Source organism: Drosophila sulfurigaster, chromosome 3 (genome assembly GCF_023558435.1).
Source record: "Drosophila sulfurigaster albostrigata strain 15112-1811.04 chromosome 3, ASM2355843v2, whole genome shotgun sequence".
Classification (NCBI taxonomy): Eukaryota; Metazoa; Arthropoda; class Insecta; order Diptera; family Drosophilidae; genus Drosophila; species Drosophila sulfurigaster.
In genome coordinates, this window is record NC_084883.1 from 32607912 (window position 1) to 32713279 (window position 105368).

Below are 105368 nucleotides of genomic sequence, written 5' to 3' on the forward strand. Positions count from 1 at the left end.
GCTGGCTTGGACAGGACGTAGACTGTCGCCTCTGGAATGACATTAATCAATTTCAGGCTTGCTGTTCTATCTGTATTGTAGTATGTAGTGCGTATGTAGAGAGTTCTTTTGTGTGTGCTTTCATTGCATTGATTTGAGTAATTTGTCAATGTGTCACATGCGAGAAGACGCACGCCAAATCGTTTTGTCGCTTTGAAGGCGGGTTAATAAACCAGCGACAGCCTCCGGCTCGGGTCTTAAGCGAAACAAACATTTAAACATCAATTTAATTAATTTATGTTGTCATTTGACGACAACGAATTCCCAACGCGTATTCCCCAAATCGCAATAGCATGGCAACAACAGTGACGCGATGTGGCAACGCTGGCAAGCACGAACAACAACAACGACAGCAGCAGCAGCAGCATCCCAAATAAAGGCAAAGGAAAGCAACAGGTTATGTGGCGGCATTTGCGTGCAAAAACGAGAAGCTTTCGCATAAAAAGCTTCACGCTCAAGCCATGAATGAAAAGCACACACAACGCAACAACAAAGCAACTGCTCTCGAAGCGTCTGACTGTTATCGGCTCTGCTCGGCTGCTGCTTCAGCTGCTGCTGGCGTAGACGTTGCTGCTGCTGTTGCTGCTGCTGCTGCTGCTGTTTGGCATTTGCATTTGGCGTTGGTTCTGTGTGTGCTCCCACAGGCGCTCATTGCGCCGTTAGCCAGGCATGCGAACGTACACGGCGCGCGTAAAATAGTAAGAAAAGCTGAAGCTGTCTGCACTCGTGTTTTCATCTGTTATCCTTCAGCTCGTCGTGTGTCCTGTGTGTCGATTTCACGCGCGATTTTGTTTCGCATCAAGCATCTAGCATCCGCCAGCATCACAACATTTGAATTTTTCTACAATAAAAGTGCAAAAATCAACAGCAACTGTTAATGGTCGCCATTTATAATCAGCATTAATGCGAGTGTTAGTGTATTCGTGTTTAGGTCTTTTTCTCTTTCGCGTTGTGTGCGTGTGTATGAGAGTGTGTGCGTGTGTGTGTGTGTAGAAATATGCGCGGCATACAGTTAAATATTCAAATTTCATTTGAAATTACTGCACGCATTTAAATAATTGTGCGATGCCAGCACAAGTGTAAAAACGTGAAAAATACTGAGAAGCAGAAATAACAACAGCAAACCATAAAGAATAATACAACAAGCAGAAGCAGCAATAGCAACAACAACAAAGAATTAAAAGAAATTAAAAGAAAAAGAAAAATAAAGAACAGGCGTTACACCCACAACGCAGCTGGCAACGGAGCCACATCTAATAGGATTACGCGTCGCCTGACAGTTGCCGGATTAATACAACAACTCAAATAGGAAACAGCAAAGGTAAATCTTCCGTTTCCTCTCGTCGCTGTTCCTGCAGCTATTATACCAAGTGGCAAGTGGCAAGAGGCAAGTGGCAAGTGGCAAGTAGGCTGCAACAGGCACTGTCAACGCAGCTCAAAGCATTCAAGAGTGTGTCCTTAGAGTCGTCCATTCAGTGAGGCGTTAACCGCGTGATTTGAATGCCATCTCTGTTGTCGCCTTCGTCGTCGTCGTCGGTGTCGCCATCGCCATCGCCTCAGTGCCATAAGCAGTGTGGACAGTGGACGTAATTGTTAACTATAAGCAGCGGACGATGCGACGATACGAGTATTAATATCTAACTTGGTACCATATTAATTGGCATCCGCTATCTGTTGATGTTGCAGGTGCTGGACGGGGGAGTGCGTGGGGGGAGAGATGGGGGCAGTAAACTCCATAAATATCGCATTTTATTAAAGCAAAACCCCGAATCCATTTGCGTTATTGCGTTTACGTGCACGAATGTTAATTGAAGCCAGTTCACCTTTTCGCCCTGAAACCGAAGTGGGGATTAGGGGTCGAATCCAGCGAAGGGATGGTCGAAAATGTTGCAGGAAAATACAGAATGTCTATAAATACAGATTAGATAAGTCGTTTGTCGAGTGGTTTCCATGTCGATTCGAACAGCTCATGAAATTATTAGCGCATTTCCAACAGCACAGAAAAAAACAAAACAAATAAAAACAAAATAAAAAAAAGAAATGAATATTCATATTCATATTCATATTCATGATGATGGTCGAAATATGGTAGGGAAGCTTAAGAGAGGAATGGGAATGGGGTGCTCTGAAGGTATTGTAACGCGCATAAGTACACGCATTTTGATGTGTGCTCGAGAGCATGAAAGCAAATTACGCACAAAATAATTGACATTAGCATATTTTGTGCTTCAGTCCGCTCCCCGCCCCTCTGCTGCAGGGGTCCTTCTTTTCCAGTGCTCCTGCTAAAAGCTATTGGCAGCGTCAGGCGTTTTGTTTTGATTGAGAATTTCATGCGCCACACACATGGCGTATACGTGATGCGCGTTCTTCGTTGCGCGTCAGCAACTGCCTTTTAAGCGGCCCCCGCCATCTACGGCCGAGAGAATAATAAAAATAAGTATGTAATACATAATACGATCATCATAATACTTAATAATTCTGCGAATGAATCAATTGAGTTGTGTCCAGCTGAGCTGAAATCTATTTACTTTTCATGCATGTGTTTATTTACTTAAGCTGCAATTGAAAACAGGCAAGTGAATGGGCACAAAAGGCGAAAAGAAAAGAAATGAAATGAATGATGGAATCAAATGAAAGAAATGCGAATGGTTTTTGCTTATCTTACAGTTTATCAACAGCTATACAGGACTTTTATTCTGGTCCCTCTCTTGTTCGCTTGTTCGCTTTGTCTCCCCATCATAATCCTGCACAAGTGAAATGTGAAATGTGTGTGTAAACGATTCCTTTGGGCCATAAACACCACAAGCTTGCTCGCAGCGCCACTTAATCATTACAAATGAGCCGCACACATTCACACCCATACTCATATTCACACTCACACTCACACACACATACACACACGCACAACACAGGCTACATTTATAGCTCGTTAGCAATTCCAAGTTGAGTCAAACGATTTGGCCAGAGAACTGAAATGAGAGCAGAACTAAAGCTAATGCCGAGCGTATCCTTAAAACGTTTTTGAAGTCGCCCAACGCCTTTATTCCTTTTTCTCTCTCTTGGTATGTGTATTGGTGTTCGTTTCTATGTGTGTGTGTGCTTGTGTGTGAGAGCTCCTGCTGTCCCAGGCGTTAATTGCTGCGATTTGCTACGATTTTGAGGCCCGGCAGCGTTTTGTGGTCGCTTTGATTGGTGTTATGGGCATAAAGAATAAATATACGAAACTGAAGCGAAGGATGAAGGATGAAGGATAGAAATTTGTTTGTCTAAAACTGTGATATGAGTACTTAATGGCCTCCGGCCACTTGCCCTTAAAAACTTGGTCAAGTGTTGTTGTTGCTTGGTGAAGCTGAAGCCGTAGCTGGAGCTAGAGCTGCGGCTGTTGCAGTGTGGCACATTTTATCAAAGTCAAGTTTGTGCTGTTATCTGCACGAAAATGTTTGCAGCTGAAGTTGATAAATGGATTTACTTTGGTTTTACAGCTAAAAATCGATGTGGCTGCTGTCCTCCATTCGATGCCATTCCATTCCACCTCGCATCATAGTCTTCTGCTCCTCTCTCAATGTATTTGAATGTCAGAGTGCCTTGGGTACGCCTTCCCATCCTACCCCTACACCTACACACACACACAGTCCCCATGGAGCAAATCGTCTCTTCTCTGTTTTTTTACCCCACTTATTTTTTGCACTTTTTTTTCGATTTTGTTGATGCGGTCAAAGACTTTGCCACTGACTCATCAAACTGCACAAATACTAGAGATTCGATTGCTGCGGAGGAGCACTCATTTTTTTTTTATCTGCTACTTTCTGTTTTTCTTTTTGGTAAACCGAAATTGCACTTTAAATTGAATGGTACACTGAAGATGGCGAGCTAAGACAGGCAAGTGGCAAGCAGGCAAGCAGGCAAGGATAATCTATGACATAAAATCACGCGACAGTAAAAATGCCAGACAAAGGCAAAAAGGCACAAAGGATGCTCTGCTCGTAACTGGCTAACTGCAGTCATGTTGAAGCTCCTGCTGATGCTGCTGTTGCTGCTGTTGCTGCTGTTGCTGCTGTTCTCCAATTTCGTTTTCATTTCGATTTTCATTGGGATATGCGATGGGTTGCCATTCCATTCAGCTGCTGTGCTGTGCCATTCCATGTGGAAATTACATAAAGAAAATTTCGCATAGCGCTTAATTTTTTGCGCACATTTTGATTATCTGCAATTCACAATTTGCATTTTTGCCACAATTTGAATTTGTGTGTGCACAATTTTTGCGCTTTTTTGCTCTGACTCACATTTGCAGCTGGACATTTTCGTAGTTTCTTTCCCCCCTCTCTCGCCTCTCTCGTTGTTCGAGTACTGTCTTTAGTATATATATATCTGCTTTCCTTTCTTATAGATAGATATATTTTTTTCTTTTTGCTATGCTGGCAGCTTGTATTTATCATTTGCGCCTCATTAGTTTGTGTCTATGCTGCTCTGGCATATTTAAGGGCATTATTTATACACGGACAGAGCCCTCCAGTGCACAGTTTCTTAGAGGGTCACGAACTCTACTTTGGTTGCTTCATCTCTTTATCCCAACACTCTTTAATTTCACATACGTGAAGAACTTTTGGTTTAATTTCGAATGCATTATTAATCAGTTTGGGGAGCACTTAACTAACAAACAACTAATAGGAAGTGGCAACCAATTGGCAGCTCAACTTTGTTGGGTGTGAATTTTAAAATGGGGCGCAACTATTGCATTACTTAACTTTTTGTATCTTTGTTAATGATTAAAAAGTTTCTTATGGAAGCAATGGCATTGCCTCAAGTACCTAAAAAGAATTTGCAAAAGGAGATACCAAAGAATTTATAGGTTTGTTATTTAACTAGAAATTTATTTATTTAAATTCAATTCGTGAAATACAGCGATAAATAAAACAAACAAATCAAACAATATTAATATATACTCCAAAGAACTTTTTTTGGTTTTGTATTTCTTAAAGCATTGCTTATGTTAAAAGAAGTTGAGAAGTATTTTGAAGAGTATATGCAAAAGAATTTAAAGGTTTATTGCTTAACTGGAAATATATTTACTTAAATTAAATCTATAAGGCTCAGTCGTAATTGAAACTATATTGAAAATTTGATTGCGATCAGATAAAAATTGTGAAACTTTGCTTTGGATGACAATTTGGTATGTTTTAGTATTTTAAGGTATATTTTGAATGAAGTACTTTATCAATATACCAATTATAGACTTTGGTATTTTTGTAGTATTTTGTCTGAATATTAATTCGATATATTTTAAGAAATATATTGCACTGTTTTGGTTTTTTTAAAAACTTAAGAAAAAACAGAAGTTTTTCCGTTATCAATGTCAATAGCAAAATTAGCTGTAAAAGTAATTTGAAGTAGGTACAGAATAATTCATAGGATATATATTTTTATATATTGAATTTTTGAAGTGAAGAAATTGAATCTAAACGGTTAGTTCTCATTGTTGACTAGATAATTAATGGTTCATGCAATAAATTATTGAAAAACGTATTTGTTATATATAATTTAGTTATTCCTTAATAATAAGCTATAAAATGGAATGTTATATTTATAATTTTGTTAAAGAAATTGTTTAGCGAATACATTTTTGATGATGGTGCATTATAAAATATATGAAACAAATATTAAATTACATGCAGCATCGTCTATGGCATGTAAGAAATCTTTTTGTGCAGCAGTTTTATTTATATATATGCTACGCAAAGAAACTATTTTTCATAGATTTTATTACCTTATTACCTTATTATTATTGCTATTTTTTAAAGTTATTTTGATTGTCTTTAAAACACGATTGAAAGGGAAGCCATTTACTGAGGATACAAATAAAAGCAGCAACTAGTAATAACATTAATCCATTTAAGCCAATTGGCATTTTTAGCAATTTAACAACTACCACAGCCAGTAAGCAAATCTCAAGTTCGATTTTACGTTTGGTTTATGGCTAATAAAATGGTAATGCAACAAATCTCAGACTGCAATTTCAATCCCAACCAAAAAATGTGAAGAATAAGAATGAAAGACATAAAAGTACGCTGTCTTCTATGCCGAGTTTATTGAGGTTGCGAGACGAGGCGAGACAAGGCGAGTCGAAGCTATCAAAAGATGTACAAGGACACGCAGCGTTTTGCGCTGTGCAATTTCTGTTGCATACCTTGAGGCGCTCGCTTTGAGCCACCAACTCATGAGTCGGTTTAATTGCTTAATTACGTCTGCAACCACAAGCTGCTGCCGCGTTTGTTGCGTTGCCATGCGTTGCCACGCCCACCCTCAAGTGGGCTATAGCGAACAGTTTTATGGGGAACTAACAACAGGCAGCATGGCAGCGTGGCAGCGCGTTTATGATTGCTCTGCGAAGCCGCAATTGCCCTCAAGTGGCTTGAGGTTTAACTTTAAGTTGAGACATTAATGCGACCCTTTCTGCCATTTTCTTTCTAGTCGACGTTTTCCTCCTGCTTCTGTTTCTCTTTTGGTTTCTGCCTCTGCTTCCGCTCCTGCTTCAGCTTGCGTCATGTGCTTAGCGTAGCAGCTTTGGATGCGCCGCAATGTGGACTTATATGATGGCTGCCGCCCGCGGAGATCGGGTCAACACAATGATGTCCACCAGACGCCGCCCCGAAACCGAATCCCCCAAATACGGATACAAGTGCGTTTTGCCATCGACATCACATTTAATATTCCGCCTGCTCATAAAATTTATGCTCTGCTTTTAGCCTTTCCCGTCCCATGTATCGCACCACACGCTTCGTTGGCCCCGCCTCCTCGGCGCCCGCCCAACTGCCGTTTGGCGGCAGCAGCTCCAGTTCCAGCTGCAACACAGCTACGCATCAGTTGGCCATGCCACACGAGGAGCTGGAGATCAGCGGCGGCCTCTATGCGCCCTTTCAGCCGACGGCGGCGGCCATCGGCAGCGATGGCGTTTGTCTGCCGCGCAAGCATTTAATTGCCAACAAAACGGCACTGCCGTTGCCCTTGGGTCCAGATAGCGTCGACGTTGAGGAGCGTCGCCTGCATTATCCGCGTGGCAGCTGGCAGCGCAGGCATCGCATTGAGCTGGACGATGATGACGACGACGACGACTACGATGTCGATGATGATGAAGAGGACGACGCCAAAGGCAACGGCAACGTTGAGGCGACGACAGCAGCAGCGGCGGCAGCAGCGGCAGCGTCAGCAGCTGATGATGATGCTTTTGCCGATGCTCCGGCGATTGTCGAGCAGAAGCAGTCAACGCAGCCGCGTGCCTCAGATGTTAACTATATGGAGAATGGCAGGAAACTGATACAAGTAAGTGAGATATCGATATATCGATACTATGAGTATTTATCACCCATAAATCACACGGCGTATGCGTAATTTAATATGCCATAGGAATATGTTCGAAGTCGACAGAGATAAATAGCTAGAGATAGAGCGATATGAGAGAACATAAATGCGGATGGACAGACAGGCAGTCAGTCAGCCAGACACTTTGCTTATTTGTTGCATTAATTTCATTCCATTTGGTTTTGGCCTGGCCATAATTCGAGGCCGCCGCAGCTATTCAATTATGTGGGCCGTAATTAAGTAATTGCGCTAATTGATTGACGCCATCGACAACGCAGAGTGACAACAACAATAACAACAATAGCGACAACAATGAAACAATAGCACAATTTATGCTGCGGGCCCATCCATATATAGCACGTTGCGTATACGACGCTTTCGCCACAAGAACATTCCGCAACCACACTTTTGCACTTCTTCGCATTTCCTCAATTCCACGCTGACCCATTCCGTCCGTATGGATGCCATGCAAATGAACTGTGGACCTTCATAAACTTGACCTTGCCGTAAATCGCGTTTTAATTACTTCCTCTATTGTCACGTAGCCGACGCGTCGTCCGACCAACGACTCCATGTGCCGAACCGAGCTCCATGTTCCATGCCAGCTGACTGCCATTTTCGTGCCCGCAGAAATTTTTATTAGCACGTGTCAAATTCCTTCAAAAAAGGAAAGCTGAGGCAAGTTCACAATTAATAGAGTCGAAGTTTTGCTACTCTATCAGAGATAGACGAATATATCTGGCATTTTTATATTTCGGGAAAAGATTATATAAGCAACATTATTAAAGAGAATAATGTATCAATCAAAATATATTTTTCCTTCAATATCTAGTACCTTTATAGCAAGTATAAAAATAGCTCTGCCAGCGCACTTAAAATGAATGAAATGCTATTTTAAAGCAATATACACCTGATATATTGACCACCTTTAAATTAATCAATTCAATAGCATCAATAATAAATTGTTGTGTAAAAGATTGATTCGTTTTGCACCAAAGCCCACGTGTGAGGCTTCATATCTGTTGCAACCTTCTAATAATTATATTATTTCGGGCCTTTTCTTCTTTATGATAATAAAATAAAAAAAAGTACAGATATAAAAGTCTGTTTAGAACTTAATTTGACCCTCGAGCTATAAATAAGAAAGTGGGAGAAGGACACTCGCCTCTTTCCGCTCGCCACTCGCCCCTCGCCACTGGGCACAGGACACTGGGCAGCTGCTTCTTGTCGGTCACGTCAAATGGTGGCGGAGACTTAGAGGAGTGTTGTTGCGGTGACGGTGGCAGAATGCCCGAATGCCCAGTACGAGAATGCGAGTGTATATCTTGGCCGACGACCAATTTGATAGATAAGAGCATTGAGCCAGAGAGTCAGGCCAAAAGTAAAGTGAAAGGAAAAGGAAAAAGCAGCCGCAAAGAAACTGACACTGAGAAACAGAAACAGAAACCGAAACAGCAACAGAAACATTTTCAATGCCATTTCATAAATGGCTAAAGGCAGCAGGCAGGGAGACGAAAACGCAATGAAATAAATACAAATGGAAAACGTTCAGTTCCCTGGTTCCCTGTTTCCCCGTTACCCGCCCCACTATCAAGCAGCCACTCAACTTTCCCTCTGCTGTCCCCCTTCGATGGCGCAGTGTCGCCCGCATAACGACGTCCAAATATTGGCTTGGTTGTTGTAATGCTTTTGAGGTGTGTTTGTCTGTTTGGCCATCAACTGCGGCAGAAAACCGCAACAGAGCCAAACCGAAGGCAACAATAGAACATCCCCAAAACCCACACACACACACACATACATACATATTCACTCTCATATATGTAGTATATATAGTAAATATATTGTAGTTTATGTATACATCATCAAGTTTGAGTGCTTCAAAATTTTTGAAGAGTCAGACAAAGTTTGCGTTGGCTTCGATTGGTGTACAGAAAGAGAAAGGGAGAGAGGGAGAGTTGAACAATCGCCAAGTTGGTCAGTGTCAGCGCCTTGGGTCTGTCGGCCATTAAACCGATTAATGAGCCAGCCCTATATTTGCCTGCCATACCTTTTTTTTGCGGGGCAATGATGGGGAGTGAGTTGGAGTACGAGTATTTGTTGCCCGTTTATGGGCAACCGCCGCCTCTTCGATATTGCTATTCTGCGTCTGTTTTGCTTATTGTTTCTGTGCAATTTGAGCTGGCAGCAGGACACTCGAGCAAACAAAACGCAATGTCGCCCTCCCGTATTCCAGGCAACTCTTCGGGTTGTCTTCTTGTTGTGTTTTTGCGCTTAGTCAATTTTCTACAAATTTCACCATCGACAGTTGCGCAAAAAACGCGTTCGCCAACGGCAGCAAAAAAAAAAAATATAGAAAACTCTGAAAAACCGAAAAGAAAACAGCAACAGTGAATTGACTCATTCGAAAGGAGTTTGCAAAATAATCAGTTAGTTATAAAGGACCTCGTTCGTGTTCTACTAAATCAAAATTCGTCCGTTCAAACGCGTGCTGTAAATAATACCAACTAGGCCCAAAGATTAAGCCAACACCAACCAAGAACCAACAAAGGCAAACGCTGGATTTTGCGCTTGATGAGGGTCCAGATTGGACAGTTGCAGTCTCTCAGTTTTTAGTTTGGGTCTGTTGAGTTTTTTGGGTTGCTGGCATTAGACAAGGTATTAATACAGCCAACCCATGGTTGTCCTTTTATTTTTTTTTTTGCAAGAGAAAAGATGGATGGGACGGGAGGTTGTTCCTTGTTGTTGTGGTTGTTACTCAATGTTGTTACCGCTGTCGTCGTCGATAAGCACTGTTGTTTATGGTCATCCAATCTGCGCCACATTTGCATAATTTCCCACGTCGTTCAGTGGAGCAATAAGCCAAACAAAAATCTCAACCACACTCATCACAACAAAACAAAACACAACAACAGACACAACACAAAAAAAAACAACAAAAAAACAAGAAACAAAATAACAAATTGCAGATAAAAATGCTGAGATATCAATAACAAATAAATAACATTTAACTGGGTATTGAGCAAAGTGCAAGTGCCACAAATGCCAAAAGGGCAAAAGGGCTTATCATCCAAACAGCTGCGCGCACTTCTACTATTGTGAATCACAATATCAAAAATGTGGGGTTATTCAGAGTGGTTTTGTCGAGTGCTAATTAGACCACCAAAACCAACGTTATAATGAATGCGGTTTGTAGAGAGTTGGAGGCAAGTGAAACGAAAGTTTGCCAAACAGCATCATTGTTGCGGGGCTTTAAACCAAAGTTGTTTAGCTCGTGGTGTTGTTTCTCATTAAGCCTTCATAATACTGACTGACATCCAGATGGAGCGTGAGAAAGGAGCAGACTGGGAGAGAGCATAGAAACTCGAAATGTAATTGCACAACTTTCGCTTAAAGCTTTAATGTGCTTTCGAAGTCAAAAGTCACATTATCAATAATCAAATTTCTAGTTCAAACTTTAAGCTTTAAAGCCAACTGTGTCGGGAAAGGTATATTAGTTCAAATTATAATGACACAAGTTTCATTTAAAGCTTTAATGTGCTTTCAGAGTCAAAAGTCGCATTTAACTTTGATCGAGCATTTCATGGTATTTAAGCCAACTCTGCTTTAAAAATACTTTGCTTGGAAAGAGAAATTGGAATTTAATTGGACAATTTTTGCTTAAAGCTTTAATGTGTTTTCAGAGTCAAAAGTCACATCAACTTTCCTTTTCACAGTCGTAGCTTTTAAGCCAACTCTATTTGAAAAAGGAAATTGCTTGCCAAAGTACAAGTATCTGATAAGGAATATTATTGAACTCAATTGCCAATGGCAGGGATTTGTACTTCGGTTGGGATCACTTTAACACATTTGCAGCTATAAATAAAATAGTAAATCTTTCCGTTTAGTACTCGGCATTCAATCTCTTGGGTTCGTAGATGTCAAAAACGGAAATAACAGACACACCCACACATACACACACAGACACACTGACTGTCGAGTGGGAACAGTTTCCATTACGAGTACTAAACATTCAGGGCATTTTGGCTCCAAGTCAATTTCCATTCAAAAGTTTAAGATGACCCGCTTCATGTTGCCCGCTCTCTCTCGCATTACCAATCAGTGCCACGTGCCTGGTGTTGCCTCTTTGGCCTTCTCATATAGTATTTGTTGGGACTCACACAGCTTGACGAGCATTTCAATTGCAGACCCATTGGTCATTTCTAAGGCCTAAGGGGCAGCTTAAGAGTCGCTTAAAGTAATTTTATTTGAGCATAAAGCACACGCATGCAATAACCATCAAAAGCGGCGCTTGATTTGCTTAGCATAATGTTAGCCAGCTCCTCCACCCCCTGGCTGGCCACCTGCAGGTTTCCCTCTCAGCTCGCCACCTGTGTCAACACCTAACGGACGCCGGGCAATTATGGAAATTTATTGTGCAGCTCACGCCGCGACGCACTGAATGCCAATCAGGCAGGCGGCGAGTGTCAGTGGTGGACTAGGGGAGCGGGGAGAGGGGGCTAAGACTACGTGGGGCGTTTTCGATTTCAAGTACAAGAGCTACTGCTGCGAGAATCTGAATCAGTTGAGACGTTTTTTATATTTCTATTTTTTTGGTTGCAACCTTGCATGAAGATAATAAACCACTATGCAACTGGCCGATGAGCTCATCAATATCATCATTATCATTTAATCAACATGTTTATGCACCGCGCTGCTGGTTATCCATCAACAACGGCAGCTTTGTAAATCCCCCCAGTATTAACTGGTTGGCTTCCTTGTTGCCAGTACCATGCATTTAATTAATATGCACACACGTTTTTAGTTTTCTTCTTTTGGCATGTGTGTAAACACTGCTCAAAACATATCGTCCAAGCGATTAGTTATCGTTATCGCAGAGTTGTCGGTCGATCGCTGCACAATAGTAGCCGCAACAACAACAACAACAATAGGCGACAAATACAGTGGATCGCAGCTTATTTCGTGCAGCCGCAAACTGAAAGTTTGAACCTTCACTGCTACTAAACCATCAAAGATATTTCAAAAATTTAAATGAAGGTTGGTAAAGCAGAATTTGTAGATTTGAAATTAATAAGAAAAATTTTCTTAATTACAAAAGTAAAACATTGAGATAAAATAAAATTTTTTTTGCGCTTTTTTTATGCCGCAGCTTATTTCGTGCACTTCAAGAATTTTTATTTAAAAATTCGAAAAATTAGCCTAATATTTTGTGTTGCCTCCTCTCTGCTTTAGGACAGCCTTCAGCAGGGTTTTCCATTGAGGTTACCAATTTTTTGGTCGTTTCGACTGGAATTTTTTGCCATTCTTCAAGCAAAGCAGATTTTAAATCGTTTTTAATCGAAATCTGTCATTTCCGAATAGCCAAGTCCAAAATTTGCCATAGATTTTTTATCACATTTAAATCTGGTACTTGTGCTGGTGTTTGCACAAAGTGTGGACAGTTCCAGGCGAGCCAGGTCTTCACAATTCCAGCCTTATGCTTTGGGTCGTTGTCCTGGTAGAACCGAAAACAATCGCGTATGCTCACATTCTCGGCACTTTGGAGAAGGTTTTCCTTTAATATTGAAAGATATTGATTGGTGTCCATTATACTATCAATAAAAACAGGCTACCGACTCCAGAGGCCGACATACAGGCCCAAACCATAACGTGACCCCCGCCATGCTTAGCTGTTGGTTTTAGGTGTTTGGGGTCTAGCTCGGTATTTGGTCTCCGCCAAACATATTGACACCCATCCGAGCCGCATATGTTAGATTTTGATTCCTCTCAAAGATGACGTCTTCCCAAAAGGAAATCGGATGACGGATATGTTCCCGAGCGAGATGTAAGCGGTAGTCCCGATTTTTCTTGTTAATAAAATATTTTTTTCGAACTACTCGACCATTAAAGTTGTGTTCGTGCAGGACCCGGCTCACTGAATCCGGGCTACACTTCTTGCCCATTTCATCCTCTATCTCCACAGCCAATTTTGGAGGCGATAGCTTCAACTTTTCTTACTATGCGATGCTCCTCTTGTTCGCAAAAAATTTTATTTGGTGCATTTTGACCTTTATTTTCCATCCGATTTTCACGAATAAAGCGCTAAATTATATATTGTACAGTGCTAAAGGTTAGTGAAACCTTCTCCGCAATAGAACGCTGGCTGTTCCCATCTTTAAAATATTTGAGAACTAATTCTCGTTGTTTAATAGTTGTTCGAGGTGTCTTGTTTGTAATTCCCCAAAATTTTCGTATTTCAATGTCTCAAATGTCAAAATTCTCATTAAATCTTTTAGTTTAACTACCAAAAATACCAAATCTGGCGTGAAAACCTAATATTCTAGTCAAAAAAGTTAGAATTTCGTCTATATAAAATGTCTGCACGAAATAAGCTGCGGCATAAAAAAAGCGCAAAAAAATTTTTTTTTTATCTCAATGTTTTACTTTTGTAATTAAGAAAATTTTTCTTATTAATTTCAAATCTACAAATTCTGCTTTACCAACCTTCATTTAAATTTTTGAAATATCTTTGATGGTTTAGTAGCAGTGAAGGTTCAAACTTTCAGTTTGCGGCTGCACGAAATAAGCTGCGATCCACTGTAGCTTTCAGCTTAATTGAATGATGGCCGAAAGAACAATTAAAAGAGCGTTTAGAAAACGGCGCACAGTTCTGCTGAAAGTGTCATCAATCTTGTCAAATTGCCATCAATGGCCATAGTAGTCCACTACTTGACAACAACATGCCTATTGTTGTCCTTGCTGTTGTTGTTGTTGCTATTGCTGGCAATGAAGGACTAAAGTCACTTGAGACTTTGCGGGTTAATTAATTAAACGACGACGTCGACGACGACAGTGCCGATGTCGGCACATGCAAATTAAGAAAATTGCAAAATACAAAAGCAGCAACAATCGCAACAACAACAATGCCACTAAAACAACATTTTGAATTGACAACAGCAGCAACATTTAGTTATTGTGTATGCCTGCCGTGGCCAACTTGAACGTTCGTGACGCTCAACGCCAACGTCAACATCGACGTCGCTGCCGCTGCCGCTGTCGACGTCGCTGTTGCCTGCGACACCTTCAATGGCAATTGCAAAGCGCGCAACGCATTTTCAGTGTTAACGGGCAACTCGACGTCGATGCGCATGCGCAGTAGCCAAAAAAAAAGAAACTAACGGTTCGCGTTTAACGGTCATCAACGGCGAACATCATCATTAGCATTGTAACTGCAATTAAAGTGTCAGGCGAAAGCGAAAACGAAAACGAGAGAGGAAGAGGAAGAGAAAAAGGAAGCGAAGAGAACGCAAGCAAGCAACGACGCTTTTTCTTTTTTGCATGCGACATTTCAAAGTCAAAGCCATGGTGCAATCTTTGGATATCGCAGCCATAGCGGGACAACAAAATGAAGCGGTAAAGCACATGAATAAATATTAAATAATGTGACAAATATGTCAGTGCGTGCGTGTGTGCATGCGTGTGTGTGTGACCTTGACAACGGCTGGGCGCAGCAGGAGGCGTTGCACTGCATTATCATTAGCATTGTCCCCAAAGGGCTGCGGTATACTTCAATACATACCAACATACATGCACAAATATGTTATAAGCCAAGTTCATATCACACGCACACAAACACACACAGTGACAGATATACTAACTGCGTAGCTACATATATGGCTTAATGGATTAACCGCTGGCAGCGACTGATACGCGTTTATTAGACTGTCAAGCACACGCCCCTAATCTCAGGATGTGCACAACGAGCTCGCGGCTCAAGCATCACGTGTGTTTGAGTGTATGTGTGTGGCGATTGTGGGCGCCAGTGTTACCCATAAACTTAATACACACACACACTGATGAGTGACTGTTTGTGAGTGTTTTGCGTGTGTGCGTCTGTCAATGTGTGTATCTCTTTTGTGTTGTGCATCGGAACCCCTTGAATAAGTAACCACAGAAACTAACTTGTCTAGAACTAAACGTGCTGCTCTTTAACCCCACAGAGCACAGTGTCAAATTGCGTTTAGAAACTTGAGCTCAAAAGTAACTAATAAATAATGAAAGGTGTTGTGAATGCAGCGGAGCAAAATGCATTTTCCAGGAGTAAGAGTGTGATATAAATCCACGCATTTAATAATAAAATCCTTTAACAAAATTAAATTAAATATTTAATATTTAGAGTGTAAATCAAGATATATTTCAAAGTTCTTTAAGTGTTTAATACTTTAGTCGTAAAGGAGAAAAGTCATTAAAAAGTAACCAGACTTTTAAAGACATTCGTATAACAAATTTAAAGAGCCGGCTCTTTAAGCCCCTAAGCTGAATTTAAACAAGTGATAGGTAGACAAAATTTGCATTTAAACAAAATAAAATAAAATTACTCTACAATGAAATGTACCGGAAATCGGAGAAACTTTCTTATGCTTCCTATTCATAGAGTTCAAATAAGCAGCAGACTATCTGAAACAGATGTTTGAACTGTAGTTCCAATTGCTGCAGATGCTACCATGATTATAAATTTATTAGCAATGCTTTGCTGCAGAACAATACGATTGAAAGCAGTGTGCCGTGAGATTGGCTGCGTCATGTGCACCTATTACAAGAGTTTTCCTCAGCTCTGCGCAGATACACACAACACAACACTACACAAGAGTATAACAAGTTTAAGCGCAGAACTCGCTGAGTCGCCGAATGTTGGTCAAGTTTTAATGCGGTTACCCTCCGAACCAGGGGCCATTAAAACGATTCAATTAGTGCGCGCCGCTTGCGTGGTACATTTCCACATTGATGTTGGCCAAAAAACAACACAAAGAAGAAATAAACTTGATGCTCATTCCCCATGATTTCACGTTGTATTTTTTGCAGGAGCCAAAACAACGTAGCAAACCGTCAGCGTTGAGCAGAACGCTGCAGGCATTGCGGCAACGTCTGACGAAACGGAATCGCGCCAAGCCACCGGACTGGTTCCTCGAGAAGTTCTCGAACACAACGAACACGGACAAGATTGGCAAGACGCCGGGCGGTGCCATGGATGATGCGGCATTATCGAGTGAAATTCGTGGCAGCAGCGCGCTCTGCAATCGCCTCTCCGTCGACCCAACCCTGCAATCCCATTACAGGGTAAGTCTGAGGAGGTATTTTCCCCACAGTTTTGTACACTATCTAATATTTCATGACAGTGGCTCGCTGTGGTTTCGCTGGCGGTGCTCTACAACATCATCTTCGTGGTGGGTCGCTCCGTTTTCTGGGAGATCAACAAGAATGCGCCCGCCGTTTGGTATACGCTGGATTATCTATGCGATTTCATTTATCTGCTGGATACGCTTGTTCACATGCACGAAGGTAAGTGCCAAGTGCTTCGTCAGAGTTATAACTGTACTCTCGGCCAGAAAAGGCCGAAAGCACAAAAGTCGAAAAGAGAAAGAGCGAGACAATTGTTGAGGGAGCAGCCAGCAAGCATGCTGCTTATGCAAATGAGATTCGAGACTTTTGGTCTGACTAAGCTGCCACAGACAATGGCAAAGCTAGTTGCTCCATATAACAAACATATGTGTGTGTTAGTGTGGGTGTGTGTGTGTGTGGGAGTGCCGAGCTTGTGGGTGTGAGCAAGTGTGTGTGTTCCTCAGTTGCCAAATGCAGGGATAAGCCAGCCTTGACATTTCACATAACAGGAATATACGCTTGTTTTCAGAGCATTGCTCTTTTCTTAAGCAAGTGGTGGACAAACAATAACAATAAAATATCTATATATGTATAGGGTATTTGATTTAATATGTCTTGCTAAGGAACTTATGTATATATCATCTCAAATATAGAAGAAGTTCTTTAGTTAAATTAGAAAAGGAAAACAATAAAAAAAATTAAATTCTTTTGAATCGAAATAAAAGATGACAACATATATTTAACACAGGATGACTGCAAATGAAAAATTGATAATTTATGAGAGTAACTTTTATGTGAAACATGATGATATTAAAAAAAAGTGAACTTCAGCTCAAAATCTTTCAGAAATCTTTTAAATCTAATTTATTGCATGTTAGTAATTTTGAAGAAAAACATGACGAAACTAGTAACATTATTTTGTACATCCTAAATGTTTTATTATTTTTTTAAAGGATTTTTATTATATCTTATTTTAAATGCAAAAAACTTTGTATAAACATGCAAAACATAGACTGCATAATAACAGAGCATTTGAGTTAACAAAGTCTGAAGCTATAAAACTGTTTGTTACTTAGCTCAGTCATAATCTCCGCAAATTTCACAGGAAATTCACAAAAAGTCTAAGTTTCAAAAAGTGTTTCAAAGCTGAAACTAAAGTAATTAATACTTCACCCAATAAGGAATGTTACAATGTTGAAGTGGTCAAATAGTTAGTCAGAACTTTGCAGAAAGCAACTTAACAAACTAGTTAAAATAGTGGACACCATAAATAATATTTATTTGTCTATCAAATATGGCTAACATGTTTTGTAAGTAAGCTTTTTTATAGTTAAGCTGCATGCACAGTAAATGTTTCTATTTTACAACAATCGCTTTAGAAGCCAATCGAAGTTGTAAACGGTTTTGTGTTTAGTATGAACAGCAAAAACAATTTGCTACACAAATCCCTATTCGTTGGCTTAGGGATTGGTCTTTGGGGGGTCATGGGGTAGAGAAGAGTATCAAAGTTTTAGTTTTGCATTCTGATTCGGGCTTTATACGCTGAAGGGGCAACAACAAAAGCGCCGCGAACTGTGAAATGTCTCGCTGCATGTGGCATGTACGGGCAGAACAATAACTAAAGGAACAAGGACGCACACACTCCCACACACACACACACACACACACACACACACACACTCAGTTGCACACTCACAAACAACGACATAAACTTTGCCCTCTGGCAAAAGACAGTCAACTAATATAAGTTCCTTCCTCTCCCGCTGACAGGTTTTCTGGACCAGGGTCTTCTTGTGCGCGATGCGTTTCGTTTGAGGCGCCATTACTTCCACACCAAGGGCTGGTATCTGGACGTGCTGTCGATGCTGCCCACGGATCTGGCCTACATCTGGTGGCCACCCGAAACCTGTTCCAGCCTCTACCTTCCCTGTCCGGTGATAGTGCGTCTCAATCGCTTGCTCCGTCTGCCCCGGCTCTGGGAATGGTTTGATCGCACTGAGACGGCGACGGGATATCCGAATGCCTTTCGCATCTGCAAGGTGGTGCTCGCGATTCTGGTGCTGATCCATTGGAATGCCTGCATGTACTTTGCCATCAGCTATGAGATTGGCTTCAGCTCCGATTCGTGGGTCTACAATCTGAATGGAACGCGCAACAATACGCTGCAACGGCAGTACATCTATAGCTTCTATTGGTCCACTTTGACACTGACGACAATTGGCGAGACACCGACGCCCGAGAATGATGTAGAGTATCTGTTTGTGGTGGCTGATTTCCTCGCCGGCGTTCTCATCTTTGCCACCATTGTGGGTGAGTTTCCTCTCCGTTCCTTTTGGGGTCGCGTTGTTGTTTGCTTTTCGGGGCCGCATTGTTTACGCAAATATTTCGTCTGATCGTTTAATTGGTTGCAGAGTGACATCTGTGACATCAATGGGTATTAATTTACAGCCCCACGCACGTCAGGGACAACAACGGACACGTACCGTTCTCCGTCCTCTGTCTACCGAGTCTGGTCCATCCGCATGTACATGTCCTCCATGTCGACCCACATTATTCATTACGTTCTACTTTGTTTTGTTTTGTTATTTCTCTCGTTCTCTCTCTCTGTCTATTGCTTTCCTCTGTGTGTGTGTGTGTGTGGGGTTGATTTGTTGCTGTCGACGCCTTCACATTCGCTTCGCTTTTTGGCAAACGTGCCTTTTTATCATTTTTGTCGTCCTTCTTATCGTTGCCATTACCGGAACGAAGCAGCGGGGGGAGCGGGAAGCAGAGGGGAGTCTGACATCTGGGCAAACAAATTTACTTACCATGATGAATGCAAAGTTCGTCAGGGCGTCGCGTCTGTCGCTCTGTCTCTACAGCACCGGAAGTGCCGCCATTAGTCGCCCTTTGTGCCATGCGTTACGCATACGCCGCATTGGCCCCCGACAATTTACGACTCACGAGTGCCACGGAAATGGCTGTCCGAAATTAAAACGATCCCAAATTCATACCCTTTCCTTTCCTCCTCCACTTCTAGGTAACATCGGCTCGATGATATCGAACATGAATGTGGCCCGCGTCGAATTCCAGAATCGCATGGATGGCGTCAAGCAGTACATGGCCTTCCGACGTGTTGGCCATGAGCTGGAGGCGCGTGTGATACGCTGGTTTGCCTACACCTGGTCGCAGAGCGGCGCCCTCGACGAGGAGCGTGTGCTGGCCGCCTTGCCCGACAAGCTAAAGGCTGAGATTGCCATCCAGGTGCACATGGACACCCTGAAGCAGGTGCGCATCTTTCACGACACCGAACCGGGACTGCTGGAAGCCCTGGTGCTCAAGCTGAAGCTGCAAGTCTTCAGTCCGGGTGATTACATTTGCCGCAAGGGTGACGTCGGCAAGGAGATGTACATTGTGAAGCGTGGCAAGCTGTCGGTGGTGGGCGATGATGGCATCACGGTGTTGGCCACACTCGGTGCTGGCTCCGTCTTTGGGGAGGTGTCGGTGCTGGAGATTGCCGGCAATCGGACGGGCAATCGACGTACAGCGAATGTGCGTTCGCTGGGCTACTCGGATCTCTTTTGTCTGGCCAAACGGGATCTGTGGGAGACGCTCGCGGATTATCCGGAGGCACGCTCCACGCTCACGCAACGCGGCTGTCAGCTGCTGCGAAAAGATGGACTGCTCGATGAGCAGATATTTGCGGGTAATTTAACGACGCCAACTCAATTCAGGCCACTTCCGGCAGGCAGCTAACTAACGCACTTCCGCACTTCTAATTTCTCTTCTTCCATTTCCATTCCTCAGACTCGCAGCGTGTGCATGATAGCATCGAGGGCGGCATCGAGAAACTGGAGCTGTCCGTGGAGAACCTCAATATGCGACTGGCTCGCTTGCTGGCCGAGTACACAGCGAGTCAGGCGAAAATCAAGCAGCGTCTGGCCAAGCTGGAGCTCAAGTGAGTGTTCTAATCGTGTTTGCCACTTTCAACACAGCACTAACAACCGCTTCTTTATCTTCTCAACGCAGTGGCGGTGGCTCTGTAGGCGGTGCGGGGGGCCGAGGTGGAGAGGATGAGCCACAGATGCGTGCACGCAGCGGTCGTCTTTATTCCCTGCAGACCAAACGGCGCCCACGTGCGCGCCTTGAAGCGGCTGCCAAGAGCGGCGACGCGGCCAAACAGAATACGCTCTAAGCGAGGGGACACCTCCAGGAGGCGGGTGAAACCTATGCCACATGGCGGCATTCCAAGTGTCGCGTACTGTCAAACGCTCTGCAAGTTTTTTTTTGCTGCAAAACTAGTGATAAATGCATTCAACTTGAGGGAGTTACGACTATGGAAAATGATGCTGCAGATTAAAAAGTTTCCCCGTTTGAGCGGATGATGTTAGGGTGGGGAATCAACCGGGGAGAGGGGAGCGGGAAGCTACGGCAGCTTGGCTGGGCGCCAGTTAGACGCGCGTGTAAATCAATTTTTAATTTTTACAATTAGTTTAAGGGAACACTGTGGAACAAGAGAGACGGCGAAGGCGAGGGAGGAATGTTTGTCAGCGAGAGTTTTTGGTTCGAACTTTTTATGTTTGTGTTGTTTTTTGTAGCGCAACTTTATAAATTTGTAAAATGATTCAAACTGAATGTGCCTCAAAGTGTGTAAAAGTAGATTAGTTAAGAGCAACAGCAACAAAATTAAATTAGCTCTCTCGTTCGATGAACGGTGAACGAAAGGTAAGCGAGCGATTAGTCTATAGAAAAGGGGAGCGAAGTTTTGGAGGAGTAAAGTGAAACAGACGACGATTTCTTGTATCGTTGTAAATATGTATAAGTCGAGCTGAAACATTGTGAATGCGAAACTCGGCAATAGTCCAATTTTATAAGCTAAAAAAGGCATTTTATTTTTCTAAAAAAAAAACAAGAAAGAAAGCAGTCAAAGTACACAGAAGTAAGGTCCAAATATAAATATTACTTATTGCACCTAGGACAACAAAAACAACTACGACTAAAACAACCACCAAACGACATTTGCTGAAATAGAAGAAGATGGAAAATCAAAACGAAAACTACTAAAATCAAATAATAAAAAAAACGCATTTCCTATTTGTCATACATGAATGCATTCTCTTTGATTTTGTGCTGCGACAGTGCAGCAGGAAATAACAGAAAAGTGCATGGCCACCTTTTCTACCTTAAGTTCTACTTATGTGTAAGGATAAATAGTATAGATATACGTAGATATATTTACAGTGCGAAGAGGAAATAGAGGAGAATAGGGGAGAAGGGGGAGCAACAGTAATGAAAAACCATGTTAACATTTTTTCGAGTCAGCGAATTGTAAGTGTAATTTCAGTGTTAAGAGCAAAACGCTTCCAAAGCCAAATTTGAAGAAACAAATTGTAATTGTAAACCACACAAAAACAACGACACACACACATACACACTTACATCACACACACACACACTTACATCACACACAGACACAGCAACACACATGTTGAAAACTGTATTTTTATATTAGCCTGATAAATGTACGAGAATTGTAAATGTAAGCAGAATCTATTAATAAATTGTGAGAACCTTAAAATGGTAGCTGGTTCTATTTGCATGGCCAGCGCTGTATTATTGTAAACTGATAATGCTGTTTCGCTTGTCGTGCGCCACGGTCTAATGACAACTCGAAGTGTGGCAGACAAAGGGCGGCAATTACGTGAAGTACGTAAAGTAATGCAGACACTTTGCCCTCGACTCGCCTCTCGTGCGCACCACGCTGCGTATGAGTAACGAAGGAATCGTGCCAAAGTCAAAGTGAAAGTGAATGTGAAAGCCACGCAAACCCAAATGCCAACCTCATCCTGTAAATGCAGTAAAAAATCAATTTTGACGAAATGCGACAAGCAAAAAAAGTAGAAAAAACAACGCACACAGGAAAAAGAAATGAAGATGAAGAAATACTCGTATAAAAAGAAAACGCTCTCTCAGCCTTTTCGAGTGGATACGCGTAGTGTTTCCGTTACCAATTCCATGTCCGCCACACCAATACCCGAGAGTCTAGCACCTACACACACACACACACACACACACTCACAGACACAACACACTCTCATCGCGTCTCGTCTTCGAATTGCGGAGGGCTGGCTTTATTTGTTGCCAGGACACGTGAATGGAGCTGCTTGGGGACATGACAGACAATAAAATTTAGACGCTCCCATAGCATTATGAATACACACACACACAAGGACATTTGAGGATACGCATATGAGGATTTCTGCGTGTAAGTCGCCTTTTTAGCATATACAAAAAACATTGACAGGGTGACTTGCATGCCTTCGAATGAATCGTTTCCGCATCCGCATCTGAAAGGAAACATTTTTATAAATCAACAAATTAGAATTAAAATACACGCATGAAATGCGCCTAAAGTCATTGCGTGACTTAAGTACTTTTTACCCAAGCACGCTGATGATTTGTGGATATAGGAAATAGCTGCTAATATATTACCTTTTCCATCTAGATATAATTACAATTTGTTGCTGAATACGAAGCAACAGATTAATTTCAGCTATTGCTGAGCTTCTAACTAGTCAATTTCTCTAGTGTGCTTTTGTATATCTAATCTACATTGTTTTACATATTTACCGGAAAATGTTAAGCTTTAGTCTAACAGTTTGTTTTCAAAATCAATTTATTATTTAAATTAAAGAGTAGTTTCTTTGGTAGAACATATATTATACATATGAATGTACGTTCCTTATAATAATAATATCTGAACTAAGTTTGATAAAAAAATGTTTATATAGAACATTTATTGCCAATGAATATTTATATGTGCATCTAATATTTCATATCTTATCTGAATTAATTACTTCATTTTATTAGTTATTTTTATTATCATTGACTTTATTAAATTATTCCAAATTGTTTAATAATCTGTAAATTCGTCTAAAGACTAGTCAAATAAAACGCTACCCTAGAATGTCGTCGCATTTGATAATGTGAAATTTATCAAAATACTTTCAATTAGTTTTCAATTTAGAATTACTTCTATAACATATAGTTCGCTGAGCATTTGCTGTCTACACATTTTATTATACAAGTAAACAAATTTCTTACTTTCTTTTATACACAAGCAACTGTAATCATACAAATCATTCTTAAATTGTGCGTTTATTTTAAGAAATATTTTATCAGACATTCTAACCAATAATCAATCGCTGACCATGTCCACAAAAGTTGGCGATGTGCAATATCTGCGCTGTCTCAAGTGCCTGAAGACCATCAAATGTTCGCGCTATGACACCGGTTGCTTGGTGCGTCATGTGCAAACACATCATCCAGAGATCATAGAGAATGCCAACGATAAGGTGCAGAATCTGCACAAGCTTGCTGCTGAGCATGGCATCAGCGAGGAGCGTTTGTCGCAGATTAGCAAGATGACGGGCATATCGGAGGCAGAAATGGCAGACGAGGCAGAACGCTGTAGGTATTAAACTTGATAACTTAATAAGCTATTAAGCTAAATTATTTGTTAGATCTGGCCAAGCATAAGCCGCCAAGTGGCAGTCAACCGTCCCAAAAGAGCGGCAGTCAAACATGGCAGGAGCCGAAAATCACCGACTCAAAGGACATCAATAGGCGACAATATTATCGCAGCTCCATTGAGCGTTGGCTGCCCACCGATGGCTGCATCTATTGTCCCAGCTGCGGCTGCAATCGTCGTCCGGTGTTGAGGAGCAGCTCTGAGTTTTATTCGAGCACTGGCTGCCCGGCCTCGTGTGTGGCCAACTGTTGGCCTTTTTGCTTTCTGCCTTGTCTGACCTCGCCGGACAATCGCGAGTATTTGCATTGCTCCAACTGCAATAGCTTTCTGGGCATCTACGATCGCGAGCACAATTGCATTCGTCCCAATCGCGAATTTGTACCGCATTAACTATATTTTTCTCACAGTGAAATCTATTCGAAGAAGTAACATAAGCATATAAATATATTTTAACTGCAAGCTAGCTAAACTTTTCTCAGAGTGCATTGACTTGTATGTATAACATTAAAATTTGTACTACGACCCGTAGAAACTTTTCGCATAAATCTTTGCAAACTTCTTGCAATTGGCACGAAGTTTGCAAAGATTTATGCGAAGATTTGAAATAGAACATATTTTTAACAGTGCATTTCATATGAAGTAGTAACAAGTATTTAGACTGCAACCCGAAAAAAAACTTTAGGCACATACAATAATACCCGGTAAAAGTTATTCAAGAAATATTTTTGAATGACAAAAACTACTGCTGCAATCTGATATATTTTGTACTCTATGATGTCTTTTTAAAGAATATAGATATATGCACTTTGGTATATTTTTGTATTTTCTCGGTATAAAAATTTGGTGTAGTTTTGCTTCTATTAAAATTGGTTAACGGGTATCTTACAGTCGAGGATACTCGACTTTCTTACTTGTTTAAATACAGAATATTTCTCACAGTGCATTCCACTCGAATAAATACCAAGCATAGTATAAATATATTTGAACTGCGACCCGAATAAAGCTTTCACACAAAGCTTAGCCAACTTAACTTTAGCGAAGACAACAACCCTGACTAGCTCTCATTGCTGCTTGGCCGGCACTGTTACCACCACAGTTTGACTCTGTTGTTGTTGTTGCTGCTCCCTCTGCTCACGTTCTCGCTCCCGCTTCTCACGCTGCTCGGCGCGCTGTGCCAACACACGTTCCCTTGACTTTTGCGCACGCACAGCACAATCCTTGGGCTTCGTCTTCAACCGCATGTCATCCACAGCCGCCTGTTTTCGTGCTGACTTCGATAGACAACGTTCATAGCAACCAATGGGCACATAGCGTCCAATGTAGCAGCCACAATGGCCGCAATAGTGATTAATGTCAGCACGTCCTCGCCAGCTTTTGCTGCAATACATCCGAGTATTAGCTGGTCAAGTGCTCAACAAATTGTCACTCATCTTACCACAATTTTGTGAGGCCAAGCAGTCGCTGCAGACAGGTGACCGCCTCCAGTTGGACCACGCTCCACTCGAAGTGTTCGCAGGCCGGACAGTTGACCATAGTAGACTCTGTTTGCAGATAGCCCACCTGCGGCTTGCTGGTGATGCTAATCGCAATCACTTGCGGCTCATCGATGGCCATGTTGTGCACACTCCGCCAGACGACGCGTAACTGAATCCAGCAACGCCCCAGCACGTAAAATATTCCGAGAGTGAGAGCGTGCTACGTTCTCTCTCTCACTCTCTCGATCAATTAAAAACACAAACACACAGTTGGTAGTCATCAGTAGCAGCTCTTTATTGTTTGACACTTTGGTTTGTTTTTGGCAGCTCAATACTCAGAGTTGGGGGCGTCTATAGACACCCAGATACTCGCCACAGGCGCCGCAATGATGACGCTTGGTGCAGCAGCGCAGCCAGTTGCGTTGGATGCGCGTCTTGGCCAGGGTCTTGCAGTAGGGGCAGGTGATCTCACGTGCATTGGGGCCGACTGCAAAGTACAGCGGAGCGGGCGACGTTTCCTCAGCCATGTTGAAGCGTTGTCTGCTGTCGCACGCGTGCGAATTGATACTGACAGCAAGCTCGCGACTGGAGAGCGAGAACGATGCCCGAAATTCAGAAAGAGAGCAGCGTTTGTAGTATAAATATTGTTTATTTTCAGCATGCGAAAAGTATTCAAAAAATGTGACGGAGAACAAGAGAACAACAGAGAGCCGGCGATTGAGAGTTCGGGTCTTCTACTTAATTTTGAGTGGGGCGCGTCGCTTCATGGCGCGTCCAAAGTAGCAGCCGCAGTTGCCGCAGTAATGACTGCGATCCGTTTGCTTGCAGGGCACATAATAGTTGAAGCAGCAACAGCAGCAGAAGGAGCTGAAAAGAAGGATATTAATTAGTGATTATAAAAATGATGGTGATCATTTTAATGACTGCAACTCACACAAAGAGACAGCCAACAATGCGATTGATCTCACTCGCCCACCACTTGAGATCATTTTGCACCACGCTGCGCTCCTTGACGCCGCACGCAGGACACTTCAGCACCACCGACTCACGAGGCAGATTGAGAAAGGTGCCAGCCAGCGGTGTGGCAAAGTTCTCGTAAATGTCGCGCTCCTTTTTCGCCTCCAGCGACGCTTGATGCTGCTGCTGTTGTTGCTCCTCAGTCGTCGTCGTGGTCGTCATCGTTGCTGCTGCGGCCAAACTGAAAGCGAAATGTGGCCAAAGCAATAGAGCAACCTGTTTTGCACACAACAAGAGAGCAAAGTCAAAAGAGAGCGAACGAGCGAATGATTGAGAGAGCGTACAGTCGTGTTGATTTGTAGCGCGTCTTTAATTGAGTTAGATGCGTAATAGAATTAAAAAACAAAAGAATGTCTGGCATTTATAGCACATTAATTGACCTAATCGGACTTGCTCTGGATGCCAACTTTGCCGCCACAACGATTGCAATAGACGCCCTTGGTGGTCCACTCGCGATTGCAGCCGCACCAGGTGCAGATGCAACAGATCCAGAATACGGGAAAGATGCTGGAATAAATGAATAAAGGCAAAGATTATATTGAAAGTCAGCGAACGATATTCCTTAACCCACCAGGAGAGCAAGCTGAGACAGCAGCTGGCATCCTTGCAGCCTGCGGCACGCATCACAGCCGCCTCACTTCTCTCGCGGCACAGCGGACAGAGCAGCTTGTAGGTGGACGGACCCGGCGTATAGTAGCGCAAACGTGGCGGAGACTTGGGAGCCGCCTCCACTTGGGTTAGCAGTGTCACCTTCTCATGGGGCTCATGCTCGTCGATGAAGGGCACAAGTGTGGCATGATGATCCTCAACCACAATATTGGCAATAATATTGCGAGCACGCTCCTCAGCTGTTTGGGCGGGCAGCAGTTTGATCTGCAACGTCTGCGTTTCCATTGTAACTGGCGGGCAGCCAGCAAAACAGGCAGAGTGAACAATGTGTGAGAGAGTTGCGTGAGTTTGCTGAGCGAGAGCGGAGTGCGGCAACAGGGCGTATGTGTATTGTGTGAGCACTCTATGATGTCATCGGGGCATCGAGACTACAGCTGGAGCTGCCCAAGCAGAACCAGAAACAGCACCAGAGCAACAAACAAATTACCTTGTTTTGTTTATTTTTTCAACAAATGTGAAACATTTCAGAACAGCATTGATTTCATAATGGGCCCCAAGCACTTGTGCTGTCAGAAAAGGCTTTTAGTTTGAGGCATTTGCGCTTTATTAATAAACATTTAGATACATTATTTATGTTTGCATTTTGATTAAAGTCGTTTCTTCAGGCGAAGGGGCAAACCGCCATCGGGCATTAGCACAGGAGCTGGATCAAAGCGAAACTCGACTTCCTTGCGAGGCGCTTCAACCACATCGAAGTTGGCCAGTATCTTGGCCACAGCCACCTTGGAGTTGACCTTGCCCATGCGTTGAGCTGGAAGTAAAAAGAATATTTATGTAAGATTATTAGAAGTAGAAGTCTTAGAAATGAAATTTAAATAGAAAATATTTTCGTAACACTGTAATTACAACCAATTCTTGAAAATAATTTCAAATGAAATTAATGTTGGCAACAGCTCAATTACGTCAGCTATTTTTCTCAAATTTAGAAGGAAAATGTATGCATTAAATAAATACATTAAAATACAATTAATTTCATTTTGTGAGATGCTGTAAATAGTTTAAGTTATGCTGCAAGTAATTCGAAATGTTCATAAAAATATTTAAAAATAATATTGCAATAATAAGAAGAAAACGATTGTAGTTTTAAAATACTGCAATTTCCGCAAGTAAAACGAATTATTTCATTATAATATTACTGTGAAAATAAAGAGGCTATCTTTTAAAGGTTTCTCAACACAATTTTAACTGACAACTTCTATGAAATCTTCCAATAAATCACTTCTAATTCAATTGTAGATAACTTAAAATATCGCAACAGCTGTGCGAATTATTCAATATGTTATATGGCAACTAAATTCTATTCTATTCTTACCAATGCAGTGTCGGGGTCCCTCGCCAAATGGCATATAAGCCGACTGATCGTAGTTCATGATGTCGGCATCGAAGCGATGTGGATCATAGTCCATGGGATTGGGGAAGTAGTTGGCATTACGATGAATACCAAGCAGCGAGATGAGGATGGGAGTGCCCTTCTTGATGGTATAATCCCCATCCGGTACTTTGAAATCCTGTGTGCACTCGCGGTTCAGGAAGGGCAATGCAGGATACTTTCTCACAGTTTCTAAGGAGAGGGAGAATATAAGTTAGAAAAGTTATTTGCAGTTTATCCACTAAACTTACCATTAATGCACAGATCCAAGAACTTGAGATCCTGCACTGCCTCGTAGGTGAACTTGTTGCCACGTTTGAGCTGATGACGCTCCATGACCGCATCCAATTCATCGCGAGCCTCCTTCAGCAGCTTCGGGGACATGGACAACTCGTAGAGTGTGAATGCCGCAGTAGCTGCGGTGGTCTCTGAGCCGGCAATGTAAAAGACGAAAGCCTGAGCGGTAAGCTTCTCAATGGACATGGCCTTAAGGTCACTCTGTGCCGTCTCAATGTTCCACACTTCATCATCATCATCGCCAATCTTGCCCGTGTTGCGCAGACGAATAAGCAGCTGCAGCAGATCCCTACGGACAACATTATTCTTCTCGCGGAACTCAATGGTGCGACGCATAATGTCACGCAGCTTGGTCAGCACCTCGTTCTCGAAGCCCAAGCGATTCATGAGCCTGGCCAGTCTGTAGGGGAAAACATAAGCAATAAGCAATAAGCTGCAGAGAATTATGCGTTCTACTTACGGTGGAAAGATAAAGACACACATGTTGTGGATCTTCATTAACACGGAACCATTTTTGAGCAACGTATCGCTACAAGCACGAAATTCATTATTGGGACTGGAGAAGCTATCCACGTCCAGGCCAAAGATAACCGAACCAATGATATCAATGGCATATGTGGTGAGCTTTTCCTTCATTTCGATTTCATCATTGGGCGACCGCTCAATGACACCCAGCAGATGCTGCACCAGTTTCTCGCCCACATCGTCGATGGTATCGAACATGCCCTTGATCTTGCCCGACGAGAACGAAGGCGTCAATTTGCTGCGCAGATTGCGCCATGAAGCTCCTTGCAGATTAAACAAATTGGACGACAGCGGATCGTTTTTCTCATCCACATAGACGCCACGATCGTGGAAGCTACCAAAATCGCTGGTCATCACTTGCCTCGCCAGCTGAGCATCTCGCACCAGCAACGTGGGTTTGTTCATCATATAGATGCCTACGATCTTTGCACTGTGTCGCAGATAGACATCGTACACAGCCAGACCGAAACCTCGCTGACTTTTTACCACCGAATCGAGTACGCCGAAGGGAAACTTGGCCTTTTCCTCGACCACGCCCTCACGTTGCCAGTGTGTATAACGCCTTCGCACGTATTGCACGATCAGCACCAGCAAAATGGTCAAAAATAGAATCCAAAACATTTTGTGAGATTATCAGAACTTGAATTTGTAACGCGAACAGCGTTCAACTTGTTGTGTCTCTTTTGAAATGCATTCGTAAACTGAACAAACAGACGTCTGTCCAGCGGCTTAAATGCTGTAAAAGTCTCGGCGAAGTATCTATTGCGACGCCTTGTCCACTTCATAACCGTTTCAGATAACAACTGCGTTTGACCGACGAACACTCTGTGTGTGTGAAAAACCGGGGTCGGAGAGACCCGATTCGATTTGTTTACTGCTATCAGTAAAAATCGAGCGAGCAATCACCTTTTAAAGCCCAATTACGTCACAACTGTTCGCCACGGTAAACGACAGTGCACGAAATTCATATGTTTACGGCTCTTCAAGTGGATAGCTTTTGCCGGCAGCTGAAAGCTTTTTATTGTACACCCGGTAGTTTCATGACTGCTCGTAAGAGCTTTCATGTGATCTTCAGCTAGGTAAGTTCAAAGTTTCCACACGAAGAAAAAACGTGCTACTATCAAGATTCAAATCTTAAATCAATATTGTATGATGTCAAAATTGAACCAACAAGGTTTTTTCTTTAATAAATATCGAAATTCTACAACAAATCTAGATTGCCCAATCTTGAAATTCAATGAAAATCCTCCAAATTGAATCAAGAAGACAAAATCTTAAATCAAGATCTAAAAATCTTCAATTTAGATTAAGATTTGAAATCTTTTTTTCAATCCAGAATAAAACATTCTTGAATCAAGATTTTAATCTGTTTAATCTGTAATGTTTTTAATCTTAAAATTCAGATTTAGCATTAAAATTGATAATTGTATTAAGATTTTTTCATACATAAAAATCTTATTTCTAGATTGTTCTTTTTAAGATCCAAAAAATATTAAATAAAGATTTGCAATCTTCTTTTCAATCTAGATATTTTTCTCTCTGTATACAAATGCAGCACTGCAATTTAAAAGCTGTAAATTTTTAATAGACCTTAAGTATTTCATGCTATCTTTAAAGTGATTTTGAATGTAGATGCTGCGAAATTGAAAGCATTCGTTTAGTGCTAGAACTAGGGCAAAATCTGATCTTCGTCAAACCTCTGAATTTCATTCTGGACTAATGCAAACATCTTTGACAAATGCTTTCATGTATGGTGAGTGGTAAAGGTATTACTCGTATACTAATGCCCCGTAACTGCTTCTAAATATTAATGATTGATCTGAAAACCGAAAAAATTGATTTTACTTCATTATGCCATTCAGAGAATATTAAAAGTCTTTTCCCTAGACTGTTTAAAGTAATTACAGCGATGGAATATTCGATATTTCATCAAGAAAATAAGTTAGAAATAAGAATTAGAGGAATTTTTAATTTCGCAATTTTTGAACATCAAATTATGATGAAATTGCATTCAGCAAGCATAAGCTTTGACTATATTATCGGACCAAGACTATGTTATCTTAAATCGATTATCAAATTATAGTACTTCTAGCACAAAACAAAAATTGTAAGCAGATGATTTCCTTTTTTTTTGAAAATGTCGTTGCTACATTTTAAAAGCTTTGCATCGAGAGATCACTTTTCGGGTCAGGCAATTAATTACTTTTAACTGAATAAAAAAAATGTTTCATATTGAAATGCTGCGATATGTTTTAAGAGCAGCTCTCGCAAATAGCAAACGAGCTCTCAAACTAATTAAACTGTGCAACGAGTGTTGCACACTGACACAAAGCTTTTCATTCAAATAAGTGATATAAGCGATTTAGTCATCTGTTTGTGTTTTTGTTTTTTATTTAAAGTGTTGTCGCTTAATTATGTTTAAATTTAGAACACTGCGTGTTGACTTGTGGAATTGGAACTAGCTCTGTTCAATGGCCGAACGCTGCCTGCCAAGCTTCTTCTCGTCGAGCGCCTCCTTCTCCACCTTGCGGAATTTCTGCCAACGTCCATTGTCCTCCACCTCCGAGCGCTGCATGCGGAAGAGAGCGCGTTTATACCAGCTCAACGAAATGTGGCGTCCAATGAAGCAGCCGCAGTTGCTGCAATAGTGATTGATGTCGTGTCTTCCCCGCCAGTGAATGGGATTGCTAAAGGGAATGATATTAGACAATTGGCGGGAATAAAATTTGGAATAGTTTAACCCACCAGCAGAGCAGCCAATTTATGGTGCAGGTGATCTTCTGTAGACAAGTGACAGCCTCGAGCTCCACTTTGCTGGTTTGTAGCTGTTGGCAAGCGGGGCAGACAAACTCGAGAGGCAGCGTGGGCAAATGACCCACCTTTGGCACCTCAGAGATGACGCCATCGTAGTCACAGGCGCTGCCGTCCAGGCTCTGAGTGCTGGCCATTTGATGACAACGACAGGCGCAGCGCAACTAAACAAAGAGATGTGCCAAATTCCCAAGTCAAGTATGCGAAACGAGCAGCGAGAGAATGGAGAACGAAGAACGAAGAATGAAGATCGAAGAGAGAGCGAGTGATCAAGAGAGAGGGAGAGAGGATTTCAAATACTTTTGGGGCGTCGATAGATATTTGAGTGCTTATAAAAACGAATTATGAAAACTGGCAACAGCTGCGCATTGCGAATTTATTTATAGCGTCATTTGCGAATCGAATTGCCAAAATAAAGAATTGTGGAACATGGAACTACAAACTACTAGATGGGACGCCAGTGGAAGCCCAGATGTCCGCCACAGCTGCTGCAGAAGATGCGCTTGCTCTTCAGACGGCTCTGCAGACAGGAGTAGACGCAGCTCAGCGCAAAGATGGGGAAGCAGCTGTCCGAAGAGAAGAGAGATTACTGTACTATGGAGTATTAAGTAGTAGATGCTGTTCCACTTACCAGGACAGCACGGACATGAGGCAGGTGAGCTGTCCAAAGACGCCACTCATTTGTACAGTCTCAGTGCTCGCCTGTTGCAGGCACAGTGGACACTTGACCCGATAGCTGCTGGGACCCACGCTGTAGAAGCGCAGCTGCGGCTTCAGTGGCTTCTCTGGCTCCTCGGGCTCAAGCTCGAGCACGGCTGTGGCAGCCGAGCTGTTGTCTAGCTCCACTTCGTTCAACATGTTCGATTGCGACTGAGCAGCGTCAGCGTCAGCCGGCGCAGCATTTGGCAAAACCACTTTCAATAGAGAGCGGGAGAGTGCGACAAAGTGAGCGATCAAGAGAGTGGCAGAGAGAGGGAGACAGAGAGAGAGAGCGAGTGCGCATCTTTAACAAAAATAACAAAACCACAACAAACTTTTTTTTGGCATGCACACGCATCGCAAGGTCAATAGATACTTAAAAAACTAACAGAAACAGAAACAAAAACCAAAAACAAGAAATACAATTAAATATACAGTATACTACTTAAAATAAATCATAAAAAAAAGTGACTGCAAGTGGCTGAATGGCTCATTGACGCTTCCAGGCGCCCAGCAAATAGCCACACTTGCCACAAATGACCTTGCAGTCATCTTTGGAGCGTCGCAGGCAGCAAGGATATATGGGGAGCAGGGCAAAGCAGCTGTAAAGGAAATTCATGTTAGAAAATTGTTGCATAGATAATTTACAACAATGTGTTTACTACTTACCACAGCTGCAGCAGCCGCTCGAGCCGCACGCCTTGTTCGTGCAATCGCTCGTGGCACTCAGGGCAATACATTTGGCGCAGGCAACTGATGTTCGTGGCGGATGGCGGTGGTGGCGAGACCTTCTCGGCCAGCTGACCCGTTGAATTCGATTTCTTGCAGAAATAGTAATCCGTCTCGTTATCCGCATCCCCATATCCGTACGGATAACCGCGATGCAGAGGCAGATTGGCTCCTGTGCGAGCCTGAAGCAGCTCGTCAAGCGCCTGCGCTGATTGCTGCTTGGCCTGGCCAAGGCCAAGGCCACCGTTTAAATTGATCTCCACCAGATCGGAGTGACTGTCATCGCTGTCCGATGATGGCAGCGATGATGGCGGTGGCGGTGGCTGGATGCTGAACCTTAGTTGCCGGCTCATGTTGATCAACTGTGCGTGCTACGGGTTGGGGCAACTCTTTTTCTTATTTAATTTTATTTAGTCTTAATTTAGGTTATTGTACAATTGAAAGCAAAACATTATCCAAATGTTTGTCAAGTGCCTGGCTCACTTTGTGTGTATTTTGAAAACCAGTTGTCGTTAGATTATTTGTTGTTGTATTGTTACTTTTGCGGTCTGTTATCCGTACACATATTTGCTTAACATTGTTTTCATGGCTCCACCGCTGTACAGTCGTTGATCTCAACTCTCCAAACAGCTGTAAAACTATTCACATCACTGCTGTAGGCAACGTCACGTTAACCGTCACTTCACTGTTAGCGCCGCAAGCTGTTCGCTGTTAAACGACACTCCACTGTTAGCGCCGCAAGCTGTTCGCTGTTAAACGCCCACTACCAATGCTGTTAACTCCTCACTGCAAAAGCTGTTAACTCCTCCGTAAGCTCTCATCAATTGCGGCACTAATATAGCTAGACAACTGGACTACTGTTTAAGCAACAATTATCAGCGAGCTTTCAGCGAAGTGTCAGCAGTTAAACCTTATATGCATTGTACAAGTAATTACGTGATAATTATACTCTGCTCGAAATGCATAATAAAGAGTTTGATACATTTTTGCTAATTGCGTATTTTTTGCAGAAAATTTGTATACATACACATTTTTTTGACAAAGATATGTTTCTAATTGTTAACACATGAATATTTTATTAAATATGCTATTCTCAGAAATTCATTATAATACCTGAGCACAAACACAGCAGTTTGGCGATAATCTTTTATTGGTAGGGCTGAACACCGAGGGTAGCGGAAGTGCCGCCAGAGAGGCAGCTGTCACATGTTTGCTTATACTTGTATAAATACGTATCGTATCTATTTGAGTACTACGACAAGCTACTGAAATAGTAGCTTATCATTGTATCTGGTATATTCCAACATGTCTCTCGACGAAACAACTAGACAAACCCTGGCATAGTCATACGATGTGCTCGTAATACAACAAAACAAAAACCAAAAATGATTGGGACTACAATATTACAACAGCTGTATGCATATGATGAAATTACTAGAGCTAAAAACAGAGTCCAACTTTTTCGACCCCCTATTGAATGTAAACAAAGGCGTCTGCATTACAGTCTACGAATTCACAGACGTCATAGGCTGTGAATCATAGCGTAATTTAAGCTAAACTAAACGATCGTTATGTATTCGCTTTATGTGTAGTGCAATATTTGTGACGAACAAACTGTCAGTGGCTAAGCCTCGAATAGCCTACAAATTGAGACAATGTGTTTGCCAGCTAAAGCCCAGGCCATAAACCCGCTGATAAGCTACGAATACGCGCACTCGCTCTCTCTCTCTCTCTCACATTTATAAGCAAGCGAACGAGACAGAACGAAGCAGAGCGTGGTAATAGAGTCGGTCGAGTGGCGAAATTCTCTCCACAGACGTCAGTTAGTCGACAACCATCGAGCGGTGCAGTTGAGTTAAAGCGCAACCGAAGAAAACACAAAAACACACTCGCACACACAGAACAAAATGGATAGCAAGCAGCCTCCACCGTACAACACGATCCAGCAGCCGCAGCCGCAGCCTGGCTACACACCCGCACAGACCTATCAGCCGTATCCCAGTGGACCCACCCAGCCACCACTATATCCACCGATGCCACAGCCACCGCCAGCACAACCGCAACAGACTGTGATCATCCAGACAACAACCACATCCAATCTGACACCAATTGGCAGCGGACCAACGCGCATTCGTTGTCCTTCCTGCCACGCCGATGTGGTGACCACTGTGAAGAGTACGCCATCTGGACGCACGCATTGCTGGGCCCTGATACTTTGTCTGTTTGTGTAAGTATTCAAAGTGGAGTGTAGAGTTTGGCAGGTGAATCACATGAACAACGCAAAAAAGAATACAAAAAAAAAGAATCAGTCTACGCAGTGACAGTTGCTCAAAAAGGAAAAAAGTGCCCAGCTGTACATAACAATCACTTATCGTTAGCACTGTCTACGAATGTGTGTATACACACCTATGATTGTGAGTGTACGTGTGAGAGTAAGCGCAAGTGTTAGTGGAGTAGTGTTATCTCATCGGGCATTCAAGTTAAGCCAGTTTAGGTGCACAACAACTGCGTTTAATTCTCCTGCATTGCCAAAATTCAACGGAATACTATTCGCTTTCTACAATGGAATCGCAAAATTAACATATATTGCCCATAAACATTAATTCTACCCACCGTTAACAAATTTCGCTATCTGTTTTTATATGTATTCCACAGCTGTTGGCCTTGCGTCTGTGTGCCCTACTGCATGGATTCTTGTCAGAATGCCGATCACTCCTGTCCCAACTGCGGTTCTTACATTGGCACCTTTGAGAACTAACCGTGCATATAGTATATATATATATATATATATATATATATTTGTACATTCCATTTTAACCTCTAAATGGAATTCAACCACTGCGATCATTGATTAAGCGCTCTTAAAACGAAAAACTGTATATATAAAACAATAAATTATTACGTATACGTAAATGCATTTTCATATGGCTACAACTGGTACATTGCACGATAATCGCGCATTATAAGGTTATATGGGGGTTGATTCATATACACAGCCCTTATTTGGCATACGTATTCATAATTCCATTTCAAATTAAACACATGCAATGTATTTGCACTTATAATTACTGTTGGGACTACGTTGTTGACTCAATTCGCAGAGCTCTCTCTATTTTTATCTCTCTAGAGCAAAGATAACATTTTACATTTCATTCTTTACTTTTACACTACCGTACAAGAAATACTTCAACGAACATATAAACAAATTGTTAGTATGGAAAAAATAGTGTTTTTACTACATCAATCTGTAGATTACCTAAAAATGACTTGGCGGCTTTGAACTTCGGTATTTCCTTATGCTTATCAAAAGTGTTCAATTGAAATACAATTGGAATACAATTGAAAAGATTAATATTTACCATCGTCTGTCAAATCGTTGAGCTTCTATTCTTCACTTCTTTAGATTATGAGTGCGCAAAGTTCAGATAAGCACTTGTTCTTGATCGATCTCAGTGCGTACTTTCTTTATATGGACTGATTAGCTTCCTGGTAGTGTGCTTTCCCTACATTTTCCTTGGCTTATCATCGATGTACGAATCAAATGAGTCAGTTTTCTGTCACTGCAAGTGTCGTAAATACCAATATGAGAACAACATTTATTTTTTTATAGACCAATTCAACAAATGACTCATCAGCATTGATAGCCCTTAACCATGTCTATATAAAACACACATAATAAACAAGAGCATCAAGCTAAGTGCAAAAGTCTGCTTGAGTACTTGAAATATGCGCACAGTTTCTATTACTAGATTTAACAATTATGAATCATACGAAAACATTATCTTATTTGTAATACAGATCATAAAGTTATCACAGCATGATGCTATGTTTTCAGACCCCGACAGGAACTCATTCATAAGTTATATCAGGCGAGATTCTGTAGACAAGATAGCCTATATCAAGTGTAATAACAGTAAAGTCATTTTTATACGTGTTTTCATTTGTTGGTTTGATTAACTATCAGTTTTTCTTGAAACTTAAAGCAGTATTTCGAATAAAGTATTTAATTTTATTTCAATTAAAAAACTCTTTTTTAAAGATGAATTTTTCAATATTAAATTATATGTTTATATTTGATGTAATGCGATATTTTATACAGTGGTTCAAAAGCTTTATAATATCGTCCTATACATAGAATATAAAACCATGGAAATCTGTAAAAACTAAATTATTCTTTAGAACAAGAAAGTAAAGAGGGGATTACGTATAGACATTTCTTTATTTTAGTAATTTAGTTCTTACTCATTTGTGCTGATAGTAATATATATAAAGAAAAGAATTTAAAGCTAAAGTAAAGTTTATTTTTATAACTACTGCAACTTAAACAATAATCGATCATAATTGTTCATATACGGGTGATATAAATACACACAAATAAAATATGCATGTGGCTTAAAATTATATTCATATTTTGTTATGTTCGTTATTTATTTATTTACATTGACCGCATTATAATATTATGTGATTACTAATGAATTGTGTACAAGAATTTTTAAGTTGTTTTCAAAAATAAATAAAACTTTCAATAATCTATATAAATTCAAAGTCAACTTTTAATATACCTCAGTAAAATTGATATTTGTGCAAAACTTATTTTTGATGTAACGGTTATTCGAATAACTATATTAATTTTTCGAGTATACACATTTTCTCTCGTATGCTTTGACATGTATTTCTATAATCTACATAAATCTATATAAATTCAAAGTCAACTTTTAAGATATATGGAAACTGTGCAAATATGAGTTAATTCGATAGCTCTCGCTCAATTGGGACTCTAAGAGTTGATTGCTAATAAATGAAGGATAAACACATAAAAAAAGAAGAGGTCGGCAAAGAAACAGAACTCGTGTATTGACTAGTTTTTTTATTTGATTGATTTTGATACTATATCGAAGTGTTGACTGTATTCAGTGTTCAGTATAAAGACAAAAGCGAGCAAAAGCAGACAAAATAGTCGAACGAACAACGATCTCTAAAGAGAACTACAACAACAACAACAACAGCATAACCATGAGCCAAGGATACACACCAACACAAACCTACCAAGCCGGAGCATCCCAATTGCTCATACAGACAACGACAACGACAAATGTGGTGACCGTTGGCAGGGAGTCATGCCGTGTTCAGTGCCCATCTTGTCACGAATATATCCAGACCAAAGTAAAGAGAAAGCCAACAGGACGCACTCATTTCTGGGCGCTGATCCTGTGCCTATTCTTGTAAGTTCAACAAAGTGTTGTAAAGTGAAAAATACAATTGCAAGTGATTCACTCACGAGTGCTTTGCGGATTGCACAGGGCAAAGTGTGAATCACATTCACAGTCATTTGACACAATTTGCGCCTTGCCTCTTTTACCACAAAGAAAAACATTTTCTAATTTGCTTTACTTTTTGTCATCTTTCAACAGCTGCTGGCCTTGTGTGTATGTGCCTTACTGCACGAAATCTTGCCACAGTGCCGAACATTCGTGCCCCAAATGCGGTGCTCACATTGGCCGCTACGAGAAATAAACATTAGCTCAACTTTCTTCGCTAACTATCGTAAATCGTAAATTAATGTTTAACTTAATGACCAAAAAATAATAAACACTCAAACACTCTAAAGATAATAAGTAAATTTTATGACGAATGACAGAAAATTTTACATTTTACACTTATTTACAAGAAATTGTGTTAACTACCACGCTTTGGGTGGCCTAAAGGGGTGATCAAGGGGGTGGTGCCTTTCGCCGTCGGTGATGTTGGCTATTGTCTAGCAGGTTAACGGCCAGCAGGTTGTAGTGTCAATCCAGTCTCTCTTGGTATTTCAAAACGTACCTTTTAACTTCTTCGGTTACACTTGGAATATCAAGGTCCTTGTCGATAGCCTGGTTTCTGACATAAAAAGGTGCTTTCGCTAGTCTTCGTAGAGTAATGCTTTGGAAACGTTGCAGTATTTCAATGTTAGAAGTTGAGACTGTGCCCCAAAGCTGAATCCCGTAGGTCCATATAGGCTTTAGTATCACTTTGTACAGCAGGACTTTGTTTCTAAGGCTCAGTTGGGATCTGTAGCCCAGCAGCCACTTCATTTGACGAAGATTCAGACTCAGCTGTTTTCTTTTGTTTTTGATGTGTTCTGCCCAGGTTAGACTTCTGTCAAGTGTTAGGCCGAGATATTTGACTTTTTTGACTACAGGCAGTGGGGTACTATTCAGTTGGACTTCTGGGCAGCTTTTAGGGCGGGTTGCGAATGTTATATGCGCTGATTTGCAGGTAAGATTTCGACTTAGCTGGCAGACTCTTCGTAGCCGACGTTTTATTCTTAGTTGCTCTGTGATTTCTTCAGAGTGCAGGTGTCTGTCTCCTCTCGGTCTCTGTGGGTGCGCTGAGCTAATGTGATGCGTAGCAGTGCAGAGGTTTGCTGAATGCGTGAATGTTTCCACAGCTTCTTCAATGTCATCATCCGAATTCAGCACAAGATTGGGATTCAGCCTCTCCTCTAGAGGCATTTCTTAGCAGCCTAGTTGTTCGATTTTGTTTCAGTATGGGTACGTTCATTTTTAGTAGTACAGCGCAGTGATCGGATAGTAGGTCTGGATCGTTCTCTATATGTATTAGATTTCTGTTTACCCCGCAAGTCACTGCAAAATCTAGAAGATCAGGTACTTTGTTTGGGTTCGTTGGCCAATAGGTGGGATTTCCAGACGAAGGGGTGTGAGGTGCATTGAATGAATGCAGGATAGAAGTAAATTACCTTTCGGATTACATAGTCTAGATCCTCACCACGTGTGTTTTGCATTAAAATCCCCTTCAATTATGAACCTGTGTCCCATTTGTGTGAAAATTTGGGTAAACATATCTGTCGTTATAACGTTATAACATATATGTTGTGCCTTGGTGGTGTGTAAGCTGCTGACAAGATTTCCAGTTGGAGTGTCGATCGACATCACGGCTGCTGAAACCAATGCTCTAGAATAGGGGCACGCTCTGAGTATTTGATATTAGATTTTATGAGTACTGCTGCACCACCTCTCGCATTGCCACTGGGATGGTTGGCGTGAATTGTGTTATAACCGTTAATTTTAAAATAAGATCTGTCAGTGAAGTGAGTTTCTGAAACTAGTAATACGTCAATGTTGTTTCTTTTAATATATAACACTATAATCTTATTGATAAAAAGCGTTTAGTGATAAGCCACTTACTACAGCGCAATGCAATGAGGTATAATAAACCCTAATAAAAAGGCGTCAAACAATTGGATGTATAACGAAAGACCCCCGGGTTGTAGCAGTGTATCAGTTGGCGTTATCAGTTATGGCCACACCTTGTAAGATAACGCGATACTATATCGAAGTGTTGACTGCATTCAGTGTTCAGTATAAAGACAAGAGCGAGCAAAAGCAGACGAAATAGTCAAACGAACAACGATCTCTAAAGAGAACTACAACAACAACAACAACAGCATAACCATGAACCAAGGATACACACCAGCACAAACCTACCAGCCCGGAGCACCCCAAGTGATCATACAGACAACGACAACGACAAATGTGGTGCCCATTGGCAGTGAGCCATCCCGTGTTCAGTGCCCATCTTGTCACGCGGATATCCTGACTAATGTGAAGAGAACGCCAACAGGACGCACTCATTGCTGGGCACTGATTCTGTGCCTATTCCTGTAAGTTCAACAAAGTGTTGTAAAGTGAAAAATACAATTGCAAGTGATTCACTCACGAGTGCTTTGCGGATTGCACAGGGCAAAGTGTGAATCACATTCACAGTCATTTGACACAATTTGCGCCTTGCCTCTTTTACCACAAAGAAAAACATTTTCTAATTTGCTTTACTTTTTGACATCTTTCAACAGCTGCTGGCCTTGTGTGTGTGTGCCCTACTGCATGGATTCTTGCCAGAATGCCGAACATTCGTGCCCCAATTGCGGTGCTTACATTGGCACCTACGAGAACTAATGTTTATCTCAAACCTCTTCGCTGTCTAACTATAAGTTCAAATCGTAAATTAATGCTTAACTTAACGACCAACTAATAATAAACACTCAAACGATTACAATTTAACCAAAGTTTATTTATTTCTTAGTTTATTTTCTTCTCTGAGAATATTCTTTGAAAATTATGAAACTATTTAAAGAGCGTCTAAATTGTTTAACCAAATCATCTATTAAACCTTATTTCTTACTTAATTAATAAATTCTTGGAAGTGCTATAAAATACGTATGTATATAAAGTACATTCATTTATGAGTATTCTAGTTTCTTCGGAAATAAAAACTTCATTTATAACTTGCTCATTCAACAACATTCAAAGTATAGGTGGTGATGATGAATGTCTTTTAATAAGAATTAGATCGAAAGAATACCATCATTATTAATAAAACAAAACAATTTAATAATCGGCTTGCTCAGCCAATCTTCGCCAGCATTTCATTTTGATACAAAACATTTTTATATTGATGAAGTTGTTTTCAACTGTAAATAGTCTATGCCGAAACACTTATCGCATAGCTATAAATAAAATGTTTGCCACAACATCTGCGCCACAGTTCGACCCATAACAACAATGAAATTGCTACCAATTGCTACCCCTTGAGACATTGATAAGGATAATTATTTAGATTATGTTTGAGTAGTTGAAATAACGTAACTTTTAATAATGCAACAAAACACATAGCTTTGATCTGCTTTAAATATTGATTACGCTTAAAATAAATAATAAATAAACGCACATAAAGGTGCGCAAACATAAGCATAACATTTGTTATTTGTGCTGCGCTTTGATAGTTCAGTCAATAAATGAGTCAATCAGTCAGTCAGAAAAAAATATCTTTATAGTATAACATATATACAATTTCGACAAAAAACGAAACCATTTGCTAGTTCTACCACCCTCATAATCTAATCTTTTAGTGCAGCCCCAATTTCTAAGAAACTGACGATAACAAAAATGAGTTTCTTTCAAAAAACTATATACAAATACTTTCCATAGGGTTACGAGCAATTGACCTTTCAATGGAGCAAATAAAAAATCCCCCACTTCTCGGATGCAACGCACAGCTTATCGACAGCAGGTGTGACAGCTCAACTGATAAGCGATAAGCAATAGATATTCGCTTATTATGATTTCGGGGCGTCGCGTTATCGACGTCCAGTTGTCCCATTGAGCTCAGTAGAACCACAAGCAGTGTGTTGATCGGTTCTCCTCAAACGACTCGCTATCTACCATGGAAAATAGAGACGCACCACCAGGCTACAATGAGCTGTCGTTGCCCAACACTCAAGTAGCTACAGGAGGATTAACCGCACAGTTGACCAGTCAAAAACTGCACTCTCAGGCGTCCAGCGATCAATTGCGTGAGCAAGTGAACAGCCAAATACCTGTTGGACCTGCTCAGGTGAACACCACTTATATACCGGCACAGACCTATCAGCCATTTCCGCAAGGACCGACACAACCGCCACTCTATCCACCATTCACACAGCAGCCAACCACATCCTGTGTGGTCATTCACACAACGACCAAGAATCAAGTCCCCGTTGGCCGGGATCCGACATTTGTGCGTTGTCCCTCGTGTCAAAGCGACGTGGTGACCACAATTCAAACGAAGCCCACGACTCGAACACACGCATTCGCCTTGGGATTGTGCTTCATTGGGTGCGTATCCTAGCCTAACTGGAAACAGCTTTGAGTCAATTTTGTTGGTTGAGTTTCATTGCCAAACAAACGCTATCGAAAAAGTCGTCAATCAATGATAGCGCTTTTGTGTATATGTTTATTCGACAGTGATAACCAATGGTGTTTAAGTTATCAATTCGCCTACTCACTTGCACTTAGCTTATGTTAGCAATGTTCCCAAATAATCTTATCAATTATTCATCTTTCCATACAGTTGCTGGCTGTGCTGTTGTATTCCCTACTGCATGGACTCCTGCAAATCCGCCAATCATTATTGTCCTGTTTGCAACGCATTTGTGGGCAGCCGCAGGGATTAACTATTTATCCCCAATATTTCTTACTCTTAAATTAAAAATAATAATAATATAATAATAATAATGTATAAAACTAATGTTCTGACTTATTTTGCCGCTAATAAACTTATATGTAATAGAAATTGAAAAACCTCGACGTTGAAGACTGTTCGAACAAAAAGTGAAGCATACTTTTAGGAACAGCAAAAATTTAATTTGTATGTGATAAAATATCAAAAATAATAATAATAATGCTCAAATCCACGAAACATTTATGCCTAAAAATCTTATACATATAATACTGAATCTTTTCTTAATTAATTTTCGCTTGTCGCAGCAAAAGTTTTAGCACAGCCTAAAAGTAGTCAATTATTTCCTTTTTCTTCGCATATATATTTAGTTATCTATTTGTATTTGGAACCATGCATCACCAAGCAGGAGTAGGTTAGCCGATCCACTTTCTTTTAGGGATCCTGCCAACATTTTTCTTGTCATTTGAATGCAGGATCACGGTAAAGTGGACGTTTGCACACAATAACACTAGTGTTGCACCAGATAGTGGCTCCGTTTTCTTTGTTGACCTACCTTTCTCTCCTTCCCTTTCTCTTTACTTTCACCATTGTTTAATGTACCCTTCCTCCTACACTCCTCTTACTATGCCTACCCATATGTACGCGAATTCTTAATGTATTATTGTTATATAGTGGTGCGTCTTATCAGTTGACCCTTTTCTTTAACCCAGCCAGCGCGTACGCCATACTGAATAAACCTTCCACTAGCACTGAAGATAAATATTTGGAATTTCTTTAGTTATGTAAAAATTTAACAATACGTTGGATCGAGACATGTTTACAAAAAATAATCAGTGTATCCTAGACTCTTTGGCATCAGAGCTCAATGTATTCATATAGAACCAGACTGAAACTATCATAAGAAGTGTACGCAAATATTCGACTTATGAGTCAGTCACTCTTTGATAATTTCAAAAATAATTTTTGTAAATTTTAAAAGCTTGCAAATCATTAAAACTGTATAACTGACGTATCGTAACCTCGCTTGCAGGGAAACATTGTTTTTAAATTATCGGGTTAATTTTGTGTACTTTTCAGTTTTGCAAAAGTTCTTGAGTGAAGACGACGTGTGCTTTGTTTTGGGTGCTTTGTTTTGGGTGCTTTGTTTTATATTGGAGATATATAAAATCAAATTAAGAAAATATAAAATACATATATACATACAGATTTTGCAATTTAGCAAGTAAATTTTTGATAGTTTTTAAATTTATTGAAATTATAAATAGTTTCTTAATTTGTTGTTATTTATGTTTAACGAAAAATGTATTGTGAAAACATATGTGTTTACTTATACACATCCAAATAAGCGTATAATATACGTATGTATGTACATACATATATATGTGTCAAAAATTTATTTATTTTGACGATAAAGCACTTTTTTATAGGAAATTCCTACATTGATGATGGTTTACTTTTTTATGACAAGGTTTTTTTTAATTCCTATGATATTAAGTGAGTAACCTGAGAAAAATCTAAACTATTCATCATAACCCTTATTAGCTACTACTATATAATTTCCCGGAAATGCCAAGCGGCACGAATTTATTTTAGAATTTTTATATAATTTCTCGATTTTCAAAAGAATCGCGTAATTTACTCAATATTTACTCAAAACAATACATTAAGGAATAACGTTTTATATTGATTCTCAAAAAATCAATACCAAATGATACACTAATTTATTCAACATTTGACTTTAAAATTTTCTTTGCTCGATATAGATTACACCATGCTGAATACAAATCAAAATAACATGACTCCCCCAAACAGTGTTCCATTCACATACACACCTGCACCTTCGATCCCTCCACCATTCACCTACACTCCTGCTGGTGCTGGTGGAGAAAATTCATCTACAGTAACCTGTCCCAATTGTCAATCTCATGTCAAAATGCGTGCCAAGTATCATGCAACCAACAAAACCTATGGTGTAACAGGATTATTTTGCCTCTTATTGTAAGTAATAAGTATAAATATTAAATATATGTAGTTCAATAAGTTTAAAGTCCAACGTTTATCATTTTCTTTTTTCTAACATAGGCTATGGCCATGTTTGTGTCTTCCCTTCTTCTTCCAGTGGGGCTACAAGTTCAGCAAGTTCTGTCCCAATTGCAAAGCTCGAGTCGGAGGATTATAAACGGTACTCCTAACAATCTGTGAAACCAAGCCAATTTACAATCCAAAATCTCATACTTCTCTCAGATAATCCAGGGATTAACGACTGTTATTTGTAAATTTTTTTAATATGTCGAGTATTAAAATGTACATGAATAAATATTATTTGCAAATATAATTCAAGGAATTTATTATTATGAGAATGTTTTTCTTAATTCTATGAAAATAATACCAAAACACATAGTTACTCACAACTTTACATACATAAAAACATTTTATATTAAATCTGCAAAAATCATAAAAAAAGTATAGCGAACATTAAGAATTAAAAGTAAAAGAACTGCGACATAAGGACTCGCTGGTATTGTTGTTGTTGTCCCTGCCTTGCAGACGGAACTATAAAAACAAAAAAAAATATTTCCAAACAGCCAACTATATTATTTAAAGTAAGGTGAAACTTTTCGAGAGATGTTGGAAACAACAGTCAATAAGCTTTCCTACTGTTTTCTTCCGTTGACTGGAACTTTTCCCATTGTATTTTTTAAATTTAGCATGTCGTTATACACCACGACACGTGCAAGCTCTGTTTTATGAAAACAAGGATTGGTATTACGATAACTGAACCCGTGGGACACATCGTCATCTCGCTTGCAGGGAAAGATAAAGAAACCAAGAATTTTTTAAATTATCGGTTTTGTTTGCTTATAATTTTATTTCATACTTTTCAGTTTCTCAAAAGTTCTTGAGTGAAGACGACGACGGCTACAGTTTCTGCCGGAGATTTAAAAAATCAACCTAGTAAAGTATACTTAACAAACATTACATATGTATATGTAATAAATAACTCGTTCAGTTAGGAAAAATAACTTTACAAAGCGGAAGTAGGTTGATTTTGTCTTACAATTCAAAAAACTCCTTGAATTGGGTAACAGATTTTCTAATTTAGCAAGTATTTATTTAAAGTTTTTCAATTTATTAAAATCATAAATAATTTCTCAATTTGTTGTTATTTATGCTTAACGAAAATAGAGACTATAAAAGATAGAGGTATCATTTTTTTTGAGAGCATTTGTTATGTTTGCACGCAGATCAAGTTTGTTTCAAACTATTTCCACTCACACTTCCGCTCCCACAAATCGACAAAGATCGAATTACAAGCTTAATTTTAAATAAGTGGTATACTAACTATGTCTATGTGATTCCTGAAAATTTGGTTGCGACCAGATACAAATTGTCGAAGTTATTAAAGAAATTTGTTGTGTTGTATAGCAAAAAACGCCTACTTACAAGGGGTTTCAGTTGCCTTGGCTGACAATGAGGTATATTTTGCACTCTATAGTATATTTTGAATTTAGTACCATGTCAATACAAAAAATATGTTATTTGGCATTTTTAGTATTTTTGAGGTATATAATTTTAGTATATTTTGAGAATAATACCGAAATATTTTGCTTTTATTCAAAATGTGTAGTAAAAATGTGTAGCTCGTCTCACAGACGAGCACACTCGGCTGTAGCTTTCCCACATGTTAGTTTTGAGGTATAAATTTATAATATGCGATAAGGAACTTTATAAATTACTAACCGTCCTATAAACATGTTTATTTTGTTAAAGTTACCAACTATTAAAGAATACTGTTTTACTATTGTTCATAAAATATCTTAAAGATCGTATCATAAATAAATATAAAATATATTGAGGACTCAAAGTCAATACTCATATATTAAAAAAAATGTTAGCTTGATTATGTGCTGATTTCTTGCCTTCCTGATTAGCAACTACATATATATAGTTTACTAAAACATAACATTTAAATTTCAGTGTACAATATGGACTCCTCCAAGATTGCCCAAAGTCCGCCAGCGTATAGCCCAAAATTTCAAAATAATATGAATCCCTTAGTCAGTGCTCCACCCACTCAAATGATTCACTCAGCACCGCCACCATATCCTGGGACTCTTCCGATGAATATAGATTACTTTAACATGTCTGCACAACCGCAAACCTGTAATCCCAGAAGCTCAGAATAATATGAATTCCACAGTTAACGATGAACCCCCTCCAATGTATTACTCATCACAGTCTCAGTCGATGAATGAGGTAAATCAAAGTAGTCAAAGTAGCGAGATCTGTCCCAAGTGTCAAGCTGAAGTCAAAATGCGCATCAAGTTTCATTCAACGGCAATGACCTATGCTATCTCAGGATTGTTTTGCCTGTCTTTGTAAGTGAGTTGAACTATTTATAAGTGTAGCTAATATCTTTCTTTCTGATTCTTCCTATATATATATATATATATATATATACATATATGTATATGTACGTAGGTTGTGGCCATGCGTCTGTTTGCCCTGTATTTGCAAGGTGGGCTACAACTTAGGTAAATTTTGCCCCCACTGCTTTGCTCGTGTTGGCGATGCGTAAACTGTACTTTTAACATGTGAATAAGCTTATATCAATAAGCTTATATAGAATGTACTTATATCCACAAAATAATCATTTATAATAATCAACAACAAACTGTATTTAATAAATAAACTATGTCATTGTAACTTTACTTGTCCAAATTAAATTATTATGTCTGCGTTTGGTAAAAAAAAAACAAAATAATCGGGTCCTTTCAATATTGTGGAACGAAACAATCAACGGATTTAATATTAATTATTTTGCAGTTTTAAATAAAATAACACAGCATACTTTTAGGCATACAAAAATACCTAAATATACTAAGATTTCTTAATTGAAAGTAACCAGATAAAACTTTTGGGATTTATTATTATTTAGTATATTTTCTCATCATATATTTTAGAAACTTTTTCTAAGGTCACACCCCGATATGGATTTTAAATAAGCCTTTTAAATTGATCATTCAATACCATGCTTAAATATTAAACAAATGTAAAGAATTGGTTGTCTACTTCCTTTGATTACAATTTAATATATAATTTTGGTATTTTATTTATGTTTCATTTTATTTTACTCATACAAACACAACAATAAAATTGCATGTGCACATTAATATTTGTTCCCTTATTGCATTCTGTTCGTTGTTTACAGATAACTGTCCACGTGATGCATATAGTCATCTCGCTTTCACTGACACAAAGATATCCCTTGTGTTAGAGTGTTGAAATCTTACAGCTATATGTATGTACATACATACATACATATGTATGTATTTTCTTGCTTTCAAATTCTTTGCAAGCTTTGCAGTTGCTTTTCTGTTGTTGAGTGAATACGCCGGTCGCTTCGTTCTACGCAAGTTTCTTGAGATTGTAAATTTCACAAATTTGTATACATATAAAATTGTGTATGTGAGTTTATGTAAAGTGAAATGAAATAATAAATATGGGACTTCCCCGCATAAAACAATGCGTGTTTACTTTTGCGTATTACATCAATTTGAGTATAAATTGTCGACATTTGTCTTTCAGCGACGCGTTCATCATTGATCAACATGGAATACTCCAAGATTCCACCATATCCGCCGGCATACACCCCGGAAGATCACAATAGGATGTATCCCACAGCCAGTGCACCACCCACCGAAATGATCCACTCAGCACCGCCACCTCCTCCCGCACCTGTAAATGTTGTAAATCAAACAACGATTGTTGTTGATGGACAGGGTGGTGGACCAGGAATGACCTGTCCTCATTGTCGTGCCCGTGTCACGATGACTGTCAAGCATCATGCGACATGCAAGACTTATTGTCTTGCTGGGATTCTATGCCTCTTCTTGTAAGTTTTGAGTATTGAAAATACATACATAGATATGTATGTTTACACATTTGAAGTGTAACTAATATCATTCTCTCTGCTTCTTACATACATATGTACGTACATACATACATATGTGTATAGCTGCTGGCCCTGCGTCTGCTTGCCCTGCTGCTGCAACTGGTGCTACAGAACCAGCCAGTTCTGTCCCAATTGCAATGCTTGTCTCTCCAGCTTCTAAAACGACATTCTCAACTTTCTGTGGAGCCAAGCAAATTATCAACACCCCAAAACCACGTTCTTTATGAAAACTTAGGTTTATCTACATACATATACATATGTATATGTATTATTGTATATTGCCACACATTGTCCGGGAGACGCAAAAGAAATCTGAAAACGGAAACCAAGCTATGTATATATAGCATAGCATTTGGCTATCGCCAGCAATAATAAGAAATTTCAAAACTGTATAAGATAAACCATTCTTGTAACTGTATACCAAAATACATTATTACTTATAATTTGTACGTAGAGTGACATTATCTTTATACTTACAATGCATGGCCATTATAAACCATGCACTCAACTACCATTTCCAGGTTGGTTTCATGACTATGACTCAGCTTTAAACTTCATTAGAATTTGAATTTGTTTGCACAGTTTGGCATTGTTTGGATTGATGTATTTATTTGTTTTAAGATTAATTTATGAGTACTTCGCATTTCACATCTGCGAATCTAATAATTTTTGTGCGTTTCGTCCATAATAGAAAAATATTGAATCTCAACCAAATCGAATTGCTGATCGCACATACATATATATTATGGTGACTGTTACAAAAGTTTATAGCAAAATAAAAGTGCTGACTTTGGTTGCGACAATAAAATTTAATCTTGGAACCGTTCTTACAGAAGTATTGTTAATGTATGCACATACAACCATAATTATGTAAATATATAGAATGGGGAATCTAAATCTATATAAATTGAAAATCATATAACAAAAATTTGTTTTATTTTATTTAGAGAATTATCTATATGTAGGTAATTTTTAACCAAAAGTGAAATGTTCTATAGTCGATCTCCTTTTTCAAAATTTATCAGAACATTTGAATGCATAAACATACGCAAATTTTTACAATTATTACGTACTTAGAAAATCACCTTCAGTTTATTTCTGTGTGCATACATATGATATGTATTGATAAATTAATATGCACATGTGTTTCAGATTTCTGTTTAAGTTTCGCACCACTTCATTTGCTAAAACATACTAGCTTTTCTAATTTCCCACAATACGCGCTTTTACAAATGTACGTTCAATTACATACCAATCTAAAAAATATTTAATAATAGACAGTTTTTAAGCTCAAACAACAAAAAAATGACTTTAGAAGCGTGTTAACAATTATATTATATATGATTCATCCTTAGTAGTTTCATGAATAATATTTTCATAATAAACATCTATAAAATACAATATAATTATACAATTCCATAATAATGTGTGTTAATTCCAGTTTATTTGCTGAATTTCTTTTAATTTAAGACAAATTGTTCAGTTGAAATCGCATAACACTTGCTAAATGACGTGACTTAACGGTTTAATACAAAATATTCTACGATCTTTCGTTAATACTGAAAACTTGCAGTAAAATGCAGATCTATTATAGATCGCAGTATTTATCGGCTTATCACCAACAAAAAAAAAGATACAATCTAACATAGAAAATTAATTTAAAAATTCTCTTTAATTAAATACATGCAATCAAATAATTTGAATTTTGTATAATTGTAATTGAAATTTAATCGTCACTTTATGCAATAATAACTGTGTTTTTATAATTAAACTCTTCATATATATAGAGAAAACTATATGAACAGTATACACACATATGTTTCTTCATAAATATGTTCTCTAATTAAAATGTTGCTAAGTGTGTTGCTAAGTTTCATAAGCTGAGTCTCAGCAACACTTTAGCAACATTGTTGCTAATCATCTGCTTCTCGTTGAGTATCTGCCGTTACTTTTAGGTTGCCGACGCACAGTTATCCACAGACAATTGTCATTAGGCAAACACAATTAATTGATGCCATTAGCTATTGATTTTGTCCACAATTGCTAATTACTATTGATTCACTGTCATAACTTTTCGAATATTCAATTAACTTTCGAATGTGTAACACAAACGCAGTTGCAAATAAACGTTGTACCACTGTGCGCGCTAAGTGCGCAGCGGGTTTCCTTGATGCGACGCGAAAGTGAACTTATCAGAACGTTTTCGTTTCCAGAACGCGCAACAAGTCGTGTCGCCTATCCTTTGATATACGAAATTACTGAATTTCTAAAATGTGAGTCCCAAAGTGTTTTATAAATAAATACATTTTGTTAGGGAAATATCTTTTTTGTGTGTGTGCAAAATTCTAGCGAACTAAAAAAAACATAATTAAAAAAACCTTTTGTTGTTTTGATACTCAATGTTCAAGTTTTTTTGAGAGGGAACGTTTTTTATTAATTTATATATATTTCATAACATATAAATAGAAATTTTGCTTACAAAAATGAAGAACAAGTTTTTTTTTGTTATTTCCAAATAAAAAAGTTGGCTGTCGCAAAAATTTCGCGAATATGTTTCATCGATCGAAGAGCTTTATGTATGTTGTGTATGATTAATAGAATTTAATATGTATAAGATGAATGATATTCGAGTGAATAGGTTCAAAGAATAGTTGACCTTTTGAATTAAAGCATAAAGCGATTGCGCTAATTATGTAGATTCAATGGACTTGGCGCCAATAATTCATTCACTTAGATACGACAGCGTTTGTTTATTATACGAATTTAGATATTTGGGTAAAGGACAACGCCCAAAAGTTGAGCGTTACTTCAGCACATTAGCATTGTCCTAAAAGAGGTGACGTCCTCCGACGAGTGGCGCCTCATTGATTATCATGAAACACTCCCTTTAGCTTAGCAACCCAAGCGAAATGCGGAAAACTGGTTTGTGTTAATATAAGCTTTGCGCTAGTCGAGAATTTTGATGCGCCATTGTTTGGCTCTAGCGGTATTATTTGGGTGTGCGAACCGCTCTGGCGAGGCAAAAAAGCATGACGACATCATCTAGTGTTGTAGACTCAAAACGCGTAGCCATGTGGCAAACACTTTCACTTTTAGCCGACCGACATACTCACGCACTCTCACACTGAGAGCGAGGCAGATAGAAAGACAGATAGATAGGCGTCAGGGGTGGTTGGATAGATGGCTGGCTGGACAGATGGATGATGTCAGAGGCGCCTCCAAAAGTGCGGAGGAGACCTATTGAAATTATTGAATTTAATTTGCTTGCCACATGCCAACCAATTAGCAGAATACTGTACTCCATTTCGAAGCTAAAAATGGTTTTATGTACAGTATGCAATTAGCTTTTCGGTGACATGGGAAACGCTTGAAAGTTGATTTTGTGCTTTAGATTAAACTGCAACAATTTGACACGCAACGCAGTGGGAATCACTTTCCAAGGTCAATCGATAAATGCACACAACACAAACTGAAACTAAATGTATTTTTCACAACACCAACAGCTGCAACAACAATGTCCTCTCCCGTTGGCCCAACTCCGGCAAATGTTGTCTGCCCCAATTGCCGGCAACAGGTGACAACTCGCACTGAGCCAAAGGCCACGAACAAAACGCATTTGATTGCGCTTCTCATGTGCTGCTGCTTGTAAGCATCTTTCGCGCTATCTCTTTGCTCTTCGAATGATATTTTTGTTCTCTTCCCTTTGTTGCAGCTGCTGGATCTGTGCTCCGTTTCTCTACTGCACAGACTGTGCTCGCAACACCGACCACTATTGCCCCTCGTGCCAGACCTTCATCGGCAGCTATGAGCGCTGATCGGAGCTGAAGTGCAAATGTCACATTCTTGGGAATCGTCACCCCAGAGGCTTAACATTACTGCACCTCACTGCCCATCACTCTCTTTTGATATTCTCCAAATATTATATATGAATACCTCACCACAACTTATTATATGTATGCTATTCGTATGCAATTACTTTAATGTTGGTAAAGAAATTATAATGCGATTCCATAATAAAGTCTAATCACACAATCGAGTGCGACATTTTGTTTTAATGTGCGTATACTTAATATGCTCTAAAGTTGCACACTATTAAGTGGCAGTTGGCTACTAATCTGTGAACCGGGAAAAGCAGTTATAACTTTCGTCTTATTGCTGTGCTTCAACGTGTGAATCAACTAATCAAATTAGCTTGGTTATTTTAATTGCAATGTGCTACAGCTACAACTTAAATCATTATGGTAGCAGTTGTAATCAGCTAATTGAGGGCCATCAAAGCAAAAATAAAAGAATCCCAGGAATTATAATAAATTTAGGAAGCGCAGTAATTAAACTACTTCACAAATTAGCAAAAGTATAGAAACTGCAGAAATTAATATCAATAAGAAATTGGCAAAAAAAAAAGAATTGCAGAAAATTCGCAAAAAGTTGAAAACCTATAAAATTTAAATAAATTAGAAATTCGCAAAAATACAAACGTATAAATTAAAATTAATTAAACATTATTGTCTTTAAATTAAAAATAGAGACACACTTAACATTCCTTACAAATTGAGAAAATTACGTCTCCAATTGTATTATATCGAAATCATCAAACAGACGCACATAATTGGGTTCTTAATTGGTACAGTATAAAAATTAAGAATGTATACAAAAAGAGCAACATCAAATAACGCTTTCGCTTTTCGTTCGCCTAATTTTTTGCAAAAGTCTAAATCTATACATAGTTGTTTAAATTAAAAAGAACACCTACAACTGCTTCTTCTTATCTGTTTAGCAGTTTATAAGTTTAGTTTAGCGTTTTTTTTAGCGTGTGTTTGATGACGTTTGCTGCCTGTTGGTAACAAAATGGACAATATCGCACATACATATACACATAAGCGTGAGCACACACTCCCATACACACATGCTAATACTCGCCTGTAGTGTATACATACATAAGTTCTAATGGATACAGAAATATGTGTCGGCAACAACTATAGCGACGACGACGGACGAGCGTTTTTTTTGTATATTGTATTTGCTCGTCGTTCCGCAGTTTCGTGTCGATTCGCAAGCTGTGAAGACGAAAAAGTCGGAAGCAACAGCAGCAGAAGCAGAATCCGAAACGACAAGCAACAGTTGGGAGAACGAAGCATCGTCAACGCAGCAATGGAAAAAGGCAAAATCGAAAACGAGCAGCCGCCCAGCTATGGCGATTTGGCGAGTGCTCCAACAATGCTACCACCACAGCAAATGCCACAGCCAATGCCACAACCAATGCCTCAGCCAATGCTGCAACAAATGCCGCAAGTAATGCCACAAGGAATGATGCAACCGATGCCACAAGGAATGGTACAACCGATGCCACAAGGAATGCCACCACAACAAACCATCTTTCCCATGCAGCAACAACCTGTTTACATTCAGGGTTCGTTTTGGTTATTCGTTTGTTTTTTAGTGACAAATTGAATTGTTCTTGTTTTGACACAGCACCAGCACCAAATTTTTTGGGCGGCATGCCGACGATGGTAACGTGCCCCTCGTGCCACGCTCATCAGCAGAGCGTGGTCAGATATGATCCCAGCACGAAGACACATTTGATGGCGCTCCTCATTTGTATCTTGGGGTGAGTTGAAGAGATTACGCAATCGTTGATGATGCGATTTTTAACTAATTCAAATTATAATGAGGATTTTCAGTGGCATGTGTTGCTGTTGCATTCCCTACTGTGTGGATTCCTGCCAGAATGCCGTACATCATTGCCGCAACTGCGGCGCCTACATTGGCACCTACCAAAACTAAATGAATGTGAAGTGTGAACCAAAAACATAACCACAAAAATCAATTTAATGTGCTTTTAATTGACACGAATGACAAGAGTGATATTATTGCGGCCAATTAATGCCGCAAGTTCTTATTAAAGTCACAAAGTTGCATATGCTTTCTTTGCCACCACGCGGCCTTGAACCATTCGAATGAACTCAAGATAAACAAAAACAAGTTTTACGATCAAATCAATAATAATAGCAAACACCAAAAACAAAAACACTCATTTCTATGTGAAGCACAACGAATAATAATTACAAACTGTAATCAAATAAATAAATAAAATATGAAATGTATTAAAATTATTTACTATGTTTTATGCTAATTAAAATATAAAGCGTTTGTTTGTTGTAAGACAACAAGTGGTATATCATAGTGTTTGTATTCCCACAAGAGTGATGGAATAGTTTCCCTAAGGTAAACATATCTATGATTGTTTATTCATAGAGTGCTTAGGGCGTGCCACATGTGCTTTGAATTTTGATAAATTCGCAAAGCTAACATAAGAGGTGCTCTGGGATCGCAGTGCTTAAAATTCCCACCACATTGTGGTGAGTATAGAAAAAAAAAACAACACAACGAAGAACATAAATAAAATGTATTTAAAAATATATATGGAACGAATAAAAACAATCTATGTTAGAAACAGTGCAGGGCAAAACTTTTGGAATATATTTATCCTAAAAGTAATTCCTTTAGTTTTGACAGTGATATATTCCTGTATACCCTCATACTTGATAGGCAAAAACAAGAAAAATTCACTTATCAAATTTAGCGCCAAAATTCTTGAGATGATATATGTACATACATATGTAAATACATAAATACAAATAAATACGTCTGTCAAAATGAGCATCTATGTATATTTTAGAGACTATAACAGCTAGATCTATATTTCTTTTTGACAGCATTGATGATATCGAAATAATGACATATATATTCCGGTATATTTCAGTATTTTTACGAATATTAATTTGGTATATTTAAATGATAATACCGTTATGTTTGGCTTCTTTTGAGAATAGGAACTCGACTATAGAATTCTTTTTAATATTCTATATTTTTTAAATTTAGCATGTCGTCATACAAGGTGCGTTCCAAAGTAAACAGGACTTTTTGAATCTAGCGCCCTCAACTGGTGCGTTAGAATCTGCTATTCTTTATCGACTTCCAGTAAAAATTTCATGACATTTCATCTATTGGAAGTGAAGTTATTGCGTTTTAAGTGTCAGTATGTTTTTGTCATCGGTGCGAAAATGAGCTTCGAACAAAGAGCCAACATTAAATTTTGTTTTAAAACGTTTACCGAAACGTTTCAATTTATGAAAAAAGTTTATGGCGATGGTTACCTATCCCGTAGCAGAGTGCACGAGTGGTTTCAACGTTTTCAAAGTGATCGTGAGGACATAAATGACGATGAACATGTGGGCCAACCAAAATCCGTGATCACAGAAAATTCCATCGAAACTGTGCGTGAATTCATAAAAAATCAGCCGAAATCATCATTGAAATTAATGGAAATAGAATTGAACATCTCCAAAACATCGATTTATCGCATTTTGACCGAACATTTGAGTGTGTGCACTATATGTTCCGCACAAATTGACTGACGTCCAAAAATTGGTCAGAATTAAACATTCGAAGGACCGACTATTTGACCAAAAATCACATTTTAACCATGAACCACTTCCCGTATTCACCTGATATTGCACCGTGCGACTTCTACCTTTTCGGAAAAATGAATTTGCCGATGAAAGGAAAGCGTTATGCAGACGTCGAGGCCATTCAAAAGGCTTGCACCGGCATACTAAAGGCCATACCGGGCAACGAGCTAAAACACTCGTTCGACTTGCTTTTGGACCGTGCAAAAAGCTGTACTAAAGCAGAAGGAGACTATTTTGAATAATATAAATTGATTTTGCCGAAAAAACTATTTGTTCTGTCTTTTTGTTAAAAGTCCTGTTTACTTTGGAACGCACCATGTATAACACGACACGAATTTCTCTTTAATTTACTGAGTTGAACAATAGTCGAAATAAATTTTGGCATGGAATAACTACAGCTTGAAATGCGAAAGTAAAATACATTATAACATAGTTTGAAATATTGAATAAGTAATAGTACTAAAGTTAAATTGAATTGAATTATAAAGCACTGCACAGCTTTCCTTAGCTTAGAATTGTGTATTAAGACTAGTCACACGAATCGCATCTGCTTTAAATATTTGAAATCGTAATGAAAATGTTTACACTAACTTCCAATCATTTAAAAGTAAACAAAAATAAAATAATAATAATAATACTTCGACACAGGATATATTGAAAAACTGTATTGCCGTAAATATTTAATCTTTATTCAATAATCAACTCAATGCTGACTGATCAAAAGATGTTACGCACCTCAAAAATATTTCAAAACGAATAAACTAGTTAGTAAGATATGACTTATTGGGGATATCAAAATCTATCTGAAGAAACTATAGTTTGTCCCGACAAAGTTTTATAAAGCCCATTTTTTTAAGGGAATTCGTCAAATATGCTTATAGATGGAACTAATATCTTCTCATGGATGATTCTTAAGCCTGAGATTTTTAACAACTCTGAAATCAGATCTAGGATTGAAATACACAAGAATAAAATATTGTGTTGCAATATTTATTTGTTTGGCGGTTACAATTCATAATTTTAGTTGCGGTCAGCTTGGATAAACACATAAATTATTTTTCTAATATTCGTAATTAACCACAAAATTATTTAAAGTGATTAGCATATACGGATTATATATAAAGCAGAAGGCGCATTACCGCTCCTAATCCGAGGGGAGCAAAAACGGTAAATTAAAGAAATTTGTAAGACGGAAGTTGCAGTCCAACTGCAAATTGGAGGTGAAGTCAGAAACGAGGGCGGAGACGACATTGACCATTCGATTTTCAACTTTTGGTTTAATAAAGTTAAATACATATTTGTGGGGCAGCTGCTGGATTTGCATTCCATTCCTGCATTGCACGGATTGCGCCAAGGTCATCGAGCGTACTTGCTCCCTGTGCAAAGGACATATTAACACCAAAGAATGGTGAAACCGTTTAACATTAACATTAATATACCATTAATTAAAAGTGAAAAGTTCAAGCTGTTGTATAGTGATTAGCTAGGTATTCTATGTTTACCATTTAAATAAAATATTCTTGCTTCTGGAACACTTTGAACATTTTCAGCGCGTATGCAACAATAACCAAAATCTACATTATAAATGATGTTTCCTATCCGCCAAATGGTATTTATATTCACACTGACAATGAATTGCAGTTACGTTCTGCGTTACGTTCTGTGTTAATATATTACATATGTATTATTATTGCGGTCAGAGTTTGAAAAGAACTACTCTAACTTTAAGGAAAGATCCCATCGATTCTGTAACTCGCTCTCGCTGTAAATTCGAGCGTTCTCATCGCCAAACTAGTGATGTTCTCGCTACTTTGGACGCTTTCAACGTTTCGAATTGCTTTTTCAATGTTGGGTGTTGCAATTTAGCTAAGCTTTGGAGTTTGCTCGTTATCGACAGATTTCTATACCCGCTACCCATAGGGTAGAAGGGTATTATAACTTTGTGCCGGCATGAAAAGTATGTAACAGGTAGAAGGAGCCATCCCCGACCCTATAAAGTATATATATTCTTGATCCGAGACGATCTAGCCATGTCCGTCTGTGTGTCTGTCCGTATGAACACCTAGATCTCAGAGACTTTAAAAGATAGAGCTATAATTTTTTTCGACAGCATTTGTTATGTTTGCACGCAGATCAAGTTTGTTTCACATTTTTGCCACGCTCACTTCCGCCCCTGCAAATCAATAAAATCGAATAACAAGAGTAATTTTAAAGCAATACAATACAACACATTACAATAATAACTATAGTATTTATGATTTCTGAAAATTTGATTGCGATCAGACTGTGGAAGTTATTAAAGAAATGGCCTACCTACTGGGAGTCTTAGTTGCTTTGGCCGACAATCTGGTATATTGTGCCATCTATGGTATATTTTGAATGTGGTGTTATATCGATATACCAAATATACCATTCGGTATATTTTTAGTATATTTGTATTTTGGTATATTTTGATAAAATACCGCAATGTTTTGCTTTTATTCAAAATGGGTAGCGGGTATCTCACAGTCGAGCACTGTTGGGAATACCCTTATTCAACTAATCAAAAATACCATTTAATATAACATATAAGTAGTATATTGATTGTTGGGCACGTTGGTCACACTGATGTGCTCGCTCTCTCACTTGGTTAAAAATCTCAGAAGAGTGTGCATGTGGTTTGGTGCTGACAATAAAATAATAAATTAAATAACTAAATATTCAAGAAGATAAAAGCGCGTGTATTCTTTAATAATAATTGGGTGCTTATTCCAATAGGTTATGGGCCCAGTTCATGCCTAATAATAATATATAAAACAAAATTAATACGCGTCGTTGCAAATTCTTGTGAAATCCTTTTTTTCTTTGCGTCATAAATACATACATACATAATTGCAAATTCTTGTGAAATTCTTTTTTCTTTGCGTCATAGATACATACATAATTGCAAATTCTTGTGAAATTTTTTTTTGTCATTTCGTTTTTTTTTATTGCGATTTGTTGTGAAATTCATTTTTTTCTCACATTTGTATTATTGCAACCCTTGTCTGTTTGTGTAGGAAGTAAAATGGAAAAGTTAAAGTATAACATAAAGCCGTTTACCGGTGAGAAATATTCGATTTGGAAATTTCGAGTTCGTGCGTTGCTTACAGAATTAGAAGTGCTTAAAGTTATTGATGATGAAAACCGAATAAAGATGATGTTGATTGGATCAAGGCTAATCTATGCGCTAAGAATATCCTCATTGCGCACTTGGGCGACTCATTTTTAGGTTTCGCATCTAGTGACGCCACAGCACGTGAAGTTTTCAAGAACTTAGACGCCGTATACGAACGGAAAAGTTTAGCGTCGCAACTATCAGCGCGCAAACGACTGCTTGCTCTTAAACATTCGGGCGAGATGTCACTTTCAAATTTTTTCATTATTTTTGATGAACTTATCAGTGAGTTGTCAGCTGCAGGCGCTAAAGTTGATGAAATGGACAAAGTTTCACACCTACTGCTCACATTGCCCTCGTCATATAATGGCGTTATTACAGCAATTGAAACTCTTTCAGAGGAAAATTTGACATTAGCCTTTGTTAAAAATAGATTGTTAGACCATGAGATAAAAATTAGAAATGATCAAAAGGATACTAGTAAAAAGGTTATGAAAGTGTTAGTTCAAAATAATAATCATAAAAAGAATTATCAAAAATATTCATCCAAAACACAAGATAACACAACCAATAAATAAATTTAAACATAAGCAACTTGGCAATATTAAATGTCACCACTGTGGTAAGATGGGACATATTAAAAAGGATTGCTATCATTTTAAAAGAATATCAAATTTAAATAAAAATAATAATACCAATAAAGTTAACGAAAGTCCAAATGAAAATATACAAGCACAAACCATCACATCACACGGTATTGCATTCATGGTAACCAACCATGAGACGGATAAATATAATTTTATCCTTGATTCCGGCGCGAGTGATCACCTAATAAACAATGTCTCGCTGTATGCTGATTATGTGGAACTGGAGCCGCCACTGAAGATCGCTGTGGCCAAACAAGGTCAATTCATTTACGCTACCAAACGTGGTGTTGTGCGATTGCGTAATAATTGTGAAATAACACTGGAGGATGTGTTGTATTGTAAGGAGGCTTCTGGTAACCTTATATCCGTAAAACGCCTGCAAGAGGCAGGTTTGACAACACAATTTGACCGTGATGGTGTCACCATATCAAAAAATGGATTGACAATCATAAAGGATTCAGGTATGTTGAACAATGTACCAATAATAAAATGTCAAGCATACATTGCTTGTAAAACAAACAACTATAGACTATGGCATGAGAGGTTTGGGCATATTAGCAATGCTAAATTGCTAGAAATAATGAGAAATAATTTATTTAATGACACAAGCCTAATTAATAGTTTAAAGTTGTCTGATGAAGTATGTGAACCGTGTCTAAGTGGAAAGCAAGCTAGGCTCCCATTTAATCATTTTAAGGATAAGAGCCATATTACAAGACCATTATTTATAGTACATTCTGATGTGTGCGGACCTATTACACCGGTTTCTTTAGATGAAAAGAATTATTTTGTTATCTTTGTAGATGAATTCACACATTACTGTGTCACTTACCTAATACAATACAAGTCAGACGTATTCAATATGTTTCAAGATTTTGTAGCAAAAAGTGAGGCCCATTTCAATGTCAAGGTAGTCAATTTATATATCGATAATGGTAGAGAATACTTGTCAAATGAAATGCGTAATTTCTGTGTCAAGAAAGGGATCACTTATCACCTGACAGTGCCACACACACCCCAATTAAATGGTGTATCTGAACGAATGATACGAACCATTACCGAGAAAGCCCGTGCCATGGTTAATGGTGCACAATTAGAAAAAGCTTTTGGGGTGAAGCAGTGTTGACTGCTACATACCTAATTAATAGAATTCCAAGTAGAGCACTAGTACATAGAAAAAGACCCCATATGAGATGTGGCATAATAAAAAGCCTAACTTAAAATACTTGAAAGTATTTGGTTCAACCGTATATGTGCATAATAAAAACAAAAACGGAAAATTTGATGACAAATCAAAGAAAAGTATTCTTGTCGGATACGAACCAAATGGCTTTAAATTATGGGATGCTATTAATGGCAAATTTATTGTAGCCAGGGATGTTGTTGTCGATGAAACCAATATGGTTAACTCTAGACCCATCAAAAGTGAAAGTTTCCCGAATGATAGTAAGGAAAGTGAAAGTTTCCCGAATGATAGTAAGGAAAATGAAAGCTTCCAGAATGATAGTAAGGAAAGTGAAAATATCCTGAATGAAAGTAAGGACAACGAAAAAGAATTTCCGAACGAGAGTAGGAAAAGAAAGGAAGCTGATCCTCTGAATGAAAGTAAGGGAGATCTTGATGGCATTGACAACGATAGCAACGATGTTGTAACGAGTAGAAGAAGTGAAAGACTACAGAAAAAGCCCCAAATATCATACAATGAAGATGAAAGCGATTTAAATAAATTAATTTTAAACGCTCATGCTATTTTCAATGATGTCCCAAACAATTTCGATGAAATAAAATATAGAAGCGATAAGAGTTGTTGGGAAGAGGCTATACAAACTGAATTAAGTGCTCATGAGATGAATAATACTTGGACAATTACAAAGAAGCCTAAAGATAAAAATATTGTTGACAGTAAATGGATATTTTCCATTAAACATGATGAAATTGGTAATCCAGTTAGATACAAGGCTAGATTAGTGGCTCGAGGTTTTACTCAAAAGTACCAAGTCGATTATGAGGAAACATTTGCCCCTGTTGCTAGAGTTTCGAGTTTCCGATTCATGTTATCTTTGGCAGTTCAATATAATCTGAAAGTCCATCAAATGGACGTTAAAACAGCATTTTTAAACGGCGTGCTAAAGGAGGATATATACATGAGACTTCCTCAAGGTGTGTCGTGTGACGGTGAAAATGTGTGTAAGTTGAATAAGGCCATTTACGGTCTCAAACAAGCAGCTAGATGCTGGTTTGAAGTTTTTTGAAAAAGCCTTGAAAGAATGTGGTTTTGTGAACTCTCCAGTTGATCGCTGTATATATATTCTTGATAGAGGTAACATTAACGAAAATATATATGTTCTATTATATGTTGATGATGTAGTCATAGCTACACATGATATAAAAAGAATGAATAATTTTAAAAAATATTTAATGGAAAAGTTTAAAATGACTGACCTAAAGGATATACGACATTTTATAGGTATAAGAGTAGAAATATATGACGATAAAATTTTGTTAAGTCAATCTGCCTACATTAAGCGTTTTTTGAATAAATTTAATATGAGTGATTGCAATCCGGTCAATACTCCTCTACCGAGTAAACTAAATTACGATGCGCTTAACTCAGATGAGAACTGCAGCGCACCATGTCGTAATCTTATTGGATGTCTAATGTACGTAATGCTATGTACACGACCTGACTTAACTACTGCAGTAAATATCTTAAGCAGATATAGCAGTAAAAATAATTTAGAACTATGGCAATGTTTAAAAAGGGTCCTTAGATATTTGAAGGGTACCATTGATTTGAAACTGATTTTTAAGAAAAACGAAAAGTTTGAAAATGTATTAGTTGGCTATGCTGATTCTGATTGGGGTGGAAATGATATTGATCGAAAAAGCACAACGGGCTATTTGTTTCATATGTTTGAATCAAATTTAATTTGCTGGAACACAAAAAGGCAAAACTCAGTAGCAGCCTCATCAACTGAAGCTGAGTATATGGCTCTGTATGAAGCCGTAAGAGAGGCCCTATGGTTAAAATCTATTCTAAACAGTGTCCATATTAAAATTGAAACCCCAATTAAAATTTATGAGGATAATCAAGGCTGTATAAACATAGCTAATAACCCCTCATGTCACAAGAGAACCAAGCATATTGATATTAAATATCATTTTGTACGAGAGCGTGTTGAATCTAATGAAATTTATCTTGAGTATATTTCGACAGAAAATCAAATCGCAGATGTCTTCACCAAGCCATTGCCAGCTCCCAGATTCATGGAAATGCGGAACAGACTGGGACTACTTAAGGATGCAGATATCTGAACAAACGTCGATACTGTCAATATTATTTTTATTTTCTTTCTTTTGCTTAACCAAAAAAAAACAAATATCTATATATATATCATACATTTAACCACATAAGGAGACAATGAAGTCAATTAAAAAAATGAATTTAATCTAATTTGATGCCGTAACCGTCGTCGCATGCAGACGTGTATTTATTGTGCTCCGGGAAAAAATATTCAATAAGATCACATAAGTGCAGTGACTGGTTTAAAAAAATCTACAATATCGCGAAAAGACGCTCTTTGCGATGAAATCGCTAATGTTTATATTGATTGATTAATTAATTAATATAAATCATAACAATTAAAACTCTAATTAATCAATCTCGATTACAATGAGTCAAAACGACATTCGTGCACAACGTCACCGTGAGCAAGACGAGAGACGGCTCTCACAACAACGAAACAACGCGTACTTCTCTTTTAAAGCGACCGAATATAATGCAAGCTCTGATCAAGTGCGGTCAATTACCCCCCAACTCGACCGAATTCTTAAACGTAGAGAGTAATAGAGCGCGCTCATGCTCTCCCTCGCTACCATCGATGTCTCTGCAGCCTAAGAGCGCAGTAACCAGCACCGCAATTTCGCTGACAACGTCAACCGTAACAACAACAACAACCGCAACTGTATCGACAGCGCGTTTAACGACATCATCAGCTAGCGGCGCAAACATTACTACGTCTGTCGCTGCGCTGACCGAAAAAAGAACAAAACAATGAACCTATTAAGCCGGCTGTGCAGACTGGTATGGATCGCTACATTCAAATTAAAAGAAAGATGAGCCCTCTAAATTCTCAGCGCAAAATAACCCGTGGCAATGCTAGCCTAGCTGCAATAGAAACGGACATGAACTCGAACCGATTCAAAATCTTGGCAGACGCCTATGAGGTTGAGGCGGCCGAATCTACTGAAGTCGAGAAAAGGAAGCCAAAGCCTCCGCCTATTTATATACGAGAAAAAAGTTCCAATGTTCTCGTCAACAAAATTATTGAGATTATTGGCAAGGATAACTTTCACATAATACCCCTTGTAAAGGGCAACATTCACGAAACAAAAGTTCAAATGAAGTCTGAAGATAATTACAGAGTATTATCGAAATATCTTACCGATAATAAAAAGAACTTTTACACGTATCAGCTTAAAAGCAGCAAGGGTTTGCAAGTCGTACTCAAGGGTATAGAATCTGAAGTAACGCCTGCAGAGATAACAAAGGCACTACAAGAGAAGGGATTTAGCGCAAAGACAGTCTTCAATATCCTTAACAAGGATAGAAAGCCGCAGCCACTCTTTAAGGTTGAGCTCGAGCCAGACAATAAGCCCCTGAAGAAATACGAAGTGCACCCTATATACAATCTTCAGTTCCTGCTGCATCGCCGAATTACAGTTGAGGAACCGCACAAACGCAATGGTCCGGTACAATGTGCGAACTGCCAAGAATATGGTCATACAAGGTCATACTGTAAACTGCGCCCGGTGTGTGTAGTTTGTGGAGAGCTTCATGACTCCGCACACTGCCCAGCGAGCAAAGATGACTGCAACTCGAAAAAGTGCGGCAACTGCGGTGGCAATCACACTGCTAACTATAGAGGTTGCCCAGTTTATAAGGATCTGAAAAGCCGCATTCATCAAAAAGGAATTACCGCCCGCACCCAAAATAAAACGTTGAAAGTCTCCAGATCAAACCCTGAAGTCTTCTTCTCGACTGCAGCCAGATCCTCACTAGGACCTATTAACTCTGAGAAAAGTGTGACATACGCAAGCGCTTTAAAATCAGGACCGGCTATCCCTGCCTCAAAAGTTCATTTCTGCAATCAGCATACCAAGAACCGAACATGGCTCAGCAACATCAATCGCCGGAGCAGTCAAAAGCAACTTCGAAGCTATGATATGCAGCTTACAACAAAGCCTTACAGAATTTATGTCATTTATGCGCACAACTATGCAAGATTTAATGCGAAACCAAAATCTATTGATTGAAATGCTGGTTTCACAACAATCCAAATAATGACTCCCTACGGATCTCTACGTGGAACGCTAACGGCGTTTCACAGCATAAACTTGAGTTAGCTCAATTCCTACTCGACAATCAAATCGACGTAATGCTGCTTTCAGAAACACACCTTACAAACAAATACAATTTTCATCTTCGAGGATATACTTTCTACGGAACAAATCATCCAGACGGTAAAGCACATGGTGGGACTGGAATTCTAATCAGAAGCCGTATTAAGCACTACTATCATAACAAATTTGCTAAAACTACCTACAGGCCACATCTATAAATATAAAACTAAATACCGGCAACGAACTTACACTAGCCGCCGTATACTGCCCCCTCGCTTCACTATAGCTGAAGATGAGTTTATGCAGTTTTTCAACTCACTAGGAGACCACTTCATAGCAGCAGGAGACTACAATGCCAAGCACACACACTGGGGATCTCGTCTCGTGACTCCAAAAGGAAAGCAGCTCTACAATGCCATTATCAACGCCAAGAACAAGCTCGACTATGTTTCTCCTGGCACACCAACATACTGGCCGGCAGACCCAAAGAAACTGCCCGATTTAATAGACTTTGCGATTACCAAAAACATTCCAAAAATCTGATAAGCGCCGAATGCCTTTCGGATCTTTCATCTGACCACTCGCCTATACTGTTTATTCTACTCCGGCATCCAGGAACATTGGAACAATCACTAAAATTGACCTCACAGAAAACTAATTGGATTAAGTACAGAAAGTATATAAGCTCACACATTGAGCTAAGTCCCCATCTCAATAATGAAGCCGACGTAGACAGCTTTGTTAATTCACTGGAGTCTGTACTTGTCTCTGCAGCCCAAGCTTCAACACCTCAAACCATAAATACACAAAGCAATCGAAAGAAGACAAATCTACAAATCGAGCAGCTCGTCCTCGAAAAGCGACGCTTACGTCGAGAGTGGCAATTCCACAGATCGCCAGCTTCTAAGCAACGTTTAAGACATGCCTCACGTGAACTTACTAAAGCTCTACAGCAAGAAGAAGCATACGTCCAACGCCACTACATAGAGCAATTGTGTACTTCTAGTACGAAAAACTCACTATGGAGAGCTCACCCTACTCTGAGCTCACCGAAAGAAGCCGTGATGCCTATAAGAAATCCCACAGGAGGCTGGGCGCGTAGCGATGCAGACAGAGCCAGCACGTTTGCCAACCACCTTAAAATGTACTCCAACCAAATCCTGCCACGAGTGCGTTTACTGTGCCGACTTTATCAAATGAGCCTCAGCTTCAACGTGAGCCAATCGAATTTCGCCCAAATGAAATCGTTAGCATCATCAAAAATCAACTGAATCCGAAAAATCCCCGGGATGCGACCTCATAACTCCCAAAATGATCATCGAGCTCCCATATTGCGCCGTTTGCACTATCACCCAGCTTTTCAACACCATCGCAAAACTTGGCTACTATCCAGTAAGATGGAAGAAGTCAATTATAATAATGATAGCAAAGCCGGGAAAAGACCACACAGTCCCCACGTCGTATAGACCTATAAGCCTACTTTCATGCTTATCTAAACTCTTTGAAAAATGCGTTTTGATTCGGATAAACACGTACCTAAGACTCCAGGAAGGAATCCCGTCACATCAATTTGGGTTTCGTGAAAAGCACGGAACAATTGAGCAGGTCAACCGGATAACATCAGAAATTCGGAACGCGTTCGAAAAACGAGAGTACTGTACTGCCATATTTCTAGATGTCTCTCAAGCATTTGACAGAGTCTGGCTAGAAGGTCTAATGTACAAGATCAAGACAATGCTCCCCAGCAACACCCATAAGCTTTTAGAGTCTTACCTTTACGACAGAAAATTTGTTGTGAGATGCAACTCTGCTATATCTGATGTTTTCACTGTTGGAGCTGGAGTTCCTCAAGGTAGTGTGCTAGGGCCAACACTATACGTCCTCTACACAGCAGACATCCCGACAAGCACACGAATAACAACATCTACGTTTGCTGATGATACAGCTATTCTTAGCCGCTCAAAATGCCCGAGGCAAGCAACTGCGCAGCTAGCTCTTCATATGGTCGATGTTGAAAAATGGCTATCAGATTGGCGAATTAGAGTGAACGAACAAAAATGCAAGCACGTTACATTCACCCTGAACAGACAAAACTGCCCGCCGCTAACGTTAAACAACACTCTACTCCCGCAAGCAAACGAAGTGACATATCTAGGAGTACACCTCGACAGAAGACTCACATGGCGCCGGCACATTGAAGCCAAAAGAACACACCTAAAGCTAAAAGCCAGCAGCCTTCATTGGCTTATCAACGCACGGTCTCCCCTTAGCCTTGAATATAAAGTCCTGCTGTATAACTCGGTACTAAAACCTATATGGATGTACGGCTCCCAATTATGGGGGAGTGCCAGCAATAGTAATATTGACATAGTCCAGCGAGCTCAGTCGAAGATCTTGAGAACCATCACCGGGGCACCGTGGTACGTTCGCAACGAAAACATACAACGCGACTTAAACATCCTACCAGTCAAAGAAGTGATCGCAGAACAGAAGGAAAAGTACTTTACCAAGCTACTGTTGCACCCTAACCACCTGGCGAGAGGTCTAACAAGGTTGAGCAACCAATCACGTCTTCGTCGTAATGACTTACCTACCCAGCGACCGACCTGAGGGACGCGCAACCAGAATGCAGTTTTAACACACTGTTAGCTAAATTTTAATGTTAAGATTCGTAAACTTATTGTTAGTCTCAAAATCTAGAGAAGATTCAATAAATAAAAGCAAAGTCCTCAAAAAAAAAAAAATCTAATTTAAAATAAGAAGACAATGAAGTCAATCTGAAAATGAATTTAATTTAATATTAGACACTGAAGTCGCTATGTAAATTTAATTTAACGTAAATGTAGATTAATATTATTTTGTAAACAAATTAGATAATAAGTGATTTGATCGGGTTTTTCTGGGTTTCCCCGTATCCTCGCAGCGAATGCTGAATCACATTACGTTCCCAGAATTCACACCAGCCACATTAGAATAAGCATTTTTTGAATTGTTATTTAAAAAATATGGATGTTATTTTTGAGGGGTGCGTGTTGGAATACCCTTATTCAACTAATCAAAAATACCATTTAATATAACATATAAGTAGTATATTGATTGTTGGGCACGTTGGTCACACTGATGTGCTCGCTCTCTCACTTGGTTAAAAATCTCAGAAGAGTGTGCATGTGGTTTGGTGCTGACAATAAAATAATAAATTAAATAACTAAATATTCAAGAAGATAAAAGCGCGTGTATTCTTTAATAATAATTGGGTGCTTATTCCAATAAGCACACTCGACTGTAACTTTCTTACTTGTTTATGACTGCTGCGTTTCTAATATGGTATTTAGTATACATACAAACATATTAGTATGTGGCATATATGTAGTATATACCATAGTGTATAGTTGAGTATTATTGCTTAAATTAAATTGCTGCTAGTTTAATATGGTATTAAGTATATATATTATATATATTTATATATTATATATGGTATATACAATAGTATATAGTTTAGTATATAAGGTACATACAATAGTAAGTATATATAAGTATATATACACATAAACTGTACTCAATAGAATTGTATTCTACTCTATTGGATTGTATTATATTGAATTTTATTGTATATCATTGTATTGTATTGTATTGTACGTATTGTTTCTGAATAGCTTAGCATTTCGTTGATTCAAGCCAAATAAACTCTTCAGTGCTAAAAATAAACTTGAAAACATTTTTATTACTTTGTTAAACGTTTCAAGTCAGGAAGCTAGTAAAGCATATCTGCTAAAGGAGAGAATTCCATAAGATATGCTTAGAAGAAGAACTAGAAGCTCAATTTGAATGAATATTGCAATTACGATTAGCATAACAATACAACCGTAACTTTATAAACTATCATGGTGATTGCAATAATTATGTTATGCGGGTCAAGCTGTATAATTAACAAATCCAGCTCTGGTGAGTTTTAATACATGATTAAACTATTTTTTTTATATATTAACTGCACTGCACTATAACATTTAATATGGGCAGCTGCAGTTGTATATAAGGCAGCAGTTGCATTAACGCCTGACTTCTCAGACTGAACGGAGTTAAAATCGAGAAATATAATAAAGTCCTAAGATGAACGTTGGTCCAGAGTCGACTAGACTGGTGTGTCCCAACTGCCAGATGGAGGTGATGACTAAGGCGACGGCAATAACGACAACAAAAACGCATTTAATTGCGATTCTTATGTGCTTATTTTGGTAAGCAATCGAGTGGACTATTCCAATTTATACATAGAGAGTAATGGATTAATGTTGCAGCTGCTGGATCTGTGCTCCGGTGGTTTATTGCACGGACTGCGCCCGAAGCATCGAACACACTTGCCCCTCGTGCAACAACTATATTGGCACATACGATCGCTGATACTCCTAAGAAAAAAAGTATTAGGTTTTCGGGTAAAGTGAGTGGTACTTTAAAATAAATTAAAGCTGAAAACGTTAAGCTGTGCTAATTAGTAATGTTTCTATGTTTTTCACTTAAATAAATTGGTGTTCAAAATTTTCAAAATCTTGTAATTGTCTAAGTAAGTTTACAGATTATTTTATATATAAAACATGTAGGTATGCATAACAAGGTGCAACCGTCTCATATGTGGTTAATAAACAAATTAACAAATATCGAAATAACTTTAATTATTACGCAACCATAAAGAAGTATAGATGTTTTCTTTTTGTTGTGGGTTAATAAATATAACTTTGAGTAAGTGTTTAAAAAAGTTTATACAATGTGGGCACCTCTACATGTAGATAAGGCAACGGTTGCTCAGCAACCTCAGACTGAGCGGGGTTAGGAACCAGAATTTAAGATTAACGTATGAAACCTACAGTCCAGTCTACTAGACTGCGAGATACCTGCTACCCATTTTCAATAAAAGCAAAATATTGCGGAATTATTTATAAAATAAATCCAAATAATAACCGAAAATTTACAATTTTGGTCTATGAAGGTATTCCTAAATTTAAAATCTACCGTAGAGTACAAAATAAACCAGATATAATACTAAACAAGTAAGAAAGCTACAGTCGAGTGTGCTCGACTGTGAGATACCCGCTACCCATTTTTAATAAAGGCAAAATATTGCGGTATCATTTTCAAAATATACCGAATATACTGCAAAAATACTAAAAAAAAAAAATATACCAAATGGTATATTTGGTATATCGATATAGTACACCATTCAAAATATACCATAGACGGCACAATGTCTCAGATTGTCGGCCAAAGCAACTCAGACCCTAGTAAGTAGGCGTTTTTGCCCACACAAAAGTATTTCTTTAATAACTCCCACAATTTTTATCTGATCTTAACCAAGTTTTCAGGAATCATAACTACTATAGTATTTATTGTATATACCAAAAAAATTATAGCTCTATCTCTTATAGTCTCTGAAATCTAGGTGTTCATACGGACAGACGGACAGACACACAGACGGACAGACGGACATGGCTATATCGTCTCGGCTGTTGACGCTGATCAAGAATATATATACTTTATAGGGTCGGAGATGCCTCGTTCTACCTGTTACATTTCCTGCCGGCACAAAGTTATAATACCCTTCTACCCTATGGGTAGCGGGTATAAATATACCAAAGGCTACAATTGACATATCGATACACTCCTTAATTTAAATTCTACCATAGAGTACAAAATATACCAGATTGTTATTTCATATATATAATGATATATAAGGTTGCACAACAAGCGCAATCAAATCTTGAACACACAAATTAGAAACGAAACACTTTAAGCTATTATGCAAAATGAAAGGAGTATAGATTTTTTTCGATGTGGTTCAAATGTATAACTAATACATATGTGGTCAGTGTGGTTGTTTAAAATACTTTCTTAACATATACCACCACTGCTAAAAAAAAACATTTAATGTGGGTTGCTGCACTCGTATATAACGCAGAAGTTTCATTATCGCCTAACTTCTCAGACTGAAAGGATTTAAAACCGGAAACTTGAAGAAAGCTGTAAGATGAACGTTGGTCCAGAATCGAGTAGGCTGGTGTGTCCCCAATGCAAGATGTCTATTTTGACTACAACGACTCCAAGATCTTCAAGTACAACGCATCTGATTGCTCTTCTTATGTGTGTAGTTGGGTAAGCGATCGCATCGAATATTCCAAGTTATAGAGAGTAATCAATTAGTGTTGCAGCTGTTGTATCTGTGCTCCATTTCTGTATTGCACCGAATGTGCCCGAAACATTGAACACACTTGCCCTTCCTGCAACAACTATATTGGCACATACAAACGCTGATGCTGCTAAGAGATAATGTTTTCGGGTAAAGTGAGTGCTACTCAAAAATCAATCAGAGATGGAGTGTTCGAGCTGTTTTAATTAATTAGCTTTTCATAATTTATGTTTGACACTTAAATAAAATGGTTAAAAAAATTCAAAAATATTGCTATCCTCTAGTTAAGTTAAAGATTATTTTATATATAAAACATTGGGGTTTGCATAACAAGGCGCAACCGTCTCATTTATGGGTAATAAACATACAAATAAACAAACTTTTACTATTAAATCTTCAACACAGAGGAATTAGAAGCGAAACGCTTTAAACTATTATGCAAAACTAAAAGAGTACAGATGTTAATTTTTTGTGGGTCAAGCTGTATAATTAATGCATATAACTGTGGTGAGTTTGTTTGTTTAAACTAGATTCTTAATATTGGGACCACAGCACAATTTCATTTAATATGCACTCGTATATAAACCAGAAGTTTCATTATCGCCTGACTTCTCAGACTGAACGGATTTAAAAAACAAGAACTTTAAGAAAGCTGTAAGATGAACGTTGGCCCAGAATCGACTAGGTTGGTGTGTCCCAGTTGCCAGGTGACGATTACGACTAAAACGACTCCTAGATCTTCAAGTAGAACGCATCTGATTGCTATTCTTATGTGTGCAGTTGGGTAAGCAAATGCATCGAATATTTCAAGTTATAGAGAGTAATCAATTAGTGTTACAGCTGTTGTCTCTGTGCTCCATTTCTATATTGTACCGAATGTGCCCGAGACATCGATCACACTTGCCCCTCCTGCAACAACTATATTGGCACATACAAACGCTGACAATGCTGTGAATAGTAAATTATGAGGGCTACCCAAAAATGTATCAAAGGTGAAGAGTTCACGCTGTTCTAATCAATTATGTTTTCTGTGTTAGTTGCTTAAATAAAATGTTCTGGGTGATGTTCAGAGTAATTCATTTAACACAATGAGCAAAAACTTGTAATATGAGGTTCAGTTAAAGTTAAAGATTATTTCTATATAATATTAAAGTGTCACACCAAACATCTCTTATATTTTATAAGAACAAAAAAATACTTTTCCCAGATTTAGATGATATTGAATTTGTCTGCGTGAATGTCCTAAGTAATTATTAAAAATTAAAAATATACGTATTTAACTAACATGGAGTTTCATAACTCAATATTCTTAACCATAAAAATAAAGCAAGCTCTCTTAATGTGTTTGCACAGCTGGAAATGAAAAAGCGAGAAATAATAATAAATGCACAACTTAAATATAGAAATTCTCTGCAAAGGTCTTCTAATTCACAAAATGGTTTTCTTCAGTTTAAAATATATTTTATTTTCATAAAATAATATGATGTGATTAAGGATTATTGAGCAGTCGAATTTATTGATTTTTAAAATTTAAACAACTTTTTAAGCAAGGTAAGATATTTGTCAGACTCGTAATAAAATGAAAGAATATTTTCTATTGAGTGGATAATATACTCAATATTTTGTAAAAGAAACTTAGATACGATCTCGCTGATCAGATTTCATTGATCATCTACTACGCGAAGCAGAAAAGTTGTTAGTGCGCAGGCAACATTTGCAAAGCTTTTTTTGACTGTGTTGCTGCAACATGTTCGTTGGGCACAATGTTGCTGAGATATAAACGCAATAGATAGCCGGTGAGTACACAGCAAATGCTTAGTTATCAACAGCACGCAATTCAAAGCGGATAAATTCAGCATGCAGTCGAACTTGCAACACAACGTGGCCATAAACTATCAGTATCAGCCACAGCCGCAGCCGCAGCCACCAACACAAACACACATGTTGCCGCCACAGCCGCCAAGCTATGATCAGGCGACACATGTGCAAATGTTGCAACCAGCCAGACCCACAACGCAAGTGATTGTCATACAACGTAAGTGATTCCCAAAGTGTTGTTGTTGTTGTTGCAGTTGTGTTGCAATTTGTGCATTTACAGAGGAAGCCCCGCCAGCTGTTGGTCCCGATGCCTGCTTCATCACGTGCCCCTATTGCCATGTGCGGAAGCTGACGCGCATCGAGTATTCGCCCGGTGTGCGGACTCATTGCATGGCCGGTGTCTTGTGTCTTGTGGGGTAAGTGTGTTTGTTTTCTTATCTCAAATCTCGAATTTCAGTTGGATATGATATCTTATCAGCTGCGTGTGTGTGTGTGTGTGGGTGTGTTTGGACTTTTCCTAATTTATTTTTTTATTTTTTGTTGATGCTGCAATCTTGAATCTGGGCTGTCAACAGGCTTTGGTGTTTCGCCTGTTTGCCGTACTGCGCCACAAGCTGCATGAATGCGCATCATTTCTGCGGCAATTGCAACAAATTTGTGGGCGTCTATAATCGCGATTAACAATTTGCCAATTACCGATTGCTGCAAAACAATAAACATAAACAATATCCCCCCAAATACTTGAACATTACTTCATAGTCGTTGAGATACACAGATACACACACAAATACACAGACACAGCCACAGCCACAGACACAAACACTCTCGCCGTAAGGTAAACAAATAAAGCACACACTCAGCAGAAAGCTTTCGCTGACAAAACAGAAGAGGAAGAGCGAAACCTACCACAAAGCTGACTGCGCCAACGGCTTTTTATTGATAAGCAAACCAATTGGGTGCGTTCATTGCGTTCAGCTTTTCAGCTTTTCATGGCTATTTCGTGAGCTGTCGAACTCGTCATATTGTCGCCTCAGTCATAGCCCGATAATGGAGCCCGTCTATCCAAAAGTACCGCTCGAGGAGCCCAAAACGCTGACCGGTCAAGTGCATGAGCAGCCGCAAGTCGAACAACAGCGCCTGTTGCCACCCACTTACGATCAGGCAACTGCGACGCCAGCGCAGACCTCGGGACCGGGAGTGACAGCGACTGGAACTGCGATTCCAGCGGTGACCACTGGACCATCGACCACACAGCACACGGTGATTGTGGTGCCTGGCTCGGCGTATGGACCCGAACCGCAGGATGTCCAGTGTCCTTATTGTCACAACTATACACGCACTCGGGTCTCGTATCGTCCGAATTCACGCACACATCTTATTGCGCTGCTGCTCTGCCTGTTTCAGTGAGTAATCAATCGGCTCGCTGGCCTGATAAATGCTGATAAGTAAGAACTACAACTACAACTGCTTTTACGATAACTGCTTTAGGCTGTGGTGCTGCGTCTGCTTGCCGTACTGCATTTCCAGCTGCATGAACACCAATCACTATTGCGGCATGTGCGACCAATACTTGGGCACCTATTTGCGCAAGTAAATCCCAGCGAACGGAAGTGACCAGAGAAGAAGAAGAAGAAGAAGCAAAGAGATAGATACAAAAGTGCTGCTAATTACACACATACACACATACATACACCTGTTTTGTATACCTAAGATAAATCGTTCAAATACATTGTTTAGTTAGTTTTATCTGAATTTCGTGTTCTCCAACCAACTGAAGATTGCCAAAGTTGTGCAGTTAGCTTTTAAGCTCACTCTCTCGCTCTCACACGGATCAGGGCAGAGCTCATTTTGCTTATTGGCAGCACAACTCGACTTTAGTCGCGTGTTGAAAGCGCAGCGAGGCAGACGGCGAAGTGAAGTTGCGCAAAGAGCGAACAGATCGGCAAGTAAACGTGTGCAGAGAGAGAACAGTGGAGAGAGCGAACGTGTATAGAGAGAGAGCAAACAGTCGAAAGAGAGAGCTGGTCTATTAAGCCATCGCTGCAGCTTGACATACCTGCAAATTAGCAAAGCAAACAAAGCTCTTTTTTTTATTTAGTGGCTGTGATTCACTCTTGTTGAAGTTACTGCTGAACTTCGTACCGAAGACAAACAGTTCCAAGCCAGAGTCGGACATGGATCAAAAGCGTGCCATGCTTTATCCACAAGTGGATTTCAACACACCACCAAGCGCACCATTGGCGACGCCAGCCGTTGGTCCCATTGAGGCGCCGCCATCATACGATGTGGCAACTACAGCGCAACCAGCTCCAGTGATTGTTGTGAATGCTCAGCCACTGCCCCAACAACAACAACATCAGCAGCAACCACAACAACTGGAGCCCACAATTGTGCCAGCAGGTAAATTGCGATATGAGCAAATTGCAATGGAATGTGGCTGACTCTCTATCTTTATAGCTCCCTCCAATTTGGGTCCCAATCCCTGTCGGGTGCTGTGCCCAGCTTGTGGCGTCCAGAAAACAACGCGCATGACGCACACAGCCAATGCACGCACTCACCTGGCTGCTGCTCTAATCTGCCTCGTGGGGTAAGCTCTATACAATATAGTATAGAAATCTATTTCTAACTTTTGCGTTAATTATTTTAGCTGGTGTGTCTGTGCCTGCTTTGTTCCCTATTGCATGAACAGCTGCCGCACAGGCAACCATTATTGCCGCAAGTGCAACACTTTTCTGGGCGTCTACAATCCGAAAGGCGTCAAATGATGGCGATTACGAGAGATGCGCACGATTAAAATATAAGATTAGATAAGCTATACTTAGACTGGCCACATCAGCTGATTATTGTTTTAACTATTTGTAATTAAATATGTATACACAAACACACACATACCCGCTGCCATAACAGCTTCCATGTGAAGAAACGAACAAGTTGTGGTGGCTTGGCGCTCTCTGCTGTTGGCGGCCTTAAGCTCCATTTGTAGTATATTGCGTAGGCGCAATGCGGCAGCTTTACTGTGGGGCTATTAACTAAAACCATTCACGGTAGAAGTGCGATGAAGCACATAACACACATCATAATACACAAACATTATTAAACATAAAAAAAAATTTAAAAAAAAAAACGATCACAATTACACTTCCATTTTTTCTCGCGCGCACTTTGATTTGGTAATTGGCGTTGCCAGACGCGGAAAATTATGTTTTGGCAACACTTGCCAGTGTTCCAATTGGACTATTGCGATAGTCACGGAATTGTTAGTGTGAATACATTGTGGTGTTTTTGACAATTCAATTTGCTGCCACACTGCTTAGTCTTGGTGTAATTCCGGATGAGTGTTTATATTTGTTAATGTTTCGTAAATAGTTTATACAAATTAATAAGTGCAGTATGTTTGAAAAGAAGAAACAGGCTGAGCACAAGCCCAGAGACGATGGCATTGAGCTGGAGAATCAGTTTATTATGCGGTTTCCTAAGGTGCGCCAAAATGCTTTGTTTACATTCTAGAAATGTCTCAATTTTGATCTGGTCTCTTTCTATTAGCATCTTGCGAATGCTGTGCATGAATCAATACAAGCTGGCACTGTTAAGGATCGATTGAGCATACAGCTGGATCAGGATCTGCGCTATGGTGAAGTGCGTCTGGATGACCAATTGCTGTATGCCAAAATCGTGGACTTGCCAACAGTGATGGAGAGCTACAAGACAATTGACAACAAAAGTTTCTACAAGTCAGCGGATATTTGCCAGCTGCTAATCTGCAAGGAGGAGCCCGAGGATGAGACGGAGAAGGAATCACCTAACAAGAACAAGAAGAAGGATCCCAATAAGGTGGACAAGAAGTATTTGTGGCCACACGGTATAACGCCGCCTTGCAAGAACGTGAGAAAGCGGCGCTTCCGCAAGACATTGAAAAAGAAGAACGTAGAGACGCCGGAAATCGAGAAGGAAGTGAAGCATCTTCTGCGCATCGACAACGAAGCTGTGCGCGTCGATTACGAGATCATCAACGAGGAGGACAAACCAAGTGATGAGCTGGATCAGTCCGATATTAAGGTGTACAACGAGGCAGACGAAGATATGCAAGATGACACGATGCATGCCAGCGACAAGACGGTTAATGAGAGTGCTTCGCAACGTGACATCAATGTCGAGTCAGATGACGAAGAGACGAGCAACTTTGATACCCATCGTGCTCCCAATATGGGCGTGGCGGCGCATGACATTTTCGGCGAGGAAGTGTCCACAACGGATGATGAAGATGAACCCACAATGCCGGGCAACGAGTCGCGCCAGCAGCGTCACGAACTCGAGGAGTCTTCTCGTCTTTCTGCCGACGATTCGCGTATGTCAGATTTCTTTGGAGCCAGCGGCAGCGGCGGTGCCGGCGCCAACAGCAGCGTCAAGATCGAGGACAACGAGTTCAACAAGTCCATGTTTGGAAGGGAGGGTAGCAGCCCCAAGCTGAGTGCAGCTGGCTCTAGTTCTAATCTTGCTGCACCGAGTGGTTTCTATGATAGCCAAATGAGCAAGCGCGAAGAGTTCGAAAATCTTGATTTCATGGATGAACCTCAACCGCAATACACACAGCAACAAATACACGAGAAGATTAATCAGCTTACCCGACAAATTGCCGATCTGAAGGCGCAGCAATCGCAGAAATCCACCGAGATTGCTTCTATACAGAATAACACATTGAAGCAGAGGATGCAGGAGACGCTTGACAATCTGTATACTCAGGTCATTGAGCGTGAACTGGAGCTGAAGGACTTCGAGACAATGCTTGAGCAATAAAATTTTATTTGAAGCATTTTTATTAGTTAAGAGAATTTAAAGTTAAGTACAACTTCATGAAACATTTTTGATGACAAATATTAAAATTTATTATCAAAACATATATTATTCTAAATTAATTAATTGAGCGTAAAAAACAACCCAATTTTTTTTATTTCTTACTTTTTTTTTTTAAAGCTAATTAATATATACCATAAAACGACAAAATTGGATACATATGTTTGTACTTTGGAATAAATGTAGGATATCTTTTTTTAGATAGTAATTACTTTTATTTACAGAGCATAGTACGCATTACTCTAAATAGCATGGTCATAAAAAAATAGAATACAATTGTTAATTACAAAAGTAACAACATATTTCATAAAATACCAAAAGTGCATTGGCAAAGTATGTGCATATACCAGCTCATTTGCTGCGATTTATCTCAAATACACGATGATTTGCTTATCGATGTTCCAAACCGACGATGTATCGATAGGTTGGACGGTAGTTCAGCAACATTTTGTGTTTATTCTCGCGTCACATACGGCAACTCCGCAACAATTTTCTATTTGGCCAGAAGAAATTGCAGAGGTTTTTCATACGAAAAACGCAGTTATATATTGCCAAAAACACATTAATGGATTGCTAACAAGGTGCCAGAGTGAACATATCGTGTGAGCGAGGACGCTGCAGTGACCGTTTGCGAGCATATCTCCAACAAGAGCAGCCACAACAACAGTAGCAAGCAAGCAGTCGCAGCAGTAACAACAACAACAACAACATCCAATACAATTGCAAAAACAACACACACAAAAAAGGAAAAACGAAGAGAAACAGAGAAATAAAAGTCGGCCAGCTGCATTTGACATCATTTAGGGGCAGCGGCGCTATTTATTATGGACAAGAAATCATCGCCCGTACGACGACAAAAGCGCCAAGCGAAAGTAATCGAGGAGAACTTCTGGGACTGCAGCGTCTGCACGTACAGGAACTCGGCGGAGGCGTTCAAGTGTCGCATGTGTGACGTGAGGAAAGGTGAGTGACCTCGATTGCACGGCAACTGCGACAGCGAAGCCAGCTGAGATGCCAGCGTCACATTTGAATTGCGATGAAGGACAGACGCAAATGGGTCGTCGCTGAGTAATTTGCAAATACTCAATTGCTCATTGTCGATGTATTCACTATCACACACACACTCAACACACTCTTATTGTACTCATTAGTTATGCACGTTACTCATATATTGCTTTTTGTGTCTTTTCGGTGGCAGGCACTTCCACGCGTAAGCCACGCCTCAACTCGGCGCTAGTCGCTCAGCAGGCGGCCACATTGCCGGGCGCCAGTGGCAATATGCCCAACGGCAAACCGGCGTCGAGTTCGCGACATGGCAGCGGGCACGACAGACAACGGCACAAACGTTATCCAGCCCGCTTGAAGAACGTGGATCGGTCCACGGCGCAAACACGTGAGGTGACCGTCAATTCGGTTACCGTCTTTATCACAGAATATAAGGCCAAGCCGGTGAGCAGTCGACGCGAATCCAGCGAACAGAGTTTCAGCGAGAGCAACGACAGCAGGAGTTAGGCTTAATCGTCCCTCTCATCACTCTCTATCTAATTTATATATATAAGCAAAAGGGCAATTTGTGTTCCCATTTTTATTTTGTTTGTTCTCTATATGCTCGAGATATAGATGATCTTTTACCCCTTCGCCTTTCCTCTCAACATTGCCCACTACCTTTCCTCCCCCCTCTATATACGAAATCCAATGTCGTCTAAGTGTACAACTAAAAATTGTAAATTCTAATAATAGGCCTAAGTACAATTGTAAATCTATAGCCTGTTCTTAAGTTAGCAAGTATTAAGCGATCTTCATGTTCAAATTATTCCCAAAAAAAAAAGAAAAGAAAACACACTGAAGCAGCTGCCACAGCATCAATGAGGCAAATAGCAAAATCAAAAACAAAGAATTCTTCCAAAATTGTACAGCAAACAAAACACACTGAAGATTTGCACCGCTTTTGTAGCTGATAACTGCATTTAAATGGCGCTGTGGTCTGCTAAAAAGAAAAACAAAAAAACGAAAAACAAAAAGCAAAACAAATTCTCATAACAATTTCGAATGTGAAGTCGACTACTTTGTACATATTATATTTTCAAAAAAAAGAAAAAACAAAATGGAAAAAAACGCTGATGATAAGAAATGAAAAACTGTCTCGTATTGTAATATTTGATTCCTAATTTATTGAATTGTAAGCGCAGCGTATTCGTACGCATACATAAACATTAATGTTATACAAGTCTATTGTTTTGATAAGTGTCAAATTAAAGTGTAATTTGAGTTAGTACAAGCAAGAAAAAAAAATGTTCAATGTTCACATCACGCCCATTGAATGGGCAGACTTATTGACGCCTCTCTCTCTCTCTCTGTCTTTGTTTATGCAACTTGCGGCTTGCAACAGATCAAATAACCAAGTTCAAGAATTTATTTCTTAACTTCTTTCCCTACTAGCCCCATTAAATGGTTTTCTTTATTAGTATATTTAATTATTCGAAATTATAAATTTTTTTGTATTGTATTATACTTGTTAATGTATTTTAATTTACTAACTTGAGTTGCCTAGTTAATTGCTGCATGACAACGAACCTAACGAAATATGGCGCACGCATGTGAATAATAAACATAGAAAATTTGCTAATTTAATTAATTTTGTATACACAAAGACTGATTAAGCAAAAATATCACAAGAACCCAATATATAGACGACATATATCTCTATAACGATAGCCCACAACAAACACACACGTTTATTCAGTTGGTTTCTGTTTTTTGCCATAGGAGAGTAAACTACAATAACAATAGCAACAAGAACAACAACAACAACAACAATTTTTGTACTTTACAGCAACAATTTATAGCGTAAAATGATTAGATGAATCAAAACCGATTTTGATACAGTTTTTAGTAACGAATTAAGTAGATATGCATGTAATTTACAAAGGATTCCTTCTCACACACACACACACACACACATTGCTAAGCCCTGCAGTCAGTAAGTTGCTAAAAAGCTTTCACACACACACACACACTCACACTCGAATAGAAATAAAAGCTCATTCAAAACTGCCGGACTGAGTAAGATATTAAAAAAACAATAAATGAATAAATAATTACAAACACCAATCAAGCAACCAACAACAATACAACTTCCAACAAAATAGTAAAAATATAATAACAACAGTAAATGGCAGCTTACAATTTTTTAATAAGTATTTAAAGTTCATAGTTTACATACTTAGCAAACAATATACAAAAAAAAAAAGAAAAAACGAATAAATGAATTATAGCAAACAAATAAAAACAAAAGAATTGTAACAAGATTAATTAAAAGCACACACACAACAATTTAAAAAAACCAAAAATAAACATTTCAAATTGTGTAAAGCATAAAGTTTTAAATAAATTTCAAAAACTAAACTCAAACCAAAAAAGAAAGAAAAGAAAAGAAAAGAACGTGTGACTTTAAAGCAGCCTCCAAATTGAACCCCCCAACTTGCCTCCCCCTTTATCTCTCTGTCTGTGTGTGTGTGTGTGTGTGTGTGCATCATCTGTATCTGGTTCTAGCCTGGCACAGTTGTGCCACATCGCCAGCGCCATCTCTAGCTACGCCTTTGGCAGCTGCCTCAACTTTCGCACGCTTCGCAAATAAATTACAAATTGTTTCGTTCCAGCAGCGCGACGCTGCCTCCGCCTCTGCCTCTGCTGCATTGCTACTACTTACACACTGTGCTCTTGTGCCACACCCCACAGCATAGTCCACACTCCAGACCCCCCCTCCACCTCCAACAACCCCACTACACTTGCTTGCTGCCCCAACAATTCGTTTCAGTCGACGCTGACATTCGAAAATTTCGTTCGCTTTTCTCTAAAATGTTAAAATTCACAAGTCCTCCTCTCGCTCTCTCTCTGTATGTGTGTGTGTGTGTGTGTGTGTGTCTCGCTCTGTCCGCTCGTCTGTCTATCCCTGACTTGCCTCAGGGGATGAGATGTGTAGTGTGTGTGTGTGTGTGTGTGTTCTTTTGGGGGGTTGCGTTCTATGTGTGTGTGTATGTGTGTGTGTGTGTTTGCCTCGAGTCTCGAGTCGAGTCGAGTCCTGGTGCCGGCTAGCACAGAGAACTTGCGTTATCAGCGACGCTCGGTGCGCTTATCTTTTTCATGTACGTTGTACGTTGTACGTTCTATTCGTTCGCTTCGTCGTTGCCTCGTTCATTTGTGCGTCCTTCGCTTGCCCCCTCCTTCCCCTTCCCCCTCGCTGCTCTGCCTCCTTTTGCCTTCTTATCCGTTTGTTTGTCCGTGCTTCCGACTCGTCTGTGCGACCGTCCGCACATCCTGCTCCACCCTAACTGCTGTTCCCTCCCTCCCTTACCTCCCTTCTCTGGGCTGCCTTTGTTACACTTGCCGCTCCCCATGTGCGTGTGTGTGTGTAGTTGTTCCTCCTGTATTTGTATTTGTGTCGTAGTCAGCAACAAAAATGTGCAGCATTTGGAAAATGTGTTAGAGCAACTCCGTTTTTGGGATGCCTGCTGACTGGTCTAAAGTTGTACATGACGCATACGCCGCATTGGCCGCCACACTATAGGAAATTTGACCACTTTCTCTGGCCAAAATTAATATCTCAAGAACGGAGCAAGATAATTCAAATCGGTTTTTTGCATTAGGTTAAGACAACCATTATCTATTGAAATAAAAAAAAAAACGGGTGTGGCACCGCCCCCTTTTTTTTTTAATTTAAGCAATTTTGCGAAAATGTTTAAAATACTATTTTAATATACAAGAAATGTTTCTATAATAATTATTTTATATATTTTGTAACATTAGTGGGCGTGGCACGCCGTAATTTAACAAAAAATTACAAAAAAAAAAAATTTCATGCAATTTGTTGATTGATATTTTTTCATTGTTTTTTGTGGTAAAATTGCTTTTTCCTACTTATATCACATACTACATATAAGAGTTAACAAAAAAAATCAATTTTGTGTTTTTTTTTTCTCGACTTTAATTTTCATTTAACCTAAAACTCTAAATTTTTGCAGTTAGATTACCTTCTAAAAATTAAAATTTAAGGGTTTTGTGATTATTTGTGATCTTTTTAACTACTCTCATTTGAACAAGAATGAAATACTCTACAACATAGAAAACATTTCATCGAAGCAATCTGGTGCAGTCACTTTTCGCAGCTTTCGAAAAATGAGACTCCATCAAAAATATCCATTTTTTAGGTTATTAACAATTTTAATCTATTCAGGGGACAACACGAATTTTTTACACATTTGACAAGCACAAACACATAATACAAACCACTGTGGATACAACTCATTTCAAAAATTTGAACAATGTGCTTTAATTTTTAATTATTGACAATTGGAAAATTGCAAGAAAAATGCAATATGCAAAAACACGTGAACTGCCATTCACACAGCTGTGTTTATCAGCTGATATTTCTTGAGTGGCGCCATCTATCGAAAATTCTGGTATGCAACATTGATGAATGATCTATTGTGAACACATTGCACCTAAAATTAGTTCAATCTGCCAACTTTAAAAAAATGACTTTTGGCCAGAGAAAGTGGTCAAATTTCCTATAGTGCGCCAGCGCGATCGTCAACACACACACACACACACACATACTGGACAACACAAAAGCCTTTAGTTGGCTTGAGAGGCAATCTCATCCCAATGTAATCCCAGCAAGTAACTTGAGCGCTTTATGGCACGTGTACGAAGGCAAAACGATACGAGTATCGAGTGAATGTGTGTGTTGCTGTGTGTGTTGGTGTGTGTGTGGCAGCCACTTCGTCCGCTTTAAAGCTCTGCCGCTTCGCACTTTAAGCTCAGCCAAGAGTTTTAAAGTTTTGCGCGTTTTCGGCATTATCCGTTTTAATTACATTAAAAGTTTTTGGCATTAAATAAATTGAAGCCGAATGCCGCACTCTCTCTGAACTTATGTCACTTTGATCCCAGTTACAGCGCGTAACTTTTGCTGTTCATGCGAGCAACGAGGAGAAGACAATGGTAGCCAGGACATTCACAATGGATAGGGGGAACGGGGGGGAGAAGGATGAGCCACCTTTTTATCCCCTATCTGCAGACAGTTGCTGCTCAGTGAGTCGCGTGTAATCAAGTTTAGTGTTTAAGGCTTTAAATTGAAATTCCAGCATTATAGAGCTCGGAATGCCAGGACTTCAGTTGCCACTACTATATTTTTTGGGGGTTGAGTTTAGCTATGCTCGGCAAACACACAAAAAAAGGGTTGAGCACATTTCAAAGATGCCTGCCGCCAGCTTGCTGCCTGCCTGCCAGCCTGCCTGCCTTATCTAATGTTGCACGGCGCGTTGGCTGCAACAATTTTGCAATCAGTCAGCGCCACTCACGGATCATAAATCAATTATGCAAAAGGGCTGGCAGAGGTGGTGCAGAGGGCGTTAGAGGAGAGGGGAGAGGGGGAGGAAAAATGTCATGAATAGCGCACGCTAATTAAATCATTATCGATGCCACATATTGCAGCTGCAACACGAAGAAAGAAGTGTTGTCGCCAATCAATCCGACCCGTTGGATGTTGCCCCAAACACTGGCGTCGCTGCTGCTGCTGGCGTCGCAGTCGCAGTCAGCGTCATTGTATTTATTTCTCATGTTCAAATCAAATTCCCGCGTGTGCAATTTTTCATTTGCCCTCAAAATGAAAAGGAAGTGGAAAAATGTGTTAAGGTGCGTGCGATAGTATGTGTGTGTGTGCCTCTGTGTGTGTGTGTTTCTGGGGGTTGCAAGGCTGCCATTCCGCTTCCGGCGTGCTGTCCTTGCGCTGACACGAGGTCCCCAGTCCCAGTCTCAGGTAATGTCTGTAAATGTCGCTCAGTCTCGCTGTCTCCGTCTTCTCTTTAAAGCAAGCTGCACAATCACAAGCTGGCTTTAAAGAGCTGGCTGCACTCCGAAAATTGGCAAAGAAGACACGCATGCCGTCGTCGAAGCCGACAGGTACCAAGAAACATGCCGCATGAGGCATGCTGCCAGTGCTCTGTGTGCTGTATCTCCTTGCACGAACGCCCACACACACACACACACACACACATGCACAGACACACACACAACTTGCGCTCTAAACAAAACAAAATGCGTTGGGGAGGCAAAGCGAAGAAGGCAAAGGCAAACGCAAAGGCAGCTGGCGTCGACGACAGCAAAAGCAACGTCATTTTTGTTGCTGCTGCCTGTAAGGACTAGAAGTGAGAGAGGGCAAAAAGAGAGAGAGCGGAAGAGGGAGAGGGAGGGGCGCGTGGGCAGCGGGGCAAACACGACACCAAGTGTACAATAGCTTTAAGCTTAAACTCTCACACACATAGAGACAGACACAAAGTTGCACACACACACACATACAGTCACACTTATGCTGAGCGTATATTTTAAAATACAGGGTCACAGTCAGAGAATTGAGAAAACGCTTCGTGGTTGTTGTTGCTGCCGGCAGCCAAGCGACTGAAGCGAAGAGACCTTCAACTCAAGACTCGAGACGAAAGCTTTGTGAAGAATTCTACACAGCAGAAGAATTCTTCACAACAAAACGAAACGCCCTGTACATCGGGAAAATTCACGGACGAACGTTATATGTCCAAGTCCAAGAAAGAAAAATACTTGCCATGCGACAACATAGCCCAGCAGCGACCAGGGCTGCACAAACCTCTTTCGAACAAATTTCATTGCGATGCCAATATTTTGAGTGTGTGAAGCTTTAGATTGAAATCAAGCGAATACTTGTCCAGTTTTTCAGTTGTTGTTTCATAAATTATTATTAGATCAGATACGGGTCAGGGCAAGAGTGGGGAGATGGAGGGGAGGGGAGGGGAACAGTTATCGTAACAGTTTCAGCTAAATATAGCTGGACTTTTGAGACGCTGGCACAGTTTCAAATTCCGATGAACACAACATACAACATACGTCAACTTTCTTATCACGCAAAACAAAACTTAAATGATATTTTAGTTTGTTCAGCTGACAAGCTGATAAGAAGTGCCAATGCACTGAAAATATTAGGCGATGGAAAATCATAGACAAATGCCAAAAACAATGTCACACTTAACTCAAAAAAAAGATTGTGCATAATTATATACTGATTTATTGTTGATCTTATAATGATATTTATTACAAAATAAACTTAAATAATAATTGTATTAAAAATACTTTGATTTTATGAAATGTTAACGCAAAATCATTTAAATCTCACCTTTTTATATTATAGTTTAAAATTTATTTAAGATTTACAAGTTTTAATTTAGCCTTTCAATTAACATAAATTATAAATTTGCATTCAAATTAATAATAAAAATGAGAAATTATAACTACGTTAATGCTGTTATTACTTTAATATTAAATTTAATTAATATATTTTCAATATGATCTAATTATTTAATATCAATCATAGTTCCCTTTAAAATATAAATGCTGTTTTTATATAAAACTAAAATTTATTTAATATATTGATTTTCTTAATAGTTTTAATATTTTTATTTTATTTTGAAGTAAACTTATCTACGTATGAAAAATAAAAGAAATCTTTAGCTACATAATATATCTGAAATTTGTTTTTAGCTATATTTAGCATTGAGTAAAATGTAAATTAAAAAAGTAAATTAAATATTATTTTTATTGTTATGGATCTTTAACTTTTAAGAGCAAAATAAATAAATAAATATACAGACTACAAATTTTTCAAAGTACGAACTTAATGTGGTAAACTTAAGATGTTAAAAATTGCCTAAATTTAATAGTATTTTTAGAGTAAAGATTGTAAATTCTCTAACATTCGTTTAAAGTACAAATTGACGTTGAATTAAAAAAGCTATTCTTGTTTTTTGGCCAGTGTAATTCACAAGATATAATTGTAGTTTTTTTTATGGGTATTACCAATTCTCTATTTCTAGGGAAAACCACAAGAAGCAATACCAAACAAAAAAACCAAAAAATAGAGAGAACCATATGGGTTGCAGGTCGCAGTTGCGACTCATTTCTAAGCTGTCGCCAGTTGCCATGACGCAGCCCTGGCAACCCAGGCAGAGCAAGGCAAGGCAATGGCAAAGGCAAGGCAAGGCGACCAGGCAGCCAGCCAGCCAGCCAGCCAGCTTCAGCTCCAGCTACAGCTACACAGCAATGGCTACGACGACGACGACGTCGACGACGGCGACGACGAGCTGGAGCTCGGGCAGCTTGGCGGGCAGCGTTGCGGGGCTGGCAGCGCCCATTTGAGGGAGCCATCAGGCAGCGCATTTGTTGGCACAGCGCACAGCGTTTGACATTTCCCGATACTTGCTGGGGCGGCGCGCCAGCAAGTGCAGAGAAATCATGCGGCCAAAAACAAGATAAAAGAATCGGTTACTTTATGGCGCGTTCGCCACCAAAATGTTTCAAGTTTTGCCTCGCATGCCCGAACGCAACACGAAACTTGAAACTTGATGGCACGAAGCGCCCGAACAGTTGTTGGATTTGTCGATGGGCAATGCGACGTGCCAAGCAATTGTCTACTTGATGGCGCGACGCTGGCTGTGCCCCCCACCCCTGCGTCGCCGTCGTCGTCGCCATCGCCATCGACATCGTCGTCGTCGTTGTTGCTTGCTAGTGGTGGGTAGTCGTTGGCGTTGGCAGCGGAGTGGCGAAGCGAAGGGGGGGCCCAGCAATTCGGCCTCTCTCTCTCTCTTTGCTCTCTGGCTCTCACACTCTCTCGCGCTCTCTGTCGATGCGTGTGTGTGTGTGTGCGCTGAATGTGGCTGAGAGCGCTGAATGTCGTATTTTCAAATACAACGGACTTTTGTTTGGCGCAGCCAATTTCCAACTGGGATCGCAACGTGTGCGAACTGCAGCAACAATTGCAAATGCGCCAGCTAACAAAAAAAACCTACAAAAATCAACAACATTTAAATGCACTCACACTCACACACATACATACAATATATATTAATGTCATTGCTGATAAGGAAAAAAGTATTGCCTACTTTGTAGCGCTTAAAGCTGGTGCTGCGATAATCAAAGCGTTGCAATTATCTATGCGCTGTATTGCGTATGCCATTTATTCGCACACACACACACACACACATACAGGCATACACGCATACACATGCATATGCATATGCAGACGCACGCATGCAACTTGCATTTGCATGCATAACCAGAAACAGCAGCATTTCCCTTGACCCCCCGTCGATGCGCCGCCTTTCATGTTGCACATTTCATGCATTTCCTTTGTGCTGCCAACTTATCAAGCTTCCTGTCCGGCAACCCGAACCCGCACCCACATCCCCATTTCCACGCCCACAGTCAACCACACGCCCCTCAACCACTGACCAACAACAAAAGCAACAACAACAACAACAACAACAATGAGAACAACAACTACAGCATTAAGCATATACAATAATATATTTCCCATTTGGCCCAATGTACAATATATATGACATGATTCTGCATTTTTGCAGCACGCACATAATTTTTCTGATTATTTTCGGTTTTGTTGCAATACAATTTTTCCTCTTTTTTCTTTTTTTTTTTTAATACTCTATAGAATGAGCTCAACTGCAAGTCAATTGTTTGTTTATGCTGCTGACAAAATAATTCTATTTATTTATGCATAACTGGATTTCATTATGGCATTTCTAAGAATTAAATCGGGGATACTCCAGAAACATGTTTTGTATGCTGAGTTATTAGTTATTATTAAAGAATATTAAACTGCTTTCATATTCCGGATATGTCGTAAGAGAAATTTCAAAAACGATTTCGAAGCAAGTTTCATAAATATTTATTGCTTTCACTATGCAATATTTTGGCTTTTGATTTCATAACATTCAAAAATTGTTTTTATAGCTAAAAGATATTTAATATATAAGGCAGCTGAAATTGTTTTTAGAACTAGAAAGTGTTGAATAAATTTAAGCGACAGGTTGCGGTATTTAAAAGAGAAATTTAAAGGAAATAAAGTTAAAAATTTATACAAGATTATGTTAGAAAAAGAATTTGAAATAATGGTAAATCATAAACCATTTAAGAACCGTCCTTGAAATTTACTGAAAATTGAAATGAAATTGAGAAGAAGAAATGACAAGAAAGGAACTTTAAATAAATAAATGTATATTTTTGTTGAACTTTTAAATATAATAAATAAATAAATAATATACTAAAAGTTAACTTAAAATGAAGTGCAATGGCAACTTAACTTTAATTCAAGAAAATATAAATAGAGCTGCGCTAAAATAAAATAGATTTTATTATTTTTGGTGCCTGCACAATAAAACCATATGTAATTTGGTATCTAGAGTAGTTAAGCTATCGGATTTGGGCGCATGATTAGTTGGACGCATATGAGTTTATCAAATGCAACGTTGCAACGCCATTTTGTGGGCAAAACGGAAGTGGAGGCCATGTTGCAACGTTGCGCTGCGGTCGAGAGAGCATTTTATATAATTTATTTATTTATTTATGCATTTTTCGCATTTATTGCGCAAATGTTTTGCTGCACTCGGGGCGTGGCGTTGGCGGCTTATATCCAGCATTGCAATTAGGTTGCTTTGCAATTGCTACGCCAAAAAAAAAAACAGAAAAACGAGTCTGGCAGACATGAGATCCTAAGGCCATGTTGTTGATCGGGCAGGTGGCTGACGCTGACGTTGAAGCTGACACAGAAAACCAGACGAACGACAGCAACAGCAGCAGCAGCAGCAGCAACAGCAACAGGCAGTGTGGCAGCAACAACAATGTGCAACAACAACAAGATGTGGCACTTGACATGCATATTGCAAAGGTCTTTCCCAGGTTTTTGTGCCTTGTGTGTTTCTGTTGTGGCTAACAAATAGCAGAGCGAGAGTGAGAGAGAGAGAGAGAGAGAGAGAGAGAGAGAGAGAGAGAGACAGAGAGAGAAAGACCTTCGGCTTGGGAACCCGCCAAAATGCAAATGACGAGCTCAAAAAGAGAACTTTTCACGAAGCCTTTGATGTGCACCGCACCAACAGCAAAGACCCAAGAACACCACCCGCTATATAGTCATACTATATGTATATAGTATGTTAGTCCAGCATATGCTTGCCAAGCACGCAATGGCTAAAAATAATCGATAGTGTTGTTGTTGCTGTTGTTGTTGCTGCCGCTCAAAGTTGAAGTTGATGTTGAAGTTGCGCGTCTTGAAACGTTTTCAAGCCAAGCTGTCAACTGTTAAGCTAATGTCCAAGGAGACAACTGCTCTTGAGGGGCAAGGATGCGGCAAGCGGAAGTCGTTGACGCATCAAATGGCGACAATAAGCACTTCCGCCACATGCACAAAAGGATGCCCAGCACGAAGCACGAAGCACGAAGTCCTCCAGAAGCGTTGCAAAACTTTCGATTTTGTCCCCCTTCCCCAAAAAAAACAAGAAGAAAAAAATGTGAAAGAAATGTTAAAAAGGCAAAGCACAAAAATTGAAGTTCTAATCAAACAGCGCACGTTCTTTGGCAGCAAGAAGCAGCAGAATAAAAAGCAGCAGCAGCAACAACAAGAACAATGTCACATGTCGAGACCCCGTGAGTGCTGTGAGTTTTGCTGTGAGCTGTATTGTTGCCCCCCTGCAAAGGGGTCGGCAATCAAAACGTGTAGAATTCAAAGCCAGACGGCCCCAAGGAAGCTGACAATTGACGAAGCTTTAAAGCACACACAAAAATATACACAAACACATACATACTACATACACTTACACACACATACACACACAGTCAGCCACAAGCTCAGGTAAAGTAGAATAATACGTAGGGAGCTTGACGATAAACCCTTATCTATGGCTGGGCTTTTGGAATGTGGATTCTCTGTTGTTGTTGCTGCTGCTGCTGGCAACTTCTCATATTCCACCAGCAAATTGTTGTTGTTGTTGGCTCCTCTGCTTTGGCCGATCGTCGTCTGCTCTTTGTGCATTCTTTCAGTTTGCTTTGCGCTCGCATTCGCTTGGCTGCGCGACCTGTGGCGAGCACCAGCAGAAGTGTAGACTCGAGGAGTGCGAAGTGGAGAGTGGAGAGTTGAGAGTGTGTAAGGGGAAGTCTCTCCGGTCTCCGGTCTCTGGTCTCCAACGAGCCATGCAGTCATCCGAGTTGTTGTTGTTGTCGCCGTCTCTGTCGCTGTTGTTGTCGCTGAATTGAATTCAAGCAACGGTGATTCATCGAAATTAAAAATAAGTATTGTATCTGTATCTCAGCAGCGCTTGTGTTTCGCATTGTTCTCATCACACTCGAACTTGCTGCTGTTGTTGTTGTTGTTATTGCTTACTTTACTTTAGTTAGAATGCTCGCATTTCCTGAGCTCTCAACTCAACTTGACTCGCATTAGATGCGACGCTTTGACCCTGAAGCATAGATACAGAGCGAGCGAGCGAGAGAGACGCTGCTCTCGCTCTATCTCTGTCTTTGTGTAAAACTATTTGGTGGCATTTCTGCAACTGATTAAACTGTTTAATCAACAAAAAACACAATCATCAGTCGTACTTCCAGGAAAACGTACTCTATCACATTTCCCGACCCAAGAGAACCCAAGCGAATTCCGACAAACTTAAATTCAAGGGTTTCCCATCAATTAGAATACAACGGATAATATTACTTCACTACTTGTTGAAAACAAAGAATTTCAACCATAAATTAAGTGGAAATATTTACATAATAATCCAAATAATCAGTTCAACGTCAGATTGTCTTTACAAATACTCGCATTAATTGCCGGAAACACAAGAATCTGAATGTTTCTAGGCTTGAGAAACAGTTTAATAATAATCCAAATAGTCAGCTCAACTTGAGAAAGTTTTTATGCTCGATGCAGGAAACAAATCGAATCATCAAAGGCGAAGGCTAAAAAGTAGTCAAGTACTCTAGTCATTAACTCTTTTGCACTGTATTGTATATAGACAATAATATATTAAACATAGTCATAGTCATAGTCATTGATTAAGTGTCCCTAATCAATAAAGTTTTAGCAGCTCCAGTTTATGATGAATAGAAAAGAATGTGAATTGCACATAATAATAAATAATCAAAATAATTTGGAACACATAACAAAAGTGTTTCAAAACTCATAGGCAAGGAAAGTTAAATCACTTCAACAAATAATAAAAATGTTTATAAAAAAATCGTTCTATAAAAAGTTGTATTAAGGATTATTAAAAAAACACAGTATTTCCATAAAAAGTAACATAACATAAAAATTTTTTAGTTCGATGAAAGCAACAATAAATTACCTCATAAATGCAATTTATTTATATTTAGTAAAAAAAAAATTTATTAAAATAATTCGTTAAAAATTAACAAAAATTGTTTATCTAAATGCCATTCCTTTAGGAAAATGGGGTCAGAACAATATAGAACTTTTCACATAAATAGATAACATTTTAAGAAAACTATATTGATTTTTCAATACAACAAAAAAAATCTACAAATTTTAATGAAAAGTTATAGAGAAAAAAAATATTAAAAAACTTCAATTTAAATATGTAATCTAACTTTTAATATTCATATCCTAAATCATCAACTTCAATAGCAATAAATTTTATTTTGTAGAGAAAGTGTTTCACATTCGAAATCAATTGTCCTCAATAGTTGTCAATTTCCTGTCTTTATGTTATTCTCATATTATTTGCTCAGTGTAGGCGCATTTTATTTCGAGATATAAGAACTATAGATACATATACATAGGTATGTCTGCTCTGGCAGCGGAAACTATTTGTAATCTGTGAGCAATTTGGACACCTGTTTCAATATTGCAGCTAAGAAATCTTGACATTTCTCTCGCTGATCCTTGTTGCTGCTGCAAGGGGGAAAAGTTTTGCATTGTGTATGTGCAACATCCGGTCGCAGGGGCAGGTAACAGGAACGGAGCGCAACGCAGCGTTCTTTGACACTGACAAGGATGCGGATGAGGACAAGGATGAGGATGAGGACAAGGATGCCGAGCACTGCTTCGCCTTGGTGCTTCGCTGTGATAATCTTGCCGCGGTGGTGCTTTATCAAATTCTGGTCACCTTGGGCGGCATTTACAAAATGTGTATCCACAGCACGCACACACACACAGCAACACACACACAGCAACAAAGCATCGCACACATAGAAATGTTCGAAAAAGGCATATAGGGGACCGCTTTGGATTAAAATTTTCTTCTTTCGCTTGCTTTTTTACGTTGAATGCATTTCTCTGCGCCTGCGACAGGGAAATGGGAATGGGAATGAGAATGAGAATAGGAATGGGACTTGGACGGGCACAGGCGGTGGATAAGGAGAAAGGTAGAGGCAGTCGTAGAGGAAGGGGGAAAGGGAAAGAGAAAGAACGAGTACGAGAACGGGGCACAAGGGACAGAGGCATTTATTTTCGGCATTTGAAGTTGGTCCTTTGAAAACGGGGGTTCAAATTCAAAGCGCTAGACCGAACGCAAGCCGTACGTGCGAAGGGTTGTTCCTCGTGTTGTGTGTGTGTGTGTATCTGTGTGTACGTATGTGTCTGTGTGTGTGTGTGTGTGTGTGTGGCAAGGAACACATTTGGATGCCAGACTGCGTCTCAGTTTCGACTACTCCCTGTGTGACATTATGCGCCGACATCAACGTCGCAACGTCGCAACGACGCAAAGTGTAAGCAGCGAATCGATTTTGGAATTCGTCTCATGCGAATGTGTGGAAAATGCTGATAAATGGAGGCACACAGTCTGGACAAGGACCACGACCAGAAGCAGGACTAGGAACCACAAAACAGGACTTTGCTTAGCACTCCACTGCCATTGCCATGCTAATGAGTCTTGCCTCCTTTGCTGCAGCAAATGCGAAATGCAACTGCAACTGCAGCTTCGAAGTGCAACTCACACCTATTGACCGATAAGAGAAAGAGCGAGAGCGTGTCGTTTATTGGATTCTTTTGCCATCTAGTCCATCTAGAGTGTGTGTGTGTTGGTGGGTTTATGTTTACCCACTTTGACGCTCACTGATAAGATAACGAAAGCCGCTTTTATGTCCCCCAGTCGTGACTCGACCAAACTTCGACTACTCAATGCTTCGATACTTCTCCTTTTGTCGAGCGAGTTTTCACTAAATTCAAAATTCATAGAATGCAAATGTTGGTTAAACAACATTTTGGCCACTGCACCGAGTGCGAGTGTTGCAAGTAGCAAGTAGCAAGCGGCAAGACCACACAGTCAGAGCCAGAGTCAGAGTCAGAGTTGTTGTTTTGTACCCTCGTTGTTGTTGTTGTGTGTGTTTTTGCTGAATGCGCTTCGAGGGGGTTTCCATGGCTTTGAGTCGGGTTTTTTTTTTTGCTGTTGATAGCTCGTAGCTCAGGTTGAGCCGCTGCTGTTGACTTGAATTGTAACCGAAACTAGATCGAAACAAATCGTAAACACTGCGACTTTATGTTACTGCGGGCTTTTCCCGCTCTAAGCTTTGGCTGCCAGCATTTCGAAAAAGGGTTTTGTTTTTCTTTTTCGTTTTTCGTTTTTCATTATTTTTATATTTTTGTGGCAGGCACTTGTATTATGTTTTGTTTATTGTGTGTTGTCGTTGTTCATGTTTTAACATTAATCTGCCAAAAACAAATGCTTTATTCCAAAGTTCGACTAGCTCACAACATACTCTGAACACCATCAGATAGTAAGCACAGCAGTAATTAAATCTAAATAGACATACTATATAGAAACGTATACCTTGTTCGTTTAATGCTTAAACTGTTTAGATATATGTTATACTTCTTATTTATATCAAAATTGTGCAACCATTTTAAATAATTAGGCAACTTTTATGGATCTAAATCCATAGCTCCATAGCTTCTTGATACTAATGTTCTTATTGTTGCTTTTCCTATTGATAATATTTATAATATACATATGTACATTTATAGTATTGTTATTATATTTATTGAAACATATATAAACTGTGCTTAAAATGTGGTATCAAATAGGTGAAATACGAAGAAATTAAAGAAAAAAGAACAAAACATCCGATTCAAGTCCTAAGAAGTTTTGAATATAAGATTATACTACATGCAATTAAATTAAATTTTAAGCTACAATTTTTAATGAATATAAAACAGATAATGAAATAAAGTATAGTATGCAGAATAGATACATACATACATACAAACATACATATATACTTTAGGTTACACACTTAATCACTTTAAGTTATTAATTCTAGTACACAAAATGTAATTTAAAACTGTTCTAAATCAATAAAATGTTGAATAACCGAATAAACACATTATTACAATGATATTGTCCCTCTACAATTTTTTGTATTATTTCTATACACTCTTAGCTTATATGCAGTTAGCTTGAGCTTTATCTAGCTTTAAAGCTTGACTTGGAAAGCTGCTTAAAGCTGTTTGGTATTCAAGCAGTGGCCAGACCTGCAATTGATTGCACAGTATTAAGGCAAAATTTCCAATTGGGTGGCTTTTACATACGCACATAGATACATATATGTACATATGTATGTATAGATATGAGTTTGTATTTGTGTATAATCATGTAGAGCCCATACTCACACATAAACACACACACACAGACGCAGAGAGAGAGACGCTTAAGCACGTATACGCACATTTAATGCAAATTTAAGCAGTTAGCAAGCAAGTAAAACCGTTATGTGTATCTATGTGTGTGTATGTAATATGTAGATGAGTATATACAACTGTGCGTGTGCGTGTGTGTGTTGCTGCTGATACATAATGCAGGGCAATATAAATAATTGCAATACATATATAAATTGCAGCCAAGTGCGTGTGTGTGCGTATGTGTTTGTGTGTGCGTTGCATAACCGCATTTGCCGTTTACATATGCTGCCTATACATATATATATATATAATATGTGTGTGTGTGTATGCATATGCTTATGTAGTAAATAAATGCATCGATGCCTGCTGCCGCTGCCGCTGCCCTCTGTCTCTGTCTCTGCCAGTGGCGTGTTGCAGCAGCACATTGCAATTGCATTAGTGTGGCGCCCTTTTGTTCATTACACGCACAATGCTTGCATAAAATAAATTTACAGCAAAATACTCGAATGCATTTGTTAAATGAGACAAGCAGCGATGCATGCAGAGGAGAAGAAGAAGCAGCAGCAGCAGCTGCAGAGTGTGTGGGAGTTGGAGTGGGAGACGGAGACGGAGAGAGGGAAGCTGAGGTGGATTTCAACCTATGGCCACCTTGTTCCTGCTTTCGCATTCCTTTGCATCTCCTGCTGCTGCTAATTGCAGATGCGAAGAACACATACAGCGACTGCACTGCGGGAGAAAGGGGAGAGAGGGAGATGGCACTATGCGCCCTGCACATCCGCAGCGTGAGCATGAGCGTGTGCGTGTGTGTATTGTCATCCCCCTCTAACACCCCCCTGGAGATACAAAGAACAAGTTTTTGGCATTTTAATTTTTACATATTGAATTTTATTTCTCATGTTTCGAATGTGTGTTTTGTCTGTCTGTGTGTTTGTTTATTTATTCGCCTGAATCTACAACAGAAATATCAATAATCAAATGATATCAACTTAATCCTAAACTTTTGTATACTATATATGTATACTCATCGCGTTCTCAAATAAACTTTACAGTTCAACACATACATACATACGTATATAAAGAGAGAGTCATATGACATTTGCTGTATTTTATTTTGTTTTATTTTATTTGTAGTTTTTCTGTCATATCAAATAAGGCATATAAATATTGCGATCCAAATAATCAGTAATAAGAATAAGTATAAGGAATTAACAAAACTGACAGATATCGGGTCTTTAGCTAAATGGAACAGATCTGAAAACTAGACTTAATTATAGTTACTATACATATACATTGTATAACATATTGTTTTATATCGTACGTTTTTCTTTTTGTTGTTTTTGTCTTTGCTTAGTTAAAAATAAAATTACGTAATTCTTGTTTTTATCATTTAATTTTTTCTTGTTTATACATATATTTTATATCACAATAGAAAAAAGAATTAATTCGCATATTCTTTTCAATCGTTTAAGTTTTTTTGTGTTTTCTTTTTTTTTAAATTTTTTCGTTTTGTTAAGTTCTTACTTATAAATTAAACAATAAAAAATGTACAGAATTTTCATTAACGTTTTCCTTTTGTTTCTTTTTTTTTTGCTAATAAACAAAGTTGTTTTTGTTTTTAGTTTTAAGTTATTTGACTAATTGATGTTTGACCAAGTTAAAAACTAAAGCTTAAATGTAGATTTATTAATTTTCGTTAAGTGTCTACTATTAACATGTTTTGTTTTGTTTCGTTTTTTGTATTTTATTTTAATCATCAACTAAATTAAACGGCATAACTAACGACGCTGCACTAAACAAATGCGAAACAAACGAAAAACAAAAACACAAAATAAAGTTCAGCACAAAGAATCTCGTTGGGCCAAATACGTATAAAAAAAAAATAAAGTATTTCTAACAAAAGGCAGAGACAGAGAGCGCCAACAAAGAGCAAACTTTTTTTTCTGTAGTAGACTTTGTCGTTGTTGCTGTTGTTGTAGTGGTTGTAGTTGTTGTCGTTGCCGTTGCGGGCAAGCTTAAAGCGCTGTCGGCGTCGGCGTCGCTGCTGGCGTCGCAGTTGCCGCCATTGCTGCGACTGCGTTCGTTCTCTTGTTGTTGCTGTTGCGATGGAGGACGCTGGCTTTTGTTGTTGCTTGCTGCTGTTGTTTCTGTTGTTGCCGAAGCGTGAATTAAAATAAACTATTTAAATTTATTTGCATCTGTTTAACTGCGGCCTGCATTACACACACGCACATATGCACGCAGCATTTGTATGTGTGTGTTTGCTAGCATCGTGTGTGTGCTTTACGCTTTACTCCCCACTCTCTCGACGCTTATCGCGCGTCTCCATCGCCATGCACTTTGTTGCCGCCGTCGGCCATAGCTGCAGCCGTGTATGTTTTTTTGTTTTTCTCGTTTCCATTTTATTTTTTTCGTCGCTGCGCTGCGCTGCGTGCGTGTAAGCTGACGCGCCTTCCCCTCCCCCCACAGCACACACACAACAAGAGTGCGCCGCTGCCAGCCCCCTTAGGAACCTGCGGCAACGCAGACGAGACTTGCAGAGCGCGAGCTTCAGCTCCATGAGAGCGTCGACTTCGCTGCCAACGTCGCTGTCGCAGTCACTGTACGTATGTATGACTGTGTATGTGTGTGTTTTGTTCATTGTTTGCTTTTTGTTGTTGGCGTTTGTTGTTTTCTACCTCTCCCACTCTCTCGCTCTCTGCCTGACTGCCCTCTCTCTGGCTCTGTCTCTGTCGCTGGCGTTTCAGTTTCTGTTTCTGTTTCTACTCGATTCGTACGAAAAACAACAAAAAAATTGAGTACAGCGTGTGGTATGGCAAACGAAAGCTATGAGTTTTCAGTGTATCTTGTTTTTTTTTTCCTTAGTTTTGTGTTCACGAGTCAGCGAGTGTGAGTGTGTGTGTGTGTGCGAGCGAGTTTGCTGGTGTGTGTAATTACGTGCCTTGCCTTCACATCTGAGACATGCAACACGCAGGTAGACGACGAAGGAAGACAAAGTCAAAGAAGATGCGCCGCTGAAGTCACCAAAGTCACACGCATACGCACACGCACACTCACACACACCCATGCAACACAGTCGCTGGCTAGTCCTGCTGCGGCTGCTTCCTCTTCCTTAACTTCTCCGCCTCGGCAGCAGCACAAGCGTTGCAATCGTGGTGAACGCATCATCTGACCAGCCACAGTCCCAGATTGAGCTTCTGCAGCTTGGGCAGCTTCATGATGATGTCGATGCCCTTCGAGCTCAGCTGTGTGCAGCCATAGAGATCGATGGTCTTCAGATTCGTCAGATCCTCTGCCAAAGTTTGCAGTCCCTTGTCGGTAATCCGGCTGCATTGTCCGATGTTAAGGTTCTCCAGTTCATGCAGCGACTTGGCGATCTTCAGCATGCCCTGATCCGTGATCTGGCACTGATTCAGACTCAGCGAACGTAGGCGATACAGTCCCTGGGCAATGTGTGTTAATGCCTGATCACTGATCTTGTCGCAGAAGCTGACGTCGAGGGAATTGATCCCACTGCCGCCTTCGGTGAGATAGGCCATGCCGATGTCGGAGATGTTGTCGCAGGAGCGCAGATTGAGCTGTTCCAGCTTGGGCATGCGTGCCAGATGTTTCAGTCCGCTGTCCGTCACCGAGACGCAGAAGCTCAGATTGATGGACTTTAGTGAGGTCAGACCCTGTGCTATGTGCCCCAATGCCTCGTCGCTCAGCCGCTGGCAATCCTGCAACCCCAAGTATTCCAGCTGCAGATTACCCTCGGCGGTCTCGCGACTAAAGCCAGCCAGGTGACCAATACCCTGATCACTGATGTGCCAGCAGGAACGCAGATTCAGGTGCCGCAACTTCTTCAGTCCCCACGCAATGAGGAGCAATCCTGTGTTGGTGATGTTGCAACAGCCGCCCAACTCAAGGGTTTCCAGGTTCTTGAGGTGCTGCGCAATCCGACCGAGACTTGTGTCCGTGATCTGTTTGCAGAGCGACAAATCGAGCGTCTTCAGATTGGGCAAATCCACGCTGAACGCATGTCCGAGATTCATGTCGGCCACATTGAAGCAACCGCTGAGATTAAGCGATGTCAACGCCGGCACTCCCAACACCAAATCCTTGAGGGAGCGACGTAACGAGAGGATCTGCACCTTCTTGATGCCGCGACGCACGAGGCAATTGAAGAGACTGGGACTGGAGCGTTTCAGATGCAACTTAGCCTCGACACCCTTCCACACGCTCTTCGCATAGGCGGCATCGCGCCACGCACTGCACACCTGTGCGGCACGCCCCAAATCCCGCACCGGCAGATGCTCGAAGATCTGTTCGAGGAGCTCCGGGAACAGATTGCTGATGTGGGTGCCCTCGATGGGTGGCGGACTCTCTGGCGAGGCGGCTCTGTGCTGATGATGATGATGATGATGGTGATGATGCTGTGCATGTGCAGCGGCTGCTGCTGCTGCCGCGGCGGCTGCGGCGGCGGCGGCAGCGTGTTGCAAGTAGAGTGCGGGTGGCAGCGTCTGCAGCTGGGGACGATGATGGAGGGCGTAGGGCGTGAAGCGCAGCAGGTGGTGGGCGTTGCGTGTCAGGCCGGGCAGCTCAGTCTGTTGATATAGTTCGTCCATGTTCCAGGCGGCCGCTGAGCCAGCTGGCATGCCACCAGCTGGGGCGCCACCGCCGCCGCTGCCACCGGAGTTGCCACCGCCACCGCCTCCATGATAGTTGGTGAGGGCGGCGGCTGTTTGCAGCGATATTGTCGTCTGATGGTGGAAGGGCAGCAGCTCTGTGTTGGTGGCCATTCTAAGTGGCAGCAGTTGCTCAATCTTGCAACGAGTTGCCTTCGCTTCTACTACTACTTCTTTTTGTTTTGTTTTTTATTTTTTGTTTTTAGTTGTTGTTGCTTCGTTTTACTGCTTTTATTATTATTTGCTTTTATTGTTATGTTCACTTTATGTGCGTCGCATTGCTCGCATTGATCTCTGCTTCGTTGCACAGGACTAGACTGGACACTTGGACACTCGAGTCCACGACGGTTGCGTTACACTGATAATATTCAAACACAAAAACACACGCACACACTCAATACGGTTGCGGATTCGAATTTCTTTAGCTACGCTTATAAGTCCAATGTATCTCAATAATAATTCACTAGGCGAGCGTTTTCAACGAGGCGAGTTAAACCGGACCACGACGTCAGAGATCCGCAGCAACGTCCGAACGGTTCGATGGCGAGAAACAGAATGAGCTGCAGAGCGACAAAGCGACAAATTAAATGAGCGCCATACACCACCGCACACACACACACACACGCACACAAATGTACACTCTCTCTCGCTTACACACACACGCACACGCTTAGATAACCACGGCAGCTGAATTCAGCAATGGCAGCCAGGTAGACGCACTCACACGCTCTCTCGCTCTCTTCGTCTCTCTCTTGCTTTTGGCAATGGCGTGCTCTCTCAATTGGTCTGGGGCGTTGAGTCAACTTTGGCTTGTTTCCCGTCAGATTTTAGCGTGACTTTGAGAGGCTGCTAAGATTATGAGGAATTTCATAAGAAAAATAAAACTAATAAATAAACTATTGCCTAATATATTACAGATTTTTATAAAATAGCTTCAAGGCAATAAAAGAATGCTGAATGTTTATTTGCTATTTAAGTAAGTTGTTTACTGCTGCGTTTAATGTACGCAACCCTTAAAGCTTTAGCCTTATTCTAAAACCCTTTGCTGTCTTGTGATGAAGACAACTTATAGGATCTTTGCCACATATGGAATTAAGGGTTTTCTTTTAACTTAAAGTTCTTTTTATTTTAATAAATTTAGAGTTATGCAAAAAAACATTCTTTGTAATAAAACATTGAAGAAATATTTAAAGATATTTTTATTTGAATAAATATATGGCTATATAAAGTAAAAAGAATAATAAGACAAAATATTCAGAGTTTTTGAGATTGAAAAATACGTTAAACTATACGTATTTTTTAACATAGAAATAATATGAATTTCTATGTCTTATAATAACATCAGTAATTATTTGAAGTACCAGCTAATCGGATTAAATTATTTTTAATGCCATTCTATAATAAATATGAAATAATAATTCTCTTGATAGAGTTGAATGATTTTGCAGCCAGCATTCTAGTAAAATTAGATATTCCCCCTTTAATTTTAATTAATAAATTAAATAGAATCATATTTAGTTGATTTTGCAAATACTTTATTTAATTTGTTGGTTTGTAAATGGGTAAATAATAAAATTAAAGTATTTGTAATTCTAAAGGCGTTCTCTATAGCGCAGTTGGACTATAACTAAATATAATAGTTTTCAACCAGTTTTTTCGTCGAGATTTGTTTCTGCATATTGTAGTTCATAGTTAAGGTTATATTGTGTGCATGTTCTATAGACGGCTTAATGCCAAAAACTCCGACGCATTTGTGTTTGCTGCTGCTGCTGCTGCGATGCATTCCGAGCACGATCTATGTAGCAGGTACCTGTCTTGCCCAAGCCCAAGTATCTTTATCTGTGCCACAGTGTGTGTGTGTGTGTGTGCATCTGTATAGCTGTATCTGTATCTGAGAGCGTATGTTTGAGAGTATCTTGCGTTAGACTCGCAGGTAGCGAGACTGTCGCTGAGACTGCGACGCACAGCAATCCCGGTTTCCAAGAAAATATTAACGATATCTCCCAAAACGTTGCCGCACACAAACACAAACGCAAAACCCAAAGGCAAAGGCTGTGGCAGCTCGATTTGCATTCGCAGAGAGAGAGAGAACCGAAAACCCGCTGGGATGCACAAAAGCCTTGCCACAATAGCGGACCACGCATTGTTATTGATACTAGGAAAGCAATGCACACACATGTTGGGTAAAACTCTAGCATCGATGCAGCGGGACCCTTAAAAAAAGGAAAACGCCGACGTTGAGGTCTTAAAAAAACACAAGAGAAAATCAAAAATGGAAAAGGGACATGAGATTGGGAAAATCTGCAGCTACCTGCTAGCAAATGGAAACACCCGCACCCTCGAAATGCCTGTTGAACCAAGGGGTGGGGGGAACGCTGATTTCTCATGCCTCTGTCTAAGGCAAGGGCGAGACGAGAGAAACTCTCGTACAGTCACTGGCATTATCATTATCCTTGCCGAAAGCAAGGCGTGCGTCCCGGAATTTCTTTCGCTCTCCCGAGCTCACTTGACTGTTTCGCCCTCTCTCACTCTTCTCTCTCTATCTCTCTCTTTCGGTCGACTCTCTCTCTCTGTAGCAGTTTACCTGTCAAACCGGTTGGGCCAAAAGGGCCAGGGCCAGGGCCGATCTCTGGACTTGGACGTGGACGTGAACGTGTCAAGGCGTCGCTGGCAACGAAAAAAATAATCTGTTCGTCGGAATTTGTTGGTCTCTCCCTCTTTCTCTCTCTCTCTCTCTAGAGATCTTGTCTCTCTGACAAGAAATATAGTGCGGCAGATAATAATCGATTGGTTTTTGGCTGCCTCTTTGTGCGTTTTGCACACTATGATCATCATTAGCTGCCGTTGCTGCTGTCGTTGTTGCCACAAGCAAAAGACAGCATTGCACAGGTAGGCTGCGGAAAAGGTGCAACAACACGCAGACGCAGTCGCAGTCGAAACGCAATAGAAATATGAAAAATCTGTGGGCAGGCGTTGCCCAGGAGGATCCCACGCGGCAAGTGCAAATCTCAACCTCATTGCCAGACTCTCTTCCCAAAAAAATTATTGTACAAAGTCATCTGCTGACTACCAGTTGCAGATACATTGTCTGCGTTCAATTTCAGATACTTTTGCATATGTGCTTGACATGTCTCTATTCTTTTTTTTTTAGCTATATTATTATATCGCGTATGCATCACATTAAGCAAAGGAACTGAGTGATTACACTCACATACACAGTAATTACTTTATTGGGCCCCAAAACACTGTGTTTATCTCATCGAAGGTGTTTTCTTCTCTACCAAATAACTCTTAACTTTATTAGCCATTGGGCCAATTTGAATGACCATCAATTTGGCGACTGTAGTTAGAAGTTAAGTCTCCTCTACTGAGAAGTTAGTCTATCGATTTTCTAACAATACTAATATCGATTTGAAGAATATTTCAGTGCGAATCCGACATTCCAGAAACCTTATAACAAATACATACACATAATTCGTTAACAAATTGCTATACAATATATAAAGACGTATTTAAAACAGTTGGACTCATACAATTTATTATTTTCTGCTATTTATTTACACATATTAAGTTTGAAATCGAATAACTAGAAAATGGAACTCTCCAGTTTCAAATCTGTTGAAATATTTTCTTCAAGAACAAATTAAAATTAAAGCACTTTGTAAATATATTATTGAAATAAGTAGATAGCTACATAATGGTGTTTTTTTTTAGTGCCAACAAAATTTTAGTTTAATTTGAATTATCTATATTTTAAAAAGATTTATTAATATTAAAAAGAATGGTTACTAGTATATTTGACTTTTAATCCAGATATTTGTTCTTTGTGGCAATGCCAGCATAATTATATTGAATATATGTATTTACGTCTATACGAGTATCTCTAATAATACAGAATTCAAAAATCTATTCATTCTTTTATCTTTAAAATTTTAAATAAATTTATTTATTTCCAGCAACATTTGTTTGATCTTTGTATGACTAACTTACTATTATCATCTCTATATTTTTCGCTCACTCTTTATTGTGAATCCAATGTCTCTTTGAAGCGAGAACTCGTTTAAAAGACTGTCTTCTACTGAAGCATAACTCTCACTCAGCTGTCATTTAACAACAATAATTCCA

General features: G+C 39.5%; 24 protein-coding genes and 1 long non-coding RNA gene across 32 annotated transcripts; 16 read left to right on the forward strand and 9 right to left on the reverse strand.

Moving 5' to 3' along the window:
- Positions 1 to 280: 280 nt before the first annotated feature.
- On the forward strand, positions 281 to 22102 carry LOC133843175 (cyclic nucleotide-gated cation channel subunit A). Of its 3 annotated transcripts, XM_062276605.1 has the most exons (10): positions 281 to 737; positions 790 to 1360; positions 6508 to 6715; positions 6783 to 7356; positions 16234 to 16488; positions 16548 to 16710; positions 18301 to 18840; positions 19550 to 20215; positions 20317 to 20467; positions 20539 to 22102. In XM_062276605.1, exons 3-10 carry the CDS (start codon positions 6615 to 6617, stop codon positions 20702 to 20704), a joined length of 2616 nt encoding a protein of 871 aa, XP_062132589.1. In that variant the 5' UTR covers positions 281 to 737; positions 790 to 1360; positions 6508 to 6614; the 3' UTR covers positions 20705 to 22102. The 3 variants fall into 3 exon arrangements, with proteins under 3 accessions (XP_062132589.1, XP_062132588.1, XP_062132590.1); XM_062276604.1 differs by having other exon boundaries at positions 281 to 1360; XM_062276606.1 differs by lacking the exons at positions 281 to 737; positions 790 to 1360; positions 6508 to 6715; positions 6783 to 7356 and adding an exon at positions 14502 to 14784.
- Positions 22103 to 23594: 1492 nt separating this feature from the next.
- Positions 23595 to 24503, forward strand: LOC133844220 (uncharacterized). Its single transcript, XM_062278125.1, has 2 exons — positions 23595 to 23979; positions 24033 to 24503. Exons 1-2 carry the CDS (start codon positions 23721 to 23723, stop codon positions 24428 to 24430), a joined length of 657 nt encoding a protein of 218 aa, XP_062134109.1. The 5' UTR covers positions 23595 to 23720; the 3' UTR covers positions 24431 to 24503.
- Positions 24504 to 24894: 391 nt separating this feature from the next.
- Positions 24895 to 25700, reverse strand: LOC133840750 (uncharacterized). Its single transcript, XM_062272791.1, has 2 exons — positions 25476 to 25700; positions 24895 to 25417 (listed from the first exon to the last, which is right to left on the reverse strand). The coding sequence occupies exons 1-2, from the start codon at positions 25652 to 25654 to the stop codon at positions 25102 to 25104; spliced, it is 495 nt and encodes a 164-aa protein (XP_062128775.1). The 5' UTR covers positions 25655 to 25700; the 3' UTR covers positions 24895 to 25101.
- A 65-nt stretch (positions 25701 to 25765) lies between these two features.
- On the reverse strand, positions 25766 to 26085 carry LOC133840753 (uncharacterized). The gene has a single exon (XM_062272794.1). It carries the CDS (start codon positions 26040 to 26042, stop codon positions 25851 to 25853), a length of 192 nt encoding a protein of 63 aa, XP_062128778.1. The 5' UTR covers positions 26043 to 26085; the 3' UTR covers positions 25766 to 25850.
- A 72-nt stretch (positions 26086 to 26157) lies between these two features.
- On the reverse strand, positions 26158 to 26817 carry LOC133840752 (uncharacterized). Its single transcript, XM_062272793.1, has 2 exons — positions 26450 to 26817; positions 26158 to 26382 (listed from the first exon to the last, which is right to left on the reverse strand). The coding sequence occupies exons 1-2, from the start codon at positions 26692 to 26694 to the stop codon at positions 26250 to 26252; spliced, it is 378 nt and encodes a 125-aa protein (XP_062128777.1). The 5' UTR covers positions 26695 to 26817; the 3' UTR covers positions 26158 to 26249.
- A 55-nt stretch (positions 26818 to 26872) lies between these two features.
- On the reverse strand, positions 26873 to 27633 carry LOC133840751 (uncharacterized). Its single transcript, XM_062272792.1, has 2 exons — positions 27104 to 27633; positions 26873 to 27039 (listed from the first exon to the last, which is right to left on the reverse strand). Exons 1-2 carry the CDS (start codon positions 27424 to 27426, stop codon positions 26913 to 26915), a joined length of 450 nt encoding a protein of 149 aa, XP_062128776.1. The 5' UTR covers positions 27427 to 27633; the 3' UTR covers positions 26873 to 26912.
- Positions 27634 to 27722: 89 nt separating this feature from the next.
- LOC133840745 (probable cytochrome P450 6d2) lies at positions 27723 to 30503 on the reverse strand. The gene is made up of 4 exons (XM_062272784.1): positions 29328 to 30503; positions 28822 to 29267; positions 28514 to 28762; positions 27723 to 27952 (listed from the first exon to the last, which is right to left on the reverse strand). The coding sequence occupies exons 1-4, from the start codon at positions 30011 to 30013 to the stop codon at positions 27789 to 27791; spliced, it is 1545 nt and encodes a 514-aa protein (XP_062128768.1). The 5' UTR covers positions 30014 to 30503; the 3' UTR covers positions 27723 to 27788.
- Positions 30504 to 31761: 1258 nt separating this feature from the next.
- LOC133842059 (uncharacterized) lies at positions 31762 to 32401 on the reverse strand. The gene is made up of 2 exons (XM_062274967.1): positions 32138 to 32401; positions 31762 to 32079 (listed from the first exon to the last, which is right to left on the reverse strand). The coding sequence occupies exons 1-2, from the start codon at positions 32338 to 32340 to the stop codon at positions 31851 to 31853; spliced, it is 432 nt and encodes a 143-aa protein (XP_062130951.1). The 5' UTR covers positions 32341 to 32401; the 3' UTR covers positions 31762 to 31850.
- Positions 32402 to 32545: 144 nt separating this feature from the next.
- On the reverse strand, positions 32546 to 33090 carry LOC133842061 (uncharacterized). The gene is made up of 2 exons (XM_062274970.1): positions 32835 to 33090; positions 32546 to 32769 (listed from the first exon to the last, which is right to left on the reverse strand). The coding sequence occupies exons 1-2, from the start codon at positions 33059 to 33061 to the stop codon at positions 32649 to 32651; spliced, it is 348 nt and encodes a 115-aa protein (XP_062130954.1). The 5' UTR covers positions 33062 to 33090; the 3' UTR covers positions 32546 to 32648.
- Positions 33091 to 33322: 232 nt separating this feature from the next.
- Positions 33323 to 34107, reverse strand: LOC133842058 (uncharacterized). The gene is made up of 2 exons (XM_062274966.1): positions 33572 to 34107; positions 33323 to 33504 (listed from the first exon to the last, which is right to left on the reverse strand). Exons 1-2 carry the CDS (start codon positions 33982 to 33984, stop codon positions 33393 to 33395), a joined length of 525 nt encoding a protein of 174 aa, XP_062130950.1. The 5' UTR covers positions 33985 to 34107; the 3' UTR covers positions 33323 to 33392.
- Positions 34108 to 35443: 1336 nt separating this feature from the next.
- Positions 35444 to 48221, forward strand: LOC133842060 (lipopolysaccharide-induced tumor necrosis factor-alpha factor homolog). 2 transcript variants are annotated; one of them, XM_062274969.1, is made up of 2 exons: positions 35444 to 35858; positions 48110 to 48221. In XM_062274969.1, the coding sequence occupies exons 1-2, from the start codon at positions 35539 to 35541 to the stop codon at positions 48204 to 48206; spliced, it is 417 nt and encodes a 138-aa protein (XP_062130953.1). In that variant the 5' UTR covers positions 35444 to 35538; the 3' UTR covers positions 48207 to 48221. The 2 variants fall into 2 exon arrangements, with proteins under 2 accessions (XP_062130953.1, XP_062130952.1); XM_062274968.1 differs by lacking the exon at positions 48110 to 48221 and adding an exon at positions 36287 to 36548 and having other exon boundaries at positions 35446 to 35858.
- On the forward strand, positions 38521 to 39145 carry LOC133844353 (lipopolysaccharide-induced tumor necrosis factor-alpha factor homolog). The gene is made up of 2 exons (XM_062278295.1): positions 38521 to 38853; positions 39043 to 39145. The coding sequence occupies exons 1-2, from the start codon at positions 38645 to 38647 to the stop codon at positions 39143 to 39145; spliced, it is 312 nt and encodes a 103-aa protein (XP_062134279.1). The 5' UTR covers positions 38521 to 38644.
- LOC133844547 (lipopolysaccharide-induced tumor necrosis factor-alpha factor homolog) lies at positions 40974 to 41693 on the forward strand. The gene is made up of 2 exons (XM_062278603.1): positions 40974 to 41291; positions 41481 to 41693. The coding sequence occupies exons 1-2, from the start codon at positions 41083 to 41085 to the stop codon at positions 41581 to 41583; spliced, it is 312 nt and encodes a 103-aa protein (XP_062134587.1). The 5' UTR covers positions 40974 to 41082; the 3' UTR covers positions 41584 to 41693.
- LOC133844866 (lipopolysaccharide-induced tumor necrosis factor-alpha factor homolog) lies at positions 42598 to 43850 on the forward strand. The gene is made up of 2 exons (XM_062279140.1): positions 42598 to 43281; positions 43517 to 43850. The coding sequence occupies exons 1-2, from the start codon at positions 42851 to 42853 to the stop codon at positions 43617 to 43619; spliced, it is 534 nt and encodes a 177-aa protein (XP_062135124.1). The 5' UTR covers positions 42598 to 42850; the 3' UTR covers positions 43620 to 43850.
- LOC133845600 (uncharacterized) lies at positions 45379 to 45879 on the forward strand. The gene is made up of 2 exons (XM_062280097.1): positions 45379 to 45625; positions 45710 to 45879. The coding sequence occupies exons 1-2, from the start codon at positions 45399 to 45401 to the stop codon at positions 45804 to 45806; spliced, it is 324 nt and encodes a 107-aa protein (XP_062136081.1). The 5' UTR covers positions 45379 to 45398; the 3' UTR covers positions 45807 to 45879.
- Positions 48222 to 49005: 784 nt separating the features above from the next.
- LOC133841248 (lipopolysaccharide-induced tumor necrosis factor-alpha factor homolog) lies at positions 49006 to 53619 on the forward strand. Of its 4 annotated transcripts, XR_009894281.1 has the most exons (4): positions 49006 to 49096; positions 49217 to 49523; positions 53087 to 53228; positions 53296 to 53619. XR_009894281.1 is itself a non-coding variant. In XM_062273606.1 (3 exons), the coding sequence occupies exons 2-3, from the start codon at positions 49240 to 49242 to the stop codon at positions 49741 to 49743; spliced, it is 381 nt and encodes a 126-aa protein (XP_062129590.1). In that variant the 5' UTR covers positions 49059 to 49096; positions 49217 to 49239; the 3' UTR covers positions 49744 to 49839. The 4 variants fall into 4 exon arrangements, 3 of the variants coding, with proteins under 3 accessions (XP_062129590.1, XP_062129592.1, XP_062129591.1); XM_062273606.1 differs by lacking the exons at positions 53087 to 53228; positions 53296 to 53619 and adding an exon at positions 49647 to 49839 and having other exon boundaries at positions 49059 to 49096; XM_062273608.1 differs by lacking the exon at positions 49006 to 49096 and having other exon boundaries at positions 49325 to 49523.
- Positions 53620 to 54625: 1006 nt separating this feature from the next.
- Positions 54626 to 55658, forward strand: LOC133844948 (lipopolysaccharide-induced tumor necrosis factor-alpha factor homolog). 2 transcript variants are annotated; one of them, XM_062279240.1, is made up of 3 exons: positions 54626 to 54993; positions 55056 to 55191; positions 55256 to 55658. In XM_062279240.1, the coding sequence occupies exons 1-3, from the start codon at positions 54735 to 54737 to the stop codon at positions 55365 to 55367; spliced, it is 507 nt and encodes a 168-aa protein (XP_062135224.1). In that variant the 5' UTR covers positions 54626 to 54734; the 3' UTR covers positions 55368 to 55658. The 2 variants fall into 2 exon arrangements, with proteins under 2 accessions (XP_062135224.1, XP_062135225.1); XM_062279241.1 differs by having other exon boundaries at positions 54629 to 54993; positions 55265 to 55653.
- A 14608-nt stretch (positions 55659 to 70266) lies between these two features.
- LOC133843803 (lipopolysaccharide-induced tumor necrosis factor-alpha factor homolog) lies at positions 70267 to 70679 on the forward strand. Its single transcript, XM_062277504.1, has 2 exons — positions 70267 to 70473; positions 70534 to 70679. Exons 1-2 carry the CDS (start codon positions 70349 to 70351, stop codon positions 70634 to 70636), a joined length of 228 nt encoding a protein of 75 aa, XP_062133488.1. The 5' UTR covers positions 70267 to 70348; the 3' UTR covers positions 70637 to 70679.
- A 2313-nt stretch (positions 70680 to 72992) lies between these two features.
- LOC133842818 (uncharacterized) lies at positions 72993 to 73571 on the forward strand. Its single transcript, XR_009894439.1, has 2 exons — positions 72993 to 73197; positions 73254 to 73571. It is a non-coding gene; the product is annotated as an uncharacterized LOC133842818 (long non-coding RNA).
- Positions 73572 to 74180: 609 nt separating this feature from the next.
- Positions 74181 to 74942, forward strand: LOC133841247 (lipopolysaccharide-induced tumor necrosis factor-alpha factor homolog). The gene is made up of 3 exons (XM_062273605.1): positions 74181 to 74448; positions 74512 to 74647; positions 74807 to 74942. Exons 1-3 carry the CDS (start codon positions 74271 to 74273, stop codon positions 74910 to 74912), a joined length of 420 nt encoding a protein of 139 aa, XP_062129589.1. The 5' UTR covers positions 74181 to 74270; the 3' UTR covers positions 74913 to 74942.
- Positions 74943 to 75249: 307 nt separating this feature from the next.
- LOC133841246 (lipopolysaccharide-induced tumor necrosis factor-alpha factor homolog) lies at positions 75250 to 75983 on the forward strand. The gene is made up of 2 exons (XM_062273604.1): positions 75250 to 75634; positions 75720 to 75983. Exons 1-2 carry the CDS (start codon positions 75279 to 75281, stop codon positions 75823 to 75825), a joined length of 462 nt encoding a protein of 153 aa, XP_062129588.1. The 5' UTR covers positions 75250 to 75278; the 3' UTR covers positions 75826 to 75983.
- Positions 75984 to 76114: 131 nt separating this feature from the next.
- Positions 76115 to 77118, forward strand: LOC133841245 (lipopolysaccharide-induced tumor necrosis factor-alpha factor homolog). Its single transcript, XM_062273603.1, has 3 exons — positions 76115 to 76631; positions 76689 to 76818; positions 76879 to 77118. The coding sequence occupies exons 1-3, from the start codon at positions 76406 to 76408 to the stop codon at positions 76994 to 76996; spliced, it is 474 nt and encodes a 157-aa protein (XP_062129587.1). The 5' UTR covers positions 76115 to 76405; the 3' UTR covers positions 76997 to 77118.
- Positions 77119 to 77444: 326 nt separating this feature from the next.
- On the forward strand, positions 77445 to 79153 carry LOC133841244 (transcription initiation factor TFIID subunit 7). Its single transcript, XM_062273602.1, has 2 exons — positions 77445 to 77708; positions 77775 to 79153. Exons 1-2 carry the CDS (start codon positions 77622 to 77624, stop codon positions 79023 to 79025), a joined length of 1338 nt encoding a protein of 445 aa, XP_062129586.1. The 5' UTR covers positions 77445 to 77621; the 3' UTR covers positions 79026 to 79153.
- A 381-nt stretch (positions 79154 to 79534) lies between these two features.
- LOC133842465 (RING1 and YY1-binding protein A) lies at positions 79535 to 81187 on the forward strand. Its single transcript, XM_062275558.1, has 2 exons — positions 79535 to 80045; positions 80281 to 81187. The coding sequence occupies exons 1-2, from the start codon at positions 79907 to 79909 to the stop codon at positions 80592 to 80594; spliced, it is 453 nt and encodes a 150-aa protein (XP_062131542.1). The 5' UTR covers positions 79535 to 79906; the 3' UTR covers positions 80595 to 81187.
- A 16254-nt stretch (positions 81188 to 97441) lies between these two features.
- Positions 97442 to 101801, reverse strand: LOC133841700 (F-box/LRR-repeat protein 14). Its single transcript, XM_062274375.1, has one exon. The coding sequence runs from the start codon at positions 101355 to 101357 to the stop codon at positions 99741 to 99743; it is 1617 nt and encodes a 538-aa protein (XP_062130359.1). The 5' UTR covers positions 101358 to 101801; the 3' UTR covers positions 97442 to 99740.
- Between the last annotated feature and the right edge of the window lie 3567 nt (positions 101802 to 105368).

What these genes read in the sequence shown, in the direction of transcription:
- LOC133843175 (XM_062276604.1), top strand. Translation starts at nt 6,615, where the DNA reads ATGTGGACTTATATGATGGCTGCCGCCCGCGGAGATCGGGTCAACACA. An exon ending in ATGGCAGGAAACTGATACAA is followed by an intron (nt 7,357 to 16,233) that starts GTAAGTGAGATA and finishes TATTTTTTGCAG; the next exon opens with GAGCCAAAACAACGTAGCAA. An exon ending in CGATGAGCAGATATTTGCGG is followed by an intron (nt 20,216 to 20,316) that starts GTAATTTAACGA and finishes TCCATTCCTCAG; the next exon opens with ACTCGCAGCGTGTGCATGAT.
- LOC133844220 (XM_062278125.1), top strand. Translation starts at nt 23,721, where the DNA reads ATGTCCACAAAAGTTGGCGATGTGCAATATCTGCGCTGTCTCAAGTGC. An exon ending in GGCAGACGAGGCAGAACGCT is followed by an intron (nt 23,980 to 24,032) that starts GTAGGTATTAAA and finishes ATTATTTGTTAG; the next exon opens with ATCTGGCCAAGCATAAGCCG.
- LOC133840750 (XM_062272791.1), bottom strand. Translation starts at nt 25,654, where the DNA reads ATGGCCATCGATGAGCCGCAAGTGATTGCGATTAGCATCACCAGCAAG. An exon ending in CTTGGCCTCACAAAATTGTG is followed by an intron (nt 25,418 to 25,475) that starts GTAAGATGAGTG and finishes GATGTATTGCAG; the next exon opens with CAAAAGCTGGCGAGGACGTG.
- LOC133840753 (XM_062272794.1), bottom strand. Translation starts at nt 26,042, where the DNA reads ATGGCTGAGGAAACGTCGCCCGCTCCGCTGTACTTTGCAGTCGGCCCC.
- LOC133840752 (XM_062272793.1), bottom strand. Translation starts at nt 26,694, where the DNA reads ATGACGACCACGACGACGACTGAGGAGCAACAACAGCAGCAGCATCAA. An exon ending in ATTGTTGGCTGTCTCTTTGT is followed by an intron (nt 26,383 to 26,449) that starts GTGAGTTGCAGT and finishes CCTTCTTTTCAG; the next exon opens with CTCCTTCTGCTGCTGTTGCT.
- LOC133840751 (XM_062272792.1), bottom strand. Translation starts at nt 27,426, where the DNA reads ATGGAAACGCAGACGTTGCAGATCAAACTGCTGCCCGCCCAAACAGCT. An exon ending in TGTCTCAGCTTGCTCTCCTG is followed by an intron (nt 27,040 to 27,103) that starts GTGGGTTAAGGA and finishes CATTTATTCCAG; the next exon opens with CATCTTTCCCGTATTCTGGA.
- LOC133840745 (XM_062272784.1), bottom strand. Translation starts at nt 30,013, where the DNA reads ATGTTTTGGATTCTATTTTTGACCATTTTGCTGGTGCTGATCGTGCAA. An exon ending in TGTGTCTTTATCTTTCCACC is followed by an intron (nt 29,268 to 29,327) that starts GTAAGTAGAACG and finishes TTTCCCCTACAG; the next exon opens with ACTGGCCAGGCTCATGAATC. An exon ending in CTTGGATCTGTGCATTAATG is followed by an intron (nt 28,763 to 28,821) that starts GTAAGTTTAGTG and finishes CCCTCTCCTTAG; the next exon opens with AAACTGTGAGAAAGTATCCT.
- LOC133842059 (XM_062274967.1), bottom strand. Translation starts at nt 32,340, where the DNA reads ATGGCCAGCACTCAGAGCCTGGACGGCAGCGCCTGTGACTACGATGGC. An exon ending in ATAAATTGGCTGCTCTGCTG is followed by an intron (nt 32,080 to 32,137) that starts GTGGGTTAAACT and finishes CATTCCCTTTAG; the next exon opens with CAATCCCATTCACTGGCGGG.
- LOC133842061 (XM_062274970.1), bottom strand. Translation starts at nt 33,061, where the DNA reads ATGTTGAACGAAGTGGAGCTAGACAACAGCTCGGCTGCCACAGCCGTG. An exon ending in CTCATGTCCGTGCTGTCCTG is followed by an intron (nt 32,770 to 32,834) that starts GTAAGTGGAACA and finishes CTCTTCGGACAG; the next exon opens with CTGCTTCCCCATCTTTGCGC.
- LOC133842058 (XM_062274966.1), bottom strand. Translation starts at nt 33,984, where the DNA reads ATGAGCCGGCAACTAAGGTTCAGCATCCAGCCACCGCCACCGCCATCA. An exon ending in GAGCGGCTGCTGCAGCTGTG is followed by an intron (nt 33,505 to 33,571) that starts GTAAGTAGTAAA and finishes TTTCCTTTACAG; the next exon opens with CTGCTTTGCCCTGCTCCCCA.
- LOC133842060 (XM_062274968.1), top strand. Translation starts at nt 35,539, where the DNA reads ATGGATAGCAAGCAGCCTCCACCGTACAACACGATCCAGCAGCCGCAG. An exon ending in CTGATACTTTGTCTGTTTGT is followed by an intron (nt 35,859 to 36,286) that starts GTAAGTATTCAA and finishes TGTATTCCACAG; the next exon opens with CTGTTGGCCTTGCGTCTGTG.
- LOC133844353 (XM_062278295.1), top strand. Translation starts at nt 38,645, where the DNA reads ATGAGCCAAGGATACACACCAACACAAACCTACCAAGCCGGAGCATCC. An exon ending in CTGATCCTGTGCCTATTCTT is followed by an intron (nt 38,854 to 39,042) that starts GTAAGTTCAACA and finishes ATCTTTCAACAG; the next exon opens with CTGCTGGCCTTGTGTGTATG.
- LOC133844547 (XM_062278603.1), top strand. Translation starts at nt 41,083, where the DNA reads ATGAACCAAGGATACACACCAGCACAAACCTACCAGCCCGGAGCACCC. An exon ending in CTGATTCTGTGCCTATTCCT is followed by an intron (nt 41,292 to 41,480) that starts GTAAGTTCAACA and finishes ATCTTTCAACAG; the next exon opens with CTGCTGGCCTTGTGTGTGTG.
- LOC133844866 (XM_062279140.1), top strand. Translation starts at nt 42,851, where the DNA reads ATGGAAAATAGAGACGCACCACCAGGCTACAATGAGCTGTCGTTGCCC. An exon ending in TTGGGATTGTGCTTCATTGG is followed by an intron (nt 43,282 to 43,516) that starts GTGCGTATCCTA and finishes CTTTCCATACAG; the next exon opens with TTGCTGGCTGTGCTGTTGTA.
- LOC133845600 (XM_062280097.1), top strand. Translation starts at nt 45,399, where the DNA reads ATGCTGAATACAAATCAAAATAACATGACTCCCCCAAACAGTGTTCCA. An exon ending in GGATTATTTTGCCTCTTATT is followed by an intron (nt 45,626 to 45,709) that starts GTAAGTAATAAG and finishes TTTCTAACATAG; the next exon opens with GCTATGGCCATGTTTGTGTC.
- LOC133841248 (XM_062273606.1), top strand. Translation starts at nt 49,240, where the DNA reads ATGGAATACTCCAAGATTCCACCATATCCGCCGGCATACACCCCGGAA. An exon ending in GGGATTCTATGCCTCTTCTT is followed by an intron (nt 49,524 to 49,646) that starts GTAAGTTTTGAG and finishes ATATGTGTATAG; the next exon opens with CTGCTGGCCCTGCGTCTGCT.
- LOC133844948 (XM_062279240.1), top strand. Translation starts at nt 54,735, where the DNA reads ATGGAAAAAGGCAAAATCGAAAACGAGCAGCCGCCCAGCTATGGCGAT. An exon ending in ACAACCTGTTTACATTCAGG is followed by an intron (nt 54,994 to 55,055) that starts GTTCGTTTTGGT and finishes GTTTTGACACAG; the next exon opens with CACCAGCACCAAATTTTTTG. An exon ending in CTCCTCATTTGTATCTTGGG is followed by an intron (nt 55,192 to 55,255) that starts GTGAGTTGAAGA and finishes AATTATAATGAG; the next exon opens with GATTTTCAGTGGCATGTGTT.
- LOC133843803 (XM_062277504.1), top strand. Translation starts at nt 70,349, where the DNA reads ATGAACGTTGGTCCAGAGTCGACTAGACTGGTGTGTCCCAACTGCCAG. An exon ending in ATTCTTATGTGCTTATTTTG is followed by an intron (nt 70,474 to 70,533) that starts GTAAGCAATCGA and finishes TTAATGTTGCAG; the next exon opens with CTGCTGGATCTGTGCTCCGG.
- LOC133841247 (XM_062273605.1), top strand. Translation starts at nt 74,271, where the DNA reads ATGCAGTCGAACTTGCAACACAACGTGGCCATAAACTATCAGTATCAG. An exon ending in GCAAGTGATTGTCATACAAC is followed by an intron (nt 74,449 to 74,511) that starts GTAAGTGATTCC and finishes GTGCATTTACAG; the next exon opens with AGGAAGCCCCGCCAGCTGTT. An exon ending in GGTGTCTTGTGTCTTGTGGG is followed by an intron (nt 74,648 to 74,806) that starts GTAAGTGTGTTT and finishes GGCTGTCAACAG; the next exon opens with GCTTTGGTGTTTCGCCTGTT.
- LOC133841246 (XM_062273604.1), top strand. Translation starts at nt 75,279, where the DNA reads ATGGAGCCCGTCTATCCAAAAGTACCGCTCGAGGAGCCCAAAACGCTG. An exon ending in CTGCTGCTCTGCCTGTTTCA is followed by an intron (nt 75,635 to 75,719) that starts GTGAGTAATCAA and finishes TAACTGCTTTAG; the next exon opens with GCTGTGGTGCTGCGTCTGCT.
- LOC133841245 (XM_062273603.1), top strand. Translation starts at nt 76,406, where the DNA reads ATGGATCAAAAGCGTGCCATGCTTTATCCACAAGTGGATTTCAACACA. An exon ending in GCCCACAATTGTGCCAGCAG is followed by an intron (nt 76,632 to 76,688) that starts GTAAATTGCGAT and finishes CTATCTTTATAG; the next exon opens with CTCCCTCCAATTTGGGTCCC. An exon ending in GCTCTAATCTGCCTCGTGGG is followed by an intron (nt 76,819 to 76,878) that starts GTAAGCTCTATA and finishes TAATTATTTTAG; the next exon opens with CTGGTGTGTCTGTGCCTGCT.
- LOC133841244 (XM_062273602.1), top strand. Translation starts at nt 77,622, where the DNA reads ATGTTTGAAAAGAAGAAACAGGCTGAGCACAAGCCCAGAGACGATGGC. An exon ending in TTATTATGCGGTTTCCTAAG is followed by an intron (nt 77,709 to 77,774) that starts GTGCGCCAAAAT and finishes TCTTTCTATTAG; the next exon opens with CATCTTGCGAATGCTGTGCA.
- LOC133842465 (XM_062275558.1), top strand. Translation starts at nt 79,907, where the DNA reads ATGGACAAGAAATCATCGCCCGTACGACGACAAAAGCGCCAAGCGAAA. An exon ending in CATGTGTGACGTGAGGAAAG is followed by an intron (nt 80,046 to 80,280) that starts GTGAGTGACCTC and finishes TTTCGGTGGCAG; the next exon opens with GCACTTCCACGCGTAAGCCA.
- LOC133841700 (XM_062274375.1), bottom strand. Translation starts at nt 101,357, where the DNA reads ATGGCCACCAACACAGAGCTGCTGCCCTTCCACCATCAGACGACAATA.